This window comes from Micromys minutus, assembly GCF_963924665.1.
Source record: "Micromys minutus genome assembly, chromosome: 10".
Lineage (NCBI taxonomy): Eukaryota > Metazoa > Chordata > Mammalia > Rodentia > Muridae > Micromys > Micromys minutus.
Genome location: NC_137979.1, coordinates 21,357,123 through 21,476,756, shown reverse-complemented (window position 1 = coordinate 21,476,756; position 119,634 = coordinate 21,357,123). Strand labels below are relative to the sequence as shown.

The 119,634-nt window shown below is 47.2% G+C and overlaps 10 protein-coding genes across 14 annotated transcripts; 8 read left to right on the top strand and 2 right to left on the bottom strand.

Moving 5' to 3' along the window:
• Nucleotides 1-206: 206 nt before the first annotated feature.
• SLC35G6 (solute carrier family 35 member G6) lies at nt 207-1,793 on the top strand (the record flags this gene model as incomplete). Its single annotated transcript, XM_080922395.1, has 2 exons — nt 207-269; nt 717-1,793. 2 exons carry the CDS (start codon nt 207-209, stop codon nt 1,791-1,793), a joined length of 1,140 nt encoding a protein of 379 aa, XP_080778521.1.
• Nucleotides 1,794-3,285: 1,492 nt separating this feature from the next.
• POLR2A (RNA polymerase II subunit A) lies at nt 3,286-27,620 on the top strand. The gene is made up of 29 exons (XM_080924461.1): nt 3,286-3,768; nt 12,384-12,516; nt 12,770-12,906; nt 13,007-13,180; nt 13,318-13,599; nt 13,852-14,013; nt 14,138-14,358; nt 14,550-14,682; nt 15,159-15,283; nt 15,397-15,607; nt 16,182-16,391; nt 16,466-16,634; nt 16,784-16,878; nt 17,012-17,215; nt 17,536-17,758; nt 17,895-18,078; nt 18,451-18,622; nt 18,717-18,822; nt 19,256-19,461; nt 21,284-21,508; nt 21,639-21,885; nt 22,284-22,384; nt 24,127-24,231; nt 24,317-24,499; nt 24,700-24,903; nt 25,318-25,504; nt 25,635-25,748; nt 25,854-26,003; nt 26,089-27,620. The coding sequence occupies exons 1-29, from the start codon at nt 3,676-3,678 to the stop codon at nt 27,243-27,245; spliced, it is 5,913 nt and encodes a 1,970-aa protein (XP_080780587.1). The 5' UTR covers nt 3,286-3,675; the 3' UTR covers nt 27,246-27,620.
• Nucleotides 27,621-61,313: 33,693 nt separating this feature from the next.
• LOC308425330 (tumor necrosis factor ligand superfamily member 12) lies at nt 61,314-69,335 on the top strand. 2 transcript variants are annotated; one of them, XM_080922583.1, is made up of 7 exons: nt 61,314-61,707; nt 61,862-61,909; nt 62,554-62,629; nt 63,454-63,507; nt 63,587-63,622; nt 68,343-68,467; nt 68,635-69,335. In XM_080922583.1, exons 1-7 carry the CDS (start codon nt 61,510-61,512, stop codon nt 68,884-68,886), a joined length of 789 nt encoding a protein of 262 aa, XP_080778709.1. In that variant the 5' UTR covers nt 61,314-61,509; the 3' UTR covers nt 68,887-69,335. The 2 variants fall into 2 exon arrangements, with proteins under 2 accessions (XP_080778709.1, XP_080778708.1); XM_080922582.1 differs by having other exon boundaries at nt 61,859-61,909.
• A 1,094-nt stretch (nt 69,336-70,429) lies between these two features.
• Nucleotides 70,430-72,603, top strand: TNFSF13 (TNF superfamily member 13; the record flags this gene model as incomplete). 2 transcript variants are annotated; one of them, XM_080922585.1, is made up of 6 exons in its annotated part: nt 70,430-70,660; nt 70,931-71,009; nt 71,145-71,192; nt 71,345-71,460; nt 71,675-71,813; nt 72,274-72,603. In XM_080922585.1, the coding sequence occupies 6 exons, from the start codon at nt 70,430-70,432 to the stop codon at nt 72,381-72,383; spliced, it is 723 nt and encodes a 240-aa protein (XP_080778711.1). In that variant the 3' UTR covers nt 72,384-72,603. The 2 variants fall into 2 exon arrangements, with proteins under 2 accessions (XP_080778711.1, XP_080778710.1); XM_080922584.1 differs by having other exon boundaries at nt 71,342-71,460.
• Nucleotides 72,604-73,556: 953 nt separating this feature from the next.
• Nucleotides 73,557-81,675, top strand: SENP3 (SUMO specific peptidase 3). Its single transcript, XM_080923831.1, has 11 exons — nt 73,557-73,758; nt 74,547-75,254; nt 76,017-76,256; nt 76,346-76,457; nt 76,675-76,822; nt 76,938-76,985; nt 77,592-77,669; nt 80,163-80,300; nt 80,486-80,569; nt 80,677-80,727; nt 81,160-81,675. Exons 2-11 carry the CDS (start codon nt 74,558-74,560, stop codon nt 81,268-81,270), a joined length of 1,707 nt encoding a protein of 568 aa, XP_080779957.1. The 5' UTR covers nt 73,557-73,758; nt 74,547-74,557; the 3' UTR covers nt 81,271-81,675.
• An 897-nt stretch (nt 81,676-82,572) lies between these two features.
• On the top strand, nt 82,573-87,738 carry EIF4A1 (eukaryotic translation initiation factor 4A1). Its single transcript, XM_080924598.1, is given in 11 exon segments — nt 82,573-83,088; nt 83,090-83,172; nt 83,779-83,827; nt 83,997-84,129; nt 84,461-84,600; nt 85,504-85,672; nt 85,991-86,100; nt 86,193-86,474; nt 86,558-86,647; nt 86,884-86,963; nt 87,049-87,738. Coding segments are annotated over 11 exon segments (1,584 nt in total). The 5' UTR covers nt 82,573-82,785; the 3' UTR covers nt 87,194-87,738.
• Nucleotides 87,739-88,356: 618 nt separating this feature from the next.
• Nucleotides 88,357-90,311, top strand: CD68 (CD68 molecule). The gene is made up of 6 exons (XM_080924507.1): nt 88,357-88,526; nt 88,609-89,033; nt 89,173-89,292; nt 89,425-89,503; nt 89,614-89,784; nt 90,030-90,311. Exons 1-6 carry the CDS (start codon nt 88,484-88,486, stop codon nt 90,161-90,163), a joined length of 972 nt encoding a protein of 323 aa, XP_080780633.1. The 5' UTR covers nt 88,357-88,483; the 3' UTR covers nt 90,164-90,311.
• Nucleotides 90,312-91,831: 1,520 nt separating this feature from the next.
• On the top strand, nt 91,832-96,414 carry MPDU1 (mannose-P-dolichol utilization defect 1). 3 transcript variants are annotated; one of them, XM_080922789.1, is made up of 7 exons: nt 91,832-91,962; nt 94,507-94,572; nt 94,682-94,814; nt 95,203-95,288; nt 95,383-95,501; nt 95,662-95,772; nt 95,884-96,414. In XM_080922789.1, exons 1-7 carry the CDS (start codon nt 91,860-91,862, stop codon nt 96,007-96,009), a joined length of 744 nt encoding a protein of 247 aa, XP_080778915.1. In that variant the 5' UTR covers nt 91,832-91,859; the 3' UTR covers nt 96,010-96,414. The 3 variants fall into 3 exon arrangements, with proteins under 3 accessions (XP_080778915.1, XP_080778917.1, XP_080778916.1); XM_080922791.1 differs by lacking the exons at nt 95,203-95,288; nt 95,383-95,501; XM_080922790.1 differs by lacking the exons at nt 91,832-91,962; nt 94,507-94,572 and having other exon boundaries at nt 94,683-94,814; nt 95,167-95,288.
• A 108-nt stretch (nt 96,415-96,522) lies between these two features.
• SOX15 (SRY-box transcription factor 15) lies at nt 96,523-97,765 on the bottom strand (the record flags this gene model as incomplete). Its single annotated transcript, XM_080922671.1, has 2 exons — nt 96,523-96,691; nt 97,239-97,765. 2 exons carry the CDS (start codon nt 97,763-97,765, stop codon nt 96,523-96,525), a joined length of 696 nt encoding a protein of 231 aa, XP_080778797.1.
• A 1,733-nt stretch (nt 97,766-99,498) lies between these two features.
• FXR2 (FMR1 autosomal homolog 2) lies at nt 99,499-118,107 on the bottom strand. Its single transcript, XM_080922500.1, has 17 exons — nt 117,648-118,107; nt 111,912-111,964; nt 111,330-111,423; nt 109,462-109,533; nt 109,209-109,357; nt 108,460-108,553; nt 106,592-106,708; nt 103,660-103,830; nt 103,407-103,485; nt 102,802-102,911; nt 102,044-102,130; nt 101,555-101,783; nt 101,187-101,384; nt 100,902-101,102; nt 100,719-100,814; nt 100,477-100,577; nt 99,499-100,190 (listed from the first exon to the last, which is right to left on the bottom strand). Exons 1-17 carry the CDS (start codon nt 117,726-117,728, stop codon nt 100,095-100,097), a joined length of 2,028 nt encoding a protein of 675 aa, XP_080778626.1. The 5' UTR covers nt 117,729-118,107; the 3' UTR covers nt 99,499-100,094.
• Between the last annotated feature and the right edge of the window lie 1,527 nt (nt 118,108-119,634).

Below are 119,634 nucleotides of genomic sequence, written 5' to 3'. Positions count from 1 at the left end.
GGACAACATAGTGAATTCCAAAATAGCCTGGCCTATAGAAAGAGCCTCTTTACCCTCTCACCCTCAAAACTCACTCCAAACTAAAAAGAAACAAACCAACCCCCCAAATAAACAACAAACCCAAGTTGGAATTAATGAGAAAATAGTCCCTGCCCCCTCAGGAAGGTTCCAGGGAAGAACCTCAGCCCTACTCCAAGCAAGTCACAATGGCTCTGCGGGGGACCAGACAACCCGACCCAGGAGGAGAGGAGGAAGTCCAAGAAGAAATGGTGAATATCTGGGGCAAAGGGGTAAAAGTGGGGGGCAACATTCAGCATCTAGATATTCCTCTTCCCTTCCTCCTCTAAATTTCCCAGTGGTCCCAAAAATACCAACAAATGAAATTCATGTCGGACCCAAAAGTCCCTTGGAGCCTATGACAGCATATGGATACACAGCATCTGAGGTTAACTCCCTTTCCTCAAACGAACAGAGTATCCCTGGGTCCTCTTTTTTTTTTCCTCCTACCCAGATGCTCCAGGACTATTCACTACCTGCCTCCTGCTTTAGATGCTCAAGGTCCACCCTGTACCACCCCATCCATCTGCAGGCCCTTTCTAGCTCCTGTGCGTTCCTCTACCATCCTGAAGGGTCCAGGATCTCAGCCTGCCGTTCACCCTACCCCAAGTTGCCCGGGCTGTGGTTGCCTCCTGTGCAAGCTCCTTTCTCCCTAACAGGCTGCCAGTCATCCCTATTTCAACCTACCTGACTTCACCCAGCCATCGCCGCCCTCCACTCCAGCCAGCCTCCCCTCGAACCATCACCATCGATGCGGGCCTTCCAATGCCAGCCTCCCCTCGAACCATCACCATCGATGCGGGCCTTCCAATGCCACCAAAGGCCTGTTTGTGGCCCTGCTGGGTGGAGGCCTGTCTGCTGGCTTCGTGGGCCCGTTCTCCCGAATGGCTTACCAGACCTCCCACTTGCCCTCGTTGGAGCTGCTCATCTTTCGATGCCTCTTCCACCTCCCCATTGCTTTGTTACTTAAGTTTCGTGGTGACCCGCTGCTGGGACCTCCTGATGTTCGGGTTCGGGCCTTCCTTCATGCCATTCTCAATGTCCTCAGCATCGGCTGTGCCTACAGTGCGGTCCAGGTGGTGCCTGCTGGCAATGCAGTCACTGTCCGAAAAGGTTCTTCCACCGTGTGCTCTGCCCTCCTCGCGCTCTGCCTTGAGAGCCAGGGTCTCAGTGGCTATGCCTGGTGTGGTCTGTTTGGCAGCACCCTTGGACTAATCATCATTGTGGGACCTGGACTAGGGACATTGCAAGAGGGGACTACTGGCCTCTACACAGCCCTGGGCTATGTACTGGCTTTCCTGGGAGGTCTGGCACTGTCGCTGGGGCTGCAGGTTTACCGGTCCCTACACTTCCCTTCCTGCCTGCCTACTGTGGCCTTCCTATTTGGCCTGGTGGGGATAATGGTCTCCATACCGGGCCTCTTTGTGCTACAGACCCCTGTGCTGCCCCAAGACACTCTGAGCTGGAGCTGTATGGTGGCAGTGGGGCTCCTTGCATTAGTTTCCTTTGTATGTGTAAGCTATGCGGTCACCAAGGCCCACCCTGCCCTGGTATGTGCTGTCCTTCACTCTGAGGTTGTGGTGGCCCTGATGCTGCAGTACTATGTGCTCTATGAGATTGTGGCATCTTCTGACATCATGGGAGCAGGGGTTGTGTTGGGCAGCATTGCGATCATTACTGCCCAGAACTTCAGTTGTGATAAGGAAGGGCAAGTGGAGGAAAGAGATCAAACTTGAGAGCCAGGGGGAGGGTGGGACAGGGGTAAATAGGAGAGACAGCAATAAAAACCATGGAAGAATGCCTGGCAAAGAACTAGTGTGCAGGATTAGTGAGATGGCTCAGCAGGTAAAGGCTAGTGCTACCAAGCCTGATCTCACATGGTTGATGGAGAGAACCGACTTCTACAGATTATCCTCTCTATACATGCGCTGTGGCATGCTTACACACAAAATAAAAAATATTAAAACAAAACAACTGGTGTGGAGAGAGATGATGCCCTACGATTCAAAGGTGACTTGGGACTAGATGGAGAGGGAAGACCTGAAGCAAGTACAGGAACCAGGGCTGGAACCAGGAAATAAGGCCACCATTAAGCAATGAGGTCTCAGATCCAAAGGACTAAGGAAGTCTTTTAGTGGGCCATGGGGATTAATCCCACAGGCAGGAAAGAGAAGAGCACTGGAGATGAAGAATGCAGCTTGTTGGACAAACAGCCAGCACTGGGGGAGGGGAGTGTTTCTTTTCCTTCGGATAGTATTTTGCTTTCCTCCGTGGTGGTGTTCCCTGTCCGGGTGGTGATGTAACATTGACATCAAGCATGAATCTCTGTGGTTGGCTGCGCAGTGCTTTGCTTTGGAAAGACTGGAGACACGCTCTTATTGGAGATTCCCTTGAAACACTCAGCCGCCACCTTATTTCTGAAGTAGTCTGGAAGGTGTAGGATTTCCTAAAAGTTCACCATTCCTTGACCCCGAATTCCACAAGACATTCGTATTCTGCCCCACCGCTAATCTGCTTTTCTCAGATTGTCGCGGTCGCGTGATCTGCTGCTCCGGGTGACAGCCATTCTACTTTCAGAATAGGCCTCCTGCCCGGCTCAGGAAAAGCTTGGGCTGGATATCCAGCGCCAGGGCTCCCTAAAACTCTTAGAGGACAGGCGACGCCCCTGCATCCTAGGACACCTCTCCACAAATATCAGCCACGTTCAATTGATTGGACGCGCCATCTTGTCTGCCTTATGCATATTCAGCGGAAAACTGAATATTCATGACCGAGGGCCGTGCTGTCCTTCCGTCCCTCCCCCGGAACACACTCCGGAGGACCGGACCGGCCCCGCCTTCATTACCACTACGTAGAACAAACCATTTTCCCGGTTGGGGGGGAGGCTATTAATGGGAGACTTTAGCGGAAAATGAGCCTGGACTCCAAAGCTGAGTAAAGATGGCCTAGCTTCCTCCTCCATTCTGGAAGCCGTCAGTTCGAGTGCACGGGAAATCGGCGAGGGGGCGGCAGGACCAGAAACATTCTCCTCCTCCTGTCGCGTCAGAAAGAACACCCAACCAGGGAGCCGGAGCCCCGGCGTCAACAGCTCCGCCGCGCGCTCCGTGTAGGCCGGTGCGGGCGGCCCCGTAGCGCAAGGGAGGGCGGGAAAGGAAGGGGCGGGACACAAGGGCGAATCTATAAAGGGCGTCATTCGGCCCGCTCTCTCCTCAGAAGCGCCGAGAGCGCGACCAGGACGGTTGGAGAAGAAGGTGGCTCCCGGAAGGGGGAGAGACAAACTGCCGTAACCTCTGCCGTTCAGGATCCCGGTTACTTATTTATTCGTTACCCCTTTTCTTCTTCCTCCCTCCCAAAACCTCCTCCTTTCCTCCCTTCTTTTGTTTCCTTTTTGAGAGCCGACGAATCTCCGGAAAGGGAGAGGAGGCTTTCTTTCGACCCTCCTCGTTTCTCCGCCTTCCCCTCCCCCTCCTCCCCCACCCTTCCCTCCTCCGGCCTTTCCCTCCCCTATTCCGGGAGGTCTTTCCTGGTGGCCGCCCGGACGGGTTCTGAGCACTTAGGCGGCGGTGGCGCAGGCTTTTTGTAGCGAGATTTGCGCCTGCGCAGCGCGTCTGCCTCGCCATGCACGGGGGTGGCCCCCCCTCCGGGGACAGCGCATGCCCGCTGCGCACCATCAAGAGAGTGCAGTTCGGAGTCCTGAGTCCGGATGAGTTGGTAAGCTGCTCCGCCCTTCTCTCTCCGGTGCCTTTGGCTGATCCTCTGGGAAGATGGGTCAGTGACGCTGGTGTTGTACGGGGTCCAGCCTTGAGCTTCGCAGAGTTAAATTTGTCAGGACGACGAGTGTGCTGGGTCCAGCCTTGAGCTTCGCAAAGTTAAATTTGTCAGGACAACGAGTGTGCGGGGTCCAGCCTTGAGCTTCGAAAACTTCAATGTGTCAGAACTACGAGTGTAATAACTGTGTCTGAGATGAGTGCTTGCCTGAACAAAGAAGATGATTCCATACTTGAGCATCGCTGCGGTTCAACGAGACACGAGTTGAAAGCTGTACAAGAAATGTATTCTCAATTTGTTCTCCTTTTACAAATATTGAGCACCCTGCTATGTGACAATCACCAGGCACTAGGAACATAGCTGCACAATATAACAAGGTCTCTGTCTTCCTAAAACACTGTGGGAAAAACAGCAGACAGCATAAGAACAAAAAGAATAAGCAAAACTTATTTCAGTTAGGTACCTAGATTAAAGCAAAACGAGGTAATGCTGTAAAAAGTCACCGAAATTGAATGGGGTCAGGGTTTGAAAGACTTGCCAGGGGAGGTGACATTACCTGAGTGAAGAGTAAGTCATCGAAGCCATAGATTCCAGGGGCACAGGCTTTTTTTTTTTTTTTTACGGTGGAGGAAACAGTTGTTAGGGAACTGAGAGAGAAATAAACTTGTATTCTAGAGACTGAAAAGCCAGTGTTGGGGAAGGGGTTAGTGAGTGGAGAGCATGCTGAAGAAGCTTGTGGGTAATTATAAACATGACAATAGTTTCATACACATGCATGTACAGTAGTTCCAGAAGGAGCTGTTGCAAAGTGGGTGAGGACAGACAAGGGATAAATTTTGAAGACTTGGACTTGTTCCTTCTGAACTAACAGAGTAGAATTAAATAGCTGTTTGTAGATGAAGACAGTTCTCTTAGGGTAAGGGCTCAACTATAGCGGAACTCAAAGAAGGACAAACCTTACAATAACAAAGGTAAATTTTCTGGTGAGCCTACAATAAACTAAGCATTGTACTGAAACAGTAAGGAAGGCGTGAGCAACTTCTCTTTTTCAGAGGTTCTATTAACAGAACTACATAAGTAAATTGGAAAACAAATTTGTTCTGTGATGGACAGGGTTTGATTTTTCAGAGTTTTGCTTGTTTGTTTTTGTTTTGTTTTTAAAACAGGTCTCTAGTTCTGGCTGTCCTGGAGCTCATAGATCAGGCTGAATTTTTCAGTTTTTTCTAGGACTGAAAATTAGCCTTTTTTGTGCATGCTAGGCAAGTGCTCTGACCACTTTGCTACATGTATTCGAAGCTCTTGGTATTTTGAAACAGAATCTTTCTGTTTAGTTCAGGCTGCTCTGGAAATGGTGATTCTTTTACCTTTGTGAGTTCTGAAAGCATAGCATGTACAACCATGCCTGCCTTGATTAGATTTTTTTTCCTTTCACAATTGAAAAATTTAAAAAAGGAGAGGGGTCTCAGCAGTTAGGAGCAAGTTTTGTTCTTGTAGAGGACCCTGGTTCAATTCCTAAAGCCCAGTGGCAGCTCACAACCATTTGTAACACCAGTTCCAGGGGATCTGATACCTTCTAACCCCTGTGGACTCTGTATGCACTTCCTGCACAAACATACAATGTAGTCAAAGAAAACACATGGAAAGGAATTAGGGCCAGGCGCATGGCAGTGCACTTTAGAAGAGGGGGAATCTCTGAGTTCCTGGGCTACAGACATATAGTGAGATTCTTTCAAAGGAAAAAAAAATGGAATTCTTCCGTTGCAGAAAACTGAACAAAGGCTGTGAGTGCAGTTGGCAGCAGTGGAGCCAGTATTCATCAGTAACGGTTTGGTTTCCTAAGTAAGACCTGGGGGATGGCTCGGTGCACTAAGGTTCTCCCTTCAGTCCTCAACTTTAAAAAAAGGTTTCCTAATAATAAGTAAAACATTTCTTAATCTGATAGCAAAAATAATGAGAAAATGGCCTCATGCGTTATTGATAGAAGAATAAATTGGTAAGTTTTTTAGAGGTCATTTGGTCTTTAATATATGCATCTTTTGACCCAACACTATACCAAAAGTTTTTTATTTTTTAAATTAAGACAGGGTTTCTCTGTATAGCCCTGGAACTTGCTCTGTAGATCAAGCTGGCCTCAGACTCAGAGTGCTGCCACCCCGCCTGGCTAGCATTCACTTTACCTTTGCTACAGAACCTACCTACTGACCTGTTTCAATCTTCCTGTAGTCGTAGAGATCTTTTCATATGGCCCTTCCCTTCACAGGATCCTCTCAGGAGGATCCAGACTTCTGTTCTGACCTTGAGGTCCTGCCCCCTGCTTGCCTCTGCATCTTATTACCAGTAAAGAAAAACTTTAAAATATTTTTAGATTTACTTACTTTATGACTATTAATGTTTTGCCAGCATGCATTATGTACACCGTATTATGCCTGGTGCCTGAGAGTCAGAAGAGGGCATTGGATCCCCTAAAACTGGAGTTACATAAGGCAGTGAGGCATCATGTGGGTGCTGGGAGTCAGACCTAGGTCCTCTGCAAGAGTATCCAGTGCTTTAACCACTCTGTTATCTACAGCCCTTCTTGCTTTCCGTTTGCAATTCTGACCTGCTTATCTTTTAACACTGCAAGTTTATTCTTGCTTCAGAGGCTAATCATTCTCTGCTCTTAGACTAATATTGCCTGTTCTCATGTCAGTATGTTCTGTATTTAGATGTCTACTCGGCCCATTAAATAGCATCTTTCATTCTGTAACCCTTATCCTTTGTTTTACTTCAGTAGCCTGTCACTATTGGAGGATTAATTTTCATGACTTTCTCTTGTCTATAGAATGCTGTTACTCAGCATTCCAAGTAGTCCCTTTTACTGACTGCCATGTAATAAGAATTATTTGGGTACATACCTTTTAAATGACAATTGTAAGTCACCTAAATATTAACTAATAGGAACCCTTGTTGAATAACTTAGTTCTTATCTTTAGAATAGAACAGAACTGTCCTATAGTCTAAATCCAGTCTTCTCAAACTGCTGTCACATTTGAAGCTCTGTAGCAAAGTCATGGGCACAGGGTATTCTGTTTTGTTCTCTGAAGAGAATCATAGGTGCTCTGTACTCTACTAGTTGCACATGGTTCAGTTTGAACACTAGATGGCGCTGGATCCCTTTGAATGACATCATATGTTTGTGAAGCTGAATTGTTTTTTTGTTTGGTTTGGTTTGGCTTGCTTTTTTTTTGTAGTTTTATTTAAGAATGTGTGGGAGAGCAGGGAGGTACTCACAGAGATCAGGGGCATCTTATTCCTGGAGCCGTACTCAAGTTGTTTACTAAAAAATAAAAAGATAAAAGATTTAGTGTGTGTGCCATGTGTATGTGGGGGAGTCTGAAGAGGTAGGTGTTGGACATCTGGAGCTTGAGTGTTACAGGCAGTTGTGAACTACCAGACATGGGTGCTGAAAACCCACCTCCAGTTGTCTGCAAGAGCAATATGTGGGTATTTTGTTGTTGTTTGATTTTGGGGGTTTATTTTAGTTTGGGTGGTTTTTTTGTTTGTTTGTTTTGTTTGGAGATAAGTGTTCTCTGTGTGGCCCTGGCTGTCCTTGCTGTCCTGGAACTTGCTTTGTAGACCAGGTGCAGGTGCCCTGTCAGTCAGAGATTCAGAGATTTACCTGCCTCTGCCTCCTGACTGCTGAGGTAAAGGAGTGTGCCGCCACATGAAGCTCTGTGGTAAGTGCTAAGCACTGAGTCGGCTCTTTAGCTTTTTTGTTTTCTGAGACTGTTTAGATCTGAGTTCTGGGCTTACAGGCAGATGCCACTGTACTTGGATAACAAAGCTGCGATTTTATCAATTGCTAAGGACTAGTAAATTTGGAGCATGAAATAAGGGTGCTGTTAGCCAAGGATTGAGAAGTTGGACGGTACCTAACAGTTTTAAGTAAAAAAATTTGGTTATTTGGGGGAAATACTTCATTACTTATTTAAACAAGATGTCCATGTAGACCCAGGCTGGCCTTACATCCTCATTCCTCCTCCCTAGGTGATGGGTACAACATGTCACCATACCTGGCTTTATTTTAATAAATTAAAATATTTTTCAGCTTATGTTTTTGGGTTTTTTGTTTTTTTCAAATGGCTACTGATTGCTAAGACATATTTTTAAGTTTGGGTTTCTTGCTTAATGGATCTTTTTTGAAAGTGTTGTGAACAGATAAGAGGAGATTTTTACTTAATATGTAGAATGAAGTGGTTTTTTGTTTTGTTTTGAGGGGGTGTTGGGGGGAGTTGATACTTGATCTCACTATATAGTCCTGGCTGATTAGAACACATTACATAACCCAGGCTTGCCTCAAACTTGGGCTCTTTTTGCCTGAGTGCTAGGATAACAAGCATGGGCCATTATGCCTGCCTTTTACCCCACGCTTAGGGCTAGGGAGATGGCTCAGTTGGTAAAGAACCAGCTGTGCAAGCATAAGACCTGACTTTAAATTCCTAATAGTCATGTAAAAACCAGGTGTAGAGGTGTGCTCCCATAATCCCAGCAGTGAGGATCTCTGGGGTCTGCTGGCTAGTTAGTATAGCCACATTGATGAGCTCCACAGCTCAGTGAGAGCCTGTTTTTGAAGAAATTACATGGCTTTAGTTTGGGTAGGAAGAGGGGCTTTCTGTGGGATGTTCCTCAAATTTGGGGGTAGAAATTGAGTTACAGAGGGCTGTTTGAATTGGCAAAATGTCTGCTGCTGGGACTAGAGAGATGGCTCAGTGGTTAAGAGCATATGCTGGCCTTGCAGAGGGTGTGAGTTTATTCTCAGAATCCACATTAGTGACTCACACTGCCTGTAACTCTAGCTCCAAGGAGATCTGATCCCTTTGATTCTGAGGGCACCTGCACTCATGGACACTTTCCCACACAGAACATGCATACTCATTAAATTAAAAAAGAATGTATGTTGCCATGGGGCTAAAGAGATGGCTCATTGGTTAAAAGCACTGGCTACTGGACTTTGGTTTAACAACCAGCACCTACATGGCGGTTTACAACACCCTAACTCCAGATCCAGGGAAACTAGTGCCCTTCTCTGGTCTTCTCTGGTACCAGGCACACATGCAGTATGCATGCAAGTAGAACACTCAAACACATGAAAATATATTTTTTTAAAAAGTCCACCAGACATGGTGGCAGTGCTTGTAACTTCAAGACTGTCCTGTTCTACACTGCTAGTTCCTAAACATGTAGGCCTTTAAAGTGAGACACTTTAAAAAGAAAAAAATGTTAGAGGAAATGATTGAGTTGCGTGGGGCTAGGAAAGTTAGTATTATGGTGTGTGTATTTTTGTCAGGGGACCCTCACACGTGCTAAACACACTGTACCACCAAACTATATTATCAGTCATTCGTGTACTCTTTGAAGTGGGTAGTATGAGTTACACTAATGAAAGAGATTGTCTTTAAATTAGTTATAGTCTAATAAGGGTCTGGTTCCCTACAGTCTGCCAGTATATTTGACCATTTGCTGATATGTGTGCTAGCCACTGAGGATGGAGTGTGTGTGTGTGTGTGTGTGTGCGCGTGTGTGTGTGCCTGCCTCAAGGATTATAGTCAAGTGGGAATAACATATAAGGGAATAAAGTTGTGTTTAGCAGAACCTTGCTAGTATGGGTAAGACCTAGAGATAAGGGCTAACAGAGTGAGACAAGACTTCTGCATCTGGCACTCCTTCCTGACTGCAGACATTGTGTGATCAGCCACTTCACATTCTTAGTACAGTGCCTTTGCTTCTATGATGGGCAGTATTCCCTCAAAGCTTTAAAAGAAAAAGAATGTGGTTTGTTTTTTGTTTTTTTTTTTTGAAAAGAGAAATGGATTGGAAAGGACGTCTGAGCTGAATCTCCCATGTGAATGAGTTTACTCTGTGTGTAACAGGGTAAGACCAGAGGATTTTGAGGTGACTTGCTGTGATCGAAGTATAAATGTGTAGGGTGAGAGAATGTAGCAAATGTAGTAAAGCGAGTCGGTGGCCTAGGCTATAAGGACTAGCTAGGACCTTGTGTGGCTTGATATAGGCAGATGAAAGGGAGTGAGGTACATGAGCTTGTACAGCACTGTTTGTGGGTTTGTCTTTTGTTTAAAAGAAGAGCCAGCCTGTGACATACACATATATACACACATACCAAGAATGTCCTGTAGTCAATAAGAACCAGTGTTTGGTTAAGGGTTAAAGTAGTGAATAATCCCAAATACCATTTGTTAAATCTGTGGTGTAGTAGTCCTTCCATTTATGCATTCATGCCTGCTGCAAGGAGAGCCTCTGGACTAGTCTCAGGATGCTTGAAAATAGAATGAGTCAATTAGAAGGGTGAGGCTTGGTGAGTATTGACTCAGCAGAGGTGAAATTTTTTGTGTACTTCCTTATGCTCTTATGTACTGTGCACACTGGTGTCCAGATTCATGTCTGCTTCTGTGTTTTGCATTCATAGTAAGCAGAATTCTCTTCGTGTAGCATGAGACAAAGAAGTTGATAAGAGTCCAGCCTAGTGAGTTAGTCCACCCCAGGCCTGTCCTGAGTCATACGATCTTGGTTGAATTTATTTACCAATTTGTGTGGTGTTGAGGCGGGTATTGTTTTAGCCATGAAGCTCTAACTCATATGGAACTCAAAGTTCTGCATGCCTCTGCCTCCTCAGTGTTGGAACTAATGGTATGTGCTACCATGTGCAACCAGTTTTGGTTTTATGAACGTCTTGAGCCTGTACTTTGAGACTTTTGGTTTATGCCCAACAGTAGCTGATCAGATCCCATTACAGGATTGCTGGTTTGACATTGGAGAGATTTTCTCTCCTTAGTTCTTTCTAATACCTTCCTTGGCACCAGTCTTAGTGTAGTTTAGTATTAACAAACAGCTGTTGAGAGCTTGCCATTTATCTGGCAGGCACCTGAATGGGACCCAGGGTCCTCAACTTGTTTGAGGTCATATGTTACATAGGGAGTCCTAGGCCAGCCTGAACTACACTAGATGATGTCTTGAAAATGAATGAATGAGCTGGCCATGGTGGTGCATGCCTCTAATTATCCCAGTACTCTGGAGGCAGAGGATGGCAGATCTCTGGGTTTAGGGGGAGCCAGGGCTACTTAGTGGGATTCTATCTCAAAAGAAAAAAAAAAAAGATGGTTTCTGCTGTAGTCTAGGAGAGTAGGATAAACCTATGTTTAGTACTAGAAAGTGTTGAATTTCATTTCTGTTGACTACTTGAGACTGAAGGGTTTTTAGTATCTAAAAGGTAAGGATTCATTCCTAGGAGGCCAGTGTTTAGGATAGAGGAACAAATTTTGTCCATATCTCAGAGTTAACACTAAGTGAAGAAGCTTTTATTAGCATCTTTGAGCTTTATACCTCTAGAAGTCGGTAGACCAAAACCTGACTATTTTGAAAGTCTGCCTTTTGTTGTGTGAGAAGATGCTCAAGATTGCCTTGACCACCTTAGCATGCTTCAGGCCCTGGGTTTGACCTCAGGTCCACATTCTCCTCCCCTATATATTCAACTAAACAGAAAGACCTTATCTTCTGAACTCCTCTAGTTCTCTTCTCTGAATTGACCTATTGAGTCCTGGTTTCATCTTTCTTGGAACTTCAGTTATTCATTTCTTCTCTGCCAGCCTGTGTCCTTGCTTACAATATAAAGTTTCACCTGGATGTGAAAGTGTTTGGGCAATTTAGGCCCTAAAAAGGAGTAAGTGACAAAGATAGAAAATAGGGGTTAAGAGAAGAGACTAAGTCTCCCAAGTGCCTGTTTGTTTTGAGGAGCTGAAATTAAAGAGTTGGTAGATACATCTTGACAGCACACTTTGGCTCTCAGGCACATTGCAAGTACAGAGATTCTCCAGGAACTCTGATAGTCATTGGCCTGATCAGAGTTTGGGAGAAGAAAAAGAAACCAATATTTTGGTTTTGACACCGCACTCAACCTCTTTCTGTCTCTTTTTTATACTAAATCTTACTGATTTCAGGCTAGAGAGATGGCTCAGTGGTTAAGAGCACTGACTGTTCTTCCAAAGGTCCTGGGTTCAATTCCCAGCAACCACGTGGTAGCTCACAACCATCTGTAATGTGAGATCTGATGCCCTCTTCTGGTGTGTCATGAAGACAGCTAATGTACTTATATACATTAAATAAATAAATTTGGGGGGGGGAACAACTTAATGATGTCATAGTGACATAGAATTTAACCCAGAGAGATATTTGGGATTCCAGTACTAGCTAGAGGCAAGGTGCTGCTTGTGTAACCTTTTGAAAGAAAGAAGCAGGAGGAACCTAGCATGAACTATATATAGGAAGACTTGTCTCAAAACACTAGCAGTAGGTACCTACCCCTCATGCATACACAGTGGCTGGCTGAAACATGCTTTTGGGATGTGTTGTTCAAGTCTAGTATTCCAGAGTTTTACCTGCTAACATTCCCATTTCATACCTGGTTAAACAAGTGATTTGGAATTTTCTTAGGCCATATTATAGAACTCTTCAGCTCTGTACACTAGGAATCCTACTTAGTTGGTACTGGCTTTTCTTTTCTGTAGAAGCGGATGTCTGTGACAGAGGGTGGTATCAAATACCCAGAGACAACGGAGGGAGGTCGCCCCAAGCTTGGGGGACTAATGGATCCACGGCAGGGGGTGATTGAGCGGACTGGCCGATGCCAAACATGTGCAGGTAAGTACTGGGATTAGAGGAATCCCTAAAAGCATAGTTATGGGTCCTTAAAGTCAGAAATGGGTGGATACCTAAAATCCTAGTCTCTTAGCCTAGCCCTTGGAGGCAAACAGAGGTAAATTTCTGAGTTCTAAGCCAGCCAGGTTACAGAAAAAGTTCCATGATAGCCAGAACCCTGTCTTAGAAACAAAGAATCCTAGTCTTTAGAGTCAGTGGGAACTTTGAAGAAAGTATCTGGTATGTCTTTTCATAGGAAACATGACCGAGTGTCCTGGCCACTTTGGCCACATCGAACTGGCCAAACCTGTGTTTCATGTGGGCTTCCTGGTGAAGACAATGAAGGTTTTGCGCTGTGTCTGCTTCTTTTGCTCCAAACTTCTTGTAGATTCTGTGAGTAGGGCATTGGTCCCTAATCTGGGAGGAGGGTGGTTGCTAGCTAGGGCAGGGCAAGGGAACAGCTCCAATTGACCCTGCTCTGTTTTTCCCCCAGAACAACCCGAAGATTAAGGATATCCTGGCCAAATCTAAGGGGCAGCCCAAGAAACGGCTTACACATGTCTATGACCTTTGCAAAGGCAAAAACATTTGTGAAGGTGGAGAGGAGATGGACAACAAGTTTGGTGTGGAACAGCCTGAGGGTGATGAGGATCTGACCAAAGAGAAGGTGACAGAGACTTGCTAAGACTGTGGGAAATTGGCTGTAGGAAAGTTGGTGAAATTACACAGAACTATGAAATATATTGGCTGGTGTGGCAGGAATAGCCCTGTGCTAGGTTCTAATAGTTCTTCTCTCCTTGGAAGGGCCATGGTGGCTGTGGACGGTATCAGCCCCGAATCCGGCGCTCTGGCCTAGAGTTGTATGCTGAATGGAAACATGTTAATGAGGACTCTCAGGAGAAGAAGATCTTGCTAAGTCCAGAACGAGTGCATGAAATCTTCAAACGAATCTCAGATGAGGAGTGTTTTGTGCTAGGCATGGAGCCTCGATATGCCCGGCCTGAGTGGATGATTGTCACGGTGTTGCCTGTGCCTCCCCTCTCTGTGAGACCTGCTGTGGTGATGCAAGGTTCTGCTCGAAACCAGGTAAGCTGCTCTAAAGAGTCTTTGCTAAGCAGCTGGGGAAGGAGCATGTGATTAGAGGATGCTTTTAAATATACTTAGGTGCAGCATGAGTAAGGGGCCAGGTGGACTTTTCTGAATTTGAAGATAAAGATACCCTTAACATGCTTTTCCAGGGTAGTATGAAGGGAGTCTTGACTGTATACTTGGCCCACTTGTGCTAAGCACCCTAGTCAGTGGTGACCTGATTATGATGACGCTGACTTTTTACTTCAGGATGATCTGACTCACAAACTTGCTGACATCGTGAAGATCAACAATCAGCTGCGGCGGAACGAGCAGAATGGTGCAGCTGCCCATGTTATCGCAGAAGATGTAAAACTTCTCCAGTTCCATGTGGCCACCATGGTGGACAATGAACTGCCCGGCTTACCCCGTGTGCGTCTGCACACTTCTGCCCTTATGGATTGGAGCCAGGGTGGGGGCCAGCATGAGGCAGCAAACCTCTGGAGGAGAGCCCAGTGCTGACTACCTGGGTGCCCCTTGCTATGTTTTCTTATAGGCTATGCAGAAGTCTGGCCGTCCCCTCAAGTCCCTGAAGCAACGGTTGAAGGGCAAGGAAGGACGGGTTCGAGGGAATCTAATGGGCAAGCGAGTGGACTTCTCAGCCCGCACTGTCATCACCCCTGACCCTAACCTGTCCATTGACCAAGTTGGTGTGCCCCGTTCCATTGCTGCCAACATGACTTTTGCAGAGATTGTCACACCCTTCAACATTGACAGGTGTGCTTTAGTCCATAAACCTTGTCTATAGTGGCCAAGGTGGGTGGGGCACATTCTCATCTGGAAGAGACAGCTTGGAATGAAGCCAAGAAGACACTGAAATTTGTCATTCACTTGGGGTTTGGGATGAAAGTGAGAAAGGGTGGTTTTTGGAGAATATTTTGCTCATTTCATACTTCTTTCCTTCCCAGACTTCAGGAATTAGTACGCAGGGGAAACAGCCAGTATCCAGGAGCCAAGTACATCATCCGAGACAATGGTGATCGGATTGACTTACGTTTCCATCCTAAGCCCAGTGACCTTCACCTGCAGACTGGCTATAAGGCATGTAATAGGCCATGACCATTCTTAGTCACCAGAGCAGGAAGCCTCCTGTAGAATGGGGTTGGCCTAAATGCAAGCTTGTTGAGTGGTTGATTATTTTAGGGAGGTGGAAGAGTGTTGTGGGTTTTGTCTGAAACAGGTTTTCATCATCTACCCCACGCTAACATAGAAATAGTGGACTTCAAATTCATGTTCCTCTTGCCTTAGTTTCTTAGTGCTGGTGTGTGCCACCGTGATGGTGGGTGCCTTCCGTTTTAAAGGGTTCTGCTGACCCAGTTGTGCTACCAGCCTCTGGTGTCAAAGTGACGTTATATCAGCCCGTGGATGTCTGTGGTTATACTACATGCTATAATCCTTAGTAACCTGATGTTGGACCAGGGCAACAAAGGGGATGTTTACCAGAGACTGGGTCCACTGTCATTTCATTCTTAGTGTGCCTCCTTCACTGAGCCCTTCTCTGTACCTCACCTCTCTAGGTGGAACGGCACATGTGTGATGGGGACATTGTTATCTTCAATCGTCAGCCAACTTTGCACAAAATGTCGATGATGGGGCATCGGGTTCGCATCCTCCCCTGGTCTACTTTTCGCTTGAATCTTAGGTTAGTTCTCTACCTGAGGGAATCAGGCTGAGATGGGAACAGGCCAGGCAATTTCATTATATGTCACTGAAGACATAATCCCAACTCTGACTTCTTTCTCTGTTTGGCTACAGTGTGACAACTCCATACAATGCAGACTTTGATGGAGATGAAATGAATTTGCACCTGCCACAGTCTCTGGAGACACGGGCAGAGATCCAAGAGTTGGCCATGGTGCCTCGAATGATTGTCACCCCCCAGAGCAATCGACCTGTCATGGGTATTGTGCAAGACACACTCACAGCAGTCCGCAAATTCACTAAGAGAGATGTCTTCCTGGAGCGGGTGTGTGATCCTAATGGAAACTGGTCTTGGGTGGGCAAAATGGTCTGAGTATGAAAGAGCCAGGGAAGGAGAGCTATAGTGCTTTTTCTTTAATTTCACGGATTATCTGTAAAATAAAGGAGAGAAAGTATGTCCTTGTTAAATTTTATTCTATCACTTAAATGTTTTTATTTTCTTTTTTTTAAGATTTATCTATTTATTAAATATAAGTATACTGTATCTTAAGTATAAGTGTGCTGTCTTCAGACACACCAGAAGAAGGCATCAGATCCCATTACAGATGGTTGTGATCCACCATATGGTTGCTGGGATTTGAACTCAGGACCTCTGGAAGAGCAGCCAGTGCTCTTAACTGCTGAGCCATCTCTCCAGCCCCTGTTTTTTATTTTCTAACAAAAGAAAAATAAGATCTTACTATTACAATATTTTGTGTTTAAAAATTTGAAAGACACTTGTAGCATCCTTTGCTTCCAAAATCTGGCTTATTAGGCAGGGCAGCCTTCCAGATATTCCGGAGATAATGAAACTCAGTTTGGTCTTCATCCTTCTTTCTTTTTTTCTGTTTACCTCTCAGGGTGAAGTGATGAACCTCTTAATGTTCCTGTCCACATGGGATGGGAAGGTCCCACAGCCAGCTATCCTCAAGCCCCGGCCCCTGTGGACAGGCAAGCAGATCTTCTCCCTCATCATACCTGGTCACATCAATTGTATTCGTACTCACAGCACCCATCCAGATGATGAAGATAGTGGCCCTTACAAGCATATCTCACCTGGGGACACCAAAGTAAGGCTTGGTTCTGGGCGTATACAGGATTTGGACATGGGAATGAGAAAATCTGAGTGAGTGTTTGTCCACAGGTGGTCGTGGAGAATGGGGAGCTTATCATGGGCATCCTTTGTAAGAAGTCCCTGGGTACCTCAGCAGGCTCTCTGGTCCACATCTCCTACCTAGAGATGGGTCATGACATCACACGCCTCTTCTACTCCAACATTCAGACTGTCATTAACAACTGGCTTCTCATCGAGGGTAAGTATAACCAGCACTTCCAAATCATATCTGAATCTTCTCTTCCTCACTCTACTATTTATCCTTTATTTGTTCAAACTGTCTTTCTAGATTGCCTAGGAGTCAAAAAATTATTGTTGCTAATGTTTTTTTTTTTTCTCTCTCTCTAGGTCATACCATTGGCATTGGGGACTCCATTGCAGATTCCAAGACTTACCAAGACATTCAGAACACTATTAAGAAAGCTAAACAAGATGTAATAGAGGTAAGGGAAGGCTGGGCAGAGAATAGCTTCTTAGGGATTTGAACTTAACTCTGCAAGAGCAAAATAGATATGAGGGTTTAGAGAGAAAGGGGGAATAGTGACTCAAATGTGTCAATGAAAACTCTGTCTCCAGGTCATTGAGAAGGCTCATAACAATGAGCTAGAACCCACCCCAGGAAACACATTGCGTCAGACATTTGAGAATCAAGTGAATCGTATTCTCAATGATGCTCGAGACAAAACTGGCTCCTCGGCACAGAAATCCCTTTCTGAATATAACAACTTCAAGTCTATGGTGGTGTCTGGAGCTAAAGGTTCCAAGATCAACATCTCCCAGGTAAAAAGGCTTCATTTCTCCAGAGTCTGGAAGAAGGATGGTGTGTATATGTTTTGGGGTGGGGAACGATGGGAAAAGTAGGATTTCCTCACCACCACCATTGTAATGTTGGGGCTTGAAACAAGATCCACGCACATGCAAAAGGCCTTTTGTTTTGTTTTAAAAACATGGTTTTGCTATCTAGCCCAGGTTGAGCGTGAACTTAGTATCTTTCTGCCTCCTCTTTCCAACTTTAGGTTTCGGGCATGCACTACTATTTCTGTCATAAATTCATACTTTTAATGAAAGGGGAAATTATATACAGCCTTTTTCTCCCTTAGGTTATTGCTGTTGTCGGACAGCAGAACGTGGAGGGCAAGCGGATCCCATTTGGATTTAAGCATCGGACTCTTCCTCACTTTATCAAGGATGATTATGGTCCTGAGAGCCGAGGCTTTGTAGAAAACTCATACTTGGCTGGTCTCACGCCCACTGAGTTCTTCTTCCACGCCATGGGAGGAAGAGAAGGTCTCATTGACACGGCCGTTAAGACTGCTGAGACTGGTGAGGCTTTTCTGAGCTCTTGTGGAGATGGGAGCGGGGTTCTCAGTCTAAAGGTTCCCCAAGCTGAATTTTGTCTCTGCATCTTGAGTTTTGTCATGCTCTTGCCTTGGGCCTCTCAATTAACTCCCTTTCCCAGGGTACATTCAGCGAAGGCTGATAAAATCCATGGAGTCAGTGATGGTGAAATACGATGCAACTGTGAGGAACTCCATCAACCAGGTGGTGCAGCTACGATACGGCGAGGACGGCCTAGCAGGCGAGAGCGTTGAGTTCCAGAATCTGGCCACGCTTAAACCTTCTAATAAAGCTTTTGAGAAAAAGTAAGAAAGCAGGAAAACAGATGATTCTCACAACCCTGGGTCTTAGTGTCTTGCTTGAGTTACAGTATTCCCTTTGGAAAGGTGACCTAATGCATTTTGCAGCAGGCTTTACTTTGAGCACCAACATTTTTCCACCCATCTGAAATAAATGCTACACGGGAAGAGAGTAGATATAGAGGCAGATTTGAAATCTGTTCCTATTTTGTTCCTGTGGTAGTAAAAGAGCATAGAGGAACAGGTGCAAGCCTAGGGTCCCATTAGCTGTCCCTGTTCCTAGCGGGCTGTTCACATCTGGGAACCTCACAGTATGCTTAGAGGGGTGAAAGCACAGAGCCCATTTGTCCCCTGATTTCACCCCGTTGTCACCTCCAGGTTCCGTTTTGACTATACCAATGAGAGGGCCCTGCGGCGCACTCTTCAGGAGGACCTGGTAAAGGATGTGCTGAGCAATGCCCACATACAGAATGAGCTGGAACGGGAATTTGAGCGGATGCGTGAAGATCGGGAAGTGCTCAGAGTTATCTTCCCGACTGGTGACAGCAAGGTACATAGAAATGGAAAGTGCTAGACAAGAGGGGTCCTGCTGTTGAACCGTCATCCTAATGGATAGTCCTCCCCATTAATCCCTCCTCTTTCAGGTGGTCCTCCCGTGTAACCTTCTGCGGATGATCTGGAATGCTCAGAAAATCTTCCACATCAACCCTCGCCTTCCCTCTGACCTGCACCCCATCAAAGTGGTAGAGGGTAAGCAAATGGAAAAAAAGAAAGAAAAGGAAAGGACATGATCACCTAGGTATGATGGAGGAGAACGTTTATTGTGATAAAGGGAGAGTATAGCCAGAAACAGATACATATGGGGGGCCAGTGGTCATGACCCGCAGCCATGTAAGGAGAAGGGGGAGAGGGGAACCAGGTTCAGCAGCCTAGAGGCCAACAGTACCAAAGGGGTGGTAACCAAAATGTCTGGATTATGTAGGGAAGAGCCTCCACCAAAAAGGTAACAGGTAGGGTCCAAGGGATGATGGGAGAACCTGAAGGCCAGGTCTGCTTTGATATGTTAAATAGGTACCTCAGCTTCTGTAAATAGTGCCTGCTTTGCTGCCTCTGAACCGGACTGGAGGATTAGACTCTGCTATGGCTTGGTCTGACCATCTCTTTGCTCCTCCTTGGGCTCCAGGAGTAAAAGAATTGAGCAAGAAGTTGGTAATTGTGAATGGAGATGACCCACTAAGTCGGCAGGCACAGGAGAATGCCACATTGCTCTTCAACATCCACCTAAGATCCACACTCTGCTCTCGCCGCATGGCTGAGGAGTTTCGGCTAAGTGGAGAGGCCTTTGACTGGCTGCTCGGGGAGATAGAGTCCAAGTTCAACCAAGCCATTGTGAGTGTTGCATTCCTTAGCCTTGATTTTTATTTTCTCTATTGGCTTCTTTGGTTACCAGCAATAGCCTGCTTCCCTCCTTCTGTGATATGTTAAATAGGCACTTCAGCCTTTTCTCCCAGGTTTGAGACTTAACCACAAGTAGTACTAGCTTTGCTGTCTCCAGACTAGACTCAGGACAAGGCTGATATGTATAGCAATGGCATTGTATCATAGCAACATTAAAAATGAGGGGTTGCCTGTCCTATGTGAAACAAACATGCTCATACAAAGTGACCATAGTGATTGCTTATTGAAGAAGTAAGTGCTGTGACTGGGTATGAAACTGGAATCCTATTTCCTCAGAATGTCTGCCATGTGTCTAATTCAAGTAAAAGTGGGAGATAAAAGAAGTAAAGAGTGTAGGTGCTGGAACATGTTTTCACTGTGAATCTAGGGATGCCCTATGTGTACCAGCCCCATGTATATTATGCACATAAATACATGCAGGCAAAGGTTTGTACACATTAAATAAATCTTCTAAAAGATATTAAATAATAAAATATGAAAGAAAATATAATTTAGCATATTCTGAAAAAGTTCATTGTGGCAGGGAAAGAGATGGAAAGATGTCTCAGTGGTTAAGAGCACTGGCTATTACGGGTCTTCTACGGGTCCTGAATTCAATTCCCAACAACCATGTGGTGACTCAAAACCATCTGTAATGGGAACTGATGCCCTCTTCCAGCATGCGGGTATATAAACAGACAAAGCTTTTTTTTTTTTTTTTTTTTTTTTTTAAAGTATATTAGGGGCAGTGGTGGCACACACCTTTAATCCCAGAATGTGGGAGGCAGAGACAGGCAGATCTCTGAATTCAATGCTAGCCTGGTCTATACAGAGAAACCCCATCGTGAAAAATCAAACAACGGGCTGGAGAGATGGCTCAGTGGTTAAGAGCACTGACTGCTCTTCCAGAGGTCCTGAGTTCAACTCCCAGCAACCACATGGTGGCTCACAACCATCTGTAATGGGATCTGATGACCTCTTCTGGTGTGTGTGAAAACAGCTACAGTATATTTACATAAAAATAAAGAAAGAAAGAAAAAGAAAAATCAAACAACAACAAAAAGTGCAAAACACAACAACATTAAAAGAATAACTTAAATGGAAAGACAACCCCTATGTTTGGATTGGAAAACTCAGATATTGTTAAATGTGACTAGTCTTCCTCAAAGTGATGTGTAGATTTAGCATAGCTGGTATGACAGTGCTTACCACAAAGCCTGATAAACCTGAGTTATCTCCAGAACCCTGTGATGGAAGGAGAGCACAGACTTTTATGCGCTGTCCTCTGACCTCCACGTGTGTGCCATGGCATGAATACATACAGATATCATGAAGACGGTACATGTGGGCTGGAGAGATGGCTCTGTAGTTTAGAACACTTGACTACTTTCCCAAATGACCTGAGTTCAATTCCTCCTACCTACATGGTGGTTCAGAATTATAACTTCAGTCACAGGACCTGACACCCTCTCTGATCTCTGACCAGTACAAACATGCTGCACAGCATACCTACAGGCAAAACATTCATAATATAAAAGATTTTCTTCAGAGATAAAAATGGACTTAGCATGTTATAGTATCTTTTCTGGGTGTGCAGCATATCCCAAAGTGATACAGAGTAGTCTATAAACTGAAGTCCTTGTATAGGAAATAATGTTCTTTCCTTTGCTACACTCTTCTTCCCCAAGTCCCTTTATAATGGACAGATAGGCTCATCCTAACTGCATCCCACAACTTGTAAGATAGGCTTTGTCTAATGCCAGTTTTTCTTTAGGCCCATCCTGGAGAAATGGTAGGCGCTCTGGCTGCTCAGTCTCTTGGAGAACCTGCCACTCAGATGACCCTGAACACTTTCCACTATGCTGGTGTATCTGCCAAGAATGTGACACTTGGTGTACCTCGTCTTAAAGAGCTCATCAACATTTCTAAGAAGCCAAAGACCCCTTCACTCACTGTCTTCCTGTTAGGCCAGTCTGCACGAGATGCTGAGCGGGCCAAGGTAGGAATCAGGATAATGGACTGCCTAGCAAGAACAGGGTGAATCAAGAGATGACGATACCTCTGAAGATTTCACTAGGCCGAAAGCCCAGTGACCCAGTACCATGTCATGAGTCACTGTCTCTTCCTAGGACATTCTTTGCCGCTTGGAACATACAACATTGAGGAAGGTGACTGCCAACACAGCCATCTACTATGACCCCAACCCTCAGAGCACAGTGGTGGCAGAAGATCAGGAGTGGGTGAATGTGTACTATGAGATGCCTGACTTTGATGTGGCCCGAATATCCCCCTGGCTGCTGCGTGTGGAGCTGGACCGGAAGCACATGACTGACCGGAAGCTTACCATGGAACAGATTGCTGAAAAAATCAATGCAGGTAAGGCTGAGTAGACAGCCCACATGGATGTCCCAACTAGGTGTTTACTTCTTTCATAGTCACTTTACTGGAGTCCTTGGAGTCACCTGTAAACACCTCTGCTTTCCAACAGGTCCTTTTCAAGATCATTAAACCCTTTAGGCCCTCTGTGTACTTAACTTCCTTCTCTTCCCAGTGTGTTTTAGGTTTAGTTTGGGTGTGTTCATGTATACATGTACTTGCATGTCAGGAGGCCAAAGGTTGACATTGGGTGTGTCTTCCTTTTTGACACTCTGGCTGCTGGAACCCACTGTGTTGTTTGGGCAGGATGACCAATCATCCACCAGTCTCTGTCTCCTCATGCCTAACACTGAGGTTACAGACTGTGCTCTTCCTCATGGCATTGCTGTTCCTACCAGGTTTTGGTGATGATTTGAACTGTATCTTCAATGATGATAATGCAGAGAAGCTGGTCCTTCGTATCCGTATCATGAACAGTGATGAGAACAAAATGCAAGAGGTAAATGGAGACTCGGGAAATAAATAGGATCGGATGTAGTGCTGTGATTTCAAGTGTGTGCCATCTGCAGTTGGTGGGAGAATAAAAAGAATTCCTTTACAGAGAATTGCAGCTGGGTAGATAAAGGAGGAAAAGTTCAAATTGCAAGTAAAAAGTCTTTGGAAGCAATAAACAGGTATGCCTGTATCTCAGCATTTGGGAGGGTCAAAACAGTTACAGTAAGTCCACTTAATTAGAACAATCAAGTTTTAGTATTGGCCTGATAGTTATTTGTAAGAATAGCAAGAGTTTTAGGTTTTATTTTGTTTAGCAGTACTCAGGAGATAGAGGCAGTTGGATCTATTGAGTTCGAGGCCTACCAGAATTGATCCATTGTGTCCTAGGAAGTCTGAAGAGGCTGTTTATCACCTGGCACTGGAGTTATAGATGATCGTGAGCCACCATGTAGGTGCTGGGACCCAAACCCAAATCCTCTGAAAGGGCAACAAATGCTCCTAGTCACTGAGCATCTCTCAGCCACTTCAGGGCTCCTCAGTGTTAACTCATATTTCTGGTCTTAAACTCTTGATCTTCTGCCATCATCTCCCACTTACCAGGATTATACGTGTGCTTTACGGTGCCTGGCATAGAGACAGTGGTTATGGAAGTAATAGCACGGCTGGAGAGATGGCTCAGTGGTTAAGAGCACTGGCTGCTCTTCCAGAGGTCCTGGGTTCAATTTCCAGCAACCACATGGAGGCTCACAACCATCTGTAATGAGATCTGATGCCCCCTTCTGGTGTTTCTGAAAACAGCTACAGTGTACTTATATATAATGAATAAATAAAACTTTAAAAAGAGAGAGAAAGTAATAGCAGATCTCACTAGATCATACTATATCTCCACTATGCACAAGTGGACACTGTCAGCTCTCTTAAAGGACTATACAGACAAAAAGTGTTTGCTGCCAATCTTGATGGCCTGAGTTTGAGTCCAGGAATCTATATGGTTGAAAGAGTTCAATTTCTATTGTAAGTTCTGTAACTTCCATATTTGTGTGTATACATTCAGGGGCTTCAGAGATGACTCACTCATTAAGAACCCTAATTGCTTTTCCAGAGGACTTTTCAGTGATTCCCCAGTGTGCTGGTACTGGTTTACAGAGAGACTCTGATACCCTCTTCTGGCCTCTCTTGGGTACTGCATACATGTGGCGTACATGCAAACAACACACCCATACACAAAACTCGCATTTTTTTTTTTTTTAAGTCAACTTTTAATCTCAGCACAGTTAATTTAATTAAAAATTAGGTTTTGGTTTTAGGGTGTAGTACCTCTGAAGAGGTAGCTCAGCAGTTAAGAATACTCAAGAATACTCGTTTTTGCTTCTTTGTTTTTTAAGACAGGGTTTCTCTATGCAGCTCAGGCTGGCCTTGAACTCACAGAGATTCGCCTGCCTCTGCCTCCCAAGTGCTGGGATTAATGGCACGAGCCACCACTGCCCAGTTTAGTAATTAATTAATAATTCTTAGTCCTTACAGAAGACCCAGGTTCCATTTCCAGCACCAGACACACATATTGTACACAGACATAACACGCAAACAAAATACTCATAAACATAAAGTAAAAACATATAAATGTCATAAAAACTAAGAGTCTTAGTGAAGCCAAGGAAACAGTTCTTTCTTGGCAGATTGTAGTTTGGGGAAGGACCAGGGAGGAGATGAAAGGTGCTCGGCTAACTGACCTTGCTCTTGTTGCAGGAGGAAGAGGTGGTGGATAAGATGGATGATGATGTTTTCCTGCGGTGCATTGAGTCCAACATGCTGACAGATATGACCCTGCAGGGTATCGAGCAGATCAGCAAGGTCAGCGTCTGTTCTGCTCTGTGACCAACTGCCCTCCTACTCGGGCCCCCACTCAACCTGACTGGAACTTGCTTTGTCTCTCCAGGTATACATGCACTTACCTCAGACAGACAACAAGAAGAAGATCATCATCACAGAAGATGGGGAGTTCAAGGCCCTGCAAGAATGGATCTTGGAGACAGACGGTGTGAGCCTGATGCGGGTGCTGAGCGAGAAGGATGTAGACCCTGTGCGCACCACGTCCAATGACATCGTGGAGATCTTCACCGTGAGTCCACAGAGCATGATGCCTAAAAGTCTCTCTAGGACTCCCCAGTCATAATTTCCATGCTTAGGCTTTCTGTCTGATCCAGTTTTTAGTTTGGGATGGACTGCCCCGGTGTCTTCTCTGCCAATCTGGGTAGTGACAGGATCAGGGAGATGAACAGAGCTAACTTGGTTTGACTCTTCCCTTCAACTCTATGGCAGGTACTAGGCATTGAGGCTGTGCGGAAGGCCCTGGAGCGAGAACTGTATCATGTCATCTCCTTTGATGGTTCCTATGTCAATTATCGGCATTTGGCTCTCCTGTGTGACACTATGACATGCCGTGGCCACTTGATGGCCATCACTCGTCATGGAGTGAACCGCCAGGACACTGGACCACTCATGAAATGTTCTTTTGAGGAAACGGTAATGACAACCTTTCCCCCTGGTTTTTAGACAGAACTTTACTATGTAGCCTTTCCTAGCCTTAAACTCTCAGCAATCCTCTTCCCTCAGCCTTCAGAAAGTTTTGGTACAAGACAAGCATGCCCCCATGCCCAGCTACTAGTGAGAGTCTTTTCTCACCATTGGTGTGTGTGTGAGAAACAGGTCTAACTATGTAGCCCTAGCTGGAAATCACAAAGAACCTTCTGTTTCTATTTCCCAAGTGCCAGGATTAACCATGCCCAGCTCAATACAGGCAATTTCTGAGTAAGTTGAAAGAAGAGCTTGTCTCGGGAGTTAATGTGCAGGCCATGATGATGGTTGGGCTGTGGCGATGAGCAACCCACTATGGGTGCTGTGGGTAGGGGGATTGACGTCTTCTGGTTGTCTCTTCAGGTGGATGTCCTTATGGAAGCAGCTGCACATGGGGAAAGTGACCCCATGAAGGGAGTCTCTGAGAATATTATGCTGGGCCAGCTCGCTCCAGCTGGTACTGGCTGTTTTGACCTCCTGCTTGATGCTGAGAAGTGCAAATATGGCATGGAAATTCCCACCAATATCCCCGGCCTGGGGGCTGCTGGACGTGAGTCTGAGGGCTTCAGCTGTGTAGAACTGGCTGTGTCTGTGGGGAGTGGGAAGGGTAGGCATACAAGGGAGCGTGCCATTAGTCCCTGTGTGCTGTTCCTCACAAGTCACTCTGGGCTTCTTTGCAGCTACCGGCATGTTCTTTGGCTCTGCACCTAGTCCGATGGGAGGAATATCTCCTGCAATGACACCCTGGAACCAGGGTGCAACTCCAGCCTATGGTGCCTGGTCCCCAAGTGTTGGTGAGTAGCCAGTTTGGTGGAAGAAAAGCATTGGACTTCATAGGTTTGGAGGCTGGGTAAAGGCATGTGCTTGGGCTCCAACTGATTCAGCCTGTTGTTGTTCAGGGAGCGGAATGACCCCAGGAGCAGCTGGCTTCTCTCCCAGTGCTGCATCTGATGCCAGTGGCTTCAGCCCAGGTTATTCCCCTGCATGGTCTCCCACACCAGGCTCTCCAGGCTCCCCTGGACCCTCAAGCCCGTACATCCCCTCACCAGGTGAGCTGCTATACCATTTCCTCTTTCCTCCTTGTTTCTGCGCCAGGCTCTCCACCACGGTCTCCCTTTTTGTCTTTTCCTACAGGTGGTGCTATGTCTCCCAGCTACTCACCGACATCACCAGCATATGAGCCACGCTCCCCTGGAGGATATACACCCCAGAGCCCCTCATACTCTCCTACTTCACCTTCCTACTCCCCAACGTCTCCATCTTACTCTCCAACCAGTCCCAACTATAGCCCTACCTCACCTAGCTACTCGCCAACCTCTCCAAGCTACTCCCCAACTTCTCCATCCTACTCGCCAACCTCTCCATCCTACTCGCCAACCTCTCCCAGCTACTCCCCAACATCTCCCAGCTACTCCCCAACATCACCGAGCTATTCCCCAACTTCTCCCAGCTACTCCCCAACATCTCCTAGCTACTCCCCAACATCTCCCAGCTACTCACCAACTTCACCAAGCTACTCTCCCACCTCCCCCAGTTATTCACCAACATCTCCCAGCTACTCACCAACTTCTCCAAGTTACTCACCAACTTCCCCAAGTTACTCACCCACCAGCCCTAACTATTCCCCGACTAGTCCCAACTATACCCCAACATCACCCAGCTACAGCCCAACCTCACCCAGCTACTCACCTACTAGTCCAAACTATACACCTACCAGCCCTAACTACAGCCCAACCTCTCCAAGCTATTCCCCAACCTCACCCAGTTATTCCCCCACCTCGCCGAGCTACTCCCCCTCGAGCCCACGATATACACCACAGTCTCCAACCTACACACCAAGCTCACCCAGCTACAGCCCCAGCTCACCCAGCTACAGCCCCACTTCACCTAAGTACACCCCAACTAGTCCTTCCTACAGTCCCAGCTCTCCAGAGTACACCCCAACTTCTCCCAAATACTCGCCTACAAGCCCTAAATATTCACCCACTTCTCCCAAGTATTCTCCTACCAGCCCCACTTACTCACCTACCACCCCAAAATACTCACCAACCTCTCCTACATACTCACCTACCTCTCCAGTCTACACCCCGACCTCGCCCAAGTACTCTCCTACTAGCCCTACCTACTCACCCACTTCTCCCAAGTACTCGCCCACCAGTCCCACCTACTCACCCACCTCTCCCAAGGGCTCTACCTACTCTCCCACTTCTCCTGGCTACTCCCCCACCAGCCCCACCTACAGCCTCACCAGCCCAGCCATCAGCCCAGATGACAGCGATGAGGAGAACTGAGAGTGAGCAGAGGCATAGCGACAGCCTCTGTGGCCTGTGTGTCACCTCTCTCACAGGCTGTGACCTTAGCCTGGGTCCCTTGTACATAACTCCTTGTGACGAACCCCTCTGGAAGTTCTGGACCCTGTTTTTGATGGCTTTTTGTCTTGTCCTCCACTCGTGCTGTCTCGGACTCACTGACCCAGCTGCAGGGTTTGGTTGCCCTGCCATTCCCTGCCTGACTCCACCATGAAGGTCTGCTTGCCTGTGACTTGATTGGGGTTACAGGCATTTCACTTCGAAAGGCTAGTTCCTGCTTTGGGTCACACATCTGATCTGGAAGAACAAAGCTTAAGCTGCCTTTGTTATTTTTTGAAATTGAAATAAAGTTTACTAATTTTGACCAAAAGTCTGTACGTGTATTGCTTAATTGGGGCTCAGAGAGGCAAGAATTCCCAAACTCTTTGAGCCTTCTAGAAAAAATACAGAAGAGGCTGATGCAGTAAAAGCAAAAATAATCTGCCTAAATTCTACCATCGGGAGGCATATCTTTTGGTGTTTGTTGTGGTTTTTTTGGGGGGTGGGATGGGGAGTGTTTTAGAGAAATGCCTGTGTAGTCCTGGCTGTTTGGGAATGTACACAGTGGCCTTCAGCTCAGAAATGTTCTGCCTCAGGGCTGTTAGGATTAAAGCTTTGTGTAACCTCACTTAACCTTAAGATATAAGGTTTGGGTTTTTTTTTTTTTTTTTTTAATGTGTGTGAGGGTTTTTGGGTTTTTTGCATGTATAAGTGTGCACCTTGTGTACCTAGTGCCCAAGGATCAGAAGAGAAGGTGTTGGGTCTCCTGAACTATATATAGTTAATGATATTATGAACTGAGCTACCATGTGGGTGTTGAGAGCCAAATCCAGGTTCTCTGAAAGAACAAGTGGGGTTTTTTGTTTTTTAAGACTAGGGTTTCTAAGTGTTAGCCCAATTGCTGAGCCAGCTCCTTAGCCCCCAACCCTAATGGCCTCCCCTTCCGCATTTTGGTATTTTTATTCTAAATACAGAAAATACATACCTCTACCTCTGGAATGCTGGGATTACTGACACATGCCACCATACATAGCCTTATAACATTTATTTCTTATTATTTTTTTTTTAGAAGAGACTTGCCAGTAGGGGTAACACACAAACTTACCAGCACGCCACAGGCAGAGTTTAAAATAGCCTAGACTACAGTGACTTTCAGGACAGCCAGGGCTACATAATGAGACCTTGTCTCAAGAAAAAAGTTTAATGGAGCTAGAGTCCTGGGATAAGAGTGCTCACAACACTTGCAGAGGACCCAAACTCTTTCCAACATACACCAGGCAGTAGTCAAAACTACCCGAAACTCCAGCTCCACCTGGCTGGCCTCCAGCACAGTACACAAGACGCATGTACATGTTAAAGATCTTTTTACAATAAATGAGCTATGTCACTGGAGAGATTGCTCAGGGTAATCTTGAGGAGATCTGGGCACACACTTGGTGCGCATACATACACAAAGACAAGTAAATCTATAAAGGGGGTTACTTAATTTCTGAGGATACGCATGTCTTGGTACACTTGTGCAGTAGGCTTGGATTTTATATGAATGCTAGGGATTGAGTTCAAGTTCTGCTTGAGGGGCAGACACTACCAAAAGACCAAAGGACTCATCTCTCTAGCCTTCCAGTCACAGCTTTGATTTACTATCAGTTCATGACGAGAAATTTAAACTGACTAGAACAGATTTCAGTTGCTGGAACCCACATGGTACTAGGAGAGGACCAACTCCCATTTGTCTACTGACCTGCACATCATCTGTCTCTCAACTCACACTCACTCTGTAGTAAAGGGCTAAAAGGATGGTTTTTAGGAGCACATATGCTGCTCTTCTAGAGAAGCAGAGTTCAAGTCCCAGCATCTATGTCAGAATGCTCATAATTTTTTTTAAATATTTATGTTATGTGAGTACACTGTAGCTGTCCTCAGACACACCAGAAGAGGACATCAGATCTAATTACAGATGGTTGTGAGCCACCATGTGGTTGCTGGGAATTGAACTTAGGACCTTTGGAAGAGTAGTCAGTGCTCTTAACCACTGAGCCATCTCTCCAGTCCTCAGTCCCACCCCTGCACCGCTCATAATCGCTCTTAACTCTAGCTTTGGGATGTAGGATGCCTCTAAAAGTGTTTGCATTCAAATGTACATATCCACAGCCAGGTACACACACACAATAAAATAAATATTTTTGATGCAATAAAGGAGTTGTTAAGAGCACTTTCTTTTCTTACAGAAGACCCAGGTTTGGTTCCTGGCACTCCCATGGTGGCTTCTTGTCCTTGACTCCAGTTTATGGGATATGGCGCCCTCTTATGGCTGCTGAAGGCACCAGGAATGCACTCAGTGTACATACATAAGGCTGGTAAATATACTCACACATAAAAATAATAAATCCTGGAACTCGAGAAATGACCCAGTGGTTAAGAGCACAAATGGGTATCTTCCCTGGATCTGGCTGCTCTTCCAGGGAACCCAGGGTTTAATTCCCAGCATTCACACGGCAGCTCCCAACTGTAACTCCAGTTCCAAAAGATCTGACACTCTCATAGAGACACATACAGACAAAACGTAAATGCTTATAAAAATAAAAAAATTAAATAATAACAACAACAATAAACCTTTTCAAAAACAAAACCAAAAAATGGGCATTTTTTTTCTAGAGTAACTTTCCCAATTGGAATTGAATTTTCTCGTCTGAGATTGGGTCTCAGAAGCAACATTCTCAGTCCTGTGCTTGACTAACTATAATTTTGGAAGAAATTCAGAATCTGACCAATAGAGCCAAGCTAAGTGTGGTGGCTCATGCCTTTGATCCAAGCTTTCAGGAGGCAAAGGCAGGCAGATTTCTGTGAGTTTGAGACCAGCCTGGACATCCAAGCTAGAAAAATAAAAACAGAGGCTGGAGAAATGGCTCAGTGATTAAGAGCTCTTACTGTTCTTTCAAAGGTCCTGAGTTCAAATCCCAGCAACCACACGGTGGCTCACAACCATCTGCAATGGGATGTAATGCCCTCTTCTGGTGTGACTGAGACACCTACAGTGTACTTATATAATAAACAAATATATCTTTTTTTTTAATGCGATAAAAAACTTAAAGGGGGAAACAGTAGTGTTTCATGTACCACAAATAGGCAACCTTACCAAGTTCACGCCTTCCAAAGGGCCTGAGCCGCCCCTTCTCCTTCAGTGTGGGAAACCCACTTTCTCACATACTTCCTGCCCATCAGGGCTCCCTGTGGTAGGAGCTCTGTTTTACCTGGAGTTTTCCATTCTCCCTTCAAAGGAATGTCTCCCCTGATCCCAGCTTCTGCTGCAGCAGGTTTACTGCTCTTGTAGCATTTTCAAGGGTTTCCTACTGAATCCTGGCCCTGGCGGTTTCTCAGGAGGTGTTCTTGGACTTTAGACTCCTGATACTTTGCTCTGGCGTTTTCAGGATTCCTTTTATCTTTGGTTTTCAAAGCGCGACGCTCAGAGTCCTCCAGAGAAGCAGAAGCAGGCAGGGGCAACGAACACATAGGAAGCTCGCAGGTTTGTGGAGACCAAGAATTTCATGGCATGTGGAGTGTAACCTGGAAAACCAGAAAGCTGCTGGCACCACCCAGTCTGAGTCCAAAAGCCTGAGAACCTGAACAGGAGGGCTGAAGACCCGAGAACCTGGAGCTAAGGTCAGGAGAAGATGCCAATTCAAGGTCAAGAAGAGGGACTGGGTTCTCCCTGTGCTCTGAGGCAAGGGATCAAGTTCTAAGGCTACCCAGAAAAATTCTATCTCAAAAAAGAAAAAGGAAAAAGACAGGGCCTTCTTATGTAACCTAGGCTGTTCTCAAACTCATACCTTCATTCCAAGACCTGTAATTACAGTCATGTGTCCCACGTCTGACATCGTATCTGCCATGACAGGGCACACCTGTGATCTCAACTCACTGGAAGTAGAGGGGAGTTCAGAGGTAGTCTTGGTTACCTAGCAAGTTGGAGGCAAGCAGGACCATGAGGAAATGCTGCCAGTGTACTTCTGCATGCTTCTTTAAGTAAATCCATATTCCCCTCTAAATACATTGATTTTTCTCGGGGTTCCTTTGCTATTTAAGCCTCTCCAGAGAGCTTTCTACATCAGATATTGCTTCAGGTCTAGAATTTTCACTGGTACACATAGTTGGCTTTTTTTTTTTTTTTTTTTTTGGTTTCGAGAAGTTCAGTTTGATATGATTGCCATTCTGCTAACAAGCATTTTATCATAGCTCGAAGAAGAAACACAAGTTCTTATCATCCTGTGGTTTCAATTTTTTTTATCAACTGAGAAGTATATGGCTTTGTTTTACCTGATTGAATATGTGTTTGTTTAGTTATTAGTCCAGAAGTTGTGGTCAACAGCAGTGTAACTCATGTCACTGTGAAGCATAGGTCACACACATTCATAACAGCCTGCGAGCCCTTAGGACATCAGACAACACCGCTACAGGAGGTCTGATCACTCTGTGACCCCCGAGATTATGTACTTACTGAAAAAGAACATGTTTCTAGTAGTGACGTGCCCTTGGAACACGCTATTAGTTAATTCCTCTGCTTGGAATACAGACACCTTTAATCCCAAACAATGAAGTTAAAGTTTATAGAAGGAAGTAGCCATGTTTGATAGCGATGTCTAGGGGCTGGAAAGATGGCTCAGTGGTTAAGAGCACTGGCTGCTCTTCCAGAGGTCCTGAGTTCAATTCCCAGCAACCACATGGTGGCTCACAACCATCTGTAATGGGATCCGATGCCTTCTTCCGGTGTGTCTGACGACAGCTACAGTGTACTTATATTTAAAAAAACAATAATAAATCTTTTTTTAAAAAAAAGGAAAGAAAAGAAAGTGATGTCTAATGAGTGACAGAGAAGATGACAAATCAGAGAATGATTTGACAGAATAGGATATACCCAGCTCAGAAAAGACAGAACGAGCCAGGGAATGAGGAGCCAGAAGAATCAGACTGGCAGAGTTCATTTGAGACCAAGCAACGCAATTCAGTCAGAGGCTGAGAGAGAAGACAGTTTGAATCCATCAGCTTGGAGAGGAATTTTGAACCAGAACAGCTGAGTTGAGCAGCCAGACAGAGTTCAGAAAGAACTAGAAAGGGTGAGCTCATTCAGCAGTAAGTCCCAAATTAGATTGTAAGGAAGCTAGAAGCCTCCAGAAGGATCTCTAGGTGAACAGACTGAAGCAGGAAGCCTCAGAGACAATGACGTCAGGCAAATAAAACTTAATTTTACACAACACTCTAGCGCTAGGCTAAAAGGGAGAGGAATTAAAGTCACAAGCCCATAATTTCAGCTAGGCAGGATGCTAAAGGAGAAAGTTCAAGGCCTGCCTGCCTCAACTCCAGAGTGAGTTCAGAGCTAGCCTAGGCAACTCAGAGAGACCCTGTTTCAAATAGCTAAATAAAGGGTGTTTTGGTTAGGTTGTCACTGCTGTGATGAAACACCATGGCCAAAGGCAGCTTGGGGAGGGAACGGTTTATTTCACTCACAGTTCCATAGAACAATTCACAATCAAAAGCACCGAGGACAGGAACTCAAGCAGAACAGGAACCTGGAGGCAGGAGCTGATGCAGAGGCCATGGAGGGATGCTGCTTACTGGCTTGCTCCCCATGGCTTGCTCAGTCGGCTTTCTTGGGCATCCTGCCCAAAGATGGCCCTCCCCACAATAGGCTGGACACTCCCTCACCAATCACCAATTAAGAAAATGCCCTACAGGCTTGCCCAATCTTCTGCTCTCTATGAAGGTATTTTCTCAGTTGAGGCTCCCTTCTCTCTGATGACTCTAGCTTGTGTCTATCAAGTTCACCTAGAACTAACCCATACTGAGGGAGGTAACCTTGATACAGGACTCATGTGACATATCTTCTCTCACTTGTGGATGTGGCTCGGAATCTTCACCACTGTGTTTCAGTTGAAATATCCATAGAGGTGTGGGGGAGGATGGGAGTCAAGGGAGGGGAGACAGAAGATACTGATATACAGGTTTAAAGGAGAATAATGGAACAGGAAGGGTTAAATCGGAGTGAGAGATGGGAGGGGGGCAGGAGGGAATACAGGGAGGGATAGCCAACACAAAAGGCCTGTGAGAGGCCACGTGGAAACCTACTGTGTGTGTGTCCTTGAACATGCATGTGCACACATGTGTGTCACACACACACACATACACACACACACATATGTATACATTAAAGCTATACTACAACGGGGGAACAATACTCTAACTCCAACTAGACACTGAATGCTAGCAAATAAACACCCCAGACTCAGGAACAGGCCACCTCTTAGTGAGTTGTTGGCAAATGGGATCCCATAGACACTCAAGTGTAACAGGCTGTTGCCAGTACTCCTGGCCACTTTCTAGAACGTGATGGTAAGACCCTGTTGGTAGAGATACTACATTCTAGACTTACAGAACATGGAGAAATCCTGCTGGTGCTCACATAAGCTTCATACCTATTGGATTAGCTTTCACAGTGCTGGAAGGTGATGTCCACGCTATCAGAAGAGAAAGGCAATCTTGTGTCTCTCCCAGATATGAGTTGTGCAAGCTACCGTAACAACTGGCCTGTCTAGATATGCCCATTGGTGTAACAGGAGCACAGATGTTTTGGGAGTAACCAGGGGGAGAACAATATATCTCACTATTATTCCTAACTATGACTCTTAGTAACATTTTTAAAAGAATTATTTATTTTATGTCTATGAGTACACAAGCCGTCCTCAGACACACCAGAAGAGAGCACTAGATCCCACTACAGGTGGTTGTGAGCCACCATGTGGTTGATGGGAATTGAACTCAGGACCTCTGGGAGAACAGTCAGTGCTCTTAAACACTGAACCATCTCTCTAGCCCTCCTAATAACATCTTGATACCCATAGAATAGTGTCTCTAACCCTCATTAGAGAAGTTTTTTTTCTTGCAATAGGTGGAAATTAACACAGACCCTAAACTGTTTAACATACAAAGAATAAAATACTGCGGGTGCTCATCCCTCAATGGGATGTACGGATCTCATCTCTCCCCACCAGACTCAGGACCAGAGGGGGAGGATGGCTTCAATACAGTGTTCTCCAGACACACCAGGACAGTTGCTGTAGGAACTCACAGTGACTGTAACAGCCGACACAATTTTCACACAGGCTCAAGCCAGACAAAATTTCAGCGTGATGGAGAGAGGATGGGCACAAGACCCCACCAGCAAGGAGCTGTCGGTGTCTCATAGATGCTGGGAGAGAAAGTCAGCATTTTTTAACAGTGTGACCCAAGGTAGGTGGACCACTCCAGGGCAGGCTCCACTTCCAAGAACAAATGGGTAACAGAGACTGCACTCTGTGGGTGTTGGAGGAGAGAAAAAGTCAGATGGGTAAGTAGGTAGAAATGAAGAGAGTTGGTAAGGGAGGGGTGGAGGGTTGGTGTGACCAAAACACATTGTGTAAAATTCTCAAATGGGGGCTCAGTGGACACACATACATAAAATAAATAAATAAGTCTTTTTTAAAAAAGACGTATTTAATGTATACAAGTACACCGTCGCTGTCTTCAGACACACCAGATCCCATTACAAATGGTTTTAAGCCACCATGTGGATGCTGTGAGTTGAACTCAGGACCTCTGGAAGAACAGTTGGTGCTCTTAACCACTGAGCTGTCTCTCAAGCCCGTAAATAAGTCTTTTTTTAAACTCTCAAATAATTAAAATTAGAAAGATGTAGGGATATAGTTCAGTAGGAAAGTGTTTGTATGGTGTGTGCAAAGTCTTGGGGGTCAGACCCTAACACCACAGATACACACACACACACACACACACACACACACACACACACCTTCTCTGTCCAGGGTCTTGATCTAAGTTCATTTTTTCTCAGTAGCAATGGAGGAACTTAGACAAGACACAGCAGCGCATTTCTCCTCTGTGGCAATGCAATATTATGAACATATCTCTTCTATGTTAAGAGCCTGGAACTGTTGCTGGCCCTCACAGCCAGAGTTAATGACCCACCTTCAGGTCACTCACGACCTCTTTCCTACTGTGTACTCAGCCTGTGTGTTTAACTTGCCTTTCAAAGAACAATGTGGCCATCACCCTTACTTGCCTTGTATTTCCCATGTAATCAGCATTTACAGCCTAAGCTAATGCATAGCTGTAATTTTAAGCCACGTACCCTTCCACACCCCTGACCCAGGACAATGCACGTGTATCATTTTGTGAAGGTAGCAAACACAGGTGTCGAAGCGCCCATTTATGGATATCGGTGGCTAAAGAATGATGTTAGTACTGTCTGTTGTCTGGGTCAGTTAAGGTCATTAGAGTCTCTGACTTAATCTCTTGTAAAACTGTTAAAGATTTCTGTACACTGTCCCATTTCTTCCAGATGTGATGCTTTCTGTACTGCGCAGTAAAGACAGGGTGACAGACACACAGGCATATCCAGGGACACACACAGGCACAGATTCACAAGACCACCTCCAAGTGGGCACAGGGTCACACTCATACAGCACACACACTCATACAGAGGACACACAACACACGGAGCTTAAAGCAGAGAATTTAAATCTGGATCCCAAGAGGAAGTGTTCTGGTTTCTTTCCTGGATATATTATTGGTAACTCAGAATTCATCACTATGGGTATAATTCACACATTCCTGCCCGATTTAGGGTTGGTCAGTTTGAAGAAAAACAGAATGGTTGATTGGCCCATAACTGTTAAGTAAACACTTCTGGTCTAGTCAGAACTTGTTTAGCCAGTTCATCAGCAAGGGCCTTACCCGCAGGGGAAAAAGCCCACAAGGCCTTTGTTTTAAGTTGTTAGGGCTGGAGTTTGAGGAAGACTCCAGCCACCTTCTCACCCTTTCCTTATCTGTCTAACTCTTGGCCCCTTGCTGGGAAATGAGGCAGAAAACAGCCTTCAGTCTCAAATGTGAATGGGTGATAAGTTTCTGCTGCTTTGCAGGTGATCATACCTATTAAAATACTGATTTTAATAGGTTTAAAAACACTGTATAGCTATCTGTCTTATGTGTATAAGCATTTGTGCTCATGTATACACATCTCAGGTGAGCCGGATGCTGAGACCAGGAAGAGGATGTTGGATAGAGTCCCTGGACTAGGAGTTGCAGATAGTTGTGAGCTGACATGTAGGTGCTGAGAATCAAATCTAGGTGCTCCTAACCACCGGGCCACTTTTCCAGCACCTAAAATACTGATTTTAGAGAGTAGGAAAATTTGCAAAGACGAATCTGCAAGTGAAGGAATAACCTATGTGCCTCTCTATCCTTTGTCCTCCCTAACCCCTTGTGTTTGAAACAATCTCATATAGCCAAGTGAGGCTAGCCTTGAACTCCTGAGCCTTTGTCTTCTACCTCCCTGGCCTATTACAGGGTGCAAGCACACCCTGCTTTTTGTTAATGTGGTAATGGAGATTATAGTTCATTTCCAGACAAAGTTTTACTAAATTGTTCAGGCAGGCCTTGAAGTCTCACTTTGAAGCCTGTGTAGGTCCTGAACCTGAGGTTCTCTAGCCTCAGCTTCCAGAGTGACTTCGATTACAGACCTGTGCTGCAGGTCCTCTTGTTTTGTTTTTCGAGACAGTTTCTCTGTGTAACCCTGGCTGTCCTTGATCTCACTCTGTAGACCAGGCTGTCCTCGAACTCGGAGATCCACCTGCCTCCGAAGTGCTGGGATTAAAGGTGTGTGCCGCCACCACCTCCAGGCTTCTTTTTACGCTTCTTTTTCTTTTCGTTTTGTTATTTTACATGCATGGATGTTCTGCCTGCATGTATACCTGTGCACCACATGCATGCACTGCCTACAGGTGCCAGAAGAGGGCGTCAGATCCTTTGAAACCGAGAGTTACAGATGGCGCTGAATAGCAGAGTGAATGCTGGGAATTGAATCCCGGTCCTCTGGAAGAGCCCCCAGGGCTCTTAATGAATGGTATTAGTATATGGGCCATCTCTCCAGCGTCCCCGACTTTTTAGTTATTTGCTCAATGACTTGATCATTATTTTAGTGAAGTGGGGTTTTTGTTGTTGTTTCATCTCGTGTTATTTCTCAAATGGTGCACGCCTAAATCGCAGTATTTCTCTTGGTCCGTTCTTGATTTCTGCTACACTGGTAGCCTCACTGAGGTCCACTAATGTAATGTTCCAGAGGTGTAAATCGCTCCATCTTCTCGTCCACCTTCAGTTCTAGCAGGCACTGCTTCCTGTTTGCTTACTGCTGTTGGTGATACTGCTGTTATTATTGTTGTGAATACAGGGACTCACTGTGTGTTCCTGCCTGGCCTGTAATTCACTGTGTGGAACAGGCTAGCCTTGAATTCACAGAGATCTGCCCGCTTCTGCTTCCTGGAAGCTGGAATTAAAGGTGCCACCAAGCTCAGCTATTGGGATCGATTTTGAAGCCAGTCTTCTCCCTCTCCTTCCCCCTCCCTCTAGGGGGTGGGGGTGGGGAGGGTCAAGTTACAGGCTAGACCAGGGTCATACCGCTGAGCCCCAGCCAGTCTGTGGTCTTGCACATCTCTTCCATTCTCTTGTGCCTCCTCAGGTATTTCTGTCCCTTGGATTTCTTGAAATGTGGCCCTGCCTTTTTTTTTTTTTTTTTTTTTTTTTTTTTTGAGACTTTGTAGCCCTGGCTGTCCTGAACCTGGCTCTGTAGATCAGGCTGGTCTCAAGCGCAGAGATCCACCAGACTCTGCCTCCTGGGTGCTGGCATTAAAGGCATGGGCCACCACCGCCATCTGTCCCGCTTCTGAATATTCCTTTCATTTCCTGTCATTTGTCTCTCTTGAGTGCATTCTGGATAGCTTCATCTCTGTCCCTTGAGTCATATACTCTTTAGCTGGGACTACACCTACTTAGTTTATCCACTGAGTTCAGTTCACATGCACACGCAACACGCCCTCACGCACTTATACACATTCAAACCCTTCCCAGAATCTTAACCTGTTATTAAAATACGTATGTGTGTAAGGAAAAGATGACGGGGTACCAATGAAAAGTCACAGGGCACCAATGTTGTGAAAAGATAACGATGCAAGCCACGCACCAATGTTAGGGGAAGGATGAAGAGAGTGGGGGGCATATGGCCCATGAAGGTGCAGCAAGGCCTGAGGGCAAGGGGGATGCCTCTGGGGGATCCATGTTGGGAATCCCTTTCCTGAGGGACCAGCCACACAACGGTATAGTACAGAATAGAGTTTATTCAGGTCATGGGGGAGTTAAGAGGGTGGTAGAGGCAGAGAGAGAGAAAGAGAGGGGGAAGTAGGAGTAGAGGCCGGCCATGAGCACGTGGGAGAGAGGGGGGAAGGGAAAGGGAAGAGGAGGGGTAGAGGTGGGAGAGCAAGGCTGCAAGAGCACAAGAGCAAGAGAGAGAGGAGGGGTCAAGCAGCTCCTTTTATAGTGTCAGGTCACTGGGGCGGAGCATACCTGGCCACTGCTGGGTAATTGAGGGGTGGGGTGTACCTGGCTGTTGCTAGGTAACTGAGGGGTGGGGTTTACAGAATCCCAACAATGTGTATTGATTTACCTGCTTGGCCAGTCTAGACGCCTCTCTCTTCCTTATGCTTGTTTCTCAGACCTGTGGGTTTAGGCAGTGTTGTGGGAAGAGGTGACCTGGAGTGGATCCGTGACCTATGTGACTGACTTTACTCCGGCTGAGGTTGGGCACAACCCTGCCTGGAGCCTTACTGGTGACAGTTACAGAAGCCATGACAAAGCCCAACCACCTTGAAGGACAGAGATAGGTGAACAGAGAAACTCTGCTCATCTTATATAATATCAAAATGGACCTGGTGCTTCACACACCTGTAACCCAGCACCTGGGAGGTAGAGGCTAGACGATCAGGAGTTCAAGATTAGCCTCTGGTAGTGCAAGGCTAGCCTGAGCTACAGGAGATGGATGGGTTTTAGATGTCTTTGTTTTATATGTGTAAATGCTTGGCTGCAGGTATGTGTGGGTATGAGCACCACCAGAAGAGTGTCAGGTGCTCTGGACCTGGAGCTATGGATGCTGGCCAGACATCACATAGGTTCTCAGAACCAATCCTGGATCCTGGGCAAGAGCAACATGTCCTCTAAATTGCTGAGCCCAATTTACAAAACAAAACAAAAAAACTTATGATGAAAAGATTGTTTCTTTTTTCTTTCTTTTATAGGATTTTTATTTTGAGGAAGGGTCCCATTACTACGGGCCTTTAAGTTCTGACCTAATGATATCGGTTTCTCTAGGGATTGGGATTACTGACCTGTACCACTAAACCTGACCACTCGCAGTTAAATAAAAACAGTAAGTCTTTACTGGAAGCTCGTTCTGTGGCTGGCCCCAGTGTGAAGCAGTGTAGCACAGCCTTGTCTGCTTGTAGCTTTTGCTTGTGAGCTATTCTTTGCCTCTGAACCCTGTCTGTGGGGAATCTCTGATCCCTTCACCTGAGCCCAAACCTCCAGAGAGAGCTTGTCTTGCTAGCTGGTGTTTGTTTCACGGCCAACCCCAGGACCCTTTGCCTTTGAATGTGCACGTTGAGGTTCACCTGAGGCGGGGGGTAGGGTATGTGTGTGTGGGGGGGTGACTTACAACTTAGCTTCTCTCAGAAGACATTCACTTTTCTCCAGAGTCAAGATGTGCTCCCTCTGGCCCCCATAGCTCCTTTGCTGAGATGAATTTTTGTTGTTGTTGTTGTGTGTGTGTGTGTGTGTTTTCCAGGTGTTCTGAGACAAGGACTTTCTATGTTCCCTAGGTGGGCTGAACACTAGATCCTCCTCCTAAGAACCTGGGGTCATGGACTTGGACAGCTAGACTGAGTCTCTGCTTGGGGTTTACTTTGTGCCTTTATGCTGAAACTGTAGGAGCCCAACCACATGCAGGAGTTTCTCTCATCCAGGAGTTTCTTTTCTAGCTGAGGCTGGTGTTGAACTCTAGATCCTTGTGCAACAAGTGCTGGGTTATACTGGCTCCAACACCACGCCCTGCAGGCGTTTCCTATTCAAGGTCAGGCTGTTGCACTCAGTGAATCTCAGGGCTACACAGAGAGAATCTGATTTTGAGAAGATAAAAGGAAAAAAGGTTATTTAAAGAGAGTCTGGCAGGGTAGTGCATTAGGTGTAAGTGTATCCAGGGATGGCCATATGTCACAGCTCTGCCTGCTCCTGGTGACCTCTCTGACCGCAGTATGGCAGCCTCACTGTAAGCTGGACGAAGCAATTGTCTATACTCTTGTGGGATTGTCCCACAGCCTGAATACAACTTCTGCTACAATCTGTTGATCAAACCATGTCAACTGTCATTCAAGAACCAAGGCAACTCCATCTCTGTTGGGTGAAGAGATGGGTAGGGAAACCATGGCAACAAGAACTCCAGTCAACTGGTCAGAGATCCACCTGGTCAGAGATCCACCTGGTCAGAGATCCACCTGGTCAGAGATCCACCTGGCTCTGCCTCTGGGTGCTGGGATTAAAAGTTGTATGTTATCATTCAAAATCCTCATATCACCTGAGGACCAGTATGTGAGTCCTTCATTGTCATTTGAAACAAACAGATCAAGCAATTAACTCATCTTGGTGTTCTTGGGCCCTTCATAGCTTCAGTACCCAAAGTGCCAAACTTCCTGCATGGCTTCTCAGATGAGTCTCTTACTCTCCCAAAACAGAGAGCCTCCTTACCTCACCTGCTTCCCAGCAAAGCATCAGCCTACAAACTGGGTGTTTCTGAGAAGCCTGGTGACTCACTGCCTGGGGCGGTGGGGAGGTAGGGAGGCGTCAACCTTGTCCTTTTGAGAGGACTGACTGAAAAAAACAGATTTTGGTTTTTGGTTGGTTGGTTGGTTGGTTTGCTTGTTAATTGGTTTGGTTTGTTTTTCTGTTCTTTTTCCCTGTAATCCCAATGCCAAGATGAGGAGGCAGGATCTTGGGCAAAGCTTCGGAGTAAATCAAAGGCACCAGGGCAGTCACATTCCACAGACTCAAGCTTACTAGAGGGAAGGTCAAGGCAGATATGCGGAGCTCTGACCCTCCCCTCACTTGAGGCAATTGTGACGTCTTAGTTCCTCAGATAGGTGTTGAGTGCCTGGCTTTGTTTTCTCTTCTTGTTTCCTTTTTAAGGCAGAGCCTTACTTTAGAGCCCAGACTGGCCTGGAATTCACTATATAGTAGAGGTTGGCTTTGATTTTTTTAAGGCAACCCCCCTGCCTCTACCTTCAGAAATCTGGGATGAGGTACTGCTTCCTCTTCCTCTCTCTTTTTTCCCCATGTGGGGGCTTTGTCTGCAAGCATGGGTTGCATTACCTGTGTGTAGTGGTGAGAAAAGGGAGTCGGATCCCCCTGAAGCTGGAGACAGTGTGAGCTGCCATGGGGGTGCTAGGAGACCAGACCCTCTGGAAGAGCAGTTAGTGCTCCTAGCTGCTGAGCCTCCCCAGCCCCTCATTTTTCTTTATCTCAATTCCAGCATTCAAAAAAAAAAAAACAAAAAAAACAAAAAAAAAACAAAAACAAAACAAAAAACACTAGAGCATTTCTAACATCTAAAAAATTCTCATTCTTTGTTTTTAGGTTGTTTTTTGTTTGTTTTGTTTTGTTTTTCAAGACAGTGTTTGTGCAACAGATCCCTTGCTGTCCTAGACCTGAGTTGTAGCTGGGGCTGGCCTCAAACTCAGAGATCCTCCTGCCCGAGTCTCCTGAGCGTTGGGAGCAAAGGTGTGTACCAGGCTCTTGACCTCCTACCCTGTCACCTAACTGTTCTGAATTGTCTGTTTTCTACGTGTTAAATGTCTTTAATCCTGACTTGGGCTGGAGAAGAACATGACTAATCAGATGTGAAGTGGGGAGAGCCTCAGACCTAATCCTATAAGCTGTTTGTACTGTGTCACTGACCGGCCCATGAGGACACAGAGACCTGATAGCTCAATGGTTAAGAACACTCACTGTTCTGTCAAAGGTCTCGAGTTCAATTCCCAACATCCACAGGGCAGCCCACACGTTTGATGTTGTCCTCTGGTGATATGCATGCATTTGAAGAACCCAAATACATAAACAAATCTATTTTTTAATTAATAGGAAATGACACGTGAGAAATGTAATAAGTGAGTAAGTAAATCCTGTAGCATTTCCCAATGGTAACAGTTGTTATGGAAGAAAGAGGAGAGGGCCAAGAGGAGGGGGAGTTCCAAGGAGAGACCAGATATAGGATTTAATAAGATGTCATGGAAGCCTCACTGATAGGCTGAAATCTTTACAGAGGCTTGGCAGGCAAGAGGACAAGCCAGGGAGAAGCTCTGGAGAGATTCTCTGGGCCGTGGTGAGTCTGGCTCCAACAGTCAACATAAGCACTTTTGTATTGTTTTGAGACACTAGACTGCAGCAGTCAGTAGGAGACAGTTTTCAACATCTGGTTCCCGAAACCAGGCAAGGCCGGAAGGACTACAAGCATCTAGTGGGAGGTGGGAGGATAATTCGGAATTCCTCATGAGTCCCAGGACAGCCCTTCTCAGCAATAATAAAAGGATCCCTGTGCAAAAACAATAATGCACACACTAGGCAGTTGGGCTGAGTTTAGCACGGGGGCGCCATGCAGGCCTCGGCTTCAGGGGAAACGAAGAAATGTAGGCTTCCTGCTTGCTGTGCTTAGGACCGGCTGGAGGCTGGAGAAGGGGGGGGGGAGGGTGGCCCTGATTGGCCAGCAGTGTAGCTTTCTACAAGCTGCATTATTAGCCATCTCAGGCATTTATCTCCTCCCTCCTCTCTCTTGGGCCCCGCAGGGCCCTCCGCTTGCTCTCTGTGAAGACTTCCCTCCTAACTTCAGATCAGCATTGGCGGAAACCCTGTGGCCACATCCCTCTTTGTCCCTCATTCGGTGGCACCACCTTTGGATCCAGGATCAACACTGGCTTCTTCATCTGCTCCTCCACCCCTTCAGCACTCAGACGTGTCCAGGTTACTTCCTCGTGGAAGTCTCACTATGTTGCCCTGACACTCCCCGTGTGGCTAGGCTGGCCTAGAGTTCAGGATGCTGTTCCTTCAGCCTCCCACGCGCTGGGTCTGTAGGCCAGTGCTTCCCTGCCTGGCTTCTAACCTCTGTCAGAGGCTGGAGTCCCTGCCACCCACTTGATTGCATTCTTTCTACCTCCATATAAATTACGAGTTACAGTGAGAAGTCCATTGCAGGCTCTGGTGGCCTGAGCCTGTAATCCCAGCACTCAGACGCTAAAGCAGAAGAGTGGCTATGAATTTAAGGCCAGCTTGACCTATATACTAAGTTGGGACAGTCTGGGCTGCAGAGGAAGGCTCTGTCTCAAAACAAAAGTGCTTGCTTTGACTGCATGTACATTAAGTTTAAACAGCACAAGGGAGGTTAGCATTGCTCCCACACAGTTAACATAAAATTTATGAAATGTTTACTTACTTTAAAAGATGGTTTCCCTATGAATTAATTTTAATGTATATGAGTGCTCCATCTGCATGTATACCTGGTGACAGGAAATACTTTTTTAATGCAGGCTCCTTTCTTCTCCAGAAAAAAAATGGCTCCTGCCCTCCTACTGCAGGTTAAGGGGAGATCCTTGTTCTTCAGAATAGTGACAGTATCAAGGCAGATGTGCAGGCAGCCTAGAATTCTAGAAGGCTGTGGCAGGAAGCTCCTGGGAGCCCAGGAGTTCAAGTCTAGTCTGAATTATGGAGTGAGAGTCTAGCTCTTAAAACAAGGAGGCAGAGGCAGGTGGATCTCTGTGAGGTCCAGGCCAGCCTGGTCTACAACTCAAGTTCCAGGACAGCCACAGCTACACAGGGAAACCTTGACTCAAAATCAACAAAACAAAAAACCCAAACATACAAAAAGAGCATGCAAAACGTAGGGCTGGGCATGCGTGGCTTACCGGTAGGATATTTGATTAATATAGTCCAGGCCCTGAAGTTGAACCCTGAAGGGCTAACTTGGAAACTGGAGCTAGGTACCAGCCTGTTAGTTAACTGAACTTCAACCTTAGCTCAGGTTCTCTAAGATGGAGTCTGAGCCCAAAAGATTTGGTCTTTCAAATATACTTTAGCACTCAGATGGTGAAGCTAGGACCACTGGGAATGAGAAACAAAAATGGCTTAGCTTCTAGCTAAGCTGATCAGGAAAAAGTCAGGACTTGGGGAAAGGCTCTAGGAAACAACAAAACCAGCTTCAACAGGCTCTGAAGCTCCTAGGCCCTGCTTCAGGGGAACATTTTCAGAGCACCAACTTCCTTCTCAGATTCTTCTAGTGTGTCCAACTAAAACTGACTCAAGTGCTGCGTGGTAGCACAAACCTTTTATCTCTCTTTTTAAAAAAATATTTATGTTATTTATATGAATACACTGTAACTGTCTTCAGACACACCAATAGAGGATCTGCATCAGCTCTCATTACAGATGGTTGTGAGCCACCATGTGGTTGCTGGGATTTGAACTCAGGACCTCTGAAAGAGCAGTCAGTGCTCTTAACCACTGAGCCATCTCTCTGGCCCCCACCTTTATCTCTTAAAACAAAACAAAACAAAATTCTGATACCCAGGACGCAGAAGCAGGTGGGTTTCTGAATTTTAAGCCACCCTGATCTATAGAGATAGTTCTAGGACAGCCAGGTGTACACAGAGAAGCCCCACCTCAAAACAAAACAATCAAACAACAACAAAAGGAAACCAGACTGATTGTTGACAAGAACGGCTTCTAAAAGAGCTCTCATGAATTCCAGAAGGTAGACCACCCCAGACTGCTCTGGACCAGGAGATAAATGCAGCAACCAAGGCAAATTGCTTTGTCTTGGGAGTGGCCCCTTTGTGATTAGACAGCCTGAAGGGACTACAGTTAGTCCCCCAAACCCACAGCTGTCCACATATCACACATGCGTAGTAACAAGAGGGTGTGCACCTTGGTAGCCTGATGTCACAATAATGTCATTTACATAATGTCATTTACATTACGAGTTTGACACCAGCCCCTTTCTGTGGGGCTCATGGGAGGAGACACCCTAAAAGGGAGATCTGGTTCACCATCATTTGGGACAGAAAAAGGAGCCCCCAAGCCATGAATTTGGCCCTCACTTAATAAATATTCATAAAACTTCTTTAAAATTCAGAGCACAGGAACCACTAGGCTCCTGTGTCCCCTGACTTGAGGCAGCGACTCCAATCTCTTGTTGGAGAGTTTGCATTGCTTAGCTTTGTGCATACAGCTTTGCTAAGTGAACTTCTGCCTAAACTATTTCTGTATGTCTCCCTCTTTAAAAACATGTGTATTCATTGTGCATGGGAGATTGAATTTATGGAGGGTTGAAAGACAACTTGTGGAAGTCAGTTCTTAATCTCCACTATGTGGGTCCTGGCGACTGGACTCAGATCACCAAGCCTGACAGCAAGGGCCTTTACCTGCTCAGCCAGCTCAATGTCTCTATGTCTCTCGACTAAATTCACTCCTCCAAGAACACACAAGAACTGGGGGACTCAGCCCACCTCTGCTCCCACCTCTACAGTATCCACAGCACTATGCATGCTGAGAGCAGGTAGATTTTCTGCTCTCTCTACAGGTCTCAGAGCCAGAGTTTCAGTTTCCCAGCATCCCTTGCAGTATATGGGGAACAGCCCCTGTCTGAGGCAGGAGGACCAGTGCCCATTCAGTCTTTGTTTGGACAGTGAGGGAACAAACAGAACAGAACCCACTCCAGGGATGCAGCGGCCTCCAGCATCTGCTTTTGGTTGTGCTGGAGGTCCAGACTATGTCCCAATGAGCTCGGGCAGAAATGTCCTCACTAGACCAGCTCTGCAGAGAGCATTGTTCCTCACACACACTGTGGTTTCCTCCACCCAGGTCGCTGTATTCCTCTGATTCTATAATCTTCCCAGAGACTCTAGGAACTCTGCATGGTTCCCCATCACGAAACCTACCCTGGTTGGTTTCCATTCCTGCCAACCGAAAGCTCTCCTGCCTCCGTTCTATGTCATGGCACTGGGTAGAGATAAAGGCCTGTGGGGCTGCCTAACTGATGGCCAGGCATCAGCCTCAGGCTCACCTTCTGCCTTGGTCCCCTTCTGCAGGACTGAAACAGAACACTGAATGATGGGGTCAGATTCTGGGGCTGCTGATGGGATGACACAGTTGTCACCTGGGACCAGTGTTCTCCGGGTGTTTTCCTACAGGCAGCAGCTTCGTTCCTTCCCATGTTTGCTTTACAGCTCCTAGGATCTCCTTGGGGAAAAAAAAAGCAGCAGGCAGATTTCACTCTAGCCTTGGAGGTAAGCATGCCCTCTTCTGGTGTATCTGAAGACAGCTGCAGGGTACTCACACACATGAAATAAATACATCTTAACTTAAAAAAAAAAAAATGGGGCTAGAGAGATGGCTCACATGGTGGCTCACAAGCATCTGTAATGAGATCTCATGCCCTCTTTTGGTGTGTCTGAAGACAGCTACAGTATACTTATATATAGTAAATAAATAAATCGTTTTAAAAAATTTATGTACGTGCATGGGTATTTTGCCTGCTTGTACCTTTGCACGCCAGAAGGGGGCATTGGGTCCCATCACAGATGGTTGAGTCACCATGCTCACCTGCTGGGAATTGAACTCAGGATCTTTGGAAGAACAGTCAGTGCTCTTAACTACTGAGCCATCTCTCCAGCCCCCTTGGGTTTTTTATTTGTTTGTTTGTTTTGAGTCAGGAGTCAGGGTTTCTTTGTGTAGCCCTGGCTGTCCTGGAATTCACTCTGTGGACCCGTCTGGCTTTGAATTCAGAGATTTGCTTGCCTCTGCCTCCTGAGTGCTGGGATTAAAGGTGCGTGTTCCCAATGCCTGGTTATTGATTATTGATTACATTTTTTTTCTTGCTGTATGTGATGGTGAAACACAGGGCTAAGCCTTCTAGGCAATTCTCTTCCGGGAACTGCAGCCTTGTCCCTCACTTGCATCTTCATAGCAAATGCTGTGCACTGGCTGGTTCTGTGTCAACTTGACACAAGCTGGATTTATCACAGAGAAAGGAGCCTCAGTTTATGAGATCCAGCTGTAAGGCATTTTCTCAACTAGTGATCAAGGGGGGAGGGCCCAGCCCATTGTGGGTGGTGCCATCCCTGGGCTGGTAGACCTGGGTTCTATAAGAAAGCAGGTTGAGTAAGCCATGGGAAACAAGCCAGTAAGTGACATCCCTCCATGGCCTCTGCATCAGCTCCTGCTTCCTGACCTGCTTGGGTTCCAGTCCTGACTTCCTTTGGTGATGAACAGCAATGTGGAAGTGTAAGCTGAATAAACCCTTTGCTCCCCAACTTGCTTCTTGGTCATGATGTTTGTGCAGGAATAGAAACCCTGATTAAGACTGCTGTTTCACTGTTAGAAATTCCTCAGGAGAATCCATACCCAAGAGGAAGCAGTACGGGCCCAGCTTGTAACCACAGTGCTCAGGGAGCTGAGGCCAGAGGGCCACCAAAAACTCAAGGCCTAGGCTACAGTAGTGAGTCTTAAAGTACCTTGGGCTACCGTGTGAATCTGTTTCAAAACCAAATCAAAACATAAATATATGCTGTATGTATGAAACATACAAAACAAAAAATAACTTTTTGGCTAAAGTACTTGGTCTAAAGTGAGCAGGAGGAGTCTCCTCTTTGTGCCCCCACCTTCCACGCCATCAATGCTTGTGGCAAGAGGGCATCTGCTGGTGCAAGAGGTCAGAGGTCACGCCTCCTGGGACAGAGAAAGCAGGAGAATGTAAATGAGAGAGCTGCCAAAGCAAGAAACAGATGGACATGGTGGGGTTCCTTCAGGCTCAAGGCAGGGGCTAGAGACACAAGTCTGAAGAGTATGTGAGATGTGAATGTGGACCACACATCCAGTGGCATCTCAGTGGTAGCCGGCTCAACCGGCATGTAGGAATCTTTGTGTTTGGTCTCCAGTATTGCAAGGAAATGGACGGGATCTAGTTAATTCCCTCGTTGGCAAACTGCACAAGTTTTCCTCCTGACTTATAACGGGTCTGCAGGCGTAAAGTAGATGGTGATAGGCTCCTGCCTTTCCTTCCTGGAGGCTCCCAGGGTCTCGAATCCCCTTCTGGTCCTAGGCTGTGCCTACGCACAGGAGACATATGAATGCTCTTTTTCTTTCGTTCAGCAGTGTGTCTCAAGGCAAATTCTTTCAGTTGTTTCATGCAACCAAAACAAACTTACAAACAACAACTTAAAAACAAAAAAGCCACAAAACGTGTAGTCCCAGAAATTGCAGGGCTCAGGCAGGGATTTCAGTGAGTTCCACAAAACTAGTTCCAGACAGGGCTACATAGTGAGACCTTGTTCAAAGTAGATAGATAGACAGACAGACAGACGGACAGAAACAGCTTTTGCCTTTGATCCTAGCATTTGGGAAGGACAGGAGTGCACATCATCAACTTCAGCTGCATAACCAGTCTGAGGCAGTCTGCCTCAAAAAACAATGACCTCATGTTTCCACTGAGTTTTGTTCGGTATTTCTGTACCATGAATAATTCTGCAGCTTAAAAAGAAAAAAAAAAAAAAGAAAACCAGCTTTAATATCATGAGACCTCTCCACCTTCTACTCCAGCAGATTCCCCAGACCTCAGTCTGATTTCTCTTCCACCTCGTTTCCTACCCACGTAGCAGGCCCCCAGAACCACACCCAAGTGACTTCAGGTGGGAGCACCACTCAAGCCATAAACTCAGTGCACAGACAGCACCACCTGCCCAAGCGAAAACAAAGACCTAACCATCAAAGCCCACAGTTCTGGGAACATCTCTAAATGGACTACCCTTGTTTCTTGGGTTCTGGAGTTCTGCTTCTGGCTAACTGTTCTTGCTACCTGAGGTGTGTCAACCCACGATGTGGCTTTGTGATTAAAATCCCACCCCGAGGAAGGCTCAGGACTACTCTGGGGTCTGGAATTCCCAGTGTAGTGGTGGCCTGTTAATCAAGACTTCCTATTGGCTTAAACCCTTTCCCCACCCCCGGTAGTGTTGTCTGTCAACCTGTGGGTCTCAACCCTTTTGTAGGTCACATGTTTATATTTCCGTTCATAAAAGTTGCCAAATTACAGTTATGAAGCATCAACCAAAATGATACAGTCGAGGTCGCCACAGCATTAGGACTGTGTTAAAGGGTGGTAGAGTTAGGAAAGTTGAGGACCGCTGCTCTACGACAACCCATACGGAAAGTCTTCCCAGAGCCAAAGCCAGTGGACAGAATCCAGGTGCTATAGTCTGTATCTTAAATACCTTCCAAACATCTGTCCTAGCATGTGCTGGTACTGGGAGGTATAAGAACTTTAGGAGAGGGCTGGAGCACTGACTGCTCTTCCAGAGGACCTGAGTTCAATTCCCAGCAACCACATGGTGACTCACAACCATCTGTAATGGGATCTGGTGCCCTCTTCTGCTGTGTCTGAAGACAGCAACAGTGTACTTATAAAAATAAATAAATCGTTTTATTTTTTTAAAAAGACCTTTAGGAGATAAGGCCTAGTGGGAGAAAAAAACTCCTGAAGGGATTGTGGGATCCTAACCCACTTCCTTCTCTTTGCTTCCCAGTCACTCAACCGACAGTCACTAGTGACCTCCTGCCGTGATGCCTTTCATGGCCTGAAGGAGCCCAGAGACTAGGGATTTGAACCTCTGGATTCCAAAATAAAAATCAACTTTGCTTCCTTTTTTTTTTTTTTTTTTTTTTTTTTAAAAGATTTATTATTTGTTATATATAACTACACTGTAGCTGTCTTCAGACACACCAGCAGAGGGCATCAGATCCCATTATAGATGTTTGTGAGCCACCATGTGGTTGCTGGGAACTGAACTCAGGACCTCTGCAAGAGCAGCCAGTGCTCTTAACCACTGAGCCATCTCTCCAGCCACAAACTTTGCTTCCTTAAGACTGATTATGGTAGGCGTTTTCTTAGAGAATCAGAAAGCTGATCAACAAACCAGGTGCCTTATTTCCTAGCCAACCACTAGCTGGTTGGTCCACTCACTCAGGTCAGGATGTTCATGGGTTGTGTTGCCCTGTCTGTCTGTCTGTCTGTCTGTCTGTCTGTCTGTCTGTCTATCTATCTATCTATCCATCCATTTTGAGAGAGGGTTTCTCTGTGTAGCCCTGGATGTCCTGGAACTCACTCTGTAGACCAGACTGGCCTCAGTTTCAGAAAAGTGCCTGCTTCTGCTGGGATTAAAGTCACGCACTGCTGCCGCGCTCTGCAGGGTAAACTGTTCTTGAGTTTGCAGGACAGTTGGCTGGTACTGCCTGCTCTCTTGCTTGGAGGGAGGGCAGATGGTGTGACACATCAGAGCTAAAACAGAAGTGAGTCAAGTTGCAGCTCAGGGCCAAGCCTGAAGAAGGTGCCAAAGGCCAGGAGCCAAACCAGACCAATCACATTAGCCACTGAGCCAAAGCAGCAGGTTGCCAACACAGTCAGGTGCTGAGCCTGGCGAGGAAGCCTGGCCCAGTCTTAACCTGAAGGCAGCTACAAACTGAATAGTGAGGAAGGAGGAAGGCAGGGAGCGGACTGTGGGGAGTCACACTAACCCAAGACCTCAGAGGGAGCTTCAGTTTTGTGTCTTCGTCCAGGCGTGTACTTGGTCGGATTCTGGAGCCACTGTCTTGGATGGATTGAGATTTCTGTTTCAGGGGACCAAACTCTTCCCCCTGGGCTGCGGTTATCAGTCCAAAGGTGGAAGAATCTGGTGTTCTCTTTGCCAGTATTATCAGACTTAACTTTCCACTGACCTTGGCCACCCCCTCCCCCACCCCGGTACACATCTCTCCCAGCAAATAGTTTATACTGTGCTGTGCTTCTTAGTAAACTTGCTTGGCAAAAAGTCATCAGCTTTTGCAAGACATGCTGGTCCCAGTGGCTGCTTTGGTCAGTCTGTCTGTCCGTCTGTCTGTCTGTCTATTTCTCATCCCCAGCCCCTCATTTTACCTTACCACTCAAGGCAATTTCCTGCAGGTCTGCGTTAACTGATGCAACCTGGGAAACTCTGAAACCATGAAGGTCAACATACAAAATACCAGATGACAGCCAGCCCAGAGCCCAGGCACCCACCACCCTGTCTGCTCACACGCCCTGCCCAGGCTTCAGGGCTGGGTCCTTTTTCCCTCCTCCAAAAAGGAAACAGAGCATGCTAGGAGACGGGAGGTCTCTTTGCAGACCCAGGTTTGAATTCTGGAGACTCCACTTCCTGGTCATGGCATTGGAGCAGGGCCACTAGCTCTTCTTCCATACAACGTACTCTGTCAAACAGTGTCTGAGGCTAAGTCCTGGGGAATGCAGTCGCCAGGCTGGGAAATAAACATGGTGCTGTGGTTAGAGAGAGCCAGGCTGCTCTGGGGCACAGAAAGTCCTACCCTGGGAGCAAGTCTCAGAGAACCTGGAAGGTCCAGTGAGAATTCACTTCATTCATGAACTAAGAGGTAGGTATGGTGGCACACACCTCTAACCTCAGCACCTGGAGGCAGGGGCTTGTGCAACTCTGTGAACTGAAGATCAGCCTGGTATACAGAGTAAGTTCCAGGGAGATAGGCTGTGTAGAGAGACCCTGTCTCAAAAACAAACAAGAAGAGAAAGAGGGAAAACACATGTCAGTGCAGAGCAAGCACTTGCCTAGCATGAACCAGGTCGTTTCCATTTCCAGAAACCAAGCCCTGCCCCAGACTTGAAGTCTTACTGTGTGCCAGGTACAAGCTGGGCCAGGAGAGACGTGGACCTTCAGACAAACAGTCTTAGCAGGCATATGACTGTGTGAAGTGTAGACCCCAGACAGCAGGGTGGCCTGAGCAATGACAGACACACAGGAGCTCTGGCGACAAGGCCTTCTTGGGGAAAGCACTGTGAGGAGCAACTGTGGGTGGGACCAGATCAGAAGTGACAGGAATTTATTGTGGTGACGCTCAGTGGCCATGAGAGTGTGGGATCCGCCTAACCTACCTCACATCTTTCTGTATCACATCTTGGAGAGTAGGGATCTGGGGTTGGGGTGTAGGGCTAGCTGTCATTGCCCAGCTTCGCCACAGACTGCGTGTCACTGTGGAAAAATACAACTCGGACTTCTAGAATGTGGGGTAGAGAAAGCATACAGCTTTTTACCATCATAAAGGTGAATGCTCCAAGTTGCAGGGACCACCCTTTTACTGTTTACATTTGCCATTCTCCCTGCACAGAGCCTAGAAGCAGGTACACACCAAGGCACACTCAGAGAGTGCTTAGATCCAAGTTTCTAAATACCCTTCTCTTGGAAAGAAAGCAGAGTTCCTCCGAGAGATGGGTTCTGAATGGGATAGGGAGGGAGAGAAGAGAAGGAAGGAAGAGAGGGGAAGGGAGGAGAAGGGAGGGGATGGGAGGGGAAGGGAGGAGAGGGAGGAATTTAGGCAATCTGAAGAGAAGCAGACCTTGTGGCAAATGCTTGTAATCTCAGCACTTGGGAGGCTGGAACAGAACCGGATTGACAGACAGAAAAGTTTCCTAGTCAACTGGAAAATCTAAGTATTCAAGTGGATGATGATTTAATACATCATAATACATTTTAAGATACACGTGAATAATGAGTCTGCTACTACACTTAAAATTACTCCAGGGAGCAAACAGGAGCTTACACCCTGCTGCAGCCAGTCAATAACAACTGGGGGCTGATCAGGGAACCCGAGGCTACTGCCAGGGGAAGCTGAAGGAAACTCAGGGTCCGGCGTGGCCTTGGTGGGGACAGAGTGATGTGGCTCCTGCCCCTGGGACTGGGCCCGCAGGTGTGGGCCTCCATGAGTGTCAAAGGCTGCTGTGGGTGTAGGGCTTATTTGTAAAATAATGGACGCGGTGTGTTCCTTCTCCAAGGAATGTCCTCTCTGTTAAAGGACTCCATGATCATTAGAGACTGGAGGAGTCCAGGAGGCTAATGTCTCAGCAAAATGCTAGAAGTTGGGACCTTCAGGACAGCACTTAAGGCCATGGGAAAAAAAACTCTCAAAAGAGGAATTCAAAAATATTTAATTTCTCAGCCATGCAAAACATAAAGGTACAGTATGAACTGTGAGAACATCAGGAAGCTAAAGAACAAAAGCAGCTGCTCCTGAGCCAAATTGTCAGAAAGATACTAAGAAAGGTTTCTTTGTTTGTTTATGCTTACAAAGACAGAATTTTGAGTTCAGGGTGGGCCTGGGTCAGAGCAAAGTCAGGCCCAGGTGTGGTAGAAATGGTAATTTCAGGACGGGGTCCCACCCAGCTGGCTCTTTCTGCATCTGTGTGTAACAGAGCCCCGGGATCTCTCCATTCCTCTGCAAAGTTAAACGGAAATGTGTACCTGCTGTCTCCTAAGAATTCAGTGGCTGTGTTGGGATTCTGTAAACCCCACCCCTCAATTACCTGGCAGTAGCCAGGTATGCTCCGCCCCAGTGACCTGACACTACAAAAGGGGCTGCTTACCCCCCTCCTCTCTCTCTTGGCCTTTCTCGCTCTCCCATCCCTATCCCTCCTATTCCCCTTCCCTTCCCTCCCTCTCTCCACGTGCTCATGGTTGTCCTATACTCCTCTCCCCCTCTCTCTCTGCCTCTACCACCCTCTTAACTCTCCCATGACCTGAATAAACTCTATTCTGTACTATACCACTATACCGCCGTGGTGCTGGTCCCTCAGGGGGAAGGGATTCCCAACAATGCCCCCCAGATGCATCTCCTTTACCCCCAAGCCTTGCCGCACCTCCATGGGCCATATGCCCCCCACTCTCTTCATCCTTCCCCTAACATTGGTGCTGAAACCTGGGACGTCATCTTTTCACAACATTGGTGCCCCGTGACTTTTCTTTTCAGTGACTTTTCCTTACAGGCTGGGGTTTCAGGAGCTGTTTCACCGGATAATCAGAAGGAAGCCAGGAGAACAGGCCTAGATTGATATGTAAAACAAAAGACAGGGGTTTATGCTCTGCAGGAAATGAGCTATCCAGAGAATTTTTTCCCAACAGGAAGGGAGAACCTTTTGGAGAAAGCTGTCTAGAGAGAGAGTTGTCTGGAGATCGTCAGAAAGAACTGAACTTAGAGAAAACAGCCGAAAAACTTGTCTCCAGCAAAGCTTAGGCCACCAGCTAGGACCCACAATTTGATTTAACACTTTCTTCAGAACCCCTCTCCAAGCCTCCTTAGCCAGTCCACTGGTTAACTCAGCAATAAGGAATGAGCTAAGCCTTTAAAGAAAATTAAATTCAAGGTATAAAAAAACTCATGTAAGTTGGGGCAAAAAAAGGGTAGTCTGTAAGCTTAAAGGCCTAGGACTGAGAACGTTGTAAAACAAGTCCAGACATGCCCAGGTAAGCCCATTGTTAAAACATTCCTGAGGCTAGGTTAACTGACCTTAAAAATAAGATAAGAATGCAGAAGCTGGTCCAGGCTGTCTTTTACTACTGAGTTGTCAAATGAGCCCCTCCCGAGTCTATTCAAAAGTAAATTAGATGTTAACCTCGTGTATCCTGACTTAGATAAGCATCCGCTCCCCCAGTCTCCTGACTTCCAAACTGCATTGTAAGCTGTGGGTGTTGGGTGAACTTTGTACTAATTCTTCCCAGCACCTGACCCTCTCTCCCGACCCCCCTCCCTATAAAAACCCCCAGCTTTCAAGTCTCGGGGTCATTACCTCTGTCTGTAGCCCCGTGTCCTGAGACTCGAGTGGGGGTCCCCGAAAGGGGTTCTTACAGCCTCAGGCCTCCTAACACACGCAGAGGAAGTGTTCTATAAGACAGCAGGCTCTTACCCAAAATTATCAATGTCATGAAGACAAAGAAAGGCCAAGAAATTGTTTTCTGCTATTCTTTTTACAGTGTGACAGACAGACATCTTAAAGATGATGACAAGGAGGCATGAGATCCTGAGTGGGAGGGGGCAGCTGCTGCCCAGGGCACAATCAGGAATGGATCCTTTGGATTGACTGCCTGCATCTGACCGTTTCACAGAAGGTAAAGAAGAGCTCTGTGGTGCACACTGTAACCCCCACAGTAAAAATCAGGGGTTCAGGCTGGAGGGATGGCTCAGCATTTAAGAGCATCGACTACCCTTCCAGAGTTCCTGAGTTCAAATCCCAGCAACCACATGGTGGCTCACAGCCATCTGTAATGAGATCCAATGTCCTCCTCTGGTGTGTCTGAAGACAGCTACAGTGTGCTAATATAAACAAACAAACAAACAAATAAATCTTTAAAAAAAAAAAGAACCAGGTATTCAAGGCTTTGGCTATACAATGAGTTCAAGGCTATTCTGGGTCACATGACACCATGCTTGTGGGGGCAGCCCTTGTTTTTAGGGGCTCTGTGCTGAAGCAGGTAGGGTGAAGGTTCACTCTGTTCTCCACAGGGCTGGCCTTACAGAAGCCTGACTTTATGTGGGCGCCAGGGCTCTAAGTTCAGGTTCTCAAGCTTCTTCACTAATCTCCCCCAAAAGTTATAGGTTTTAAAACTGAATTTTTACCATCAGGACTAACCCGTCTGTGGCATTTAGAAGTGGGGCTTTGGGGTGCTGACTGGATCAGAATGAAGTCAGTTCGTCAAAGTGCAGTTCTGTGACTGCAATCCTGGAGTCCTTTTAAGAAAGTGGAGCAGGGCTGGAGAGATGGCTCAATGGTTAGCAGCCCAGCAAATGGTGGCACAGGCCTTTAATCCCAGCACTGGGAGAGGCAGAAGCAGGTAGATCTGTGAGTTCAAGGTCAGCCTGAGCAAGCTCTACACAGAGAAACACCCTGTGTCCAAAATAATGCTTGCAGCTATGACAGGATCAGAGCTCCATTCCCAGCATTGACACCAGGAACTTTACAGCTACTTTTAGCTCTAGGGCATCGGAAACCTTCTGGCTTCGGAGGGAACCTCTGACACATGACACACATGTGTACACACATGCATACAGACATGCACACACACAAATAATAAAGTGAATCTTAAAGGCAGGTTTACGGATGGATGGATGGATCAGTGGTTAGGTGCCCTTGCTCTGCCTTGCTAAAGGAATACAGGAAGGGTTTCTAAAGCTGGACACCAAAGGTGGACATGGCAGCTATCTACGGAATCCACAGCTGGACAAGAAAATGGTTTTGCTCCCTCCCTTTCTCTTCCCTGCTATACAGTCATAAAAAGACCATGACACCCCAGTCCCACAGTGATAAGGATAAGTGAGTTTATAAAAGTTTAGAAAAAGTGGCTAAAACCATAACAGGGCCACTAGGACTCGATTCTTATCTTCCCTGTAGGCCACTAGGATCTAGCAGGCATTCCAGACCAAAGGGCAAAGGCCCTCACGGAATGCCTGCTACCACGTTAAGTCTCTTTAGCCATCGAAGGGGAGTGATGTATACACTTTTACACAGGCCTGAGCCCTCTAGGGGAAGCATCTCCGGGACAGAGCCTACAATAACACAGTGTCATCAGCTTAGGGCTGGCTGTCCCCACACGTGCCTCAAACCTCCCTGCCCCTTGCCTACACTGTGGGCAGCTGGGCAGCCAGGAGGAAGGACCTCACCGGATGTGGCCCCTCCGTCTCACATCTCTCCGTAGGCCCCCTTAGGCAAGCCTTCATCTGTGACACTGCACTGTTCACAGTAGAAAACCACTGGCACAGAGGTCAGCGAAAGAGGCTTTGAGAAGGAGAATCCCGTGATCGGTGGGGCAAATGTCTAGGGATCCATCACAGACAGATGGTGGTAACATTTGGGGGAACACAGGCTAACAACAAGGAGAGGGAGCCACCTAGCGCAGGGTCCACTGAGTAAGTGAAACTCACACATTTGGAGCAATAGTGTATGGTGGTGCAGGCCTTCCCAGAGTCTAGCAACTCATCCCAAACTGTCCGGCCTTTAGTCCCTCAACCTAGATACCTCTTCACTTCCTGCAAGCCAGGACGATTACCGTCCGCCCCAGGCTATAGCCGGAAGTTCACATTCTTTATTCCCTGCTGGCCCCGAGGAAGGTAGATTTGTATGTGTTCACTTCACAAACTCTAGCTGGGAATACAACGGCCAGGGAGATGTCACCGTCACACACCGATTCACTACGTAAGACACATAAAGGTGACATGAAATTCCCTCTCTGGGTGTGAGGAGTATTAATTAAACAAGGCCTAGAAAAAACGAAACTAGGAAAAGCCCCTCTTTCCTCGGTGTTGGGGGAGAAGACGAGGAGGAGAGAGGAGGAGGCTGGCGGAGTCCCTCTCAGTATTTTTCCTACACTTTCCCAAGTCATTTCCCATCAGCGTCCTAGAAGAATGCAAGTCAATTTTAGCTCTGGCGGCAAACCAAGAACAAAAAGGTTAAGTGTATTAAATTAATTTTTCAAGGCGAAGTTATGGGATCTACAGATGCTCTGGTGTCTCCGAGGGGCCCATTCTCGTGGTTTTCCATTAGCAGGTGTGACTGGAGGCCACTGGAGGAAAGTTTTCCTTTTTCCAAATTCACCTGGCAGAATAAAGCAGGAGACATTAGGATAGGAAGTGTCCCCCTGCCCTTCCTGTCCCACCAGCCCCCTCCAGGACAGCCCACCATCAGCTTGCTTTTGCCTCTTCTTGGCATCATCCCAGAAATCCTAAAGCCATCCATGGTCCTGTTGTAGCACTGGTGCTGTTGATGTTATTAAAGTATGAAATATCAGGTGGCTCTTTTCCTTTCCTCTTTGAAGTGAAGATGATATTTATAATATTTCTTCTTTTTATTCTTCCCCAGCAGGTCTAGGCACCTTTACGTAGACCAGGTGAATTCTCTACCACTATATTCCCAGCACACAAATGGTGGTGATTTTGGTCTGTTTCAGACAGGCTTACCCCATGCAGCCTGAAAATCTCAAAGTATCCACCCTCTGGTTGGGATCACAGGGGTGTGTCACTGTGTCTGGCTTATACTAATTATTTGAGGATGGGAGTAAATGTCTACTGTTTGGCCACCCTGTTAAGTGTGACCTGGGGAGAGCGTCTGGTTTATGACTCCTCCCGCAAGCAACCCCTTCTCTCTCAACTTCACATATAATATTCAAGTGGGAGCATCTGTGAGATTTGCTACATAGACAACCAAGTCTCTGGGTTTTTCTAAAGATGAGTCTGGGTCGAAACTGGCAACATGGGATGGCTAAGGGGCAGGGTTTTGTTTTCTTGTAGATGTGAGAGGGAGAATGGCCAGAGGCTTTTGGAAGAGTCCAGAGGGGAGGGAGAAATTGGTGAGAGAGGGGAGACTAGTAGGAACAGAGAAGAGAGAGAACACTGAGAAAGGAGCAGGAGCAGAGAAAGTGTATAACCAGAATAGCTGTGGGGAGGGAAGCCCATGAGCTAGAGGGAGTTTAGGGTCTGTGGGGGGTGGGGTGGGTGAGAAGGGCTAGCTTGGACTTCACGTATGTACCGTGTGCTTGTGATACCAGCGTAAGCTTTGATATGCTGAGGAGCCTTATGGTAGGGGGGACGGTACATTACAGACTCCTGAGGAATGCTGGCTTCTATCTAATCGCCAGACATCTTCTAGTGCTCCAGGTGGAGCTAATTTCTGGATAGTTGGACTGCCTTTTGGGTTGTAGGGAACTGGAGTTTGCTTGGGACCTGACAGACTGCAAATTACAGGTCTATATACAGACTTACATTATCATGACCTTGTTAACGGGGGCTCAGCTCAGGCAAACAATGGGCCAGCTTTGGGTTTTCTTCTTTGTGTTGCTGCTAAAGATAACCTAGAAAACAAAGGGAGGAGAGATTTATTTGAACTCATGTTTCCAAAGTCTCAGTGCATGGTCACTTTATGCTGTTCTTTTGCCCATGATGAGGAAAAACATCATGGTGGGGAGCCTCTCTCTGGCAGGGAGGCAGTGCCTCCCTCATGGGGTAGGAGAAGCAGAGGGGGAAAATAGAAGGCAGGGCACAATAGTAGTGGGGTCTCCCGGCTCCTACAGGGCCTTCCTTTTCCAGTTATGCCACCTTCCAATACCCAAGCCCAAGTCTCAATTGAAAGCTGCAGAGACGGCTCAGCAGTTAAGGGTGCAGCGAAACTAGATTCGGTTTCCTGCACCTAGATGGCAGCTACAAATGGCCGTAACCCCAGTTTTGGGGGTCTGGCACCTTCTTCTAGTATCTGTAGGTACTGGATGTATGTGGTACCCACATACATAAAATTTTTTAAAATTAGTTTTTAAAAAAAACCCACCAAAGTCTGAATCCATTAATCATCCCTCTAGATCCAACCACTTCTTAAAAACCTACCTCTGCACATCTTATTGGGTACCAGATTTTGGGGGATACTTTATGTCCAAGTCGTAACTCTCCATGCATCCAAATCCATATGTCATTCTAAGAAGAATACTGCAAAAAAAAAAAAAAAAAAATGGTACTTTATCAATTAAATATTAATGTTCTATTTATTATTTTCACCACAGTCATGAATGTATTCTTTAATTCTGCCCTTTTTCTCTCTTTTTACACATTTTACTTACATCATCTTCTACAGCTTTATATGGTTTGTCCCTCTGAAAGTCATGTTGGAATTTAATCCCCATTAGGAGATAGTGAGAGGTGGGTTGGGACTTGGTTGAGAGGTGACTAGGGCTCTGCCCTCAATAGTAGATTAATCAATCCTAATCGATCCATCCATGCAATGAATTAATTAGAGAGTTACCTTCAGGACGTGTTGGCTGTAAAGCCAGCTTGGCCACTCTCAAGTTCCCTATCTGTCACCATGTGATGTCCTGTGCTACTTAGGACTTTGGCAAGAGGAAGGCCATCACTAAGTGTGGCCCTTCAACCTTGGACCAGAACCATGAGTCAAAGTAAGGATAAGAAGGATGTGTGTGTGGGTGGGGGGGGGGGGATAGAGACAGAGAGAGAGAGAGACAGAGACAGAGAGAAAGAGAGAGAGAGAGATTGAGATCCCCGACTTTCTTTTTGTTTCTTCTTTGCTTGTACCTGGTCTTTGCTGCTTTGTGGGTTCTTTTTCCCACCCTGTCCCCCCACACTCTGTCTCACCCCCATCACTAGATAGGAAAGGACAGAGGAGAGAGACAGAGATCTGATCTCTGAATATAATTTCTTTCCTTTCTTCTTTAAAGGCAACTACTAACAAACTACAGCCAAGCGGCCTGAAGGACCACCACCGCCCACACGGCTTCTCAGGGCCATAGCATTTACAGACCCTCTGAAAGGTTCTCAGAGTTCCCAAAGTCACACAATGGCAGAAGCTGGCAAAGCCACACCTCTGCTAGAGCATAAGGCAAACCGTAGGCAGCTGCCATAAAGCAGCCTCATCTCCCCACACCTGGGATTAAAACAAAAACATATTTAAAATTTTTTTATTAGATACTCTCTGCATTTACATTTGGAATGTTATCCCCTTTGCCCACCCTGCTCCCAAAAAAATTCTTATAATATCTGTGTGTTTTTTTTTTTTTTTTTTTAAATTTCAGAATTGTCACTACACTATCTCCCCCAAAACAAGGTGGTGAGCTAGTGAGGAAGAGGCCTCTGAGCCGCATCCAGCACACATACACAACTTTACAAAGTATCTTTTTAAAAAAATGTTCTTTATTGCCGAGGTGGTGATCCATTCCTCCCACCACTCAGGAAGCAGAGGCAGGTGGGTCTCTGAGTTTGAGGCCAGCCTGGTGTACAGTATGAGTTCCAGGACAGCCAGGGCTTCAAAGAAACAGGCTCAAAAAAGTAAAAACAAACAAACAAACAAAAAAAAAAAAAAAAAAAAAAAAACCCAAACCCAGGATGATCTGGAAACAAACAAACAAAACGTTGGGATCGAGGTAGTTAGGTTGCCGACTTGAAACAAGTTAGAAAATTCTGGAAGAGGGAATTTCAACTCAGAAATTGCCTCCGTCGTATTGGGCGGCAGGCAAGCCCTTAGGGGGCATTTTCAGGATTGATGATTGCTGTGGGAGGGCTCAACATACTGGGGCGGTGGTGACTTTCTGGGGCCAGGGCCCGATTCCCACCCATCCCTGGCACACTGGCCTGGGTGGATGCCTGTCCACTTCTGCTTTCACTGGCCCTCAGAGGCCGTGGTCTGGAGTGCCACTGCGGTCGCCTGCTTGCACGCGCCCAGGCGCAGGACGCCTCTTACTTCTTGCTCTGCACTCCGGGGAGGCTGGAGTTTAATCACACAAACAGTGTCCGGCTTCCTGTCCTCATCCGCCCCCCTCCGGCCCGCTTCCCTGGTCCCTCCCTCTCCCCGATCCGCCCACCAGCTCCCCCTCCCCATCCCTCGGGTCCCGGGATGGGGGGGGCGGTGAGGCAGGCACAGCCCCCCGCCCCCATGGCCGCCCGTCGGAGCCAGAGGCGGAGGGGGCGCCGGGGGGAGCCGGGCACCGCCCTGCTGGCCCCGCTGGTGCTGAGCCTGGGCCTGGCGCTGGCCTGCCTTGGCCTCCTGCTGGTCGTGGTCAGCTTGGGGGGCTGGGCAACGCTGTCTGCCCAGGTGAGGCCCTCAGCATACCCCTTTCTCGGCATATTAGGAGCAGAAAGTGCAGAGAAGCAGATGGGGGCCGGGTGGGCAGAGGGCCCGGGGATCGGAGAAGGGGTGGGGGATGAGATGTCAGGAGGACAGGGTGACGCTGCCTCCTTCCCAGCAGGGGCTTTCTCAGGAGGAGCTGACAGCAGAGGACCACCAGGAACCCCCTGTGAGTAGGTGTGGATGCTGCGTTCAGGATGCCAGACGGAAAAAAATGTGCCTGAGCTGAGGCGTTGGTTGGCTGTGACAGTTGTGTGTGAGATGTGTGCGTTGAGCTGTGTGTGCAGGAAGACTCCCGCTGACACTCGTTTATGACTGAGTGTGCAGACTGCACCAGCCCACGTGGGTATGTCGGTGTGTACAAGAGGGTGATCTGGATGTAAGGGGGGTAACTCTACCAAGGTAAGAGTTGTGCTACCCGAGTGAAAAGTGCCGATTGGCTGTGAGGTGAGACTATGAAGAGTCTGACCCTGACACCAGAGACAGACTACATGAATGATATGTGTCACTTATGCATACATGCTGTGTCTGCCTCATCTCCCCGACATCCTGTGCACTTGTGCGTGCCTGCGAGTGTGCGAGTGCACACGTGTGTGGGTGTGTGGTGTGTCAGTAGGCTGCAGGTTGTTGATTGGGACTGAGGGCATTAAAGTCTGTCTGGTCTCCCCAAAGGGATGAAAACCCAGCCTCACTCCCTGGTCTTGGCTAACCCCTAGGATTTTCGTCTGTTACTGGCTGATGGTTCTTCTGACAGGCTCTGTGGTTGTTTGTCTCTGGGAGGTCCTGTTTGAGCCCTGCCCTTAATTCCTCTAGGAACTGAGTCCGGAGACAGTGGAAAGCCAGGATGTGGTACCTTTCTTGGAACAACTAGTCCGGCCTCGAAGAAGTGGTGAGCGCCCACCCTGTGTCACAGTCTCAATAAGATTCATTAGTTCATATGCCGCTTTACTCTTCACAACAGGTTTTTGGTTTTTTGCTATACAAATTTTTTTTTATTGGATATTTTATGTCTTTACATTTCACATGTTATCCCCTTTCCCGGTTTCCCCCTCTTCCGTACCCCCTTCCCCTGCTTCTGTGAGGATGTTCCCCTCTTCACAACAGTCTTACGGAGTGAGCAGAGAAAAACAAGACAACTATTATTTTTGTAGAGGAACTGAGGGAGGGAGCATGAAGGATACCCAGGGTCAAACAGCTAAGCAGCTGAGCGGGGGTCTAGGAATCTTAACTCTACCTTCTAAGGCTCACTTTGCCACAAAAGACCAGGAATTAAAAAGACTCCTGGAGTCCTCCTAAGGACAAGGTGGGAAGTCTGAGGCCTGGGCTTCCCTAAATAAAGACTCCCGTGAATCGGTGGTTTGGATGGATGAAATTTCCCTGCTGTGTATGTGCGGGAGTCTGTGTATCTGTGTGGTGGTGGAGCCAGATTCCAGAGCCTGTGCATGCTAGGCAAACACTCCGCCACTAAGCTGCACCCCTAGCCCAGTGTGATTATTCATTATTCATTAATAGCCGCTTCTTGCTCTCAGAAGTACCCCAGTTTGGATGATAAATTATGTTGTCACTGTTGGAGGAGGAGGAGGCTGAAGGTGTGATGCCCAGCAGTTGGGATAACTGTTAAGGTCTTGAGAAGGGTGCGAGGTTGGGGGCTAGCTCCTAGGTCCCTAGAGAGGTCTCTCCGCTAATCTGAGTAAATCCTTGCTTTAATTTTAGCTCCTAAAGGCCGGAAGGCACGGCCTCGCCGAGCTATCGCAGCCCATTATGAAGGTAGGTAGCCCACTGTGGAGGGAGGGATGGTGGGAGAGGGACAGGGCAAGTCTCACCAACTCTCTCCTGTGTCATACAGTTCATCCACGGCCAGGACAGGATGGAGCACAGGCAGGTGAGTCCCACCCTACCTCAGCTTTCCCTGGACCTACCACAGCATCTCCCGCCCCAGGAAAGGGCCCCCAGGCCTCTTCCTCCCATGCATGCACTGCTAGGAACCCCAGAAACCACTTTAGGAAAGTCCTCTAATTGCTTTGTGACCCTGGCATGGGATCTTAGAAAGACCCCCGCCCGCCCACTCCAGAACCCGGACCCCTCCCCTAACCAGTGGCCCCCAGCTTCCTCCTCCAACCCTCAGGCTTTTCCAGGAAGCACCCCTGGTCCTGCTTTCTCTGTTCCATGGTTTTTCCTACTATGTAATCATTATTTCTCCAAATGTTTCTAGCTCCTCCCATCTCTGCCCCACAACTTGACACCATGACCTTAAAACCTCAGACTCAACTCTGCCCCTTCCCCATCCCTGACCACCTTGCCCCCCTGCTTTGCTCAACCTCTGCTCTGAGCCCTCCTGTCCCATTGCTTGTCTGCTTAGCTTCAGTCTCTCCATGCTATGGCCTCCACCTCACTTCCTGGCACTTGTGGGGCTGACACTCCTGTGCCTTAATATGCCTCTCCTGGACTTTGTACTTGCTGTTCCGTCACCTGGAACATCCGTCCACTGCGACAGCCCTAGAGGCAGGACGAAAGGGTGGCTAGAACTAAGGCATTAGTAGCAGATAAAGGGAGAGTTGGAGATTCAACACATGGCTTGGAGATGTAGGCTTAGAGAAATGGATTCGTAAATAGTACACCTCCTTCTGTTTCTGAGGCGGGGCCTTGCCCTCTACCCAGTTCTGAAACTCCTGGGCTTAAGTGATCCTCCTGCCTCAGCCTCCTTAGTGGCTGGAACTCCGGGGTGGTGCCTTCATATCTGGCTCGAATATCTGAGAAAGATAATGCCGTTTCCTGAGACTGGATTGCCCAGGAGAGGAGTGAGTTTTAGTTGATTAATTAACTCGGAGATGTTGAATAGTGAACAAGTGGGGAGAATGGTTAGTAAAGTGAGTTTCACCTGTGGTCATGGGGTTGTTATTTAAAGCTACAGGATGAGACACCCGGAGAGAGAGACGCCCCAAGAATGAAGCTGGGCAGAAGGGGAAGCCAGCTGAGGAGATGGGAAAGGAAGAATCTCAGGCAGGGCGGTGTCCTGAGGTCTCAGAAGACAGTTTCAGGCGGGAGGATGTGACTGTCTGTGCAGAGGCAGCCGAGAGATCACATGATGTGAAGACAGAGATGTGACCACTGGGTTTAGTGACATAACACCAATTGATGACCTTAATGGGCGGCTTCTGGGTTGTGGTTAGGGCAGAAGTGTAGACCGAGCACAGAAGGCATGACAAGAGGAGTGGGAGACAGTGGCAAGAGGTAAAGCGGGATGTAAGCCAAAGAAAGCCTTGGGCCTTAGCAAAGCTGTATTCATGCAGGTGCCCTTGGGGTAGGCACTGGGATTAGCTGGTAGGCATTTAAATTGATCAGATCCCCACAACTGCCACAGCAGGAAGACACTGATAACCTACACGAGAGGGACATTCAGCTGGCCCAAGGTCATGGCAGACCTAAGTGGTGGAGGTGGGATTCAAAGCCAGCTAGGACATGCTTAGGTGCTGAACAGTCTTCAGGAGAGCCTTGCTTGGGGCAGGGATAAAGCTCAGGAACCATACAAGGCCAGGCTTTCTCAAGAGTCTTATGAGGCTGAAGGTTGTTAAAGAGTTTCCGTGAGACTAAGGTAGAAAAGTGCTCTATAGATGTGGGGTATCTGACCTTTCGATACTGTGATGTGATGATGTCCTCTGCAGATATATTGGGCCGTGTCCACAGGACCCTGGGATGCATTGGGCCCCAAGGGCTGCTGCTCCAACATACCTGTAAGAGTAAAGGGGGGTAGGGTAGCAGACTTGGAAGACAGATGGCAGGTCACAAAGAGAAAAAGGGGATTGTTTTTTAATGACCCATCCATCAAAGGTAATGCAGGAAGCAGCCGCCTTTGGAAATAGCAACTCCAATACTTTGGGGAATAAACTGGAAAAGTCATGATTGGAAACAGTGAGAACTCCCAAGGACTGGGGAAGGAGGAGAGGAGAGGGCAGGGCTGTTCAGGAGCAGGGACAGCAGGAAACTGTTACTATTGAGTAAAGGAGAGACTGGTGGTACTGTGAGCCACGGGTGGGGCATGGATAGAGGAGTGTGTCTTCGTTCTGGGTGAAGGGTGAGGTCAGTTTGGATAAAGGAAGGCTGGACTGGAAGGGCACATGGCTATGCTGACTCAGATGGTAATAGAGATGCCCAGAAAGAACCACTCCCTTCATCCTCCAGTGAGCATGGGGGAACAGGGAGACAAACCTAGGGCCATATACAAGCTAGACAAGTGCTCTACCAAAGAGCCACACCCTAATCCAAAGAGTTAGTTTGTTTACTTGAGAAAGGGACAAGAAAGCCAGGCAGGGTGGTGCATAGCGTAGGCTTGAAGGCTGAGGCAGGAAGATCAAAAATCCAAACAGTGTACTGCAACTACCAGGTAGTCTGGGCGACACAGTGAGACCCTGTCATCAACCACACAGCAAAAAATAAAGGACAAGAACTGGGGATGGGGGGCGGGGGAGAGCTGAGGAGGGTGACTGACTTGTCCGTTCTGAGATCCAGGAAGCCTATGGATCCAAAGGATGAGAACTGTCAGGTAACTCCTCACCAGTGAATCTCACTTAGGTGAGGCCTAGTTCCAGGCGCTGGGAATACAGTTGGGGTCAATGAGACAGCTGTCCTTGCCCTTGCAAGAGTGATAAATACAGCGTTCATGTTTTTGCTGACTGCTAGGGTACAGGGAAGTCAGAGATGGGCATGGCTGGGCCTGTTTGCTGGTCTTATTTGATTTCTTTTGAGACAAGCTCTCAGTATGTAACCACGGGCTTGCTTTGAACTCAGGAACTTTCTCAGAGTCCCAAATGATCAGAACATAGACCTACCTGTTCCGTCACACCTGCAGCTCCTGAAGGAGAAACTAGAAGCCACTGTCAGGAAGAGAAGAGATCCCAGGGCAGTGGGTAGGGATGGGGGGGTAGGGAAGGAGCTTGGTGTATGGTGGGAGACAGGAGGAAGGCAGGGACGTGGTAGGGGACACGGTGAGCTTGGAGAGTTGACAGCCTTGGAGCAGAGTCTGGGAAGTCGCAGACTCTGAGTTCCAAGCTTACTGCTTCTCTGCTTCTTCAAATGTTTTCTTTCTTCCTTTTTTTTTTTTTTTTTTTTTTTTTTTTGTTGTTGTTTTTGAGATAGGGTGTCTCTGTATAGCCGTGGCTCTACTGGAACTTGCTCTGTAGACCAGGCTGGCCTTGAACTCAGAGATCCACCTGCTTCTGCCTCCCAAGTGCGACACCATTCCTGACTGACTTTCTTCCCAGTTTTCAACTACTCGAAGCCCAGGGATTTCTTTTTGTTTTGTGGTGGCAGAATTTAGAGTCCCCGGCATGCTAGCTAAGCCCTTGACCACCGAGCTACAATCCCAGACCTTTGCATGGCTGTACAACATGTGCTCTTAGTCTCCTGTGATCAAAGTACTCCCTGGGTGCAAACTGGTAGTCAGCACAAACCATGGCTCATACCCCTAATCCTAGCGTTAGGAGGCAGAGGCAGGTGAGTTAGGGACCAGCTTGGTCAATACAGTGACCAACCAGGACAGCTAGGACGGCGGAGAGACATCCTAACACAAACAAACAAAATCCCACAAGGCCAAGCTTGGTAAAGTGGCACACACCCGTAATCTCAGCACTTGGGAAGGAAGCACGAGGAATCTAAATTCATCCTCAACTGCATAGCAAGTTTGAGGCTAGCCTGAGCTACATGAGACTGTGTCAAAAAGTAATAGTAGTAAGAAGAGAAATAAGAAGCTACGTATCCTTTAGCCACCACACTGTAGTCCCATCAGGGCTGGCCTCAAGCTGCCCACTTGCTGTCTCGTTGGAGTACTTACTTACTCCAGGCATTTCCTATGCATGGGAGCATACAGTGTGTGGATCTTTCACTCAGCACAATGTTTCTTCCACAGGATAGCAAGCAACCGTTCTTTATTCCTCTTTATAGCGGAGTAATGCCCAACATACGGCATTACCAAATTTGCTCATCTATTCATTTGCTGATGGGCATTAAATGTTACCTATTTATTTTTTTGTTTGTTTTGTGACAGGGTTTCTCTGTATCCCTGGCTGTTCTGGAACTTGCTCTATAGACCAGGCTGGCCTCAGACTCACAGAGATCTGCTTGCCTCTGTCTCCCAGTGCGGGAATTAAAAGCATGCACCCTCAATGCTCTTCTCATTTGTATAGGAAGTTTTACACTTAGAACCCTTGAGTCTGCGGCCTGCCGCCCATTTTTAATTGACTCAAATGACGTGTATACATGTGTATGTGTGTGTATACATATTGTATGTTCAAGACAAACTATGTTGATGGATGGAGTAAACATGTAAAAATCCCCAACTCTTCTGCTGGAGCACTATCTTTAATCTCCCCAGAAGCAATCACCAGTGACAACTTGCCCTGAAACTTGTTGGTCACATATGTTAGGTCTCATCACATAATACCTTACCACTTCTTGCACCAGAAGGGCAGGTTGTACCTATGCTCTGAGCCACTGATACCTCTTCTGGGTAAGGTATACCTCTTATACATACATATAAACCTAATGGATTCCTGGGGAGTGTTGGGGAGCAAAGGGCTTCTACTTATCCCTAAACATCCCCCATTCAGGTGTGGATGGCACAGTAAGTGGCTGGGAAGAGACCAGAATCAACAGCTCCAGCCCTCTGCGCTATGACCGCCAGATTGGGGAATTTACAGTCATCAGGGCTGGGCTCTATTACTTATACTGCCAGGTAAGCCCTGCCTGGCTCCACGGGCAGAGCAATGGCTAAGGGGAGGTGGGGAGGAGGGCAAGGAATGGGTGGGAGAGGGTTTCATCCGGGTTTCATGAAGGAAGCGCTCCCTGGGTTTTGATGAGGGTGGGCAGAGTCTGGATTCTGCTTGTCTGTCTCTGCTCCAGGTGCACTTTGATGAGGGGAAGGCAGTCTACCTAAAGCTGGATTTGCTGGTGAATGGTGTGCTGGCCCTGCGCTGCCTGGAAGAATTCTCAGCCACAGCAGCAAGCTCTCCTGGGCCCCAGCTCCGTCTGTGCCAGGTGTCTGGGCTCTTGCCGCTGCGGCCAGGGTCTTCCCTTCGGATCCGCACCCTCCCCTGGGCTCATCTAAAGGCCGCCCCCTTCCTTACCTACTTTGGACTCTTTCAAGTTCACTGAGGGGTCCTGCTCTCCCAGATTCCTCAAACTTTACCCGAACAGCTCCCAGAGCACCACGACACTTCCCCAACCCACCCTCTAGCTGCTCCTTGCTCCAGTCCTGTCCTCTCTTCACATGATTTCCATTTTGCAAACATATTCCTGTTCTTTAACATCCCATCTCACCACAACTGTCCGCCTCACTAGCTCCCAAAGCCCCCACGGATCCCTAACTCCTCCCAGAGCCCTAGGACCCCATGTTCACTGATTAATGTGCATCAGACGCTGAGATGGGCTGGACCTGGTGGCAGGAAGCCAAAGAACCTGGGACTAGGCCAGAAGTTCCCAAATGTGAGGGGAAAGAGCTGGAGACAAGCTCCTCCCTGGATCCCTGTGGATTTTGAAAAGATACTATTTTTATTATTATTGTGACAAAATGTTAAATGGATATTAAAGAGAATAAATCATGATTTTCTCTTCTTTGGGGTTCAGAGTAAATGAAGGTTGTGGGAAGGGGATTTAGGTTTTAGGGAACGGGACCTGCATGACTCCAAGCTGCAGTTCTGAATAAAAATCACAAGGTACCAGAAAAAAAAAAAAAAGCAAACAAACAACAAAAAACACCTGGTCCTCTTCCTCAAGGTGCTGCAGAAGCAACCTCATTTTTCTAGCAGCGGACTTCCTCCTGCAGGGGGATCCCTGGCTGGGAGGGACAGGGCCCTTCCTCTTGGCAGCTTCAGGACATTCAGCAGTTGAACAGGTGGTGGCACAGACCTGGCTAGGAGATGGGATGGGAGCTAGCCTGGGAAGGGCTCAGAGCCACAGCAAGGACTCTGGTGGGCCAGCTGCATGGGTGTGGGGAGGAGTGCTGCATTGACTGAGGGGCTTGAGGCCTTTTTCTGTCTCTTTGTCCAGAGAACCTTATGTAAGAACTCTTCTTGGGAAACAGGAAGTCCAGCTTGCCAAGTTCAGCACAGGGAGTAGTGCAGGCCTGGTTCCAACACACCCGGCCCAGCCTTAACCCCAGCACCCTGCCAGTTTCTTGTCCCAGGTTCTCCTTGCTGGCCCATAACCCTCCCTTTTTTTTTCATCTCCAGTCAGCACTAACAAACCTCCTCGAAGAGCTCATGCATGCCCGAGTCAGAGTTTGCCACACTCCCCTTCTCAACCCTATGCTGCTCAGCTTCTGCCCATTCCCTGCTCCTGGCACTATGCCCCATAACCAACCGACCTTCCCTCCTCCAACTTAGGGGCCGCCCCTGGGCTCCTGAATGCTGGCCGCTCCTTCTGGGTGTCACGGCTGCCCTGTCCTTCCTAGATAATTGGCACCAAATTCTCCCGAGGCTAAGGGGGTATAGGTGTCAGAGTGACACTAGCTCTACCCTGGGGACCAGGGGACGAATAGTACCCTAGCTTCATTTCTTCCTATTCTCAAGTTCCTTTTTATTTCTTCCTTGCGTAACTCGCTCTTCCCTTCTGCTCATTCGCCTGTATTCCCACCCTCCTTGCCACCTCCTGGCCACCTCACTTCTGGGACCACAGCTCTTGGCAGGGTCCCTAGCTCATGCCGGCCTCATCTCCAGGCAACATGGGGGGCTCAGTCAGAGAACCAGCCCTTTCAGTTGCTCTTTGGTTGAGTTGGGGGGCGGTTTTGGGAGCTGTGACTTGTGCTGTTGCACTACTGATCCAACAGACAGAGCTGCAAAGCCTAAGGCGGGAGGTGAGCCGGCTGCAGCGGAGTGGAGGACCTTCCCAGAAGCGGGGAGAGTCTCCGTGGCAGGACCTCTGGGAACAGGTGAGTTAGGGGACTCTAGGGGTGAAGGATCAATGGCAGAGGAGTCTCAGAGCCTCTCAATCTGCAAAATTTCAAGTGAATGCTGGAGGTGGCCCTGGATTTGCAAGTCAAGGGAACAGTCATTCCAGGAAAATAAACTGTTAAAGATTAATGCCAAGAACACCCTGAAAGGCAGTCAGTGCCCAGACCAGGGCCTATCACAGGTACATACATTTCAGCCATTCCGGGCGTTGACATCTTAGTCAGACTCTGGCCCTCTCTCATGAGCAGAGTCCTGATGTCCTGGAAGCCTGGAAGGATGGGGCCAAATCTCGGAGAAGGAGAGCAGTACTCACCCAGAAGCACAAGAGTGAGTGAGCCCTGGGGTTTCGGCAGGGTTGGAGGTGAGCCAGGAGCATGAGGAACACCGACCACAGCCCAGGTGAGGGTGGAGGGTGGACTCTGGGACCAGGTCAACACTGCTATTTCCTCCTCCTTTCCTTAGAGAAGCACCCGGTCCTGCATCTTGTTCCAATTAACATTACCTCCAAGGGTAAGCACTATTTTAAATAACGGCACTGTGGGAGGGGCACCAACCAGGAACTGTGGGGCTGGGGCCAAGAGAACCCTAGAAAGGAAAAGGGAGAGAGTTCATGTATTTGAGTGTAGAGAAATGCCGACCTGCACACTCCTTACCTCTAGCAGACTCTGATGTGACAGAGGTGATGTGGCAACCAGCTCTTAGGCGTGGGAGAGGCCTGGAAGCCCAAGGAGACATTGTCCGAGTCTGGGACACTGGAATTTATCTGCTATATAGCCAGGTAATCCCAGACAAGCCCTGAGCACACCAATCTGGACATGGAGACTGGCTTGTCACTCTTCCTTCTATATATTCCTGTCTGTGATGGGGGCTTTCCTGATCCTCTGCTCATATCAAACAGACACCCCCTCTTTATTGCCTGGCTCCACTACCAGTGCTCCTAAGGCCCTTAAGGACTCATCCTGGTTTTCTTCAGCATCTCCTTCCTTTGACAGGTCCTGTTTCATGATGTGACTTTCACGATGGGTCAGGTGGTATCTCGGGAAGGCCAAGGGAGAACGGAGATTCTGTTCCGATGTGTCAGAAGTATGCCTTCTGATCCTGACCGTGCCTACAATAGCTGCCACAGTTCAGGTGAGAATGAATGGTGGGGTCAGAAGAGGGTTGACCTGTGTGAGCAGAGCAGGTCACATCCACTCAAGCAGAGCTGATACGGTGTGGAGAGTTACAGGAGAGAGTTGGGAACTTGGGTGTAAAGGCAAATCTGAAGCCTGGAGAACAAGATGCCCAGGTCCTTGCCGGGAGAAAGGTCCAAGCCTGTGAATGAGTAGTTTTGGGCCTACAATCCCACATCTGAGGCTCAAGTGGGAGGTTTGCCTAGAGTTTGAGGTTAGCATAGGCTACAGGGTGAGCCCAGTCAGCTGGCTTACTTAGGAAAGGTGCTTGCTTCATTCCTCGAGTCTCAGCCTGGGTTTGATTCCAAGAACCCTGAACTCCACACATACACGTTCCTCAACAAAAAACTCAAAATGTAAGATCAGAATGGAGGTTGGAGCAGGCAGAATGAAGCATCTGAAATGTTTCTTTTCCTCAGGTGTCTTTCACTTACATCAAGGGGATATTATCACTGTCAAAATTCCACGGGCAAATGCAAAACTTAGCCTTTCTCCGCATGGAACATTCCTGGGGTTTGTGAAACTATGATTGTGCTATAAAGGTGGGGTTCCTATTCCAAGAACTGCCTAGACAAAGGACAAGAAAATGGTCAAGAACAGTTCTCCTTGGCTTTGGAGTCTTGACTGTTGTTCCTCTCTTTGCCTTTCCTGCTCCCACTATCTAGGCTTTGACTCCATAGATATTAAAAAAGTAGAAAATATCTTGTGTTTATCTCCCACACAGCCCCAAATTCTTTTGTTGTGTGTGTTAAGTGGGTTTTTCCGCACTGTGCCAAGCCTTGTCCACTGGAATGCATCCAGAACAGCACCACCATCTAGCGGCAGGTTAAGGAAAGAATACGGTCTCTTCTAGGAAAAAAAGTGTCCCTCGGCCACAACTCAAGTGCCCTCCGCTTCAATTTACAAGAAGCCCGGTTTTCACCACTGCGTCCAAAATCTTGTTACTATCTAGAAAAAAAATGTATTTTAGGTGCCTCGATATGTATGCCATTCATGTTACCCATTTCCCTAGTAAACTTCCGAGCTGAGCTGGGCATTGTGTTTCACGCCTTTAATCCCAGGCGGCGGGATCACTATGAGTTCCAGGCCAACTTGGTCTAAATAGTGAGTTCTAAGTCATCCAGGGGTTACAATGGTTGAAACCCTGTCTCAAACAAACAAGCAAACAAATAAACAAAAGACTCTCCAAGATCGGACTGGTATCCGGGAAGTTTGTAGGTACTGGCACACTGTTCGTGTCTCACTCTTTAAGCAAACCCCGCTCAAAGTTTAGAACGGAACGATTTCCCGCCTCCGTTTCCATAAGCGCCTAGCCTCAGTCCAGACCCTGTAGGGCCCCTGACATCCTGGCCAAGCGCCGGGAAGCCCCCAGGATCACCCAAAGCTCAGGCCACGGAAGAGCAGGGAGTACCGTAAGGCTGTGACGTAGAGCGTGAGGCTGCCCGCGACACGCAGGCGTAAAAGAGCGAGCGGTGGGACTGCCACACGCGGCAAGCCAGGCGACTGTGCGCAGGCTCGGCTCCGCGTAAAGCTCGAGGGCGGGACCGTCCGGTGGCCTGGACGCTCTGAGGTAGGCGGGACTGAGCACGAGCCGGCGCCGCTCGCCGGGTGTGACGCACTAATTGTGCGCCGCCATCGGCGGTGGGCCTGGGGCTCGCGGGAGGGGAAGGAGGAGGAGGAGGGGTGGTGGTGGTGTTGGAGGTGGAGGTGAAAAGAGGTGGAGGCTAGAGCCGCGCTAGAGGCGGCCGCAGTGTGGCGGCACGAGCATTGGCTTCGTGAATTGAAACGGTTCCGCCTGAGGACAGCAGGAGTGGCGGGGTCGCCGCCGTCCGAAAGATGAGCCGGAAAGCCTGAGGCGGAGACACCCGCCTTGGGGCCCGTGTGCCCGGCTTCCCCCGCTCCTGGTGAGGACGCCCCTTCCCCTCCCCCCGCCCTTGTGGCCTCATCCATTTCTGGTCTTTGCTCGCACCTAACTGGGCCCAAAGGACTTAAGACCGTTGTGTGCCGAGTCGCCCGAGCTTTCAAACTATATTGGCTGGTAAGCAGGTCTGCCAGGATGAGACTGGAGAGGGGCCGGTCTGTCTGGCCCCCACGGCTCTGTCCTGTCCAATCTCCTTAATTCGGTCGCGGAGCACCGATTCGGTTCGCTTCCAGTTTTCTTCAACATGTTCCTCTCTTACCACTATTTTCTGAGCCATAACCCTCTCACTACCCTCCCCCCACACCTGAGGCGTGTGTGTCTCCCGGGCCCCATATCATTCCAGGGTGAAAAAGAACTTCCCACCCCGACCAAAGTTTTCCTGGTGAAAGTTGCCTTCCCAGGTACCCGTATCCGGATTCCTGTGTTGAGCCATCTCTTAGCAGAGTAGCCCTCAGACTTGTCCTAAGGACACCCATAGTAGCATTAAGGCTGAGCCTGGAAATAGTGGATTTCACCCAAAGAGCTTAAAAATAAAAATAACCAAGGCCTACCAGTTAGTCATTTTCTTTTGGTTCTCTACCTGGACAAGGGACAAATGATGGCAGACTCTGAGGAGTTCCTTCTGGATGAGGCTGGCTGGGAAGAGCTAAAGTTAGGAGATTTTAGATATTTCTATATCCATATCTGAAACCAGAGGGGAAATGAACAGTTTCGATCTTGTAGGAAGGAGTAGGGTATTCTCGGTTTGATAATCAAACTTTTGTTTTACAGGGTACTGAAAGATGAAAGAGACTATACAGGGGACCGGGTCTTGGGGGCCTGAGCCTCCGGGACCCGGCACCACTTACTCAAATCCCAGGCGAGAGCGTCTTCGCTGGCCCCTACCCCCTAAGCCCCGGCTAAAGTCAGGTGGTGGCTTTGGGCCAGATCCTGGGTCTGGGACCACAGTGCCAACTAGACGACTCCCTGCCCCTCGGCCGTCTTTTGATGCCTCAGCTAGTGAAGAAGAGGAAGAGGAGGAGGAAGAAGATGAAGAGGAAGTAGCATCTTGGAGGCTACCCCCTAGATGGGGCCACCTGGGGGCCTCCCAGCGCCCTCGAGCTCTTCGACCCTCTCATAGAAAAACTTGCTCACAGCGCCGGCGCCGAGCCATGAGGGCCTTCCAGATGCTGCTCTACTCAAAAAGCACCTCGCTGACATTCCACTGGAAGCTTTGGGGGCGCCACCGAGGCCGGCGGCGGAACCTGGCACACCCCAAGAACCATCTCTCACCCCAGGAAGGGGGTGCAACGCCACAGGTGCCATCACCCTGCTGTCGTTTTGACTCCCCCCGGGGGTTACCCCCACCCCGGCTGGGTCTGCTAGGTGCTCTCATGGCAGAGGATGGGATGAGAGGGTCTCCACCAGTGCCCTCTGGGCCCTCCATGGAGGAAGATGGACTAAGGTGGACCCCAAAGTCTCCTCTGGACCCTGACTCTGGTAAGGTGGGAAATGGGAAGGGGGATAAGCCTGGAGCATCAGGAGTGTGTTGCCATGGTGAGCCTAAGAAAATCAGAGTGAGGCTTCCAGTCTAGGCACACACCTGTAATCCTATCATCTGGAGGCTAAGACAGGAGAACAATCAAGGCCCCACCTGAACTGCAAAGAAAGATCTTTCCTGTGGGAGTTGAGGACTCTGATATTGAGCTGCCCTGATGCCTGGGACACAGTGCTGGGAACAAATCCTTAGGCAGCTTTCCTATGGTCTTAAGAACAGGTGACAAAGGAGCTAACTATGGTTTAGGGAAATCAGTGGTGTCCATTCCAAAGCTTTCTTCCTGTCAGGATAAGGCCTAAGGGTACCACGGTTCTTGCGGAATGTATCATTTGTAGATTTTAACATTTTTTTTATTTAGAACATTTCCCCTTTGGAGAAATCAAGGTAAATAATTAGCATCCTTACTGTTACTGAGTCTTTCGTATCCACTGTGCACTGTGTTAGATGTTAAGCATATATTGGCAGCAGATATTTCTGAAGTCTCTGAACCCTAGTCTTTTGCTTTCCTCCTGCCTATGAAGATGATTTACTATTTTTAAAAAAAAACTCTTTGGATAACCTTACATTAGGCATGTTAGGGGTCTATATTCCATAAGGTTTATATTGCTAGATTCTGCTTCAGTCTGTGTCCTGTGGTCATTTATATGCATCACCTGTTTTAGTTGGCCAGTTTCTCACTTCTGTCTTATTCCTGTGCCTCATAGGCCTCCTCTCATGTACTCTGCCCAATGGTTTTGGGGGACTGTCTGGTCCTGAAGGGGAACGCAGTCTGGCACCCCCTGATGCCAGCATACTCATCAGCAATGTGTGCAGCATTGGAGATCACGTGGCTCAGGAACTTTTTCAGAGCCCTGACTTGGGCACTGCAGAAGAGGCAGATCGGTCTGGGGAGAAAGCTGGCCAGCATAGCCCCCTGCGGGAGGAACACGTGACCTGTGTGCAGAGTAAGCCTTTAGAAGATGTAGTCTCCTTTTGGCCAGCTCCTAAATCAGAGTCTGAAGGCCCCATCTTACTCTCTCTTTCCTCTATTTAGGCATCTTAGATGAATTCCTTCAAACTTACGGTAGCCTCATCCCCCTCAGCACTGATGAAGTTGTAGAGAAGTTGGAGGACATTTTCCAGCAGGAGTTCTCTACACCCTCCAGGTGAGGCCTGAAGGCAGCCCTCCTTTGAAGGGCTGGGACCTTAGGGATGGGGAGAGAATGTTTACTCTTCTTTAGTGATGGATTTGAGGAAGAGTTACAGCTGCAGCTGAGGAAGCTGCAGACAAGCGTTTTACATTGTCATTCTAGACAGTAGTGGATTTCTGTCTGCTCTAGCCCCATTAGCTCTTCTTTGATTCCACAACTTTGGCCTATGCAGGAAGAGTCTGGTACTACAGCTGATCCAGTCTTACCAGCGGATGCCAGGCAACGCTATGGTAAGAGGCTTCCGGGTATCCTATAAGCGACACGTGCTCACCATGGATGACTTGGGTACCTTATATGGACAGAACTGGCTCAATGACCAGGTAAGAGGAAGAAGGTGAATGGGCTTGAAAAGGCCTTGGGACAGTGGATCCTTTAGCATAGGGGAAACCTTTACCCATGCCACATCCTCCAGGGCAAATTGCCTTTTCTCCCCAGGTGATGAACATGTATGGAGACCTGGTCATGGATACAGTCCCTGAAAAGGTAGGTACAAGTTAAGTTTTTTTTTTTTTTTTTTTTTTGAGACAGGGTTTTTCTGTACAGTCCTGGTTTTCCTGACCCAGTACTATCCAGATTCTTTAGTCCCTAGAATGTTTGCAATCCTGAGCAGTTTTCTTTTAAAGAATTATTTATTTAATGTATGGGAGTACACGGTTGCTGTCTTCAGACATACCAGAAGAGGGCATCAGATCTCATCACATATGGTTGAGCCACCATGTGGTTGCTGGGAATTGAACTCACTACCTCTGGAAGAACAGTCGACGCTCTTAACCACAAAGATAGCTCTCCGGCTCTCTGGGCAGCCCCCCTTCCCTTAAAAAAAGTCTGTTCTCATCTCTTCTATTTTATATAACGTAGGGTTTGTGGTTTGGAGCAGGAGATAGTAAGGGGTAATCTAATCTATTCACTTTAAATCTGTAAGCCAATCTGTTTAAATTGAGACAGGAACATATCTGTAAAAGGTTAAGATGAGCACGGTGGTCACTTGGGCTATGAAATGGCAGGAGAGTTGGGAGGGTGCAAGGGCAACTTTGTGGGCAACTCTGAAGTTTCTTAATTCTATTCAGCTTCTTTGTGTTTTTGGCACAGGTGCATTTCTTCAACAGTTTCTTCTATGATAAACTCCGTACCAAGGGTTATGATGGGGTAAAGAGGTGGACCAAAAATGTGAGTTATGAATTTATAACTATTTGTATAGCATCTTGTCTCTAAAGGAAATTTGAGTTTTGCTTTCTATGAGTCCTTTCCCCAACCCTGGTCATCATTCTACAAAACATTAAATGTCTTGTATGCCAGGCATGATTATAGAAATTGAGGATGCGGCATTCGAGCAGGAGACTTCCTTCTGTGATGGGATGAGGGTAAATTTGAGCTAGTCCTAGGGTGCTGTGAATGTCTCACAGTCATGTGATAGTGTGGGGATGAGAACTGGATTGGGTGCAGGTCTCTACATCTGTAGTAAGGCCTTCCACAGCTGAGTGATAGGAGTCATCCTGTGATGTTGGGAAACAGCAAGTACTTCAGACACAGAGAAAAAGAATATTTTGTGACACAGTGACTAAGGTTGAATGACAGAAAATTAGAGAAGATTACGTGAGGCATGTAAGTTAGACTGACAAAGATAGCAGTTGTGGATGTGAGTGCATGCCATGGTGTGTGTGTGTGGAGGTTAGAAGTCTACTTGTAAGAGTCAGTTCTTTCCTTCTGTGACGTGCTTCATGTTTGATAGGGAAGGGTAAGTAGTCCAGGTGAAGTACCTGGGCTGGAGTGCCCAAAGGAGAGATGAGGGGAGGTTAATTTAAGGTAGAACTTGTAGGCATTTCTGGCAGGTTTCATGTGGAATGAAGAGATCAGTGGAGAATTATATCTGGGTTTTGGGTCTAAGTGATGGGAAAAATTGGGACAGGAGCAAATGTGGATGGATTTAAGTATTTCCATAGGTTTCTCTACCCCATTATGAAAGGCCATGAAATTTCAACAGTGACAAAGGAACACTGGTTCTAACACCCACATGTCTTCCCCCTGCTACCTACCTGCCTTTCCATCTCCCCAGCTCCCCTCAGAAAGTAGCTACAACTATAGCCATGTGTTGCTCACCCTTGGAGTCCCCAGCCCAAGCTTCAGGATTTAATTTTTGTGCTCAAAATTACTCAAGAGATGTGTTGAGTCTTGTTTCTTCCAGTAGAAGCAGGAGTGATATACAGTTTTCACAAAACCCCCTTAGCCTTCTTCTCTATGTGAGAGAAATGTAAAGATGCTTGTTGCCACGTCTGATGAATTGAGTTTGATCACATGGTGGAAGGAGTCAGTTTGTCCTCCCTCTGACCTCCACACATGTAACCCTGGCATGTGTACCCTCTTCCAATAATAAAAGTATAATAAAGAATGTGTTTTTTTCCTGTGCTGTTGCTTCCTTCTGTGACCTTGAGCAGTTACTTTCCAAATTTGCCATTTCCTCATGTCTTGAGTGACATAAGAACTTGGTGGTAGCATGATTGTAAAATGCTCAGTTAATGTGTTCTATGTGGAGAGTGAATAGTTTATTCCTTATAATGAATGAGGCAAGTGCTTTTGCTCTCTCCCTCTTACAGATAAGGAAAGGTATAGAGGCTTAAGTAGCTTGCTCATGGTCATGGGCTAGAAAGTGTAGAAGCTGAGTTTCAACCCTGTTAGTGTGGCATCAAAATCATGAGCCTGTTTTTTGTGTTTGTTTTTAAATTATTATATGTGTGTTGCTTGAGTAAATGTGTCAGCACCACATGCATGCAGTGCTGTAGGCAGAAGTGGGCATCAGATCCCTGAAACTCAAGTTAACGATGGTTGCGAGCCACCATATAGGTGCTGGGAATTGAATAGCCAGTTCTCTTACCTATTAACCATTTCTACAGTTCCAGAGTCTGGGTACTTACATAGACTTTTTCCTTTAATGTATAAATACGTAGTAGCAGACAGCATCTCATGTAGTAGAGGCTGGCCCTGAACTCCTAAATCTACCTCCCAGGTGCTGAATTAGAAGGCACGTGTTCTGATACTTACTACCTTCTTATTTATGTCTTCTTCACCATCAAATATTTCAACATCAGCCAGGTGTGAGAAATAGGAGGATCTCTTGTGAGTTTGAAGCTAACCTGGTCTGTATAGTTCCAAAACAGTCAGTGCTACATAGAGAAACCCTGTCTCAAAAAAACAAAACAAAAAACCACGTGGGCTAGGGAGATACCTCATCCTGTAGAAGGCATACAAGGAGTTTGAGTCCCACCGAAAAAGCAGGGGTAGTAGTAATGCCAGTGCTACAGAAGTGGAGGTAAGTGGATTCCTTGGACTTGCTGAATTGGGAAGGACTCAGTTTTAAACAAAAGGTTGTTGAGTGACACTCAAGTTTTATCTTCTGGCCTCTATATCCGTGGAACACACAGTTTAACCAACAAGGTAGTGACATGATTCAGTAGTAGACTACTTGCTTAACAATCCAGAGACCCTGACTTATATCCTGCCCCCACAAACAAAAACCTCCTAAAAGTATTAGCATCTGATGCTGAGCCTTGCCTCAGAATCCATGATGTGCATTTTGTAATTCCTTTGCTTGTTCTTTATTTTTCAAATCCTCATGGCAATCATTGGGTTTTATGTTGGATCTGACTTCCAGCACTCTCTTTTCAGGTGGACATCTTCAATAAGGAACTACTGCTAATCCCCATCCATCTGGAGGTGCACTGGTCCCTTATCTCAGTTGATGTAAGACGACGTACCATCACCTATTTTGACTCACAGCGAACTCTAAACCGCCGCTGCCCTAAGGTTTGAGGAGGTTGTGGGGAAATAAGTAGTAAAAATGTAGGTAGATCTGGCAGCCAGCCATTTCAGGAAGAAGTGTGGGCTTGGAGTCTGAGGAGTGAGTGGGCATGGTGGTTCCCACCAGCACGCTCTGCTTTACATTGGTAAATGTTTATAAAGTATCACTTTCTTTTTTCTTGCCCACATAGCATATTGCCAAGTATCTACAGGCAGAGGCGGTTAAAAAAGACCGACTGGACTTCCACCAGGGCTGGAAAGGTTACTTCAAAATGGTGAGTTTCCAGAGAGAAGTGGAATAGTTTGATAGGAGGCAGCAATTGAATTCATAACCTCTAAGAGTCTCCAAGTGAACAGATGATTCTCGTTTTCTATTCCCTAGAATGTGGCCAGGCAGAATAATGACAGTGACTGTGGTGCCTTTGTGTTACAGGTAAGCAAATGATAAGGTTTTAGCTCCCACAGTCAGTGGCTTAGGCTTGTTGGTGGCTCTTGTCTCAGTTGGTTCAGCCAGAATACACAGCAGGGAGTACCTTTATGTGCTGGAGCACAGAAACCATGGTTTCATTGGTCTTCTTCAGGCCTTTCTTTCTCCATCCTCAGTTGGGACTGTTTCTCTGGCTTTGGTCCTTATAGAGAAGCTTCCCAACATCCTTCTCACAACTAAATGTATATTCTCCCATTTAAACACCAGATATACAATGTAGGCTTGCTCAGAGGCCTCAGGCTTAGACTCTAATGCCAGTCTGTATGAGAAACATTATTTTCTGAAAATTAAGATATACTGTGTGAAATGTGTAGCAGATCCTGACTTAGGGGGGATGCTCAGTAAATGGTTCTCATGGCTTGCTTTGTTAACATCCAGTACTGCAAGCACCTGGCCCTGTCTCAGCCATTCAGCTTCACCCAGCAGGACATGCCCAAACTCCGCCGTCAGATCTACAAGGAACTGTGTCACTGCAAACTCACTGTGTGAGCCTCATACCCCAGACCCTTGGCCCATTAATGGGCAGGGGAACAAACAAGAGAGACCTTTCCCAAGAAACTCCAGTTCCTTTTTTGTTTCTCCACCCAATTCCTTTTGGATTTTCATATTTAAATGCTTAAATGTTTGACTTCTGTATTTTGTTTTCTTTGCGAGTATGTTGATTTATGATGGGAAGGGAATGGCCACACACACACAAAAAAAAGCCTTTCTCCCTCTCTTAGGGGAATGTTGCCTCGTGGCCTAGGTGGAGCATCCATTCCTCCTTCCGCGTTCAGAGGGCAGGAAAACTGTGGGGGTGGTGGGCGTGCAAAGGGATTACTGCCTGCCAGATATTCCAACTTTTTTTTATATATATAAATACATATAAAAACGCCACGGTCCTGCTCTGGTCAATAAAGGATCCTTTGAAGATATGCAAGTGGTGGTCTTCCTTGAGGGGCCTTAAAATAGTGGATGTGCCTTCTTCCAGCTAATGCTTTGAGATCTTAGAAACCAGCTTTCTATATATGCCAACCCAAGGGGAGCAGATGGCAGTAAGAATATGAATCACAACTCAAGAATAAGGGAGCCTAGGAGAAACTGGGGACACTAAATGATGAACCAGTGGAGTGCCACGATCCCTTACAGCTTATCCCCCTATGTACTTTAACCCAAAAATGGGTTCCATCCTTTTTTTCTAGTTGGGTAAACTACCTATCCAATGGGAGTATCTGTCATTCCTGCTGAGCCGAACACACCGATCGTTCCTAAGTGGAAGAATAAATAAAACTTGTGTCCTCTGGAAACCGGGGTAAAGGAAAGTGGCGGTCCAGACTGCCCGGAAGTCCCTGGAGGCGGAGGCCTCACCCCCGTCGCTTGATAGGACCTGATGAGCCACATGACTAAGGCACGATCGCCTCCGCACGTGTAAAGGTGCTGGGTTCCAAGATGGCTGCCCCGCCGCGAGGCCCGACTTAAGTATGTCACTTCCGCACCAGCAAGAAAGGCGGGTCCTCCAGCCAATGAGGCCGCGGGGCGGGGCTCGGCCATGATAGGCTTTCAAACTACCCAATAGGGTGTCCGAAATAAAGCGCCTACAAAGTAACGTCACGTCGAGTTGCAGAGCGCCGGCAGGCGGGGCAGAGGCGGCCAAGCCAATGCGATGGCTGGGGCGGGGTCCGACGCTCTATAAGTTGTCGATAGGCGGGCACTCCGCCCTAGATTCTAAGGATCATGTCTGCGAGTCAGGATTCTCGGTAAGGAAGGCATTTGCAAGAGGTTGTAACTACTTACCCCGCAGTTCCCTTCCGAAGGTCCCGTCGGGGGGAAGTTGAGAGGCCCATCGCACCAAACCTACCAGGTTGCGGGAGGAACCGTCCGGGGAGGGGGGAATCCCATGGCCGACGCTGACACCAGTGTCGGTACGGGAAAGGACGGCCTGGTTAGGGCGGAGGGCGCGAGGTTCGTAACGAGGCCTCCGCCTGTGGGGATGCCGTACGCGAAACTCGGCTACTGAAAGGCTAGATGAGGTCGCGACATAACGTGGGAAAAGAAGAGGCGGCTGCGCGGCCTGGGGCCGGCTGGTCTGGTTGCCTCCCTATGTCGGGCAGGGCGTGCGCGCGAGGGTTCCGGAGAGTTCTGGCGGCACCACTCGCGACAAACAGGGGTGCCTGGGTCTTCAGCGAGTCCCTTCGTCGCGCTTGGAATGTGGGTCGGGGAAGAAGAAACCGGCCGTTCAGGGTGCTGGTTTTCTTGACGGCCAGGACAGAGCCTAACCCGGAGGAGCGGCCGCGTGAGGCACCAGGAGCCCACCCGGCACCGGGCGGGCGGGTCCATTTTGCCGCACAAGCCGGGCAATTGGCAAACTGCAGATGGGCAGGTCCACTTTCCTTCGGGGGTGAGCGGCCTGAGGTATGGGAGGGCGACGCCATTTCTCGATGGGGGCGGGCTGGTTGCGAATTGTTCCATGGCGGGGGAGACGCCGCCGAGTGGCGGAGCGAATGAGCACATGGCCGCTTGAGAGATTTCCCCTCCCCCAGTCTGCTTCGCTTGTCTGTTGTGCAATCACCCCCTTTGCTAGCGCGGCTGGGGCTCATTGTGCGCGAGGCCGCCACCGCCCGCGGCCTCCCACATCCGGGTACTGTGGAGGGGGGGGGCTGGCTGGAACGAGTGGGGGAGGGCGCGGGTGGCATGACGTGGGGGGAAGAGGACGGCCCACCCACGGAACTTGGGAGGTGGAAAGGCGGGACTTCCGGCAGCCTTGGTGTTCCGGATGGAGGTGCACGCTTTGATCCGCCAGACTCAACATGTGGGCCTGGCAGCAAAGACGGCAGCATCTCGGGGTCGCGTGTGTGAATGAGCTCCTTTACTTACAGCCCCTTGATCTTAAAGGAGGAGCACTCTAAAAGTGCCTCTTGCTGGGCCTTTGGGAGTAAACGGGAGTTGGATCGGGAGTGGGCTGATTGTTTCCATGATCTAGTCAAGACATGAAACAAAACCAGTGCTTTGAATTAACAGATCCAGAGACAATGGCCCCGATGGGATGGAGCCGGAAGGCGTCATCGAGGTAAGACTAGAACCTGCGCTTCCCACTTTATTCTGTCAGAACAGGAACTTCCTTATGGTGACAGTGATCTTAGACATCTACAATAATAGACCCGTAAGATGGGGTGACTGCAGCTTTAGCTTATACATGTTACTAAGTTCCTAACTCTTTCTCTTTTTGTATCTTGCAGAGTAACTGGAATGAGATTGTGGACAGCTTCGATGACATGAATCTTTCAGAATCCCTCCTCCGTGGTATTTATGCCTATGGTTTTGAGAAGCCCTCTGCCATCCAGCAGCGAGCTATTCTTCCTTGTATCAAGGGTAAGACTCAGGCTAGATTTGGGCTGCCCTAAACCTGCCTAGAGTGGTATGAGGTTGATGGTGGACATAGCAACAAATTATCTTTCCTATTTGTTAGTAAATAGGTCAGGGGTTTACCATTTTTAATTCATAGACTTCAATTTTATTGGTTTGCATCTAACCTAACTAGCAGTGTAGTGAGTTCATAATGTTCCCATGGCTGGCAAAAATTAAGCTCTCTACTGTTTTTGTTTACAACCTTCTTCCATTACTGATGTGTCAATAAGGTCTCCAGTGTCCCCTCAGCCCAAGTTGCAGACCTTTTACACATTAATTCTTTATCTGGTTGTAGGTTATGATGTGATTGCTCAAGCCCAGTCTGGGACTGGGAAAACAGCTACATTTGCCATATCAATTCTGCAGCAGATTGAATTAGATCTAAAGGCCACTCAGGCTTTGGTTCTGGCACCCACTCGTGAATTGGCTCAGCAGGTAAGATTGGCCTGTTTCCTATTCTATGATTAGTTTAAGAGTGAGAAGAGTCTGCCTGTGGTGATACAGGCATGTGGAGTGCTGCAAGTTCAAGGCCAGCCTGGTCTACAAAGCCAGTTCCAGTACAGCCATACTATAGAGGAAGTTTATCTTAATTAAAAATAGTCTTGTTGAAAGCTAGATCTGTTAAGATTTGTGGAACTAATTACAACTTTGCCACCAGCAAAAAAAAAACCTTTAAATCCACCTTTTTTGAGTTAAATGGGAAGACTTGGTAGACTATAGCTTGCTGAGCAGAGTTAATGGTTTTTATGACACCCCTGGCAATGGGCAAAGAGACACCTTGTTTGTGGTGCTGCTCTTATATCAGTCAGGGGCAGAGCAGATGGCAGTCCTTTGTTCATCCTAGCTTGATGCCTAGCTTAGTGGCCAAAGCTGTTTCATGCCTAGGGCACAAAATCCTGATGCTGTTACTACTACTATTCAAGCCTAGAGATTACTGTAAAGCAAGCATTTGCTTACCATAAGATTGACACCTTAGAGCCCTGTGGGTCTATGTCAGCATTTTTTGGTTTCGTTTGCATTTGAGTTGGGGAATTTTAGCTCAGCAGTACTAGGACAGGGATGGAATAAAAAATCACATTGTGGATATAGGGCTATGTTCATATTCCCAGCCTTTCGAATGTGGTAGCCAACGGAGGGTGAGTTCTAAGCCTGGTGTGTACAAGGCTGCCTGTAGAGTGTGAACCTGTGCAGATGGATCCAGCACTCCCACTGTGGTAGTGGTGGGGATGGAAGATTAAGTGAACTCTTGTTTCCCAGCTGCTGACAGTAAGATGAATCTTGGCTCTCGTGGGAAACACTAAAAATGCAAGTTAATGTGGATGTCTTTCTGCATTTCAGATACAAAAGGTGGTTATGGCATTGGGAGACTACATGGGTGCCTCTTGTCATGCCTGTATTGGGGGCACCAACGTGCGTGCTGAGGTGCAGAAACTGCAAATGGAAGCTCCCCACATCATCGTGGGCACCCCTGGCCGGGTGTTTGACATGCTTAACCGGCGATACCTGTGTGAGTATGCCTGACAGTTGCTGGGCACTGTCCTACATTTCATTTCTTTGGATGTGAGTTTTCCTTTAGTTGGAATTGTTGCTCTGTGATGAACCCCATGCGTGTCATCTGAGCCTGGCTTCCCTGTTACCTTAGCCCAGGTGGTGTTCTACTTACCAGGGCTTTGCATGACCTGTCAGGGAAGCCATAGGCAAAGGATCAGTCCTTGTATTCTGAGAGCAGACTGCCTGCCCTTTGCCTGCCCTCTTATCAAGAGACTTCTATGTATTTTATTTGTCTGATTACTATATGTTTTTGTATTTTTTTTCTGCCTTCTAGCCCCCAAATACATCAAGATGTTCGTACTGGATGAAGCAGATGAAATGTTAAGCCGTGGGTTCAAGGATCAGATCTATGATATATTCCAGAAGCTCAACAGTAACACGCAGGTAAGACACATGTTGTTGTTGAAGGAACTATAGGTTGGTTGTGATGTGAGGAATGTACATCATCATTAGGGCTGGTGCTTTTTTCCCACTAGGTAGTTTTGTTGTCTGCTACAATGCCTTCTGATGTCCTTGAGGTGACCAAGAAGTTCATGAGAGACCCAATTCGGATCCTTGTCAAGAAGGAAGAGTTGACCCTGGAGGGTATCCGCCAATTCTACATCAATGTGGAACGAGAGGAGTGGAAGCTTGACACACTGTGTGACTTGTATGAAACACTGACCATCACCCAGGCAGTAATCTTTATCAACACCAGACGGAAGGTGGACTGGCTCACTGAGAAGATGCATGCCCGGGACTTCACTGTTTCCGCCATGGTGAGTCTTAAGTCTTGTTAATAGACATGTCTGTGTGTTAGGACCCTGTCCTAGACGTGCTCCTCACCTTGTTTGTGTTCCAGCATGGAGATATGGACCAAAAGGAACGAGATGTGATCATGAGGGAGTTCCGGTCTGGCTCTAGCAGAGTATTAATTACCACTGACCTGTTGGTGAGTAAATACTCTCTTAGGGAAAGGGAGTAGATAGTCCAAGGTGATTCCCTCTCCAAAGGGCTGACTGTGTGCCCTTTTCTGGAACGTAGCAACTTGGAAGAAAGCCAGGCATGCCCAAGCTCTCTGAACAAGGAATACTTGTTTCCTTTACCTTCCTTTGGCTGCCTACACATACGCCTACTTAATTAGGATAGATAGTATTCATCTGATGGCTATATTCTCTCTTGACCTAGGCCAGAGGCATTGATGTGCAGCAGGTCTCCTTAGTCATCAATTATGACCTTCCTACCAACAGGGAAAACTACATCCACAGGTAATTATAGGTCTGACAGACCAAACACTCCCTGTGCTAAAACCCAAGTGTTCCATTCCCAAATCATCATCCTTTTTACCCTCAGAATCGGGCGAGGTGGTCGGTTTGGCCGGAAGGGTGTGGCTATTAACATGGTGACAGAAGAAGACAAGAGGACTCTTCGAGACATTGAGACTTTCTACAACACCTCCATTGAAGAGATGCCCCTCAACGTTGCTGACCTCATTTGAGGGGCTGTCCTGCTCCCTTGCCCTAGCCCAGGGTTCAGTCCTGGGGTGGGGACCAAGGAAGAGCTGGAGGGGGGAGGGAAGGGAGCCAAGGGATGGACATCTTGTTTTTGTTTCAGTTTTTTTTTTTTTTTGTTTTGTTGGTTTTTTTTCTCTCTCTCTCTCTTTGAATAAATGTCACTTTTTGAGGCAAAAAGAAGGAACCGTGAACATTTTAGATACCCTTTTCTTTGGGGTAGGCTCTGCCCCAGGCGCCGTCTCCTTCCCCCAAACACTAATGCATTTCCCTAACCTAATCACCTCATTCCTAAAGGCTTTCCTACCCCAGCCAAATCTTCAAAAGTGAGTCAAGGGGCTAAAACATGGCTGGCCTCATTTGCTGGACCAAATCTACAGGGAGAATCCCTTGAATGAGGTTGTCCAGGGACTTGTCCCCAGGTGAGGGGAGCAGGGGAGAGAAAATGGTAGCCATTTTTACATTGTTTTGTATAGTATTTATTGATTCAGGAAACAAACTCAAAATTCTGAATAAAATGACTTGGAAACTGCCTGTTTGGGCTTCTTGTTTCTTCCCTTACCTCTCCTGCCAACTAGTGTGAATTAGCTGCCCCTGCACTAACTAGTTAGTTCATCCCTGAATTTGGCATGTTGCTTCCTAAAATGCCAATGACCCATGCTACTGAAATTTTGTACTAACACTATAATAAGCCTCAGTGTTATACAAGTATCCCGTGCATGCTTCCAGCTTTGAGAAAGTAGTAATGGGTTCAAAGTGAACCTAGCTGTGTAGAACTTCCACTGGGTGTTAAGGTCTAACCCAGATGTGGGTAATGATGACCTTGGGGAATAGGTGGTTTTTCTGTAATCCTTGCTGTCCTGGAATGCTCTAGGCCAGACCTCTGAGGTCAGCATGCTGTCTACATTGTTGAAGCAAATGAATAGGGTTGAATTTCTTACGAAGGAGGAAAGGGCTTCCCATATCTCTGCTTTGTAAACTCCCAATTAGGGCAAGTTTTGCTTAGGTAAGTTCCTTGTTGAGTCAGCTGCCTCATTCTCACATGGTAACTTAGGCTTTGTACCTCCCACTGAAAAGACCACTGCCAATCACCACTTAGTTGTGAAAGCCAATGACTAGAGTCACTAGTGGCCAGAGCTGAGGTGTCTGAGTCAGGTTTGGGGTGGGATTATTTTAGTTGAGGAAGTAAGAGTTTTCATTTCCTCTTCCAAGAGAAGGCAGAGGGGATTGGGTTGAAGGAACTGGTGCAGCCTAGTTGGACAGTGAGCAGCTCTACCATGAGACTCCCTGTGTGTCTGATCTTGCTGGGACTGCTTGTAGGTAAGGAGAAGTGGGAGGGTGGGAGAAGGAGCTCCTGGGCAGAAACTTGAACTTAGGTTGCCAACCATTCTCTTACTGAAAGCCCAAGGAACAGAGAAAGACTGTCCTCACAAAAAGGCTGCTACTCTCCTGCCATCCTTCACGGTGACACCTACAGCCACAGAGAGCACAGCAATCCCTACTACCAGCCACAGACTCACCACCACCAGTTATGGGAATGTAACGGTTCACACCAGCTCTGGACCCACAACTGTCACTCATAACCCTACCACCACCACCAGTCATAGGAATGCCACAGTTTCTCCCACCACAAACAGCACTGCTACTAGTCCGGTATCTTCCACTGTTGGCCCTCATCCTGGACCACCTCCGCCCTCACCAAGTCCTAGTCCAAGCTCCAAGGGGGCACTTGGAAACTACACGTGGACTAATGGTTCCCAGCCTTGTGTTCAGCTCCAAGCCCAAATTCAAATCCGAATCCTGTACCCAACACAGGACGGAAGAAAGGTAAAGCTAAGGTAGTGGGGCTTAAAGAGGGCAAGAGGTGAGTCCAGGGCTGGTTCAGAAGGGAGGAGGAAGAGCAGAGGAGTGGATAAACTGGATGGCCCATCCATGTGATTTCAGACCCACTATTTCACTTCTGCAGGCCTGGGGCACCTCTGCATTAAATCCCAACAAAACCAAGGTCCAGGGGGGCTGTGATGGTGCCCATCCCCACCTGCCCCTCTCATTTCCTTATGGACAGCTGACCTTTGGATTCAAACAGGTAGACAGCTTGAATTTGTCTTCATCCTTTACTCTTCCATACCCCATACTGCACCCCCTAAGCCTCCCTCCTTGCCCTGTGCACATGGATGCCATTGTCCCTGATGCCTTGAACCTTTCTGTTCACCTCAAGGACCTAAGTCAGGGCCAGAGGACAGTCTCCCTCAACTACTTGGCAGTGGAATACAATGTATCCTTTCCACAGGCAGCCCGTGAGTAACCTCATTACCACACTAAAAGTCTAGGCTGGGAAGGCTGGGGTGGTGATGGGAACTCTGGAGTCAGGACTGGACTTGACACTCTTAATTACTAATTACTTCAGAGTGGACATTCTCAGCACAGAATTCATCTCTTCAAGAGCTCCAGGCTCCCCTGGGCCAAAGCTTCTGTTGCAGAAACGCAAGCATAGTTCTTTCTCCAGCTGTTCACCTTGACCTGCTCTCCCTGAGGTTACAGGCTGCTCAGCTGCCGGACAACGGACACTTCGGGCCATGTAAGTCCTACCTACCTTTTTCTTCCTGGAAGTTTCCCACTGCACTGGAAACCTTACCCTGAACTCTTTCTAAACCTCAGTCTCCTCTACAAAACTGCCTATTTCTGCTTTCCTTGCTGCTCTAAACTATGGGGTTGTACTTCCCAACCTCTCTTCATCCCTTTTACTCTTCTGTCCTCCTACTCCTTCCTCCTTTAACCCATCCACCACTGCAGTAATTTTCAACGGTCCCATTATTCTGCCAGGTTTCTCTTGCGCCAGTGACCCATCCCTCTTGCTGCCTCTCATCATTGGCCTGGTCCTCCTTGGCCTCCTCACCCTGGTGCTCATTGCCTTCTGCATTACCCGAAGACGACAATCAACCTACCAGCCCCTCTGAGTGTTTCCTCCAACCCACTATGTAGACCACCAAGGAGCACCCATGTTTCTTCAACACGAAACCGGCTCAACAGAGTTATCTTCCTCCTCTGTCTTTAAGAACAAAATTAAGAGATTTTATAATAGGGGTGGAGAGTTAATAAACGTGAATGGCGCCCACTCCCTTTCTCAAATTTAATGAAATCTTTGCCCTTGGCTTCCCTTGTCCTGCCAGGATTAAAAGCCACGAGTTACTTGTCATGTGCCTTCCCATGGTTGAGTCACCAAGAGACAGCTGGCAAGTAGGGACAAAATACCAGAGAGTAACCACAGGCTCAGCAGTTCATCCCTCAATGTCCTGCAGCTGCTGGTGAAGCTGCCAAAACTCCTCCCTCTGGGGCCAATGGCTGCCTTTTCCCTTGACAATGAATCATTCCATCTTGACATCCTGTTGCTGACCCTTGTGCACAGTTAGAGGTATAACATAACCAAAATATGAGTAGGTGGCTGTATTTTTATTTCAAAAGTGGCTATTGAACAACTAGATTCCATGTCCGTTGTGGCCAGGGCTAGTTCACTGAGGAGCCCACTGGTGGCAGCAGATCTGACTTCTATGAAGGTTGTGCTTCTAGGAACAGCAAACAGAGGCTCGATCCCTGAGTACCAGAGAGGGAGTGGTGCCACTTGCAATCTGCCCTTGTCCAGATTCTAAAAAGGGATTTTTCAGATGGCCACCCAAGTACCAAAATCAAGTATAAATCCTACTGTTTATAGTCGGGCATGGTCCAACAGATGGGAGCCAAGGATGGGTGCCCTTCCAATTTTAACAGTCCCATGAGGTTACAGAAATCCTTGGACTAAAGCTCCGCACAGCAGAGGTACATGTGGCAACACGCCCTGCCTGCCCAGCAAATACCCTTCCAAGAACAAGGAACTGGGAAACAGTTTAGGAGTGCCCTACAGCCTGTTCAAACGTACATCCATTAGGATAGTGAGCCAAGAATGGGTGTCTTGGCAGAGTGGTGGAATATACCATGGCTCTCTTCGCCTAACCCCAATGCCTGCGGCGCTTTCCCAGACAAATACTGGAATTTTTGCTCGTACCTTCTGGGCTCCCACCTAGACACAGCAGAGGCTGCAATCTCTGGGTTCCCCGGCTGTGTCAGGGGCTGCTAGCCTGCAGCTGAGCTCGCCCTTCTGCCTCACTCTCATCCTCTTAACATGTGGACAGAGGAGGGGACTAGGAGGAAGGCCAGGCTCAGAATGGCCCCTTTCCGGCTCTAATCCCTCTATTCTCCAAGAGGAGAAGATAGGAGAGCTGCAGCGCCATTTTGAAGACTTGAACTCTTTTTCCTTTCCAACTTCAAACAATATCAAGTTGGCAGAAAAAAGGCAAGATGGCGCATATACAGGAGGGACAGAGAAAGGGGGAGGAATAAACCTTGCTTTTAGAACTGAAAGTGTAAACAAAAGTGCGGAAGTTCTAACTGCGCAGGCGTAAAACTCTGACACGCTTTAAAATTCGAACGTCAAGGCGCGTACAAAACCAAGTCAGTGAAGGCGACCTGTCTCTGCTTACTGAAGCTAGCAAGCAGCGCGTAGGAACGGGAAGTGCTGCGGTGTCCCGGGGGAGAACGAGGCGGAGCATACGCAGTACGCGTGCGCAGCGCACGTCAATGGCGGAGGTTATCCGGCCTGGCGGAAGCTATTTTTCCAACATGGCGGGCGAGACTGACGGACCATTCAAAGGGGTGCTGGTGCCGATTCTTTTACCTGAGAAATGCTATGATCAACTCTTCGTCCACTGGGACTTGCTTCATGGTGAGTTTTATTCGGCCTTCAAAGTATAGCTCGAGCAGCCTTAGACCGCAAGTTGGCCTGACAATGCCGATTAATGTCACGCGAAGCTGGGCAGAAGGCGCTTCTGAAGAGGGCGGAAGTGTTTTGGACCCTGCATAGGAAAAGTGCCATATATGGGCATGAAGGGGTGTCGCCCGAAAAAAATAGTTAAATTTGTGTTTTATAATCTGGGGAAGTCGGTACCCTACACTCATTTCTTTCTGGACTGGGGATCGAACTAAGAGCCTCATGCGCCACACTACTAACCAAGCTCTGTCCCCAAACTAGGAAACTCACATTTTATATAAAATAAAATCAAATCCCAGCCAGGCATATAGACCTCCTGTCGTCCCAAGCACTCAACTGACAGAGGCCCATGGATTCCTCCCCACCCCCCATCTCCAGCACCATTCTCTGGAATTTACTATGTGGCACAGACTGCCCTTCAATTGGCAGCAGTCCTGCCTCAGCCACTAGAGTCCTGGGCGCATTTCTTTACAAGGCAAGTTCATGGCCAAGGGTTACATCAGATATCAAAGCCTTTAGTAAGCCTTTTCCATCTCTCTGTTCTAAGTGCATTTTGGCTTACAATAGTAAAGATTCTCTACTGGGCCAAACACCCACCAGGTCAAAGATTCAGTTGTAGAGAAATTGCATCAGTGTTTCATACATAGCAGAGCACCTCCTCGATGAGTATATTGAAAGTCAGCCCTTGATACAAGAGTTTGAGGAAAAAGAGAGATTGCCAGGAGCAGCATTTGGGACACAGGCAGGAGGATATATCTCTTGAGTTCAAGGACAGCCTTGTCTACAGGGTGAGTTCCAAGACCGCCAGGGCTACACAGAGAAACCTTGTCTGGAAAAAAAAAAACAAGAAGTAAATGATAGATAGTAGAGAAGCAGGGATAAGCCCTGGAAGAGTGGAGACGACCCCAAAGGTTCAGGAGTGCATGGCATAGGGGGTTTGTCTTTGGAAGGAGGAGCATTTGAAGAAGGCCATCCGTTACTGAGAAGAGAGAGAAAAGGATAGAGGAATTTCTGAACGATGCCTGTGTAACTAAAAAGCAAGGAAGGGCAGGGAGGCCTGGGAGTTTTCATGCTTACTTGGGACTGGAGGGATGGCTTGCAAGGCTGGTGACCTGAGTTCAATTCCTAGAACCCACAGAAAGGTAAAACTGGAGAACTGGCTCTACAAAGTTGTCTCTGGCCTTCACACAGGTACCTCTGTGTGCCCACACTCACAAAATATATTTTTATGTGGATTTTTATTTGTGTTTTTAAAATGGTGTGTGTACACGTGTATGCCTAAACATGAACACAAGTGCCTGCAGATGCCTGAGGAGTAAGAGACCTTTAGAACTACAGTCACAGGTAGTCGTTAGCCATCTGACATGGATACTAAGAACTGAATCCAGATCTCTGCAAGAGCAGAGATGTGCTATTAACCACTAAGTCATCTTTTCATTTATTTTATGTGAGTACACGGTTGCTATCTTCAGACACAGCAGAAGAGGGCATCAGATCTTTTACAGATAGTTGTGAGCCACCATGTAGTTGCTGGAACTTGAACTCGGGACCTGTGAGCCATCTCTCCAGCCCCTTAGCCCTACATTTTAAAAATGTATTTTGTTGGGTGGGTTTCCTCAAGTCAACAGGGTTGGGAGCATAGCCATCTTGTTGGCCCAATAATTTTAAAGATTTATTTTTGTTTTACATACATTGTTGTTTTTCCTGAACATATGAGTGTGTCAGATCCCCTAGAACTGGAGTTAGAGTTGTAAACTCCATGTGGTTGCTGGGAATTGAACCCAGGTCCTCTGGAAGAAAAGTCAGGACTCCTAAACACTGAGTGTATCTCTCTATTCCTATTTATTTATTTATTGACAGTTTCTCTACAAAGCCCTAGCTGTCCTGTAACTCACTATATAGACCAGGCTGGCTTTGAACCAATGAGCCATCTCTCCAGCCAAGAAGACATAATTTCTTAGTATATTTTTATTAGGGGGCCATGCATGGAACTTCTGGAATTGTCTCTGTCTGTCCTTCTACCATGTGGATTCTGGGTTAAAGAGGGATAAAGGTTAGCTTTCCAGTTACACAGACATTGTTCAAGAATCTCCTGACCCTATTCTTCAGGAACTGGATGGCCTACTTCAAATGGTCCTCCTTTCAAAGACAAATGCCCACACCATATATCTCTGAACCTGCTGGTTATTCTGGCCCTTATACTGGGGACAACCCTACTCTTTCATTACCTATCTTGTCAGCCCTAAAAAATACTTCAGATGTGTGTTTATAGGAAATAGAAGGCTGGGCAGGAAGGAAGCAGTCACATAGAAGCTGTTTTGACAAAAACCCTAGTTTGAATATAAGATGTTTGTACAGAAGGATGTCTGCTCCAGCATCCCCCAGAGACTTACTGGTATGGGAGTAAGGATGAAGGAAGAGGGGAACCACTCCTAAGAGCACTTCAAACCCTCACCTGGGCTCCAGAGGCCTCTCTGCTTACTTGTTCTCTCTTCACAGTTCCCTGCCTCAAGATTCTCCTCAGCAAAGGCCTTGGGCTGGGCATCGTGGCTGGGTCACTTCTTGGTATGTATAGTTCCTTCCTTCTGTCAGGGTAAAGGTAAGGGTGTTGAGCCTGATGCCAAGGGCTGGGGATAGCATGCTTTTTCCTCAGCCATTTGGCTTTTTTCCACAGTAAAGCTGCCTCAGATCTTTAAGCTCTTGGGAGCCAAGAGTGCAGAAGGATTGAGTCTCCAGTCAGTAATGCTGGAGCTACTGGCACTGACTGGAACTGTGGTCTACAGCATCACCAACAACTTCCCCTTCAGGTGAGGGTCTACTCTGCATGCCCAAAGCCAAATCCCAACAATTTTGTTTGTTTACTATTTACTTATTTGAGGTGGGAGGGGGTCACAGAACAGCTTGTTGGAGTGGTCCTCTTTCCAGTGTGTGGATCCTGGGGCTAGAACTCCGGTAATCAGGCCTGGAGGCAAACAGCTTTATCTGCTGAGCCCCGGTGGTACCTGCAATTCTAATAAGAGTTACTGGTGCTTCTTTCGGTCCTTCTTTCAGAAGCTTACTCACACCGGTGAATATGGGGAGGGTTGTAGACTGGAAAGCTGATTCTAGTCAGAGACCGGAGCCTGAAGGGCGATGGAGGCTTTCCCTGACTTTTTCCAGGCCTGCCTTTTTCCTTCCCAACTCTTGACTCTGCAGCTCTTGGGGAGAAGCACTGTTCCTGACACTCCAGACAATTACCATCTGCTTCCTGGTCATGCACTACAGAGGAGAGACCGTGAAAGGTGCTGGGGATTGGCTGGAGAGCAGGCGTTGTGTCTTGGGAACCTTGTTGGGGACTCAGGAGGCTCAAGAAAGCTTTGTCTCCCTGATCCCCAGGAGTTGCTTTCCTTGCCTGCTATGCTACGGTCCTGTTGGCGCTGCTTTCCCCACTCACGCCTCTGGCTGTAGTTACCCTGCTCCAGGCCTTCAATGTACCTGCTGTGGTGGTGGGAAAGGTGGGTACTCAGAAGCAAAGAGATGTATGTGTGGTAGTGTAGAGGCAGAGGGAAACTTCCAAGCATGGAGTGCTCCTCTGTGGGGAGTGAGGAATTGTGATGGGCGGGCCTTGGAGATGGTTCAGATGAGAGACGTTTCAAAAGTATCAATTTCTCTTAGTTACTCCAGGCAGCCACTAACTACAGCAATGGGCACACAGGCCAGCTTTCAGCCATTACAGTGTTTATGCTGTTTGGAGGCTCCTTGGCCCGAATCTTCACTTCTGTTCAGGTGAGTGTACTTTCTGCCCTCTAGGGGGCACTAAAACCTCAGTCTCAGCTGAGTGGTAGACTGCCTGCCCGCCGTGGAACCTTTCTAGATCTGTACTTTATCTCATAACAGGAAACTGGAGACCCCCTCATGGCTGGAGTCTTTCTGGTCTCTTCTCTCTGCAATGGCCTCATTGTTGCCCAGGTCCTCTACTACTGGAATGCAAAGGCTCCCCACAAACAGAAAAAGGAGCAGTAGAGCTGAGCTAGCTTCTAGAATAATTCCATTCCCATTCATCCTCCCCACATGACCTGATCTGCTGGTGCAACTTAATCATCCATTCCTCTAACTGCAGCCTCCTGAGCCACGGTGGTGGGAATAGTAAGGTCCTGCACCCACTCACTTCACCCGTTGGCAGGGATCCCTCCTTTTGGACCAAGGACAGAGAGCCTGGACAAATGTGGTTGGAAGCTAGTGGCTGCTCTCCTCCACTGCCTAAGTGGGACGATTGGACCCCAGTTCTGGAGGTGGGGGAGAGTGACTCAGATAAGGGCCTCAGGGTTGGGTGGAGAGGTTCCTGCAGTGGCAGGTCCTGGCGGAAGGGTGTGTGGAGAAGGCACTGGTGCTGTAGAGTACAGACGGGACAATAAAAGACTCAAGAAAACATGCTTTAATTATATAAAATTGTGTATTCTGCTTCCTTGGAAGAGTTGTAGGGCTCTGAACTGGAAAGGGCTGGTCTGTGGGGTTGGCCCTGGATGTCCCTGCCAGTTAAAGTTGGGTCACTGGCATGGGGACACCCGCAAGGGAAGTATTATATGGTGTGGGAGAGCCTGGGGATAGGTGGGGGGGGGAAGAGGGTGTTAGCTCCGCCTGGAGCCTAGGATCGCTCTGAGGGAAGGTGCCTGGTGAGGGGGCCTCCGGTCTGTAGTGGGAAGAGCTGTAAAGAGAAACATGAGGTTTGGAGGTTACTCCTCTTGGTTGAAGTGATTGGGCAGTGTCCCCAACTGTCTCAGGAGGGGCTGGTCTGACCAGTTTGCAGCAGACAGGGTTAGAGCCTGCTATTCTGCTAGTCTTGCTGGGTACAGCAGGCATGGAATGAGACCCTAGGATGGCTTAAAGAGTAAGGTAGCTCTGTTGGGGCACGCTCAGCAGCGGGCTTGCATGCTGCTCTGCTGTTTGCCTCTTGGGGCAGCAGGCCAGGAAGGAGCAACAGGATGGGCTAGGCCTCTCCTTGCCCTTAGGGCTGGGAGAGGAAGCTGGGTCACGCAAGGGCCAGCAGCAAGGGAGAAACCGACTTCCAGAAGGTAGAACACATTAGTTGAGGTGGAACGGCCTCTACCCTGAACCCAACCTCAGCCTTGTGTGGCTTCTGCTTGGGTGAATTTGGGTTCATCTTGGCCTCTGCTCCCACCCAGACTTCAGGAAGGGGGTTGTGTGGGGAGGGAGGCATGTCAGGGAACAGTCGGACACAATTAGGTACTCACGTGTAACTGCCAGGCAGGTAGGCTGTCGAATAGTTGGGGGGCTGGTAACCAAAGCCTCTGCCCCCTTGGGTAGTTGTGTATCCCAGCCCCCAGTGTGGGCCGCCACATGCTGGGCCTCCTCCTCCCTGGCTGAAGTTTACAGACCCGGTTCCCAGGTTTTTGCTTTTACGCCGGGGTCGGTACTTATAGTCGGGGTAGTCGCGGAGGTGGCGGGCACGAAGGCGCTTAGCCTCCTCCACGAAGGGTCGCTTCTCTTCATCGTTCAGCTGCTTCCACTGAGCGCCCAAGCGCTTCGAGATCTCAGAGTTATGCATCTTGGGGTTCTGCTGCGCCATCTGGCGGCGCTGAACAGAGCTCCATACCATGAAGGCGTTCATGGGCCGCTTCACTTTCTCCGGCTGAAGCCCCCCAGAAGCTCCAGGGCTCCCGCCGACTTCCTGCTCCTGAGGTCCTAAGGGCAAAGAGGCTGTGGAAACTGGAGGATCCAGGCTCCAAGTCTCTGCTTGTGAGGAGCTGGGAAGCGCCATGGGTTGAAGGTAAAGTCCCTTTGAGAGGTGTCTTGAATGCCCTTCTCCCAAAGTGAAGACTGGACTATGAATATCTGGGTACTTAAGTCTCTTCCAGAATGCTTGAATCCAAACTTTGCTCCCAGCGATCAATTTTCACCTCTGGGAAGCTGAACTGGAATCCTTCTTGCCTGGCACTCCTCGCCGGAGAGGTAGTGTTCTTTAAAGCCTGCAGCTCTGCGCCCTTGGTCTCCACAAAGTCCCCACAGCTGGCAGGAGCGCACCAGGTGCTGCGGACCTCTCCCACCAGTACTGTCTCGGCAGGGCGTGTAGAGCCTGACTCCTCCCCCGTCCCTCCCAGCTGTGCGCCGCTCTCTCCACCCCCTTCTTTCAGCAACCCCAGGTGTCCTGTTCTTCCCAGCACCAGCCCCCACACGTCCCTCGGGTCACCACAGCCCCCAACACTCCACCGGAAGGCCTAATGGCCCCAGTGCCTACAATTGTCTCAATTCTCAAGCACCAGCAATTTAAAGCAATTTCTTTCCCAAGATGGGCACCAGAGGCCCTCAGGGTCAACTAAACTGGGAGAGTTTAGGAAGATCTCACTCCCTACTCAGTACCTTTTCCGGTGCCTGTTGCTCCTTAAACATGCCCCAGGGGAAAGAAACTCAGAGGCCATTTTTATTTTCTTAGTCATTCCAGCAGGTTCCTGAGCAGATGAAAATATTCAAATCCCTTCATGGTTATGGGTGGGGAACAAGTGTTACTTCGTATTTAGAGGTCAGGAGTCAATTTTCTCCTCCCCCGAGTCTAGGTGGAGTTAGTGGCTATCTCAGTGTCTGAGCTCAGAGAGCACACCTAACCTCCTAAGCTATCCTTACTCCCCTTGGTAAATATTTGAGACGGGGTTGCAGCATATAGCCATTAGTCTGGAACTCATGTATTCTAAGCTGGTCTTGATCAAGATCCATCTGCCTCTGCCTCCTGAGTGCCTGATTTTTCCCCCCTAAGACAGGGTTTTTCAGTCTGTCCTTGAACTCACTCTGTAGATCAGGCTGCCCTAGTACTGCCTCTATCTTGGACAAGTAGTGCTGGGATTAAAGGTGTGTGCCCACCACCGCCCAACAGATACATACTTAAGAATCCCAGTTTCCTCCATGTTAAGGTCATAGCTTCTCAGAGAAAGTATTCAACATACCCTCAAAAGGATCACCTTCAGTCCTCCAGCACCTTGTTCTGGAGTTTCCCCAACTTGAATAGTCACTACCCTTTTACCCTTGAGACACCCCCCCCGCAAAAGCTGAGGTGAGTGATGTGGACTCTGGAACTAGAGCAACACCAGGCCAGAAATAAATCTGACCCTCCTGAGTTATAGAGGCCAGGGAGACGAAACCCAGTTTTCCCTCTGCTGAAGGCCCAACCTGTGCCCCAGGCTCTGGATAATCGGATTAAATAGCCTGCTCAGACTCTCAGCTCCTAGCAGGAAGAGCTCCAGCTTCAAGGAGCCTGGCCTATACTGTGACTCAGGGCTCAGGAGTAACCCAACTCTATCAAGCAAGAAACAGCAAGGTTTGAAGCACAGTCCTCTGACCATGGAGAAGTAAGGATGCAGCGATTCCCAGAATATCATCTTCCTGACACAGAATGAGGAGCTAATTATAAAGGATACAGAAAAAAGCCAGAGACCAGTGCAGGTCAGCCCTAGAGATTTAAACAGCCCGGACTGAGGGCAAAGGCAACATGGGAAACACAAGGCCATTTGGATTTTTTTATTCTCTTTTTAAATACTGTACAGTGAAAAATAAATACGCCTTCTCATCCACCAGACAAGGTTATTTCCCAACTCCCTGGGAGACCCTGTCACCCCCCTTCATACACACCCCTGGTTCTATTCCAAAACCTTCCCCATGCCTCCCACCCACAAATACCCTCACTATCCCCGTCTTCCACAGTGATGAGGCCCCAGAAATGGGGAGTACAGGATGGGAGGAGGGATAGCAGGGGAGCCCCCCTGAACTGTCAAATCTGGGTGGGTCAAGGAGCACCCCCACCAACAGGCGGAGAATGGGGGTGTTCAGAGGTCGGGGTATTAGAGGATAAAGGCACATCCAGTCTGATAGGGAAGGGGAGGCTCCCCTCACCCTGGGGGTAGGGTGGACAAGAGGGAAGGGGTATGACCCTGTTACACACCCCTCCACTAGCTCCTGGAGGTTGGGGGGGACCCAAGCTGCTGTGCCACCCCCCTCCCCCGTAGATAAGAGCAGCTCCAGCGCAGGTCAGTTGGACCCATGAGGGCCATGGTGGTGGGCAGCAAGCGAGATGGAGAAAGGAGGGATGTGGACTAGAGGTTTTATGAAACCCCATTCACCAAACTACCCAACTCCAAGGGGGCAGAGAGCTCCCCATTCTCTGAGGGGCCCTTGGGAAGCTTGCTGACAGAGTCACCCTACAGAGGAAGCAGGAAGAAAACAAAAAGAAGTTCATGAGTATACCAGGTGTAGACATTCCTTCTCACTACAGACACCTGAAGACCAGTTCCCTAATCCCCCAGTGCTCAAGACCATCAGCCTTTTAGCCTTGTCTTCTGTTTGTGTGGGCTCTGCTCTACCCTCAGCTTAACCTGAACTCCACCAGATAAGTCAATTCAACAACTCAAATATTTCTTTGCAAAGTTTTTTGTGTCCCCGCCTCAAACTTAAAAAAGTAGGGTGAGCTGTATCTTGATTGTCTACCTTCTGTCCTGAAAGAGAATCCTCTGAGGGTTTCGTGCGTTCCAGAGGTGGCCGCTGGCGACTCTGAGACTCTGCCCGTGAGATATAGTCAGCCACAGTCACTAGGAAAGACACAGACAGGATCAAGACTTTCAGGAACTCAGGAATCCCATGGTTCCCACTGAATCTAACCCTGGTTTTCCCAGAGAAGGAGGCATCTCATCTTAGCTCCAGGAAGGTTCCAATCCTGCATGTCAGCTGACCTGGTTGGCGGTCTCCACTGATGGACCCATCAGTCCGGTTACCACGATTACGGCGGCGGCGGCTGCGATTACGTCTCTGGGGTCTTGATTCATCTTCTGTGGAGTAAAGAGAAGTCATACATCCACCCTCTCATGCCCCATTGTCTCTCATACCTCTAAGAATCCCCCAGGCTCGCCTCTCACCCAGGCCATTCTCTGTCATGTTAGGACCATCAGACTCCAGGCCTCCATCCATGACAGTCCTGTCTTCATCAGTACGACGGCGGCGGGAACGGCGACGACGGGCACTTGCTGGAGGAGGCTCACCAGGCTCCGAATCAACTGGAGGCTCTGGTTCAGATGTGTCCAATAGGCTGTAAGGATTGCTGTCTGGATCCTTTAGCACTGGTGAAAACAAGGAAGATTGGAGTCAGGTGGCCACTATTTTCTCCTTTGGGTCCACACACATGACCCCAGGTAACTGGATACCTGAGCTAATAGATGACGAGTTGTATCTTGAGGTAGGCCGGGGAACAGGTGGGGGTCCCCTTCCCCGGCCCCCAATCGGCCGCCTCCTGCCTTCTTCTCCACGGCTTGGGGGATCTCTGTCACCAGGTCCTGCTCGATTAGAATCCTCTCTCTTTTCTGACTCTGTCTCAGAAGCCGTGGAGGGATCTGAACTGGGACCTGAAGAACACAGAAGAGTTTATTCAGAGACACTGCTGCTTGCCCTAGGAATTCAACCACCACATCCAAACTAGAATTCTTCCTATCGCTCACAAGGACCCAAATCAGTTACTTCACTGCTTTCCTCAAGCTTCCAGCCACCTCCTCCACTGCCCACACAGCTGTCTTACCATAGGCAGGACCACCAGTCCTCCGGCCCCGGCCCCGGCCCCCATAGCTGCCCCCATAGGTTCTGGTCGTATGCAGGGAAGAGGAGGAGCTCTCATCCGTGGTATAGCCCGCCTTGTCACTGCCACCACCACTGCCACCCCGTCCACTCCCAGGAGGGCGAAAGCCTAGCCCAATCTGCCGAAGCTGTTCATCAATTTGCAGTCTCTCTAAGCGAAGCTGTTCAACCTCCTGGTTGGAAAGATGGAAGACAACATAGAATTAAGAGTAGACAGTCTCCTTCCTCCATGCATCTCTACCTATATCATATGATCCTGTGCTGCTAAGCTTTTGAGACTTCAGCTTAGAAAGATAAAAGCTTAAAAAGAACATTTTGGGATACAGTTCCAGATCCAAAATATCTACCAATGGTCCTGTTCAGTCCCAAAGATTGTGTACTAGAAGTCCTTGCCATCCCCGTTTGCCCCCCTCCCGGTTTCTGACATGGGTACCTGCAGGTAGGAAAGGTGGTACTCCAGCAGTGCCTGGGCATTGCTGATATTCTCTCGGGTGCCAACAAATATGAAGGGAACCATGCCCTGGAGAAAAGACCAGGAGAAGATCAGAAGTCAGGTCGGATGGCACACAAAATCTGAGCACTCAGGGAAACAGGGGCAGGAGCACTACAACTTTTTTTGTTTTGTTTTAGTATTTATTTAATGTGTGTGAGTACACTATCCCTCACTCAGACACACCAGAAGAGGACACTGCACCCATTACATGTGGTTGTGAGCCACCATGTAGATGCTGGGAATTGAACTCAGGACCTCTGGAAGGGCAGCCAGTGCTCCTAACCTCTGAGCCGTCTCTCCAGCCCCCATGGAGCAGCATAACTTAAAGCCATCCTCAGCCACTCAGTAAAGTTCAAGCAGAACTGAAGCCACAGGAGATTCTGCCTCAAAAATAAATGCCACCCTCCCCATTCCCACAAAAAAAAGCCAGGCATGGTAGCACTCACTTTTAGTCCCAACACTGGGGAGATAGAAGCAGGCAGATCTCTGTAAATTGAGTTTAAGGCTAGTCTGGTCACAAAGTAAGTTCTAGGTAAGCCAGGGCTATAGAGTGAGCCCCAATTCAAAAAGAAGAAAAGAAAAAGAATGAAATGTAAAACCCACCCCTCAGCCGAGAGGGACAAGATCATAGTATACTAGGGCAAACAAGACGTTCTGTCTTCCGCACTCTACACGTTCCCAGCCCCAGGAAGCAGTACCTCCTCCCTGGGGTTCTTCTTGTCATTATCACCTTCCACACGAACCCTCACAACACCAGACTTATCCACAATCTCCTGAATCACTTTCCCGTTCTTTCCAATCACTTTGCCTAAATGGATAAAGAAGGAGTTAGGCTTATAATTTTTGTTGTTATCATTAAGGAAATAAATTAAAACTCTTTTTTAAAAAAAGATTTATTTATTATATATTAAGTACACTGTAGCTGTCTTCAGACACACCAGAAGAGGTCTGGTTAAGACTTCATTAAGGATGGTTGTGAGCCACCATGTGATTGCTGGGATTTGAACTCAGGACCTCTGGAAGAGCAGTCAGTGTTCTTAACCACTGAGCCGTCTCTCCAGCCCCTAAAACTCTTCTTTAGACTTTTCTCAACATATATTGCACATAATTCATTCTCCTGATTCTAGGAATCTCAAACTTTCCATGGGACAAAAATGCTACAATCCCTACAGGTTTATTATCTATCCCTTTCTCATTCGAATATCCAGAGTGGCATCAATCCCAGTTACATGGCCAAAACTGTTTTCAAAACTCTGCCTCTGGGTCCTAACTTTATTCCTTTTATACACACACTCAAACTCACCAACCAGGTTCCTGGGTACTTGTACAGAATCCTCGGAAAATTCAAGGTAGCTTCGAGCCTGTCTGCATGCCTCTGGTGTCTACAGAAAGAGTAAAGTAAAAACAGAACCTGTACCTCCCCTGCCATTCTAACTTTGGAGAAATAAGCTGTCACCAAAGTCAGGCAGAAAGGTCACCATAAATTCAGATTTGCTTTCCACCTTAGCCTCAATCCCGTTCCCCAAAGGACCCCAATAGTCCAATCTTTTGCTCACCTCCCCATAGATTCGGAAGGTGCAGGTCTCTTCACCCAACTCAATGGCAGTCACTCCTGGCACTTTTCGAGCTTGCTGGATGTTGGCGCCGTGAGTCCCAATTGCCAGACCCATCAGGTCTTCGCGCACTGTAAACTCCTCTTGGAATGCTGCTGCCAATTGCTTACTTGTCTGTAAAGAAAAGGCACTGTTGAGATCCTGGTGGCGAAATCTCAGAACACATGTCCCACGTACCTAATCTTCTGTATAGTTTAAATATGTGGAGAGGGAAAAAAATGTGTGAAGAAAACCCGTATGAAAGAAAACCAGGGGCTGGAGAGATGGCTCGGTGGTTAAGAGCACTGGCTGCTCTTCCAGAGGTCCTGAGTTCAAATCCCAGCAACCACATGGTGGCTCACAACCATCTGTAATGGGATCTGATGCCCTCCTCTGGTGTGTCTGAAGACAGTGACAGTGTACTTACATATAATAAATAAATAAGTCTTTAAAAAAGAAAGAAAGAAAACCAGGAGGCTAGAAAAATGCTCAGTGGTTAAGAGCACTGACTGCTCTTCCAGAGGTCCCGAGTTCAATTCCCAGCAACCACATGTAATGGGATCCGATGCCCTTTTCTGGTGTGTCTGAAGACAGCTACAGTGTACTTATATATAATAAATCTTTAATAAGAGGAAAGAAAACCAGCCACTAAGACCTCCATGGAAACCTCAGACACCTTTAAATACCAGGGCTTGTAGACAGTGAGGACTGTAATGAGGGCAGTTTGAGTGAGAAGCCACCAAAGTTCTAGATCTGGCTCCAATACTAACTGATTGAATGATTCGTAACAAGACATACACTGTGCCTCTGGTGTATCATCAATGTATAATACATTAATCAATCCTTCTTTATTTACTTAAAAAGACCAGCAAGAGGGCTAGACAAAGCTGAAATCAAAGTGGTTATGTTCATGCATGTTTTCCTGCATGAATGTACACTATGTTCAAGAGCTGCATGCTCCAGGCTCAATAGAGGGACACTTGCCTAGCAAGCAACAGACCATGTATTCCATCCTGTGCCCAGAGTGGGAAAGAAACAACTTGTGGGCTGGGAGTGTAGTTCAGCAGATTCAGTGCTTGCTCAGCATGCATGAAACTCTGGGTTAGACCTTCAGCAATACAAAAAACAGATGTAGTGGCCACACTTGCAATTCCAACACCAAGATGATAGAGGGAGGGAAAAAAGGATCAAAAATTAAATGTTACTTTTGGTTACATAAAAAAATTTGAAGATTGAAGCCAGTCTAGGATACAAAAGAGCCCATCTTACAACAAAATCCAGCCAGCTGTGATGGCACAGGCCTTTGAATCCAACTCAGGAGGCAGAGATAGTTGAATCAAAGTTCTAGGACAGCCAGGGATACACAAAGAAACCTTGTCTCAAAAAAGCCAAACTAAACCAAATCAAGCCAAAACGCCCTACTCAGAAAAATAAAACAACGAGAAAAAAAAAAAAAAAAGCAAGTAAAAGGCAGCTAGTCAAGATGGCCCACGCCTGCCATGCCTGCCATCCTAGCATCTGAAAAGCAGAGGCAGGCAACTCTGAGTTTGAAGCTATCCTGATTTGATGGTTTTGTGTATACTTGGCCCAGGGAGTGGCACTATTAGAAGTGTAGCCTTGTGTGTCACTGTGGGCATGGGCTTTAATAACCTCATCCTAGCTGCCTGGAAGTTAGAATTCTGCTAGCAGCCTTTAGATGAAAATGAACTCTCAGCTTCTCCTGTACCATGCCTGCCTGGATGTCACCATGTTCTGGCCTTGATGATAAAGGACTGAACCTCTGATTCTGTAATCCATTTCCCAATTAAACATGGTCCTTATAAGAGTTGCATTGGTCATGGTGTCTGTTCACAGCAGTAAAACCCTAAGACAAAAACCAGGTACCAGGGCCTGGGTTATTGCTGTAATAGGCTTGACCATGCTTTTGTTTGGAAAAATGTGAATTGGGGACTTTGGATTTAGAAAGTAGTAAAATGCTTTATATAGGACTTAATGGGCCTTTGTTACTGAGTGGTTTGAATTGTGCAGACCTGGCCCAAGAGGTTTCAGTGGAGAAATTCTGTATGTGACCATATGATTTTGTGGCATTTTGGTAAAGATGTGACTACTTATTGCCTTTGTATCAAGAGTCTGCCTGAGGCTAAGGTGAACAGACTTAGATTAATTGCAGTGACAAAGGAAGTCTCAGAAACTCCCATCATAGACTTTGTTCTCTGGTTAAGTCTCATGAAGAGCATTTTAAACAACCAAGTTGCCTTGGTCATGGTGTGTCTGTTCACAGCAGTAAAACCCTAAGGATTCCAGGGCAGGAAACCAATAAGACCATTTCAAAACAACATTGCTGGGAAGTGGTGGTACATGCCATCAATCCCAGCATTCCAGGGTCAAAGACATATGGATTTCTTGTGAGTTCTAGAACAGCCACGGCTATTAGAACATTGTTTTGTTTTAAAAACAAAAACAAAAACAATGGCTGGAGAGATGGCTCAGAGGTTAAGAGCACTGACTTCTCTTCCAGAGGTCCTGAATTCAAATTCCAGCAACCACATGGTGGCTCACAACCATCTTGTATTAAGATCAGATGCCCTCTTCTGGTGTGTCTAGAGACAGCTACAGTGTACTGACATATAATAAATAAATAAATTTTAAAAAAAGAGAATGCCATTCTATTAAAAACAAAAACAAAATACGAACAAAAAACCCACAAGAGAAAACAAAACCAAACTTTTAAAAACCATACCAAACCATGATAGAATACTGTCCTCTGAAGACTGAGCTAAAACAGGCACCCAGGATTAATAACCTAGTAGCCTTTGTCTGTGTGTTTCAGAAACAAAAGAAAAAGAGAAATGTAAAGACCTTATTACTCAGGATGAGAAACAGCAGCCACACTTACCTCTAGGTGCTTAGTAGCTTCTTCATTGCGGGACATGAGCAGCAATTTAGTGCGAAGGCTTCGGAAATGCATATCACCCAGCAAAGATGCCCTCTTCACAGGGGCTTCAGTGGTTGACTGGGAAATGATAAACAGGATGTATAAAAGCAAAATACATGAGCTAGAGAAGTGCTCAGAGGTTAAGAGAACTGGTTCTTCTGCCAGAGGAGCTAGGTACAATTCCCAGCACCTACATGGCAGTTCACGCTTGTCTGTAACTCCAGTTCCAAGAGATCTGAAACCCTCACAGACACACATGCAGGCAGACCACCAATACACATAAAATAAAAATAAATTAAAAAAAGCAAAATACACACCAGGGAAGCATTAGAGACTTGGCATCAGAATGCCAGAGTCCCTGAAAAAGGGCAGGTGTCAAGAAATGAAGTTGACTTTTTGTTTATTTTTCAAGACAGGGTTTTCTCTGTGTAGCTGTGGCTGTCCTGGAACTCACTCTGTAGACCAGGCTGGCCTTGAACTCACAGAGATCCGCCTGCCTCTGCCTGCTTCCTGAGTGTTGGGATTAAGGGCTTGCACCATCACCACCTGGCAAGAAATGAAGTTTAAAATAAGGTGATAGCATGGGCTGGAGAGATGGTTCAAGTGCTCTTCCAGAAGTCCTGAGTTCAATTCCCAGCAACCACATGGAGGCTCACAACTATGAGATCTGGTGACCTCTTCTGACCTGCAGGGCACACGCAGGCAGAATGCTGAATACATTAAAAAAAAAAAAAAAAGTGGTAGCACAGGCTTATCTCAAAACCAGGGAGGGTAAAGCAAGGAAACTGTCACAAACTCAAGGGCAGCTTCTAGTAAATAGTGAATAACAGGTGAGCCAAGAGTAAACAATAAGAACTGTTTCAAAGGAAACAAAAGAAATAAGGTAGGCTACAGAAACTATTGTCAGTCACACAGCAACTAAACAGCTAAATGCTGACAGAAATCATGTGACAATAAGAGCAAGTACAAGATGAGCTATACAATGTTTGTTTTTGGTTTTTGCTTTTTGTTCATTTTTAAACATTTATAGCAGTCAGAGGGATAGTGGAGCATGCCTTTAATCTCAGCACTTGGGAGACAGAGGCAAGTGAATCTTGTGAGTTAGAGGCCAGCCTGGGTTCTACATAGTGAATTCCAGGAGAGCCAGAGCTACATAATGAGATCCAGTCTCAAAAAAAAAAAAAAAAAAAAAAGAAATAACCGAAAACCCCCAACAACAAACACAAGATTTATTTTATGTACATCTGTGTGTGGATATGTTAAGTGCACATAGGTACAAAGACCAAAAGAGGGTGTCACGTGCCCTGAAACTGGAGCTACAGGTGGTTGTGAGACACATGGAGAAGGCAGGGACAGGAATCCCCATTACCTGGCTGGCTAGCCAAAGTTGGCTAGCTCTGGGTTAGGTGAAGATACGCTGCCTTATAAAGTGTACCTTGATTAAGAAATCCCTGATGCCAATGCTTTAGGGTTCCCAACCCAGATGTGCACCCATACACATGCAAACATGTAAACACAATCCAAACATATCCAAGGGCTAGGCGACAACAGCTAAATGGCAGGGCACTTGTCTAGAGCAGAGGTGTGTGAAAATCATAGCATAGAAAAAAAAAGGAGAAGCAATAAATTACAGTCATATGCAAGGAAGACTAAGGAAGGCAAGGCTACCTGGGTCAGAAGTGTCAGAAGAAATAAAGTAAGCATGAACACACAGTCTAGCAGGAGCACAGTGTAGCATGAGCACAAGCCACATATCCACTATCCTAAAGGTTTGAATAGGAAAAGGAAAATGTTGACGAGGCTTATGTTAATCAAGCACGAAAACTCACCAGAATAAAGAGCTCACTGTTTGTGATGTTGAGAAAGATGCAGTTGGCTCCCAGTGCTTTCTTGAACTCTTTATGGACATTTTCATTGGAGCAGCTGCAGAAAAAAGTAAAAAGCTCAGGACAGGGGGCAATAAGAAGCTCAGTAGGGGGCTGGAGAGATAACTCAGAGGTTAAGAACATTGACCGCTCTTCCAGAGGTCCCGAGTTCAGTTCCCAGCAACCACATGGTGGCTCACAACTATCTGTAATGGGATCTGATGCCCTCTTCTGGTGTGTCTGAAGACAGGGACAGTGTACTTATAAAATAAATAAGTCTTTAAAAAAAAAAAAGAAGAAGAAGAAGAAACTCAGTAGGGAGGAGAAAACAAGAGGTAGAACCCCAGTTAAAACAGGGCTTAAGAAAATAAAATTTTAAATAATGACAGCAAGGCACAGTGGCACACAGCTTTAGTCCCAGCACTTGAGAGGCACAGACAAGTGGATCTCTATGACTGCAAGGCCAGTTTCATTTACAGTTTTAGGTTAACCATAGCTATGTAGTGAGGCCATCTCAAAACAAACAAAACAAAAACAGATAGGCAGAAAAGGAGTGACAAAGATGAAAATGGAAAGGCTGTGGGTCTATCATGCAAAAGGTCCTCACAGGAGCAGGGGATGAACAGAGCAGAGTAAGAGTGGGAGACCTGGGAGAAGTGAGGACAGAGGCAGGCACTGTAGAGCCTCCAGTTCCCAACCTCTCCGACACTCACGCCTCTCTAAGATCCTCAGGCACAGCCATGGTAACCTTGAAGAAGCTGCCTTTGGTTGCAAGGGGATTGGGATTAACTGGCCGAAGTCGTTCCAGAGTGACAATCTCATTGTAGGTAGCATCACAGGCAGCATACTCAATGACATAGAACTGGCAGAAAGGAAAAAGAATGTGTGCAACCTGAGCATCCACCCAATACCTTTTCATGAACAAAAGAACAGATTCAAACTCCCCAAAGGGCTTTGGTCACTCACATCTCCCTTCATCATCCGCACCCGGGCCAGCCACCAACCGCAAGGTTCCTGTTCATTGGCTCTTGAGTAGACCTGAAAAAGTTAGAAATAAAGAGAAATGGCATTGAAGACTATCCAAAAACATCAAGAATTGGAGAAAGCATCCAGACACCCAAGAAGCATTCCTAAACCCATAAAAAGGAAATGAGCAAGGAGATACTAACTCAAAGTATGAGGTCACTGAATTTTTTTGTTTCCTTTTTATTGGATATTTTATGTATTTACATTTCAGTTGTTATCCCACTCCCACCTCCTTGCCCTGGCATTCCCCTACACTGGGGAAAGGAGCCTTCACAGGACCAAGGGCTTCTCCTCCTATTAATGCCAGACATTGCTACATATGCAACTGGAGCCATGGGTCCCTCCATGTGTACTCTCGTTGGTTGGTGTTTTAGTCCCTGAGAGCACTGGGGGGGTTGGTTGGTTGATAATGTTGTTCTTCCTATGGGGTTGCAAACCCCTTCAGCTCCTTCAGTCCTTTCTCTAACTCCTCCATTGGGAACCCCGTGCTCAGTCTGATGGTTAGCTGCAAGCATCCTCATCTCTATCAGGTTCTGGCAAAGCCTCTCAGAAGACACCTATATCAGGCTCCTGTTAGCAAGCACTTCTTGGCATCAGCAATAGTGACCGTGTTTGATGGCTGCATATGGGATGGATCCCCAGGTGGGACAGTCTCTGCTCCACTCTTTGTTCCTGTATTTCCTCCCATGAGTATCCCCCCACAGGTCAATTTGTTTTATTTATTTCTTTTCTTCTTCCTTTTTTTTTTTTTTGCTCAGTGGGCAAGAGCTCTCTAAGCCGAACGACCTAGGTTCAGGTCCAAGAGCTCATGGTAGTCATGACTACCAATCGTGAGCTATGGTACACTCATGCCCCTCAAACACACATACACAAAAACCAATTCACTCTAAGGAGAAAAGACAAAGAGACAGAGGTCTCGGGCAGGAGAGAAGGCTTAAAGTTTAAGAGCACTGACTGTTCTTCAAGAGGTCCCAAGTTCAATTCCCAGAAACCACATGGTGGCTCACAACCATCTGTAATAGGATCCAATGCCCTCTTCTGGTGTGTCTGAAGACAGTGACAGTGAACTCACCTCTACTTCATAAATAAATCTTGAGAGAGAGAGAGAGAGAGAGAGAGAGAGAGAAGAGAGAGAGAAAAGAGAGGGAGAGAGAGAGGGGTATCTCACAACACACTCTTGGGCTTAAGTGATTCTCTTCCCTCAGCCTTCCAAGTATTGAAACTGGGGTTGAAGATATATTTCAGTGGTAGAATGTTTGCCTCACATGCCCAAGGCCTGGGTTTCAATCCCCGGGGACGTCTGTCTGTCTGTCTGTCTGTCTGTCTGTCTGTCTGTCTCTCTCTCTCGTACATACACATGCATGCAGATATATATATTAGAACTACAGGAACTAGACTGTACATTGATTTATCACAAATGAAAAAGTAGATCCCTTTAAACTGGTGCCCTCAGGTCATAGCCACAATAGAAAGGCACCCATGCATTTTACTTCTGACTACATGGTGGCTCAGAAAAGAAAACAACAAAATCAGAAAGTAAAAAACCAAGACTCCGGGCTGGAGAGATGGCTCAGTGGTTAAGAGCACTGACTGTTCTTCCAGAGGTCCTGAGTTCAATTCCCAGCAATCACATGGTGGCTCACAACCATCTGTAATAAGATCTGATGCCCTCTTCTGGTGTGTCTGACAATGACAATGTACTCACATACATGAAATAAATAAACAAATCTTTTAAAAAAACAAAAAAACAAAACAAGACTCCTAATACAGCAAACTAACACTGGAAAGGTGGGTCTCACAGTCCTTACCTCTACTTCATCTCCTTCTGTGATCTCCTTATTGTAGTCAGCTGGAGGTGGTAGTCGGACATCCCCAAAGGGAATCTGTCTTTCACTCTGCCAGCTACAAGACAAACAGTGACATGAAAGCTATTCAGATTGATGCAATTGTCCACTTCTTCACAAGGGGGTTGCTCCCCTGCCTAGACCACTTTTATTCTTCCTAGTAGAGTCGAAACAGCAGACCCTGCTCCATAGTGCTCTTTTTGGTCACTGTCTTCAGACACACCAGAAGAGGGTATCGGATCCTATTAGAGATGGTTGTGAGCCACCATGTGGTTGCTGGGAACCGAACTCAGGACCTTTGGAAGAGGACAGTCACTGCTCTTAACCACTGAACCATCTCTCCAGGTCCCCCACCCCCAAAAAGTGGTCTTTTAACCCTTGCTACAAACCAAGTGACCAAAACTTGCACCAAGCTATCTGCTCTTTTAGAATCCCCATCCAAACCCTCAGCTCTCTGCCACTGATTGCAGGCCTCACACAACTCAGCGTCCACTTTTTCAACCCCCTTTTGGGACCTAGTGAGCTTATCTATTCCCAAGGTCTTACTTGTTTTCAAAGAAGATAGTAACAGAGTCTTCATGAACATCCTTCACAAAGCCCTAGAAAAAAAATTTTTTTTAATGTAAAAAACATAAATGAAAATACATTTTACCACCACTTAGCCATCAAGAAAGAAATATCAGAAACCTTGAAAATTAATAGTGTTAGCTGGAGGGCTGGAGAGACGGCTCAGTGGCTAGGACCACTGACTGCTCTTCCAGAGGTCCTGAGTCCAGCAACCACATGGTGACTCACAACCATCTGTACTGAGATCTGACGCCCTCTTCTGGTGTGTCTGATGACAGCTACAGTGTTTATATACATATATACAGTGTTAATATACATATATATTAAATAAATGTATATAAATTAAATAAATACATCTTTAAGGAAGAAAACAAAAAATTTTAGCTGGAAATATGAGCAGACTAAATATTGCCAGAAAGACTATGATAGAAAAGAATGTAACAATGAGAAAGGCAAAGACACTGACAGACTCTAGAAAGAATGTGGGATAGGCACAAAGTAAAACCTATACCAAAACAGCCCAGAAGCTGGTTGTCTACTCAGGACCCATTACCTACCTACTGTCTGCTTCCAGAGAGTTAAGCAATTTGCCAGAGCTCAATTAAATCACTATCAACTTTTCAGCAAGGCCAAGAATATCCCATAAGACAGTGAAAGACTATACTAGAACACCTAGAAGATATCAGGACTGCCAAGAGGGAGAAGGGTCTGATTCCCAGAGACCTTAGTACCCAGAGGCCTGAGTCCTTGGAGAATAAATAAAACACACTGGAGAAGGTCAAAATAATCAGCAGTTTATAAAAGAAAAAAATTTTATAAAATATCTACTGAATCTGGAAATAAAATATGTATTGAGATCATGACAACAGGAATCATTAAATAGCTAGTTTTTCTATTTCCTAAGAAGGCCCTAAACTGTATATTCAACCTACAGTTTCAGTTCTTCTGTCTTCTCTATTTTTCACACAAATTTCTAGTCTTGACAAAGTCCAATTCATTATTATTATTATTTAACAAAGTATGCTCTGACTTCGTAGCTAAGAAACCTCTGGAATCCAAAGCCACAAGTTGTCTCCTATGTCTTCTAGAAATTTTGTTAGTGTTTTTTTTTTCTTTTTTAAACGCTCTTTCATTCATTCATGCAGTGGTGTTTTGCCTCCATGTATGTGTTTGAGGGTGTCAGATCTTGGAGTTATAGACAATTGTGAGCCGTCATGTGGGTGCTAGAAATTGAACCTGGGTCCTCTGGAAGGGCAGTCAGTGCTGAGCCATCTCTTCAGCCTCCTTCTGTGTTTTAAGTTACACATTGTATATTAGTATGTGCGTGGGAACACATGCATGCTTTTCCCACAACATGTGTGGATATCAGAGGACAACTGATTGAAGTAGGCTCTCTTCCACCATGTGAGTCGGGATCAAACCCAGGTCTATGGGCTTGATAGCAGATACCTTTACCCATTGAGCCATCTCCCTGGCCCAAGATTTTTATTTTATATTTAGATACATGTGTTTTATGTATGGTTTATCAACTACACAACACTCCCAGTCCCAAAGTTGCTTTTGATTACTAAACATTAGTTTGTACTTCCTGTTTTTTTTGATAAAAGTCAAGACAGTTTAAAGAGTTCTTAGTCCCAGGATTTTAGAAGTAGGGGCAGGTGAATCTTTTTAAATTCAAGACCAGCCTAGGCTATATCATAAATTCAGGCTACCCAGAAATATATATTGAGACGGTGTCTCATGGATGAATGGATGGATGGATAGAAGAAAGGGAGTAAAGGGAAAAAAAGTTGCCAGGTGGTGGTGTCCTACACTTTTAATCTCAACACTCAGAGGCAGGCAGATCTCTAACCAAGCCAGCTGGTCTACAGAATGAGTTCCAGGACAACCAGGGCTACAGAGAAACCCTATCCTTGGGGGGGGGGGGTATAAAACTAGATAAGATAGATGGATAGACAGACAGACAGACAGACAGACAGATATATATTATATATATATATGGGTTTTGGCAGGAATCTATAGTTCAGTGTGGTGTGTGCTCAGCAAGTATAAAGCCCTGATTCAATCCTCAACATCAAAAGCAGTAAGAAAACCAGATTCTTCAAAAAGGCTAACAATATTCAAGGACCAGCCCTGAGCACAGTAACTAGGATAGTAGCAGAGCTTAGGAGAAAACAAACCAATAATGTTCTGGAGAATACACAGCTCCAACCTCACAGATCTGGTCAATCACCACTTACTATATTATTCTTTACTTATAATGGGAAAATCTAAACCTGAATTTTGTTCCAGATACAACCTACTTTGGCTGTTTGGTGGGAGCTTGAGGCAGGAGAATCTAAGAACCGGAGGTCAGCTTAGGCTACATGCTAAGTTACAGACCAGCCCAAGCTATCAAAGTATAAAAATCCTGTCTCCATATGGGGAGACATGTTTTTAAAGATGAAAGAAGGGAGAAAAGGAAAGAAAGAAGGGAATTGAAGAGGGCTGCCTAGCTGAGGTTATGCTTCAGTGGAAGGGTACTTGGCTAGCATGTGGAAAGCTAAGATGAGAGACCTCAAGTCCAAGCTTAGCCTGATCAACAAAGCAAGCTTCAGGCTACACAATAAGGCCCCATCTTAGCAGGGTGGTGATGGCTCACACCTTCCATCGCCAGCCTAACCTACAGAGTGAGTTCCAGGGCTACACAGAAGAAATCCTGTCTCCAAAAAAAGATGCCCAGATAAAGTACAACAGAAAATATGATTGACTACAGCAGACACAACTGAGAGAATGAAAGCAATGCCAGGTGAGATGGCATTCTGTAAAGTTCTAGTCAGTGGGAGGAAGAGCTAGGAGAGTCCTAAGTTCCAGCTTAAACTACAACGAGACTACCTCCAAAAACACACAGACAAAAAAAAGAATTAAAAACACATTATGAAGTTGGTGGTGTGTACCTATAATCCCAGCACTTGCAAAATGAAGCCAGTAAAACCAGGAGTTCAAGGTCATCCCCAGCTAAAAGCCCAAGCCATCTGCTGAGACTTTCCTTAAAACAAAACATATCACATCCTGACAGAAAAAGAAAGTTTGATTGGATAATTCTAAAATAACTTAGATCTCAGATCTGGTACCTATCAGCCCCAGAAAAATCAAAGTAAAACACAGTTTTTCGAGAAGAGAAAGGGATCTCCCCAAACTAAAAGACAGGTTAATACTCCCTTACTCACACCAAAGTCTGCTGAGTCATGAATATTAATCAGCAAGGTTGGAATAGGTAAGTACCTGCATTACCAGGTTTAAAAAAGATTAGTCCAATTTTAGGGAATTGTCTTTAACTCAGTCATGGAGCATAAAGTGCTGAAGTGGCCAGAATACAAAAATCTACATTCATTATTTGCCTTTTATTCAACTGTTAACTCTATACTATCAAAAGATTCTCTCTGCTTCACTCAAACCTATCACTGCCATGGACACAGTATAAAAGGACAGAAGTCAAGAGTGGGTACCCATATGTGAAACAGAAAACACGTCTCTTCCCAACCACTTCATACAGTTAATTTGAACTGAACACTCATCTGTCCCAGCTGTGCTTTCTTAAACCAAAGGCAAATATCTTATCTTGATCTCACACTCAATTGAAGAATCACTCTTCAAACTAGGAGTGGTGGTGGATGCTTTTAATGCCAGCACTCAACAAAGGCAGACCTATCCCAATGAGTCTGAGTCCAGGACAGCCAAAGCTAGAGAGAAATTCTGTCCCCCAAAATCAAACTTTTCTTGGAATTTAACATTTTAGGGGTGAGAAAGATACAGATGAAGGCTAATATATCAAGGAAAACAGAACTCACATAAAGAAGAGTACTTTTAAAGTTTTGTTTGGGTTGTTTTTTTATACTGGATTTCATTCCCCACATTAGTTTTGAACTTCAATCCTACTTCAGCCTCCCAAGTACCAGAATTAGACTATGCATCACCATACCCAGCCTGAGGACACTGTTTTAACAAAGGTAATACAAATGTGGGGGGAAAATATTAAAGGAAAGAATGACTTTTACTATAGAAAACAGAAATGTTATGAAGACATTCTTCTAGTCAGAAGAAAAGTACTGAGGAAAGTGACAGATCAGAACAGAATAGATAGGTGCACATCAAAGAGCACACACAGGAACACAGAACAGCAAGATAAAAAGACCAAGACTTAACTGAGAGGCTAAGCTAAAGCTAGTAGATAGCTGGTCCCATAAGCACTGGATAAAGAACTTGATCAGAAAAGGGAAAAAAAAAAAACAAAAAAAAAAAAAAAAAAAAAACCTTATCAGTTGAAGTGGGGGTAGGAACAGGGACAGTGCAAACCAAAGTCCTTTTTCTGCTACAAAAAAGATACAATTTCATAGTAGAGTCAGACAAAGTCAGTCCAAGGGCTTGAGAAAGAAAAAAGTTCTACTAAGGTAGGGGATGGACAACCCTAGGGAACCTGAAGGAGGAGAACTTTTCACCTTTCTAATGTGATAAAAATCCCTCTTTCTCCAGAATGAAAAGAGTAAGAGAGGAACCAAAAGTTTCTGGGCTAATTCCACCCAAAAAAAAAAAAGGCAAAAGAAGTTCAGAACCCACTGATCAGATGAAGAAAATACCTGGGAGGTGAGAAGAGTCAGTTTGAATCTAAATTAGGGGTGAAGGAGATCCAGAAGTCTCAGGACAGATACAGAAGATGGGCTGGATGATGGATAAAAAAAGAAAAAAACACAAGTTCTGGTCTGGCATGGTGGCTCAATCCGTAATCCCAGAACTGTAACCCCAAACTGAGGAAGGAGTTCGGGAGAGTTCAAGTCCATCCAGGGAATCTTGTCCCAAGCACACCCCTCAAAAAAGTTCACAGGAATCAAATCTTGGAAAAGAAAAAGCTGAAATAACCAATTCTGAAAGATACTTTTTTCTTTCCAGAAAGACTGTCAACATGCAGAAATCATAAGAACAGAAGCTTGTTGGTTGGGATGGTCTTTTGGAGACAGTGAGGCATAAACTTACCAAGAAGACATAGGAATGACCTAAATTATATCTGGAGTCAAAGAGATAGACACAAATCTATCCCTGGATACCTGGTTTTGGAATAAAGGTGTGGAGGGGCGACAGACTTGTCCAACAAACCCACTATATGGCTGGCTGGCTGATAAAACCTGGGGCCAAAGACGCTAAATAACAAATGGGTTTTGACCATTTCTTGTCAGACTGGGAACAGGAATGTAAGATGAAAGTTAAGCAAATGGTCCACAGCCAGTAGGCAGAAGCCTCCCTGAAAACCAAAGAACTAATATGGGACACTGGACCTTCTTCCCAAGGGGGTCATGTAGAAAAAGAAAAGAGAATCCTCCATGTGCTTGGACTGTAGGGGAGATGTGATTAAAAGCTGAAGTATCTCCCACACTAAAAAACATGAAAAGTCGATTAGAAGCTAGAGAAGGGGAGTTTCTCCAGGGCTCGCATCCACGCATAGTAATGACCTGATGTTCATGCTTTCAGCTGAGGATAAAAGCAGGTGTAATAGCGGGCTCAAAAATAAAAGCACGAGGGTTAACTCCCACGATCTCCCCGGGAGGGTTTCGAGTGGGAACGTGGGTCGAAGGTTCTAAGGGTCAGGACTAAGCTCCAGAAACTCGATCCCCCTGCACTCTTCCCTGTCTCGGCTGGGGGAGGGGGCTGAGGAGGGTGTCCCGGGTCGACGCACCGTCTCACCTTGTAGAAGGCCCCGTTGGAGCCCCGCACCTCGACGGGCAGTCCCGGCTCCACATCCCCCCCGGAGGCCAGGCCGCCCATGGCGCCGCCACCACCTCCGACTGCCCCGGCAGCAGCTGAAACAGAGCCCTGAGAGCGGGCCGGGCCGGGTCCCCGGCGTCTCCCTGGAGGAGGAGCCGGAGGGGGAGCCGCGGGGGGCGGGAGCCGGGCCGGCCCCACGGCGGCCCTGCTACAGCCGACGAGCAGGGGGCCGGGGCCGGGCCGCTCCCCGTCCGCCGCCGCCGCCGCCGCCTTGGTCTCCGCCACCGTGAGGGAAACGGCTGCCGCCGCCGCCGCCTTCGTCACCTCAGCTTCCGCCCGCCGGCGCCCCCGCTGCTGCCTCAGTCCCGGGACCCGCTGCTGCCGCTGCCGCTCCACGGCCTCCACCTCCCCCTGCCGCCGCCGCCTACTGCGCAGGCGCACAGGGCACCCGCCCGCCGCGCGCGGAGCCGGAGGGCCAAGGCGCAGGCGTCTAGGCCAGCGACCCAGCTCCCGCTCGCCAGCGCGTCAGGGCTTCCACATTCTCTTGCACTCTCTCACGCCCCCTCCCGGTCGCTTCTCTGCGCTTGCGCAGAACGAGACGCACGCTCTATCTATACCACTCCAACCTTCCACTGTCCCTGTCCCTTCCTTTCCCCGCCCCACAACACTGGAAGCAAACCAATCAAGGGAAGCGAGGGGCCGCACTCGCCCCATCGGATTGGACTTCCGCCTCCACAAAGTGAGTCCCGTGGAGCCTGGGCAATTTAAGGATGGGCATGCGCCGGAATGACTGCTTGGTCACTTTCACCACCTTTGTCTTTTCTTGGTGCGCACACTCCAAAGGAGGGTTGGGGAAGGGTGGGGAAAACCGAAAGGCAAAAAAACTGCCCAGTGCGCAGGCGCTGGGCTTTGGCGTCCATACGCATGTGTTGACTCTCTGCATCCATAGGAGAATCAAGAGTCACGGTTCTTGGCTTGAGTAGATTTCTTATTATTAATTATTATTATTATTATTATTAGTTTTGTGAGACAGGGTCTCCTGAGTCCTAGGCTGACCATGAACTCACTATGTCGTGGGGAAATGACCTTGAATTCCTTATCTTCCAACCTCCACCTCCCAAGTACAAAAATTACAGGCATGTCATTACCATGCTTGCCCTAAATTGGTTCAAATAGTCTAGTAAATTCAATGCCTTATGAAAAACAAAATGCCACATAACCTGATACATAAATGCTGAGGAGACTCAAAACAGGAAAAATTGTCATGGAGTAACTAAAAACAAACAACCTGGCCTGAAAGACCCTCAACTATAAAGTGTAACAGCTGGAATCGTGTTCCCAGACCCACAAGATGGAAGGAGAGATTCGCTCATCTCCTGCAAGTTGTCTCCTGACCATACATAAGACATCACTCATGGTCACCCACACATATAACAGAATATTTTTAAGTAAAAATAAGGGGTGTGAGGTAGAGAGATGGCTCAGTGGTTAAGAGCCACTGACTACTCTTCTAGAGGTCCTGAGTTCAATTCCCAGCAACCACCACGTGGTGATTCACAAACATCTGTAATGGGATCTGATGCCCTCTTCTGGTGTGTCTGAAAACAGCTACAATGTACTCATATGCATAAAATAAATATTTAAAAGAATAAGATAGGATCTTGACCTGGGAATCAGGGATCGGTGTTTGAGCTACAAGTTGAGCCGTAGGTAGGTTCGGGATTAGAGCTTCAGCCCAATGATTGGGGCAGTTTAGAAAGTCGGGTTAAGTGCGCCACAGATGACACCATCAGAAACTTGATGGAACATTGATAGCGACCCAAACTGGCACCCATTGGAATAAGATCGCTTTCAAAAAGCGGTACAGGATTTGTAAGGCCCGCCTGTATCTGGGAGATTATGAAATTCACTGTGGGACGAACCTGGAGCTCTGATACCAAGTGAGGAATTCCTCCCCCTTGCCTGC

Excerpts from the sequence above, each read along its gene's own strand:
- POLR2A (XM_080924461.1), top strand. The coding sequence starts at position 3,676 with ATGCACGGGGGTGGCCCCCCCTCCGGGGACAGCGCATGCCCGCTGCGC. Across the intron at positions 18,079-18,450 it reads AATAAAGCTTTTGAGAAAAA|GTTCCGTTTTGACTATACCA; the intron begins GTAAGAAAGCAG and ends TGTCACCTCCAG. Across the intron at positions 18,623-18,716 it reads TCCCGACTGGTGACAGCAAG|GTGGTCCTCCCGTGTAACCT; the intron begins GTACATAGAAAT and ends CTCCTCTTTCAG.
- CD68 (XM_080924507.1), top strand. The coding sequence starts at position 88,484 with ATGAGACTCCCTGTGTGTCTGATCTTGCTGGGACTGCTTGTAG. Across the intron at positions 89,034-89,172 it reads CAACACAGGACGGAAGAAAG|GCCTGGGGCACCTCTGCATT; the intron begins GTAAAGCTAAGG and ends TCACTTCTGCAG. Across the intron at positions 89,293-89,424 it reads TGACCTTTGGATTCAAACAG|GACCTAAGTCAGGGCCAGAG; the intron begins GTAGACAGCTTG and ends GTTCACCTCAAG.
- SENP3 (XM_080923831.1), top strand. The coding sequence starts at position 74,558 with ATGAAAGAGACTATACAGGGGACCGGGTCTTGGGGGCCTGAGCCTCCG. Across the intron at positions 76,823-76,937 it reads AGAACTGGCTCAATGACCAG|GTGATGAACATGTATGGAGA; the intron begins GTAAGAGGAAGA and ends TTTTCTCCCCAG. Across the intron at positions 80,301-80,485 it reads TAAACCGCCGCTGCCCTAAG|CATATTGCCAAGTATCTACA; the intron begins GTTTGAGGAGGT and ends TTGCCCACATAG.
- MPDU1 (XM_080922789.1), top strand. The coding sequence starts at position 91,860 with ATGGCGGGCGAGACTGACGGACCATTCAAAGGGGTGCTGGTGCCGATT. Across the intron at positions 94,573-94,681 it reads CGTGGCTGGGTCACTTCTTG|TAAAGCTGCCTCAGATCTTT; the intron begins GTATGTATAGTT and ends TTTTTTCCACAG. Across the intron at positions 95,773-95,883 it reads GAATCTTCACTTCTGTTCAG|GAAACTGGAGACCCCCTCAT; the intron begins GTGAGTGTACTT and ends ATCTCATAACAG.
- LOC308425330 (XM_080922582.1), top strand. The coding sequence starts at position 61,510 with ATGGGGGGGGCGGTGAGGCAGGCACAGCCCCCCGCCCCCATGGCCGCC. Across the intron at positions 62,630-63,453 it reads AGTCCGGCCTCGAAGAAGTG|CTCCTAAAGGCCGGAAGGCA; the intron begins GTGAGCGCCCAC and ends CTTTAATTTTAG. Across the intron at positions 68,468-68,634 it reads TCTATTACTTATACTGCCAG|GTGCACTTTGATGAGGGGAA; the intron begins GTAAGCCCTGCC and ends TCTCTGCTCCAG.
- FXR2 (XM_080922500.1), bottom strand. The coding sequence starts at position 117,728 with ATGGGCGGCCTGGCCTCCGGGGGGGATGTGGAGCCGGGACTGCCCGTC. Across the intron at positions 101,784-102,043 it reads ACCACCTTTCCTACCTGCAG|GAGGTTGAACAGCTTCGCTT; the intron begins GTACCCATGTCA and ends CTTTCCAACCAG. Across the intron at positions 100,191-100,476 it reads ATTCTCTTTCAGGACAGAAG|GGTGACTCTGTCAGCAAGCT; the intron begins GTAGACAATCAA and ends CTTCCTCTGTAG.